General features: G+C 25.2%; 6 protein-coding genes, 5 long non-coding RNA genes and 1 pseudogene across 15 annotated transcripts; 3 read left to right on the top strand and 9 right to left on the bottom strand.

Annotated features, from left to right (window-relative positions):
* Nucleotides 1-6,977: 6,977 nt before the first annotated feature.
* LOC114132523 (uncharacterized) lies at nucleotides 6,978-19,643 on the bottom strand (annotated as a pseudogene).
* A 3,920-nt stretch (nucleotides 19,644-23,563) lies between these two features.
* Nucleotides 23,564-35,782, bottom strand: LOC114132527 (unconventional myosin-Ia). The gene is made up of 21 exons (XM_027998008.2): nucleotides 35,620-35,782; nucleotides 34,388-34,540; nucleotides 32,944-33,059; nucleotides 32,655-32,845; nucleotides 32,544-32,590; nucleotides 32,401-32,464; nucleotides 32,317-32,330; nucleotides 31,396-31,480; nucleotides 30,854-30,963; nucleotides 30,262-30,409; nucleotides 28,957-29,378; nucleotides 28,708-28,871; nucleotides 28,209-28,345; nucleotides 27,131-27,320; nucleotides 26,698-27,045; nucleotides 26,574-26,631; nucleotides 25,906-26,046; nucleotides 24,518-24,760; nucleotides 24,293-24,445; nucleotides 24,004-24,233; nucleotides 23,564-23,947 (listed from the first exon to the last, which is right to left on the bottom strand). Exons 2-21 carry the CDS (start codon nucleotides 34,496-34,498, stop codon nucleotides 23,824-23,826), a joined length of 3,096 nt encoding a protein of 1,031 aa, XP_027853809.1. The 5' UTR covers nucleotides 34,499-34,540; nucleotides 35,620-35,782; the 3' UTR covers nucleotides 23,564-23,823.
* Nucleotides 35,783-46,457: 10,675 nt separating this feature from the next.
* LOC126549684 (uncharacterized) lies at nucleotides 46,458-48,883 on the bottom strand. Its single transcript, XR_007603810.1, has 3 exons — nucleotides 47,815-48,883; nucleotides 47,029-47,195; nucleotides 46,458-46,749 (listed from the first exon to the last, which is right to left on the bottom strand). It is a non-coding gene; the product is annotated as an uncharacterized LOC126549684 (long non-coding RNA).
* An 85-nt stretch (nucleotides 48,884-48,968) lies between these two features.
* Nucleotides 48,969-58,674, top strand: LOC114132524 (titin). Its single transcript, XM_027998004.2, has 5 exons — nucleotides 48,969-49,301; nucleotides 53,628-53,680; nucleotides 54,865-55,036; nucleotides 55,098-56,374; nucleotides 56,533-58,674. Exons 3-5 carry the CDS (start codon nucleotides 54,874-54,876, stop codon nucleotides 56,686-56,688), a joined length of 1,596 nt encoding a protein of 531 aa, XP_027853805.2. The 5' UTR covers nucleotides 48,969-49,301; nucleotides 53,628-53,680; nucleotides 54,865-54,873; the 3' UTR covers nucleotides 56,689-58,674.
* Nucleotides 52,620-53,274, bottom strand: LOC126549683 (uncharacterized). 2 transcript variants are annotated; one of them, XR_007603808.1, is made up of 4 exons: nucleotides 53,177-53,274; nucleotides 52,992-53,115; nucleotides 52,764-52,895; nucleotides 52,620-52,706 (listed from the first exon to the last, which is right to left on the bottom strand). It is a non-coding gene; the product is annotated as an uncharacterized LOC126549683 (long non-coding RNA). The 2 variants fall into 2 exon arrangements; XR_007603809.1 differs by having other exon boundaries at nucleotides 52,992-53,118; nucleotides 53,177-53,259.
* Nucleotides 58,675-59,138: 464 nt separating the features above from the next.
* On the bottom strand, nucleotides 59,139-59,897 carry LOC126549685 (uncharacterized). The gene is made up of 3 exons (XR_007603811.1): nucleotides 59,561-59,897; nucleotides 59,373-59,495; nucleotides 59,139-59,290 (listed from the first exon to the last, which is right to left on the bottom strand). It is a non-coding gene; the product is annotated as an uncharacterized LOC126549685 (long non-coding RNA).
* Nucleotides 59,898-60,672: 775 nt separating this feature from the next.
* LOC114132550 (uncharacterized) lies at nucleotides 60,673-62,414 on the top strand. Of its 2 annotated transcripts, none has more exons than XM_027998037.2 (2): nucleotides 60,673-60,813; nucleotides 60,919-62,414. In XM_027998037.2, exon 2 carries the CDS (start codon nucleotides 61,342-61,344, stop codon nucleotides 62,332-62,334), a length of 993 nt encoding a protein of 330 aa, XP_027853838.2. In that variant the 5' UTR covers nucleotides 60,673-60,813; nucleotides 60,919-61,341; the 3' UTR covers nucleotides 62,335-62,414. The 2 variants fall into 2 exon arrangements, with proteins under 2 accessions (XP_027853838.2, XP_050056428.1); XM_050200471.1 differs by lacking the exon at nucleotides 60,673-60,813 and adding an exon at nucleotides 60,837-60,851.
* A 10-nt stretch (nucleotides 62,415-62,424) lies between these two features.
* Nucleotides 62,425-63,088, top strand: LOC126549945 (uncharacterized). The gene is made up of 2 exons (XR_007603918.1): nucleotides 62,425-62,796; nucleotides 62,894-63,088. It is a non-coding gene; the product is annotated as an uncharacterized LOC126549945 (long non-coding RNA).
* A 715-nt stretch (nucleotides 63,089-63,803) lies between these two features.
* On the bottom strand, nucleotides 63,804-77,609 carry LOC114132536 (uncharacterized). 2 transcript variants are annotated; one of them, XM_027998018.2, is made up of 20 exons: nucleotides 77,277-77,599; nucleotides 75,344-75,985; nucleotides 73,811-74,004; nucleotides 73,635-73,737; nucleotides 73,446-73,550; nucleotides 73,217-73,380; nucleotides 72,946-73,135; nucleotides 72,251-72,326; nucleotides 70,735-70,909; nucleotides 70,462-70,585; nucleotides 68,900-69,073; nucleotides 68,256-68,361; nucleotides 67,329-67,402; nucleotides 65,477-65,548; nucleotides 65,249-65,397; nucleotides 65,066-65,169; nucleotides 64,833-64,999; nucleotides 64,614-64,766; nucleotides 64,343-64,491; nucleotides 63,804-64,259 (listed from the first exon to the last, which is right to left on the bottom strand). In XM_027998018.2, exons 2-20 carry the CDS (start codon nucleotides 75,981-75,983, stop codon nucleotides 64,083-64,085), a joined length of 3,096 nt encoding a protein of 1,031 aa, XP_027853819.2. In that variant the 5' UTR covers nucleotides 75,984-75,985; nucleotides 77,277-77,599; the 3' UTR covers nucleotides 63,804-64,082. The 2 variants fall into 2 exon arrangements, with proteins under 2 accessions (XP_027853819.2, XP_050056427.1); XM_050200470.1 differs by lacking the exons at nucleotides 63,804-64,259; nucleotides 64,343-64,491; nucleotides 64,833-64,999 and having other exon boundaries at nucleotides 64,620-64,766; nucleotides 77,277-77,609.
* Nucleotides 77,610-80,728: 3,119 nt separating this feature from the next.
* Nucleotides 80,729-84,441, bottom strand: LOC114132557 (actin-5C). Of its 2 annotated transcripts, none has more exons than XM_050202416.1 (5): nucleotides 84,276-84,441; nucleotides 82,328-82,481; nucleotides 82,024-82,263; nucleotides 81,541-81,938; nucleotides 80,729-81,466 (listed from the first exon to the last, which is right to left on the bottom strand). In XM_050202416.1, the coding sequence occupies exons 2-5, from the start codon at nucleotides 82,451-82,453 to the stop codon at nucleotides 81,100-81,102; spliced, it is 1,131 nt and encodes a 376-aa protein (XP_050058373.1). In that variant the 5' UTR covers nucleotides 82,454-82,481; nucleotides 84,276-84,441; the 3' UTR covers nucleotides 80,729-81,099. The 2 variants fall into 2 exon arrangements, with proteins under 2 accessions (XP_050058373.1, XP_050058374.1); XM_050202417.1 differs by lacking the exon at nucleotides 84,276-84,441 and adding an exon at nucleotides 83,330-83,494.
* Nucleotides 84,442-84,918: 477 nt separating this feature from the next.
* On the bottom strand, nucleotides 84,919-89,078 carry LOC126550568 (uncharacterized). The gene is made up of 4 exons (XR_007604676.1): nucleotides 88,859-89,078; nucleotides 88,120-88,229; nucleotides 86,996-87,148; nucleotides 84,919-85,409 (listed from the first exon to the last, which is right to left on the bottom strand). It is a non-coding gene; the product is annotated as an uncharacterized LOC126550568 (long non-coding RNA).
* Nucleotides 89,079-126,963: 37,885 nt separating this feature from the next.
* Nucleotides 126,964-139,150, bottom strand: LOC114132555 (uncharacterized). Its single transcript, XM_027998046.2, has 10 exons — nucleotides 139,023-139,150; nucleotides 135,727-135,793; nucleotides 133,982-134,102; nucleotides 130,869-130,952; nucleotides 129,844-129,935; nucleotides 129,583-129,768; nucleotides 128,923-129,116; nucleotides 128,710-128,846; nucleotides 127,811-127,935; nucleotides 126,964-127,359 (listed from the first exon to the last, which is right to left on the bottom strand). The coding sequence occupies exons 2-10, from the start codon at nucleotides 135,754-135,756 to the stop codon at nucleotides 127,183-127,185; spliced, it is 1,146 nt and encodes a 381-aa protein (XP_027853847.2). The 5' UTR covers nucleotides 135,757-135,793; nucleotides 139,023-139,150; the 3' UTR covers nucleotides 126,964-127,182.
* Between the last annotated feature and the right edge of the window lie 2,118 nt (nucleotides 139,151-141,268).

A 141,268-nucleotide genomic window follows, 5' to 3' on the forward strand; every position in this document is an offset into this window, starting at 1 on the left:
AATATAATACTTTTTGATGTTTTTACCAAAAATGTAATTTGCTTATCTTTAATTACTAATACACAAATGAAATACTGAAATATAAATCTACAATAGAATATCCATAGAAAAATATAATGAATGTAACAAAAGTTACATAACACTATGTCTCTAACAAATAATAATCAAATTAAAGATGGAAAATTCTGTAGAAAAGATAATACTTAACCTAGTCATTTATAAATAACCAAATTTATGATTTATGAACGTTATATAGATTAAGTCGAATGTGGTTAACTCAAAGTTGTCGATAGGTAACTCGATCCCCAGAATTCCCTATTTAAAATCATGTTTGATTTTAATATTTTCGTGAAGAATTTGAAGTTTAGTTTTTTTTTATTTATACATTTATAAATATTAAATACATGCATAATGCATTTTATAATAAATACATCGTAATCAATATATTGTACTGCTTTAAAAAAAATAAAATTTGAAATAAGATTTTTAGCGTTTATGGATTTTTCGAATGCTTGAGTATAACTTAAACATTTTTACCGGTCCGTTCAACTTCGAGTTAATCATTCGACTGTACCTAAATAGTAAATAGAATATTTTTATGAAGATATATTATAAATACATACAACTTGCTTCAAAAAATATCGCTTAGAATTAATATTTAAATTAAATTAATTAATATATATTAAGAATATACTAAATATAGTAGCACAATAAATGTAAGTATTTAAAACGAAACATAGTATAAATAACTACCAAAGTATAAAAAGAAGTGATTAATAAAGTGAAATAAAAAAATTATTAAATTAAAGTTATATTTTCAACATTAAGTCCATAATGTACTACAGATGTAGCGGTTGGTTGGGCAGTATTTATATTAAAATTAAACCAATTATGAGCAGAACACTAATAAATAATTTTGATTGATAGTCTCAGTTTGTATTAAAACCAGTAACGAAAAGTAGATATCATGTTGATAGTAATTACCTATTAATTCAAGCTTTTTTTTTTTTAATACCTACTGTAAAACAAACACCTTTATCATAATAAACCATTAAATAATTAAAGTTGTGAGGTGAAATTATATTATGATAAAAGTAATAAATATAAATTATTTAAGATCGAATTTGAATAATTAAATATATATATTAATAATAAAAATATATTGATAAAACTTTTTTTAAAGATTTTGTATATCACACCCGCATATTTTGCTTTTTATGATTTAAAAACTTAGAACACTAAAATTGATGCATAGGTATAATTGTTAGGCTCCAATTATAACGACAGAAAAGGTCTAATCCGAGTAGAGGCTTATTAATATTTACAAATGTTAAAATGTGTCTATTATACATTCTGACGTTCGAGCTTAGAAGAATGAAAATTAGAAATATGTCTAGAATATTGTAGGTATAAGTACGAAATAAGCATTGTCACTAAATATGGATTATTTAGACATACAGATAACGAACAATCGAACAAAATTATTCAATTAATAATAAAATTACAAATTTAGAATTTTGTGAATTGAAAAAATAACAAACATATTTTTTATTACTATTTTAGGGCTGTTTGCCTAGATATTAGTTAACCTTGTTAATTCGATTAAAAAATACATAATCAGAATTCAGTTTTAACTTGTTCTCGAACTACAACCAAACAATTTTCCTCGGTATAATACTACTATAATAACCTTATCCACACCAAATACAAATCCGAAATGTAACGTAAATATTTATAAATTATTATTCTTAATATAATATGATAACAAATATACTATATACCTATATATTCTTTATTTTCGATTAAATATTAAAATAGAAATAGATAATCGAATTATAATAATCAGTATCTACAAATCAATATTATTTTTAATGTCCACATAACCATTTACATCTACCTATTATATGTATGTCTATATCACATTTTAAAAGTTCAAAATTCTGAACGAAGTGAGGAATTATTATATTAATAATGAGATTTAATTTAAAAATTTGATTTATCTTCAACATTGACGGTAGTTTCTGGTAAAAAATTTGATGTACTTAGTACTCTTGTTGGAAAAGGTTTCCTATAGTACGGTACACTTGTTAGTTGTATTAATAATATAGAAAAAACTATCATAAAAACAGCAGGAAAACGGAAGTATTTAATATTTATGCAATACTTAGTTGTTTAGAATTTCAACAATCTCAATTTTTTCTTTTTTTTTTGCTGTAATTCAATAATGTATAATATATCTTCAAAGACTATAAATTGTCTTGAAATATATTTTTTGTTATTTTATATAGATTTATAGTATAATTTACCAAATATTTGGATCTTTTTTTACTGTATTTAGACATTTTATGGTACATTAGTATATTCAGTATTCACATATAAAATTATATCAATAACGTAGTATGTTAGAATATTATTATTATTTTCATTCATAGTACAATATATTATTTTGATTTTTTTACCAAAAATGTATTTAACCTACCTTATATTACCAATAAAAATATAAATTACCAACTAATATAAATAAATTATAAAATATCCTTAGAAAAAGAGACTAAACGAGTTACCTACTGGTTTTATTTTTTTTTCTTAAGTTTTTAAGTAGGCGTGTTCAAGAAACCAATATATGAATATCCAATAATATAAAATGTGCATACAGTGAACATTTTTAATTAAATTTAATTGGTGATGAAAAAATTTGTAGGTGCCTACCTAGAAATAAAATATATTTGAGTTAAAAATATTAAAAATATTTTTCGTTTGGAAATAAATCCGTATAACAATTAAACTTAGTTATTATATTTTGTACATTGGCAATAATATTGCAACTTTAGTAGTTTAGTACTATTTTATGTGTTTGTAAATAATTTAGTAATTTATCATGCAAATACCGAATTTTGATTAATATTTCGTTTTTTATAGGGAGTGTAATAGAAAATAAATCTTATACCACCACAGTTCTTTATCAGCATGTTAGAGGTCATATTTAATAATATCGCTACCTACCAAAATGTATAAATTACTATTTTGAAATTAAATTTATCTTTCGTTCGCACAATGTACTTTACACATTGCACAATACAACGTCGTTCCTGGGAAATGATGGACTGTGTTTTTATGGGACGTGATTTTTGTTTTTATATTACATAATTAAATTACTGACATATGCTAATCTACTTAGATAAATGATAACTTTCGACTTCAGTTGGTTTATATTGTAGATATTACATTTTTAAGCCTTGCTTTATTTTACCTTAACCTATAAAAATCAAAAATTGAAATCGACAATTTCATGAATTAGTCATATTTTTTTCTGCCGAATACATAAATTTAGACAAATACATAATTCTTTTAAATTATAACATCATGACCTATATCGGTTGACTATGATAAACGATATGACATGTATAGCGACATATAACAATAATATGGGTATTAATACCGGGCGACATCGGTTTCCGTTAAAAATGAATTTTCCGTAATAATACCTTTTTTCTGCCAGATATAAATTATATAATTTTAAAGTTTAGAAATACTTTCGTAAACATTTAATAATACTTAATTGTATAGTAAATATGATATGTGTACACACTATACAGTTAAATAACAATTGTACACCTACAACTATTTAAATCAGTGCTTCTTAAACTGTGTTCCGTTGAGATCATCCGAGTGTAGTAAATGTTGGCCATCATATTTTGTTTTATGTACGATGTAATCTCCTTTTTCGAAGATAATTTTCATAGAAGTTCTGCATAAAAAAATATTATTCTTTGACGTTCCGTGATCTCAACAAGTTTAAAAACATTGATTTAAATCATATAATGGATGCTTTTCTTCAAGTTAATATATAAATTCAACAATGTTATTATAAACCAATAGATACTATGAGTTCCGACAAATTGAACAAGTTTCAGTATGATATCAGAGACAGATTAGATAATATAATATTTTCTACACGGATAAAGACGCGTGGGTTTTTATACTCACTATGCAGTTTGTATCTTATATAATATATGTATATTTTATCTCAAAATAAACCATAATGAACATGAATGTGAGAACAGTATAAGCGATAACTAATAATTCCAATGATAAAATTATATTTTTTTCACTTATTTTGTCACTATAATATTATTGTACATTTATTATAATTACTTGAAAAAAATCGTGGGTAATGATTAAAATAGTTGTAAGTGTACAATTATTATTAAATTATATATAGTTTATACCTGTAAACGCATACTAGTTACTAAACATATACATATTACTAAATCTTTACGTAAGGTTCCCCAAACTTTAAACTTCTATAATTTATAACAGGCGGGAAAAAGAGATGACGATTTTTCTTATTTGGTGGAAAACAGAAAGTTCATTTTTGTGCGGAAACCGACGACACCTATAATACCTATGAGTTTATTAGGAAACGAAAGTATTACGAAAATTATTGGAGTACATATAATGGCAGGAATGCTCCAAGAGGATGCGCGTTAGACACGCTTTTGATTCCATCTACTACATATGCTCCTACTCTTCTTGAAAGTCAAAATACTGATGACATAGAATTATAAGTAGTTTTATGAAATACAAAGATAAAAAGTACAATTTTTTATTTATAAAATTATATTGTTTAATAATCTATTTTATTTTAATATTTATCTTATATTTCAAATAAAATGTATATTATTGATTTTATTGATTTATTGATATAAACGTCAATCGTTTTTTTTTTTACATTAACAGTATAGATAATACATAATTTAAACATAATTGTTAAACATTAAATTACATAAGTGGTGTAGATAAGAAAATGTTTATTACTCAAAGCTGTTAAAATATATATTTAATAGTCTATTTTACTTTGATATTTACCTGATCATATTTCAATTACAATTTATAATATATTTAGAGCTTTTTTCAAATTATTATATAACTTATATTTTGATTTTAAAGTTAAAATGCTTGAAAACAAAAAATTTAATTTAAAAATTTTATATCATTGACCTTTACATAGAAATAGTGGCTATACCATTAATAGACAGCGGGCGTGAGAATGCAACTATAACCTTATTATTTCTATAATTATTAGGGAAAAATTGTAAAATTTCGTATGACTGACACAATTAGAGAAGGTGTACTAAGCACATGGATGGAGAGGAGCCGCTTAACTGTTACAAAGTTTAGTTCCTAAACGATTGAATATTTGCATGCGTCAATTCAAACGATTATTCGTTACAGAAACTCGTTCGATTAGAGTCAGTAATACTGACGATGCATAATAATATAATATGTCATACGAATAATTGTACATCAAAAAAGTGTACATGTAAAAAAAAAAATGACATGGTGTTCAGCGTGTCACCTTGACGGTAATAAATTGTCAAAATTTGTAACTCTATTACTATCATTTTTATACTATTTTTATATATATTACAATACACTTAATTTAATTATCCATTAACATTTTATTGTATTGTCTTTTCTTTCATTTTATTTATTTAAATTTAAAATGTATTACTTTTTTATACAGTTTATAATACGCCATTATTTTACCATATCGTTAAAACCTTTTATATAAGATTATAAATATAACACAGAATTAATAGGTAGGTATTCATATTATTTAATAACAATATCTTTGTCGGTAATATCAAGAAATTAGCAGAATTACGTGTTTTAAATTACCAATTTTATGTAATCAGCAACGGCGTGTCTGGTTTCACTGAAAAAGTCAATTTTTCTACTGAGTTCACGAAATCATCAATTTTTAAAATTTCGGAGTAACCTATACACAAAAAAAAATATATCACTATGAAATCAATATATTCATAGTTCTGCTCAGAATCTAAAATATCGATTTTTAAGTTTAAAAGGACACCAAAGCTACATATTATGTACCTTCATACAAACGTAAATCGTTACATAATAAGATACGCTAGTTACGCTTTAAAGGTTATATAACTATAAAAAAAATTTAATCAAATTTGCGGCTCGTATTATTTTGAGTTATAATACTTATACCCGAGTTGCAGCCCGATTAATTTTTTTCATATTAAAATGTACATTTATTAAACATTCTAATTACACTCATATACCTATATTATTATTTTATCGTTATTCGTTATCAATTTAAAAAAATGAACAGTTAAAGTCGACGGTTTACCCGTAAGCTAATCTCAATATATATGTATATTGTATATATATATAGACAATCTTGAAGTCATATCCAGTCAAAAGACTAGAGTCTAGACGATATGGAAAATACTGTAAGATGTAAGGTAGAATTTCTCCAGATATTGTCATGACTGTATCAACTATTCAATCAATAGTTGAATGATTCATATTGAAACCACACTTAAATAATTATGGCCTAAGAATCACGAGAGACGTGATTTTAAAATAATTTTGCTATCAATTATTTTTAAAAAAAAACTTTAATTAGGTATCATACAGTCTTAGGTAGTAGGTACTTCAATAAACAAAATCATGTACCATTTAATTTATACTTAAATACTAAATTAATATAATGGCATAGTCAAGAATATAATTTTATTTTTATTTGGCTAACTACAGATACCTTTTAAACATATTTGATCTCAGTCCCAAGAATGGAATTAAATTGATAATTGTATTAAAAACTTTAAACTTGTATTTAATTAAAACGGAATCATATATGTTCTATGTATGCACTTGTAATAAAGTAAATAATTATATTCTATTTACGAAAGGAACGTACAAAGTACTACACATACAATTAAATATGTGTTCACAAAACAATGAGTTCACCAGATAGGCAAATATTTTGAGATGAACAATACTAATTAAGCCTCTTTCATTAAAAAAACACCGATTACTGTGTTAACTATTAAATAAAATTTTCAAACAAAATATGATTTTTATATATTATATTTTTATTACATTGGTAATAAATCAACATTTTACTAATTTAACAACCAAAATAAAATAAACACATGACACCATTAAGGAATTCTGCATAATTTTATTTCACATTCTAAGTTTTCATTTGATTACATAATACTTATCTAAATAATCAAAACTTTAAATTATAAATCAAGTTCTATTTTACTAATGTAATATCAAAACTATCTAAATAATGAGTAATTATTAGTAGGTATTTAAGGTCTATCTACTAAAATATGAGTTAGTATTGTTAAATCCAGTACAAATTTAAAAGTATCAAAGTTCAACTTTTCCTGATTTTTGAGATTTGTTCAATCCAGATAACAATGGCAAATTATCCCAAAATTCATATTCATCATTATACGGTTTTTGTTTAATTACAGGGATACTTGTATTAATAAAAACATATTCGTATTTTTCAGTGTTGAATTCCGGCCATATTATTCCATTTTTCGAACCATCAATTGTCATAGAGCTAAATAAAAATGTAAACGTTTTATAAAATGTATTCAATTGTTTAGAATTAAAACTTTACTATAAAATCATGATAACATACTTGGTGGAGGCGAAATTTGTCCATATGTTCACCATCAGATTTGATACACTGAGGTCCTCTCCCTGCAGATCTCCACGTTCCGCGGTATAAAATAGACTAGTTATTTCATCAGCATGCGTCACGCCTAATTTTTTAGGAAATGGATACGGTCCATATACTGAATTAAATGATATATAATTCAAATGATCATATAAGTAATAGTACACCGGCCGCGATAAATTAATTGCCATCTTAAAGATACCGTGTAAAAAAAGACCACCAGAAATCATCTATAAACATTATAAATTAATTATTTACCAAAAAAAAAAAACATATCTACTAAAATTAAAACTAATTAACTATTTAAAAATCATTATATTTGTTTGTAAAAAAATATTTTAATTACTTAACACAAAACTAAAACATACTTTAACAGCATTCAACGGATCATTCAAAGTCCCATCAGGAAAGTATCGTTCGAATACCTTGTCACCAATTACTGAAATATCTGAATACTTTGTCGTATATCTATATTCTAAAAATGACGAAACATAATGGTCGAAATCTTCTTTCAACTCAGTATACACAAGATCAGTTGCGTTATACATCCCTATTGAAAAAACAAACAAAAATAAAAAAGTATAAGTTTAGTATATATATTCAAACAAAATAGTATTGCAATTACTCTATTTATTCAAAACATTTTAAATATAATCAATTCTGAAACCAAATATAATAAGAATAAAATGATTAATTAATTATAAAAGAAGTGATGAACGATGATTCAAAACAAATATTAATATTTAGATACTCACAAGTAGTGTATATTTCAGGGGATGACTGTTGGGGGTAATACTCCGAACCACAACCCCCCGGGGAAAAATGTATAAGATATTTTGAAATGAGTCTTGAGAGATGTATTACACAAAATCATGGTCATAATAACCAAAAACACGAGTAAAAAGGCAACTGAAAACTGTTACAGTAGTATAAATTTATCAGTATTAATTTATTACAATCCTTAATAAAATTACCTACCTAAATTAATAACGGACATCTTCAAAGTTTTAAAGTTCCACTGATTCTATACGTACTAACAATTGCAAGCAGATTAATTATTAAAACATAGTTACTTACGAGAGGCAAAAATACCACCCTCTCCAGTGTTCATTCCCATCAAAACTGGAACTTTAGATATTTGATTAAAGTCAAGTAAAGGATAGTTGCATAGAAACGATTGTTTTTGACTATTACAACTTTCAGCAACAGGCATAAAATTAATAATTGGATAATTTCTCCACTCCTGTAAAAATAAATAAATAAAAGTTTATAATATTTAGTGACATATATTTACGACTATACAGAACGATATAGAGGAGGGTGTAAGATGAACCCTCGACTCGCACTCAGAACTAATAGGAGCTAAATATATTAATCACAAAGTAAAAAACACAGGAGCCATCGAGTCATTCGTATAAAATAAATACAGAGTAAGATGAACTTAATTTATTATTATAATTAATGAATAACTATATATTTTAATTAGTTTAAGAAGACCTTTATAAATATTAGTGTGCATTTTGAATCCTTTTTGTATTTTTATACATACAAAATTATATACTTACAAATAAACTGTTATAAATGTTCACCAAAACTTTTGCAGGCAACTCTTTTAAACATTTAAGCATTTGTTTTGGATCTTCAGGGCATCCAGCAATAGTTGAAACAGTAGCAGCTCTTCGTTTAGCATAACCCGGTGGAGTTACACCCCAAAGATTTAATGGCGTTGCACTTTCCATTATTTTTGAAACAATCCTATAACATTTATATAATTTAAAATTTATTCATATATATTATCATTTTATATGTTTGTATATTTTACCTTTGCTCATTGGAGATAATAAATGTAATCCAACAGAAGAACTTCCAGCACTTTCTCCAAATATCGTAACTTTGTTTGGGTCTCCACCAAATTTATCAATATTTTTTTGTACCCATTTTAAAGATAAGACTTGGTCTTTCATACCATAATTTCCTGGCAAATCATCGTTTTCGGTACTTAAAAATCCTAAAAATTTTATTTCCAAATATATTAATTATACAATTATAATTATAATAAATTTAAATTATAAACAATTTACCAAGAATTCCGATTCTGTAATTCATAGTAACTAGAACTACATCTTTATCTAACAAATATTGTGGACCGTATGTACTTTGACCGCCTGAACCTGCAAAATAACCACCACCGGCAATCCAAACCATAACTGGAAGCAATTCATTATCGCCTTTTTTTGGTATCTATATACATTATAATGTGTATTATTATTACTATTATATTTAACGAAGAAATTTAAGTTTTAAATCATGAAATTGTTTAAATACTTTTGGAGTGTACACATTGATATACAGGCAGTCCTCTGAACCAACAAGAATATCCACTTGTTGATAAAAAAATAAACTCCTCTGAATGCATAGTTGTGGTTCAGTAGTAGCATTTAATACACCTATCCACGGATCGGCTGGTAATGGATCCTAATATCAACAATCTATGTTTAATTTAAGAACAATTGGATACTTATGTTTTAAGTAAATTAAAATAGGCAATATTGAATACAAGACAAGTATCAAGTCTACAAAAATCATATTATAATTATATTATGAATAAACAGTTTCGTATATTGTACTCTTTCCATTTACAACGAAACACAATATTATTGTGTATGATTTACCTACCTTAAACCTAAGATCTCCAGTTGGTGATTTGGCATAAGGTATTCCCTGAAATGCTTTGAATTCACGTCCATTTCTTGTCTTCATACTACTACCAATCAACTTTCCTTGGTCTAATTGTATCACTTCATCCGCACCAAATACGAATCCGAAAAGTAAAGTAAAAATAAAAAATACTTCCATGTTTATCTGAAAAAAAAATTTATTATAAAAAGTAAAATACATTAAATGTCTCTTTAATTATTCATTTATTTTTAACAGATAATAATCTTTCTTAAATAATAATGACTTAAAGTATGAATTTTATTGTGAGTCTTTTAACTCTATAATTATTAAATGTGATGACAAATAATAAGAATTTATTAGAAAATATAAACAATATAATATAAATCAAAAAAAGAATTTAAAAATTTAAAATCTTAATTAAAATATTATTTTTTAATAAATAAAATATATTAATTTATTTTGTATTTATAATAATATAATAATAAATATATCAAAATAATTTATGTATTCGATTAAATAATAACAAATCAAAACAGAATCAAAAAATATTATTTGAAGTGTCTAAATAGCATATCGGACATTTTACCCTTTATTTGTATGTCAGACTTCTTTTTTTTTTAAGTAGACAATTTGCTTTTTAATACTACTAAGCGATCTTCGATATTCCTATTACTTTAGACATTTTAAGTAAAATTAAAGCTTGTAAGTTAATATTATCATTTATTAAATAATATTAAATAATATTAATATTACTTATAATAATAATTATACATTATACTTTTTTGATGATTTTGCCAAAAATGTAATTAACCTACCTTAAATTACTAATACAAAAATAAAATACTGGAATATAAATCAACAATAGAATATCCATAAAAAAATATAATGAGTATATGTAACAAAAGTTACATAACTATATGTCTTTAACAAATAACAATTAATTTAAAGCTGGAAAATTCTGTACAGAAGTTTATACTTATTCTTGTTATTTATAAGTAATACAATTTATGATTTATTAACACTATAATAGTTTGAAATGAATTAAGTCGAACATGGATAACTCAAAGTTGTCGATAGGTACCTTGATCCCTAGAATTTCCTATTTTAAATCTTGTTTGAATTCAGCATTTTCGTGAACAACTTGAAGTTTAACTTTTTTTGTTTATACATTTATAAATATTAAATACATGCATAATGCATACTATTATAAATACATAGCATAAATAGTATTATAAATATGTATTAATTAATATATTGTACTTCTTTAAAAAAAAACATATTTTGAAATTAGCTTTTTAGTGTTTATGGATTTTTTGAATTTTTGGTTATAACTCAAACTTTTTACCGGTCCGTTCAACTTCGAGTTAATCTATTTCGACTGTACCTAAATAGAAAATCTAATAGTTTTAATTAAGATAAATTATTAATACATACAACTTGCTTCAGAAATATCACTGAGAATTAATATTTAAGCTAAATACATTAATAAATGTTATATATAATGTATATTATAGCACGATAAATGTAAATATAAAAAACAAAAAAAATATAAAATACTACTTAAGTATTGAAAGAAAGTGATCAATAATGAAAAATAAAAAAATATATAAAATTAAAGTAACATCATCAACATTAAGTTAATTTATACACTATAGATTTAACGGTTAGTTAGGTAACATTTATATTAAAACTAAACCAATTATGAGCAGAACATTAATAAATAATTTTGATTGATAGTCACAGTTTGTAATAAAACCAGCAATGAAAAGTAGATATCATGTTGATAGTAATTACCTATTAATTCAAGCCACTTTTTTTTAATACTGTAAAACAAACACCCTTATCATAACAAACCGTTAAATAATTAGAGTTGAGAGGTGAAATTATATTATGATAAAAGTAATAAATATAAAATATTTAAGATCAAATTTAAATAGTTAAATTTATGTTTGACTTCTTATATAACAATAAAAATATATTGATTAAGCTTTTTTCAAAGATTTTGTTCGTCACACCCACATATTTTTTTTTATAACTTACATACTTAGAAGACTTAAATTGATGCATAGGTATAGTTGTCACGCTCCAATAATAACGACAAAAAAGAGATCTAATCCTAGTAGAGGCTAGGTTATACCACAAATAATATAAATTTGAATACATGTTATACTTAACAAAAAACACAATATACCTATTTAAAAATAAGTAGGTAACTTACTAAGTATTAAAAAGACGTGATCAATTGATGAATGAAAAATATTTATAAAATTAAATCAATATACTCAAAATATAGTACATATTTATTATATTGAAATAAGTTTTCGAAAAGAAGTTATATTTAAATCAAATCAAATATTAGTAAAACTGCAATAATAATTAGGTATACATCGTGATTTTTTAATCTCAATGCATATTAAGAACAGCGATCGGCGATGAATATCGTGTTGATTGCAATTACCTATATATTGATTTAGTTAATTATATTTTGAACTACTAAAAATTAAAACATTAATATAATTTAACAATTTGTTCAAAGTATATTTGTTATTTTTTTTTTTTTTTGCTATTTTGACGAGTTTCGTCATGTTTTCTATCTTTTCCATTCTTTCAATTTTTAATCAACATTTATAAAAACAAAAACCAAATATTTCCCTTGCCTATGAATGACTCAAAAAGAATAAAAAATGTTGAACATTTTATCGTGTTATAAAAATGATAATATAAATATTTGGTGAACATTTCAAGTACCAACTGTTTTATTTTTTTTAAATATAATAAAATATCAAAAATTATTTAAGAAAAAATAATTATTTTACTTATGAGTATCGAATATGAATATTTTTATTTGAAAAGCTCATAAATATTGTGACAATAGATATTCAATATTCTTTTTTCCAAGAAATTAAAAACTGATTAAAAGTTTTGTATTCAATTTTCAAACATTTATACCCAGCAAATAATTTTTTATCAACATTTAGTTTAATAAATTGAAATATGATAGCACAATTCGAAAATAATATTATGTAAGTGCACAACAGCCAATTCAACAATTTGAAAAAATAATTAAAATTTCGAAAATACTGTCCTCATATATTTTATTTTATTGAAAATAACATTAGATATACAGTACCTATACTACTTGGATTCAAATAGAACCACTAAGAGCAAAAATACAAGTAATTAATTAAATTGTAATCCAAATATACTGCAATGTCAGCATTGAACAGTTTTATTATAATAGAGTAGTTTTTTATTGCCGGCTGAGGTCAAGTATATTTTATCACTAAAATACAAACTAGGCAAACTTAAGATTAAGAAGTAAAAACTGAGAGTAAAATATGAAATATAGATAATAAATTAAAATTAAAATATGTAATATAAAAAAAGTTATTGAGCTTAAACATGATTTACTAAATGATAATACTTCCTAAATTAATTTAAAAGATTAACTAATATTTTTATTAGTATTTAAGACGTGCTTGATCATATTCTCGAATACGTGACCTAGAGAGTCCTCCAACAATCAGGAAGAAGGTAATCACGTAAAAATTTAATATTTATATCTGATATATGATTATATTCTCCAACACTTTTAAGTATAGAAAAGAGTACCATCAGATCTGATTATTTATAGTAAGTCATAAGTCTTAATATATACCACATTAAACGAATTATCTTATTAATTTTAATTTTATTTCTTTTGTTTTATTTTAACGTTATTACAATATTATATTATAATATAAACTGGAATTAGATATTGTCAAATATTATATTACTAAATTTTCATTGTTTAAAATGGCGATAATACATATATTGAGCAAAATATACTTAACTCTGTTTGGTCATCTTCGATGTATTCGTGGTGGTCGGTTGCATCGTCATTGAAGTCGTCGAATGAACTGGAACTGTATAAAGAAAGTAGGGTCTAGTAAGTGTATAATGTATAAGATGTAGGAAAAATAATGTTGTTTTTTTTCCGTATATTGAACCGTTACAGAAAATACATTTTACTAACATTTATTATTTTTTATGCTCTTAAAAGTCTTGCAAATGCATAATTATTTTTTCACTCATACTAATTCAATCCAGACAATAGTGGCAAATCATTCCAAAATTCATACTCTTCTACGTACGGTCTTTCACTTTTTATAGGACAACTTGAATTGATCAAAACAAATTTATATTTATTGGTATTAAATGTTGGCCATTTTTCTCCATTATCGGTGCCATCAATAATGAGAACACTAAAAAAAATTAATGATCTACATTAAATAAATTGAATGATGTATTTATTACAAAAATAATAATAATAATAACGCATACTCTTTAGTAGCGAAATTTGTCCATATATTAACCATGAGAATTGAAACATTGAGATCCTCTCCTTTTAAGTCTCCCAATCCTGCTCTTAAGAATAGACTTATGGTAATCAGCGTGCGTTACACCTAATTTTTTTTTAAATGGATATGGTCCATAAAATGAATTAAATGATACATTATTCATATGATCATAAATGTAATAATAAACTGGTGATGACAGCTTCACTGTCATTTTAAAAACACCATGTAAAATTAGTCCACCTGAAAACATCTAAAAAAAAACAATTTTAAACCAATTAATTGTATAACATTTTGTGTCTAACTCCCAAGAAGGTACAACACGACTGCTAAAATAGTAGTAAGACTATACATTCAACGATGTAAATAATTAATAATTATTATATATTTACAAATAAAATATTAATTTTAATGATTTAAAATATTTTTATTATTTGACACAACATTCAGTACTTACTTTAACCGCATTCAAAGGGTCTTTAAAAGTACCGTCAGGAAAGTATCGTTCAAATATTTTGTCCCCAATTACTGAAATATCTGTATACATTGTTGTATATCTATACTGAAACAATGATGAAACGTAATGATCAAAATCGTCTAAGAATTCTGTATACACAAGATCCGTCTCATTATACATTCCTAAAAAATAAAATAAAAACATTTTAATTTATTTTGTTTGTTTTTTTTTCAAGCAAATTCTGATCGCTCTAAAAATATTAACCTATGCCAGATAATAACTATACATAAAATAATTTTAACTTTTCCATAAATAATTTTCTTATTTTTACGTTAAAATAATGATTTAAAGTTAAGTACGTCATTTTTATTTCTAACTATCTGTCTTCGTGTGAAGTTCCAGTAAATGATGTATCAAATACTGATTAAATTCAGTTATCTAACACGTAAAGTAACTTCATCAATGAATTAACAATATTATGGATTTAGATAAATTTTAATCAATCATTGGACCAATGATAACATAGTAATCGTAGTTATTATAGAAATTAAATGCCACATTCTTGAGATCGATGCGCTCGTTCTTGATCAACTCTGCTGTCACTGCTTCTCGTCGTGTATCTCTCTCTTTGGATATTTCAGCAACTATTTAAATAGATACTCACCTTATCCAGTTAGTATACCTTTAATAACTACATATTAAATGAAAATATTGTGATATTTTTTTTTTTTAGCTAATGATCAAGTATCTAAAAATTAAAACTAAAAAAATGTTATCGAAATCTATCCAGTAGTTTTCGCTCGATACGCGCACAACGGCAGACATCATTTTATTTAGTATAAAAAATGTTGTTAAAAACTACTTTATTAACATAAGCTATCACTATTGTCAATATAAAATATATAAATATGATTACTCACGAGAAACAAAGATACCACCCTCTCCAGAGTTCATTCCCATTAATACTGGAATCTCAGATTCTTGTTTAAAGTCAAACAAAGGATATTTACATAAAAACGATTCTTTTTTTCTATTACAATTTTCAACAACAGGCATGAAATTGATAATTGGTTAATTTCTCCACTCCTGTAAAAATAAATAAATAAAAACAATGTTTGCAGTCATAGGTTTACGACTGTGGTAAAAAGTGATGGAGAGAGACTATAAAGTTTTGCGTTTTCTAATTGTATAATTAAATACAGTTGTAGACGTTTAATATATTTTGAATATTGGAATAAATGTAAAAAATCATCTAAATACCAACGTCCAACATTACTCATCATTCATCAGTGTATTACTCTATTAAATCACTATATAGTATATAAATATAAACAATGTAAGTAATACATTTAGAAGTTCAACTAAAAAAAATTAATTTTTAAGCTCAAAAGTTGGAATAATACTTATAATATCCTTATTTTAACCATTTTCAATATTATTTAAGAAGGTTTATAAATATATGATATTTACAAAAATACTGTTATATAAATCCACTAATACGTTCGCAGGCACTTGTTTTAAACATTGAGCCATTTTTTTTGGTTCAATGGGACACCCAGCAAAATTGGATATAAATGAAGCTCTTCGTTTAGCCCAGCTTGGTGGAGATACACCCCATAAATTTAATGGCGTTCCACTAGACATAATTGCTTTATGAAACAGTCCTAAAAATAAAATTACATAGAAATGATTTAAAATTGTATCATCAGTGTCGGATTTAGCAGTACTAATGAGGTTGCAATGCACTAAAGCCTCGAGATTAAGTTTACTTTAGAACCCTCAGGTTGATGACATAGATTTCTTAACATTATAAAACATTAAGCTATTAAAAATATTGAATAATAAAATTGAATAAATAGTAAATACCCTTATCTAGTTATCTTAAACGGTTATGAACTCAGTTTTATACTCACTTGTAAAGTCGTAACCTAATTGAAATGTTTTTTTAATCCGTCTTCATTTTTATTAAAATACAAAAAAAAATAATAATAATGCATCAGATTTCTTATAAGATAAGCTTTTTTAAGAGCCCTCCAATGCTAGCAGTTGCATTACTTGCACTCCAGACTTCTAAGGCTTTAAACCAAAACTGCTTATCACATACGTATACGTTATACTAATTTTATATTATTACCTTTACTCATAGGTGATAAAATATGTAATCCAACACCAACACTTCGACCAAATAATGTTACTATTTTTGGGTCTCCACCAAATTTTTCAATATTATTTTGGACCCATTTCAATGCTAAGACTTGATCTTTCATGCCATAATTACCCGGCAACACCTCGTCTTCAGTACTTAGAAAGCCTGAAAATATAATGTGAATCTAAATAAATATATTAATCATAATTAAACATAACTAGGTACTCAATACTCATAATGTGTAATTTATTTATTTAATAAAAAGTATTTATATCTTAAAAAATAAGTAAAGTGTTTACACAAAATAGTTAATTTTTATAAGTATTTTGATTTTATCTATTTCACAAAACAAAACAACAATCATGTATTTTATTTTAAAACAAAGCATTCTCTTTATAAAATACGAATAAGTTATTATCAATGAAGTTATCGATGTGGATGTCTATGATATATAAAACTTTTTATCACTCTCGCAGTACAAAAACAAAATAAAATTGTTTTGATAATTTGTTACCATTTATCAATATATCACCTATGTACTATAGTAGTAAGTAAAATTAATCAAACTAATACCTATTAGGTATTCAATAATTGTAATAGATATTAGTCAGTTAGTGATATATTTATTTTCCATCTCTCGAATACCTATTATCTTATAGTATATATATATTGTATTATGCAGTGGCATATTTAGGATTTTGTCCAGGGGGGGATATAAGTTGGAAAACATAATTTCCTCGACGGTGGGGGGGGGTACACTTACCAACGTTATTAAACTTACTAGTAAAAAAAATACCAAGGGGGCAGGGCCGGATTTAGAACAAGTGCCGCCATAGGCCATTTTAAATATACCGCCCCTATCCCAAGAAAAAAAAATTATGTTATTATTTCCAATAAATTTATTTCAATTTTAAATGAATTAGGTCAATAGTCATTATAAACAAAACAAATAATTCTAAATTCTAAATAGCAGTGTAAATGTTTAATCTTATACTAATATACTAATATATATTTCTGTCTTCTATATAAAAATCTGTGATTTTACATTACGATTACGATAAATACGATAGTTTATTAAGACGCAGGCCACAGAATAATTAACCAATGTGTCAAATTCATGGATTTACTTTTATGTTTTTTAAATACTTATATCAAATATTATATAATATTAATTTACGCAGTTACATAAATGCATAAAATATTCATATCATTTTTTTTTTATTTCTTACAAAATTTGCCGCCCCAAAAAAATTGCCGGCCTAGGCGTAAATACGACCCTGCAAGGGGGGTATTACGTAAATACGCCACTGGTATTATGTGTATCTGCAATATCGTATAGGCATATTTTATGATCAAGGTGAAGTACTACATAAAACATAAACCAAATAAAATCAAACTATCGTACTTCCATTCTGTGATAGAACGATTTTATTAAGTGGATGTGACTTATACTTATACACAAATAAATAAATATTAAATAATATACCGAGTGCTCCAAGTCTGTAATTCATGGTAACTATAACTATATCCTTATATACTATATGAACTATATCCAAACCATAACTGGAAGAAATGCTCCATCACCCTTTTTTGGAATCTATATACAATATAATATTACATTATTTTTAAGCAAGAAATTAATTTTTTTATTTAGATTCCAATATTATTCTACAGCATATTATTTTTTACTTTTGGAGTGTATACGTTGAGATACAGACAATCCTCTACACCGACGAGATTATCGACTTCTTGATAATAGAATAAATTCTTCTGTATACACACTTGAGGCTCAGTAGTAGCATTAAAAATACCTGACCATGGATTTGCTGGTACTGGATCCTATACAATATTACAATAATATAATTTTCATTTAAGAGTGTTTGAATACAAACTGTTTTAATAGCTCAGTAAAATTACTGTTGTTCTAAAGTGATTGGTGTATCACATATGTGGTTAGGTATCCTTTAATTTGGATGATTCGTTGATTCGTTATTTTTGTTATTATATCTATTATAAGACAATAACATAAGAAGGAGGGTGTAGGGGCTCAACCCCCACTCCCAAAAAAAAATTTCAGGAAAATTATTAAGCATGTTTTCATTAAGTAAAAATTTCTATCAATGAACTCTAAATTATATAAGTATGAATATGTATAACCTTCTTAACCCACCCACTAGAAATATTTTTAGTGTATTCATCTGTCTATTAATATAGCAATAAATATTTACGTTTTAATTGTTTTTATTATTATTACATTATTGTAATGGAAATATTATTTATAACAAGTATTATAAACGTAAATAATCAATATTTATGTTTTACCTCAAATCTAAGATCGCTAATAGGTGGTTTGGCGTATGGAATGCCTTGAAATGCGTTAAATTCTCTTCCATTTCTCGAATACAAAATACTTCCTTGTATCTGTCCTTGACTTAATTGTAAAATATCATTTGGTATACAATTTACAAAACCAAAAAGTAACATAAAAATACCAAATATTTTCATACTGAACTGAAATAAAATACGTTTTTATTAACAAAATAAATTGTTACTAAATAATTGAGAATAATTTATTACTTCAATACGACAATACTTTACATACATTTTTACACCACGGCTTCATATTATTAAAGAATAAAACATGAAAAATTAAAAATATGTATACAATTTAATACTTACCACAAAAAAGTATAAAATATATTCAAAAATATCACTGGTTTTATTTTTGATAATGTAAGCAATGTTTTATAGAGCAGAAATGTAAAATAATTAAATATGTCAACAGATAGACTAAAAATAATAATAAAACTGACTTTAATAGTATTATAAAATTATAGAGATCAATTTATCAATTGAAATTTTTTTATGAAATTTATGATATTAAAAATTCTTGTTATCTATAAGTTTTGGTAAAAAAATTATAACAATTACTTTTAGACAAATAAAAAAAAAATATGGTATGAATAAAACGGTAACTAGGTAATGTTAGCGTTTTACTAGCTTTAGGTATACTAACACACAATGTTGTCCTTCAACAATCTGATGTAGATTATGTTATACACAATGACGACCTTTTTCAGTTCAGAATGTTCAGATCAAGTTAGTTTCAATCACTGAAAAATGAACTCTAACTATAAGGGTCAATATAGGTTAATAGTTTAATAATCTATTAAAATTATTTCTATTCAGTTAACTTTTGCACCTACTTTTGTCTATGATTTATTATTCAATTTTTGATAAATGATAGCCATAAACAATTTAAATAATTATTATAATACATAACACATATTTTATATCCTATACAATTCAAAATGTTAGTGTTTTATGTTATATTTAACGTTAGAAAGTAGCTATAATAAATAATAGATCAAAAATACAAAATATAATTAAGATATTAATGCATATTAATAAATGTAGCTTGTTGTTTTTAATCAACTAACTTCAAATGTGTACAATTTATAATTTATATGCAAATTGAAAAAATATTCCAATCGATGTATTTTTTAAAAAATAAAGTACCATACAGAGTTATCATTGTAATAGTGAACAATCGCTGTTATAAATAATTAGGTTAATCAGGTGAGGTATATAGGAGAAAAAAATAATTTTAAAAATCACAAAAATAATAATCTATTACGGAAGTGTTTACTATTGAAATTCAAAATAATAATTTTGTATAGTATATTAGTATACCTACTATCCTCAAATAAATTAATCTTTCATTAAATAAATCTATCAAATACAATGATTAATTTATTATATCAAATTGAATATAATAATAAACTAATAAATAATATAAATTACCAAACATTAAAAGGATAGCCACATTCTTTAAAATTGTAAAGCTTCTTTTATAGTATTTAAATATTTGATTAAAAAAAAATAATATTGAAAAATATTTATGATATTCAATATTAAATTATAATAGTATATTCTTATAAGAATATTTATATATATATATAATATAAAACCAAATATAAAAAAAATATATATTACTTACATAATATTCTTTTTTCCGTTAAATGTATAAAATATATACCTGACCTATATATATTTTTAAAATAATCGAGTATAACATTAAAAAATTACGAAAATTTGTTAAAATTATAATATTACTATTATTAAAATAATTGTTTAGTAACTTATTAATTACCTGAAAATTTGAATTTGAATTTGTTATGAGTACAAAATGCAGTTGTACAAATACATTTTTGAAACTTTTAGGTGATCACGTGAAAAACGTTTGGGGAATTTTGTATTAAGTTGTTTAGGTTTTTCTTCTCAGAAATATATATTTTAACATACATCCTACATCAAAAAAATATATCAATGGTTAAAAGTTATTGATAAATATCTATTACTTGAATTTATTTTTTAAACGAAGATATTTCCATAATAGTAATAATTAAATTCCTCTCGCGAATTTTATTTTTATATATTAAATATTTACATATACTCAAGTTAATTTATTTTTAAACTTTTGATAACTATTTCTAAGATATAGCAATGGTACAGTAATAACGGATTGTTTAATTTAATTATTTACACAATTTTAAAGATAAAATTTTAATGGAGCACTTATTTATACGTGTATGATGTATGAATACCTAATTGTATATTATGCTATATAATTCATTATGATTCATGTCTAAATATACCGTATACAATTTCCAAAAACAAAAAAAAACATGAATATTGCACGGCGTATAGTATAGGCAAAATAGGTACATTACTGAAGTGTTCTAATAACAAGTTGCGACGAGAATACATTTTACATTATTTTAAGCTTATCGTAATTCCGTTCACTATGAAAATTTGGTTGAAATTAATTTTGACTTGCAGCATTCGTTCGTGGAGACAATATTTAAATAATGAAATTGCTATTATCACTTATAATACTGACGAAAATCAGTTGTTTTGCAAATCCTCATACGACATTCAGTCGTCAAAACCAGTTCCACTATGACGAAATATAACGTAGAGATGCACAACATTTTCGTGGCTCATGTTTTCTCGCTGAACAAACTGACAGAGTATACTTCATAAGAATGTACGGTTAGTGTGCCAGGCTGCCAGAATGCGTGTGTGAGTATGAACATGACGTGCAATTTGAACTTTAAATATTTTTTAAATTATGCAATGTATAGAAAATGATAATAAAAACTCATAGTGGAATTTATTTTATGTGTCTACATTAATTTGTTTTTAAATAAATTATAAGAAATTAAAAAATACATATTTTCAAGAACTGGTTTTGCTTAAAATGTTTTGTTTTTATTAATTTTTTCTCTGTTATTTTAGGAAATACCAGGAATTTTTACATTTGAACTCACAAAGTACCAACTAGATCCAATTTGCTTTCAGAAACCACCCCTTTAGTTGAAAATAAAAACATTTTTATTACCGCAAAAAGTGAAGACAGACGAAAAACTATACACAGACTATAGATACACATCATTGTCTAAAATCAATAAATTCATTGCTTCATGAGAATCTAAAATAAAACATAATTGTCTTCTGTAATCATAATACATGATTCGTTATATGATTTAGCCATATAGTAATAGTGAATACCTTAAGATAAAAAAGAAAATATATGTATACTAATACCAAATTACTATATACCTACTAATTTTAATTTTAATTGAAAACATTTAAAACTAAAAATAATGGAGATTGTCATACATTGTTGTAAGTCGTCAAAATTTCTTTAAATTAGGTACCTAATAATAGAAAAATAAATTACTTATTGTAACATATCCACACTTAATATCAGCATACACACGATTACACGAGTTCAACAAATAATGCTTTCACTGAACCTGAACATTTATTTTGGATATTTATTTCAAAAACCTATATAGTGTGAATACATTTTATACATAATTTAAAATATAAATATTCAATTTTGATTGAATAAAAAATTATGTATAATTATAGATAATTAATGCGAGAAATCAGATAAACAATGTATATGGCCACAATTTTCATGTACATTATTCTATTTATACCCAATGGAGTAGTTGATAGTAGTTTATGTGGTAACCTGGTAACTAATAAAATGTATAATTACCTACCATATTACCAACACTCTTCATTCCTCATAGATTTTGATTGAATCAAAAAATAAATATATTTTCATAGCTTTCATATTTAATATCACAATATCACAACTCAAATATACTAGGCCATGGTGAGCAAGTATAAGTGGGTAATAAGTAATAACCATTTACCTCTATATCCTAAATAACTTTAAATTGATGTGTTTTTTTTCTTTTATAGGTCCTTTGTTTTGTTTTTTTGTTTTTGTTTTTTTTTTTTTGTAGTATTATTGTTGGCACTTAATGCAATTTGTTCCAAAACTGTACAACAAAATTATGACATAATAATGTGTAATGCAATATTTATACTGTAATGATACAACATGAAAATACATTTTAAATGAAATAAATATGATTATATTTCATATTATTAAATTAACAAATAATAAAACATTTTCAACATAGTGCAATACTTTATAGGTTATAATAAATAAAAATGTGATTAATTTTATATAATTAACGGCTTTATAACCAACATTTCCAACATATCTTAACTGAAACTACAACAAAGTATTAACTACAAAATGGCAGTGACAGCCTCAAATATTAATATTTTAAGGCACATAGACGAAATGTTACTGACTGTCTACTTAAACAAATATCTCCATCTTATTGGTTTTACGAACAATTTTTATTTGACCTGGTGCTATATCTGGTAATCCTAAATATTTGAATGCTATTGTTACAGTTTGATCGCCAAAACTTGCATCAAATCTGCAAAATAATCATGAATTAATGATATTGGGATGTATGATAACAAAAAATATTACCTAGTAGATATGTTTACATCTGGAGGACTACCAGACACGTTTTGGATAACTAAAAACAGTTTGGTGACTATTTCTATGACATGACTAGTTTGAAGAACAATATCTCCTTTTTTTTTATATGTACTATCTGAAGGACCAACATCAGGTCCTTGGTGAAATAAACATCCACTTGGTGATGGTGACCATTCTCCACCCAAATCATCTTCTTCTTCGGCACATCTCACATACGCCTAATAAAATATATTTTTTTAAAGTTTATAAACTGTATTTATTTAATTTGAAAACTTACTGATTTTATGTGAAATACTGCAACATTATCTAAAAATGGTGATAATGATAATCTATAAATATCTGCAGCTGGCACTCTGTATTTCACTTGTAAAGTTCTATGATCTAATATTAACATAGACTTTGTTGAAATTACAAGAAGAGTTGGTACAAACTAAACAAAATAAAATTATTATTCCTAAATAAAATTCTAAGAAATCGATCACAATATAACCACAATAACTACCTTGCCACTACTTCGTGTAATTTTATTTACTATATCAGCAAACACTACATGATGATCATCACACTGCAAAGCAGTTTTTTTCCATTGAGTATGTTGCCTTAGACGAACATAATCACCAATAAATGGGTGTGCAACACTCTGACTATAACTTGCTTTACGATTCTTAAATATGATGCTGGCAGTGACTTTTTCACGCATACGATTTCTCGACGTCTGATCTAATTTATCCCGATATTTATGACACTAAACCCAAACATAATTTTATTAACATGTATTATTTCATTTTAATCTTAAAAATAGTAATCATATATTAAAATAATTCTATTTGTATATTTTACCTATGCATTGTCATATATTAATACATTCAAACATATAATAACTTCTTATTTCGATATCATATTAAATTAAGTTTTTATGTAAAGCTGTAAAGCTATAATTTTTAGTTGGAAATAAAAATTACTTTTTGTTTATCAATGGTCTGTATCAATATTACGTAATTTACATCTGTTGGCATTAGATGATAATCAATACCATCAATGTATACCACCTCTGTTAAACAACTGATATATATAAAATACTCTTAATCAAATTGGCTTATTGTTTCTACAAACACATTAAAAAGATCTTTAAAAAAAATACATTAAAATGTTTAATAAAAATAAAAATATTTTTTTTTTATATAGGTCCATTGACCATTGGTATACTGTAATTAAGTTGCTCGATATTAATTTAATGGTTGAATAAAATTTAATGAACCAATTATGGGCTTCTAATTAATATTTAGTGATTGTTCCCAGCATATATTTTAGATTTAAATAAATCCAAATTTTTCTTTTTTCTTTTTATTATAGTCAAAGTGTAGTTTAAGTGAAAAATCTACAATCTATACAATATTTTTGTACAATAAATAGTAAAATAGACTACCATATATTACCATCTAAAATTATTTTCAAAATACCATCTTGTGAATTATATTATTCTGTTTGTTTCCATATCCTTAAATCTCTCACTAATATAATGAAAATAAAACACTACATTATTGCATGTTGTAAAATAATTTAGACACTTCTTTTTCTTATTCATAAAAGATAATAATAATTTATATTATTTAAAATTATTTACTATTTATCACAACTTATAATAGGATTACTTGTTTATTATTAGGCACTGAAGAAACTGTATTGTGTTTACTGTCAAAAATAAATGTAAAATAAAAAATAAAAATATTCTATTTAAAAGACTTCTTATTTTTACACTATAAATGTACCCTCGGGGATGGACTTTTTTTTCATAAAATTATTAATAATAACATTTATTCATTTATAAGTACTTTCAAATAAAATAGTAAAAAATACATGAAATTTTATGAATCAAAACCTAAAACTTACTCTCCATTTGTGATGTAATGTCTCTAATAAATAATGTGTGTGCGCAAATCGAGGATTAGACAGTGGTACCCAGGCTCTAGAAATAGGTGACTCCGTTTCTACACTTAAGCTTCTTGATAATCTCATCAAATATTGACGTTTCTGAAATATATGTATGTATTAATAGACATAATAATATATTAATATACTAAATAGTAATTTTAATATAAAATAACACTATAATAAAAATAAAAAAATGTACTATTTAACAACTAATTTTGTACATAGTTTTGTTTAAAACACAATTCATTTCTATTATTAAGTAACTAATAGAAATAAAATAATAATACAGATTTAAATTTAATTTTATTATTTAATTTTTTTTTTTTTTATTTTAGTTTTAACCTGTTTCAATAAAATGTTAAAAATTGTACAATTATGTACAAAGTACCAATCAAATAATTAGTAAGTAAACAATATTAAATTACATTATCATAATAAAATTAAATATAATTAAATAAATATACTAAATAAAAATAACAAGTGTTTCAATATAAAAACAAATACCATACACTTTTAATTAAATAAAATTGTACTAAGTATTAAATTCAATATAAAATTTTTATTTGATTGAAGCATATAACTATAAAATAATAAATTATTATTAATATTTAAAATTATTTTTTTACCTGCCAAGTTAAAATTGTTCTAGTAATACATTTGGCAGCTGAAACTGTATCAGTAACCCTAAATCAAAACAGTATGATTTAAAACTTATACCTAATATTTTTAATTAATATAATAAATTAATACCTAAAATGTTGACATTTATTTAATAAGTCATGAGAATAATTTTGTCTTCTATGTCTATGCCAAGCTTCTTGCACCAAAGCTGCAAGTTGGTTAAGACGTTCTGCTCTCAATTGTTCTAATTCCCATACAGACCTTGGCGAACGTACAAACACTTTGGATACCCCATACACAAACTCTCCACTAGGTATTGGTAAGCACACAACTAATGCCCGTATAGAACGAGCTGTGTTTCCATACCGAGGTCTAGGCCAAGTTGCTGGACTAAGCATTTTATACCGTGCAAGGAATTCTTCAAATGTAAGTCGATAGCAGAAACCGGATCTACGCAACCGAACAATTTCTACAAGACTAAAATTTAAAAAAATATTTATATTTAAAATCAATAGTTTTTAACCAAGTTATAGTTTTTATTAAATATTTATTTATTGATTACCTAAACCATCTAACTTGTTGTTGTACAAAAGAAGAGTCAAAAGTGTTTATTTGACAATGACGATTAGGTGATATGCATGTTACATAATGGCAACGACGACCAGATAATGTTGCAGTAAATGCTTCTGCCCAAACACGTAATTGACTAGCTGGATTGGAAACAGTAAATGATGATATTCTATCTGGATTTCCTGAATAAAAATAAATGTTAGATGTTAAAAGTATGTTTGATTTAATAGAAATTAATATTAGATTTTATATAATTGATATAAATACGATAGATATGAGCTAGGCTCAAAATTTGTAACACTAAAAAAGTACATTTTCAGCACTTTAATATGCACTTAAAAACACCAAAATAAGTGTAAACAATAATACTAGAAATTAATAAATATACCAAATAAAATTGTCAAAAAATTTTTTTTCAAATAATTTTTAGATTTTTTTAACAACCCAAATTTTATATTTTTATATAGATAAAATATGGTATTAGGTATTTAGAAACTATAGGTACTTTGGTGAATTCTGAATTGTAAATATGATGAATCCAATAACTGCAGTACAATGGGTCTAACAAAAATTTAAAAATAATCCAATTATTGGAAATTAAAAAAATAAATTGTTCTATGTCATCAGTGATGATAATTGATAATGTATCTACTATTTTTATAAGATGCCTTATAAACATGAATGAAGTGTAAAATAACATTAAAGTAAAGTAACAAAAGGTCATGTTTACCAAATTTAAACAGTTTTCTACAAAATAAAAAATACAAGAGTTATTTTGTTGTAGTTTGTAAGTATTACACAGACAACAACTATTATGCTGATATCCTATTCATTCATTACGGTACTTTTTCTCTGCAACATTTAGCTGCGGAATCTAAATGCTGACGTTCAATGCAGTACATTACTCTGAGACCAATGCTGTCACCAGGTGCAGCGTTACATTCAAAATACATAGGTAGGCTAAAAAAGCGTTTGACGCCGCGGCTGAATGCTGCAGAAAAAACGTACCTTTGATGGTTTTGTTAACTTTGATACTATAGACAAGGACTAAATTTAGTTTAAAATATTACCTTCAGGAAACAAAGACTTCAATAATGGATGTGTACTGTTATACATAGTAGCACATAACAATGGACTCAAACTGTTTTTATTTTTGTCAACAAAAGTGTTAATATTATACTTAACTGGACCCATAAAATGATTTAACCTGAAAAATAAATAAATCAAAGTCAAATATAATTAAACATTACTCTAAGAACTATAAATTATAAAAAATATTATTAAAACCATAATTTAAAAAATGTTATAAATTAAAATAATTTAGTAACTTATAAAATAAAATATTTTTATTATTTATATTTAAAATGTAATTTAATCCAAACATTTAAAACAATAATGTTTTATAAATTATAAATTGATATTAAATTTCAGTTGTATAAATATTTTATTTCAAAAATTATATTTGAAATACTTTTCAAACAATATCTTTTGTTTTAAATCACAAAAAAATCATTATTTTAGTAATAAAAATAAAATTTATGTCATTAAAAAGCAAATTATTTTCCTTACATAAAACTGTCGTTCAATGATATTTGATCAATTGCAGAACTGATTTGCTCTTCAGAAGACGATGAGCTGTACTGTCGTTGTAATGCACAGATTCGTTTAAAAACTGTTATACTGTTACTATCCAATATTAAATCATCCATTATACTCAATAATCCTCCATATGTCTAAAAATGTAATTTACACTAATTATAACAAAATGTTTAGAAACATCAGCAGCTATTTTATCCACTAATTAAATCTAAAACACACCTTGAATATTAGTTCACAAACTGATGTATTATCATAAAATGGAATTAGACACCATTGTATTCTTTCTATTGCATATTCTTGCTGCTCATCTTTTAATGTTGCAGTTATTACTAAATTATGGATTTTATCATTGCAGGAATTCAACACAAAATTATCCCAATCCATCTGACTGTCAGAATAATCAAAACCAAAAGCATCTAAAAAGCCTAAATTTCTTCTTTTATATTTTGCTTCTGCTTTAACGCTTTGGTTGAGTCTTGCTATCAACCATGAAAATAACCTAGTATACAATGATTGAGCAAGCAAGTCCTTGATATAACGAGCTTCTTTCGCTGAAATTCCAGATGACAATACTGATGATGTAAGGACTTTTTTTAACGCTTCACCATCAGTACCTAATAATTCACCTAGCTCATATAACTCTGAAAACAAATTTTAAACAAATTATAGGTATTTATAAATATTTCTAAAAAACTTATTTCCATTAACTAATTTTTTTTCATTATTTAAATAATCATAATTTTAATAATATTAATCAAACAGTGTTCTTCTAAATGGCTGCATACGAACTGAGTCCCAGTAAAACCTTTTATGATGAATTGAGTCCATGTTTTAACACTAAATGTGCCCCATCAAATTAAAAAAAAAAAACATTTTCCTTCCCATTTTTACAGACTTTCAAAAAATTCTACAGGTATGGTTAAAATTTGTTTTTTATATATATATATATTATATAATATAAATGTATAATAATATAGGGATAAAATACAGTATGAATAATTTCAAATTTGTGTATAATTTAATAAATGTAGATAATAATAAGATAACATTTTTAATAATGGTAAAAATGTATGGGATAAGTATTGTATTTATTCAAATCTAGTTATTGTGTTTAATAGCAACAGCTGCATTTGATGTAGGATTTCTTTTACTTTTTCTTTTATATAATTTCTTGTGTACTTTGATATTTTCATCTTTTTCTTTTTCTAATTTTTATATACGTTTATTTTATATTTTATTCAAAATAATATTTGGACTCAATTCGTATACTATTAGTTTCCTAACCCCGGACTCAATTAGTATATATCCTATTTGTACCCGGGACTCAATTAGTATATTATTTTTTTTTCCTTCAGGTATAAGTATAGGTATAGGTATAGGTACTCAATTAGTATACAGCGTTTTAAATTAATGAATAATGTTTAATGTATTTAATATAATATACTGATTAATGATTAGTGAATACATACTATCGCGAAATAAATAAATAATTTAAACTTAATTTAATTAATTTTTAATCCATACCATAATCATTTGTAATAATACACCCTTCAGTTCCATCAATGTTATTAGTTGGTACCATATTCAAATTGCCCAATTTTAATATACTGCTAATAATCTTAAAAATACTGGTTATTTCAGATTCACTAAGTCCCAATATTTCAAATCCATACTGTAAAAGAAATTTAAATAATATATTAAGTTATTATAAAGAATAAAAAATAAAAATATGTAGAATTTATTTAAAATTATACAAACATTCATTAGTAAGTAAATTATAATTTTGACTTAATACTCAATAATTTGTTTTAAAAAGGGATTAAAAATATAATAAATATGAATTATACACATTAGATTTAACAGAAATAAAAGGAACATTTGACAATTTGAAAAAAGAATTTAAAAAACATATTGACTTCTAAGTAGTACTTAAGTTCTAATACATCATAAAAAAAAATACTTTAATATATTTTCTAACAAATCTAAGCAAAACATGAAATAATACAAACACGAGTAAAAACTCAGTATCTAATAAATATAAATATCAACCACTATAAGAACAAAAAATAAAAAAAACTTTTATAAAATATCAAATTAGATTATTGAATACAATTACCCTTATTGATTGATATTCTGATTGAAAATTAACAACATCAATTTGTCTAATACGATTACTACATTTTAAGTAAACATAATTTTCTGAATTTCTGGTGAGTTTTAAGGATTCTAAAAATCAAAGATATTAAAGAAAATTAGTTAAAATTAATTAATTAATATTTATGATACCACATTTATAGTAAAAGTTTACGTACATTTTAAGAAATACAAAAATATTTTATCTTATACCTCAAATCATTTATAACATATTTGTTTTTTTATTATTGCAATGAAATACTCACAAATAGTACAATTAATTAAATAGTTTAGTCAATTGTATATTAAATTCAATAAATAAATACTTAAATATATGAAGTACCATATTTTAAAACTGTCATTGTATTATACTTAAAGATAAAATTACATACAATTAGTATACATAAATAAACCAATTATTTTGTATAAATAAATTTTATATATAAATAATAAATAACATAATTAAATAAATATTTATTGGTTTTAAATAAAATTCTAAAATAAATGTATTAAATTTAAACTTACTCAATAAATGAATATCAGCACCATAAATTAGTTGATAAAATATATGGAAATTCCTATTCAATGCACTTTGCGACGTTACCCTCGACTATAAATTAATTAATATAATATTATATTATTATAATAATTAATGACAAAATTATAGACTATAAAAATATACAAAAACTTGTTTTAAAAGTAATTGGGATATTATAACAAAACTGAAATCTTTGTAATTGTGTAATACAAATTTCTAAGTCCAAACAATAACCAGCTAATTTAACAGAGAAATTTGCCTACCATTTTATTATTTTTTAGTTTTACAATATCACATTAAACTAAAACTGACTTTTGAAGTTTAATAATTAGAACTAATCAAAAAAGTGTAATAACAGTTCTTAAAATTGAAAAATTTAAAGTTAGGTAAATTTAGCAGAGATTTCAAATTTTTAATTATTGATACCAAAATGTTTATAATATACTGCTTACGGACTAGTTTATTCATTAGCCACAATGATTATAAAACAGTTCTATAACAGAGCAGTTGTAACGGCTTATTGCTATGACAAGCCATTACAAATATTTATAGCTAAGAAACTCTACATTAATGAGCAAACATTTTCAAATTCAAATAAACAGCTTATTTATATATTATAAGTAATTTTTTTTATTTAAAATAAAAAAAAAAGTTTATATTAATAATTGGTATAATTAAGACAAATTAATAAGAAAAGTAAAAATAAAATATACAAATCAAAATTTTCAAAATTCAGTACTTTTTTATATGATTAATTATAATACTCAAAGATACTAATAAAGTGCAAAACACCTACTAATGGTACAAATTCATTAATACGTGACGAATACTAAATGATTGGCTAGCTAACAAACAAATTTACTCATTTGTCATTTATCATCTTTTTAACCTAGTAATAAAAAACTCACTTTATCCAATAAATCTATTTGCAGCGCATATAAAAAAAAAAAAATTAATTATTTAATTATTGAATGAACCAGAATTATACTTACATCCTGTAATTGTAGCACCCACAATATCCCCTTTAAAATTTAATTCTAGATCAACATGTTTAATCTGAAACACGGTTAAATATCAATCAAGTTTTTTAAATTTAAACAAATAGTAATATTATAAAACAATTTTAATTACTTACAAAACGAGAAGCATCACTATGAATATGTGTTTTGGCATTTCCAAATGCTAAAATAATTATCAATGTAATACAAAGTTATTCACAAAAATATAGCATTACAATCCAACTTACAATTTAATATGATGTTAGCATTCAACAAACGTTGATTGAGCAAATTATTGTTATTATTGGTCCCACATAAACAATGCAGCAACATTGAAATAGAATGGCTTTTACCTGAGCCAGAAATACCTTGTAGGACAATGCATTGATCTTGAGCAGCATCTACCAACCATCGAAAAGCCCAACTAGCTATAGCATAACTAAAAAAATAAAATCATTAAAAAATATCACTACATTATTAATATTTTATGCTACTGAATTTATAGATATTAAATAATTATATCTTAAAGATCATTACAGATGTGGTGGCAAGTGGCCTGATCTTGGTGACATATATATTCGACATAAAGGTATGGAAATTTGATGTGCTTCTTTATATGGATTCACAGCAATAAGCATATTTCCCATGTACGTCTAAAAAATCAACATGATTATTTTTTTTTTTTTAAACTAAGTATTGTGTATAAATAAAATAAAAATAATTTTGTTATGTTAACAAATATTAAACAATAATTGCTCATTAAACAATTAGAGAAAAACTTAAATAACACATCAGAAATCAAATAGAACATTGAATAAAATAAAACATAGCATTATAAAAATATTATAAAATTAAAATAATTAAAAATGTATTTAATTTTAAAATTATTTCATAAATATTGTTTATATTTTTATTACTGAATGATTGAAAAAAAGGTTTTCAGACATAAAATTAGGGATTAATTGAATCATTGGTATTTATTGGTAAATATAAATACCACTTATTAAGGTTATATTATGCCAAAATTACATAGTCGATGAAAATCTTAAATTAATTATTGTACCACACATTAAAGTAGCCTATAAGTAATAACTCAAAATAAAAAAACTGATGTTACTAACAAAGTATAGTATGTGTAGTACTATAGTGCATACTTATTTTAGGTAGGTACAGTAGAACTTCGATTATCCGAGGTAATAGTGGTGAGGGGGTCACAGGAATAAATGAAAGATATGGTTAATCAAGACTTTTCATTTATTTATTTAACAATATTATACATATAATATATGTGTGTATATTGTCTTATTATAAAGTTATATCAGGGCTTAAAATATAAAAACATTATTATTTTTTTAACTGTATGTATAACACAGTTTACACATGATTTAATTAATTATTATTTAAATCGTTCTCAACCTACACATACAATATAATATTATATACTGATTGCACGCCTATTTTTTTATTTTTGGTACATTCAAATTTTTAGAAGAAAGAGCACAATTAATCGTGAACACGGATAATTGAGATACAATTAATCAAAGTTCTATTGTAATAGGTAAATTTAAAAAAAGAAATATATAATAGATGATTAAAATGTAAATATTTTGTATAAATTTTGAAATTGAATTAACTACCAACTATTTTATGATACATTGATGCTTACATATGCATCTTTTTTTTAATATTTGTTATAATTAAACAATTAATTTAGAATTTTAGACGTAAAAACAATATATTATATAATAGTATTGTATTAGTATATTATAGTATTAGTATTGTTAAATTAATCATAATACTGATCAGCTTTTTATATTTGTTGTATACATTTCATAAGTAATTAAATTTAAACTATTTAGATAATAGATAAATATACTAAGTTGTAATTTATGCATTTATGAAATACTGAATAAAAAAAAAATATTTTCGATGTTAGGGAAAAAATACATTTATTTTTAAAGCTTATTATATGGTTACTCACATAATTAGTATTTGAATCATATCTACAATTCAAATTTGAAATAAATGTTTCTTCTGTCAATGGTTCTAGCAATACACTATCCCAGATTCCATCTTCATCATTGAGATCCATTAGAAAAGTCAAGTCTTATATCTATGAAACCCAAACTGAAACCTTTAACATCATAAAATATATTATAGGCATGAAATGTTATATTATGCCGTGGCAGGCACTATCTGGTACCATATTGATTGTACACATCTAATCCACTTATTATTATATTATAACTTATAAGCACCTGTCAACTTTAATAGTTATCATTCAAAACAAAAATATAATTATTTTTATCTAACATATTAATAAATAACAATAAATTGTAATTCACTTGATTTTTTTTATACAAGAATTTTAAATTACAAGTCATCAAACATTAATTACCTACCTACAAATGAAAAGTTAACTGTTAATAAATAAAATAATATTATACTTAAATGGCTTTTTAATTTCGATTACTAATATGAAAAAACTAACATTAACACTAAGCGCCTATCAATGATTTGTTTTTCTATAATTACCTATTAATAATAATAATACATATCTCAACATAATATAAATAAATCTTAAAATAAATAATGATAATCAATTAACACTTAAAGTATGACATTTAAATACAGAAATTAATTAAATATTGGATGAATATGAATAAGTTTATTTTAATAAATATTATTTAATAATTAAAAACAACCTAGGTATATACCAATATATTAATTATTTACAATTTTACTAGAACTAATTAAAAAATAAAATGAAAATTCAATGTGTCTTGACATTAATTACCTACAATACATTATTTAAATATACCTACCTACTTAAATTGTACTATAAAATTCAATGATAAAATAAACCTAAATACTTCAAACACCAAACTCAAGAAAGAAGATTTAAATATATTTTAATAGATATTCAATAAAACAAGATAAATTGTCAAGTACTTATAATATATTAAGATTAAGTACCTAAGAGATAACTTAAATTTTAAGTACCTAGCTGAAATGGTATGAATATCAAAAAAAAAGTATTTAATAAAAATTCAGTTATCATAAGTGTTGATTTAAAAATAATATACTAATATCCACTAAAATAAATGCATATAGTTTACTATTGATGATAACTTAAAAACTTAAGTACATCAATTATTTACTACTAATACTAACTAGAAATTACTTACTATCACCTATAAAAAGATAACTTACTTTTAACTAAAGTCAACAAATTTAAATTTTCACCAAATTGATAGATAAAATTAACAAATTTAACAATATAATTAAAAAAACAATAAATTTATAGAAACTAAAACTTTTTAAAATTTAAATAGGTAGCCTATAAATTGTATTTATTTTAAACAAAATTTTTGAAGAAAAAAAAACCAAGTATTGATAAAATTATCGGCTGGTACAGTGATAACTGATAAAATAGCAGTGCAAGTAAATCTATGAGAAATTAAAAAAATATATATACCTTAATTGTAAGTATAATTATAATAGTATATTAGGTAAAAACCTATTTAAATCTTGAATAAAATAAAGTATGTTTAAATAATTTAAACATTTTTATTAAGACAATTAGGTATATTGTTGCTATACTATAACGTTACAACTCAAATAATATTGTACATAATTTAAAAAAATCGTTTAAATTTTTTTTAACAATAAGCAATGGGTAAATTAATAATTGTACTTAATTCATATATTGTTTTTTATTATTAATTATTATTATTATACATTGCCTACTTACTATTTACTATTTATGTCATGTTACATATTATTATAGTTATGATGTCACTATGGTTACCTATAGTGATTGGATTATACACTCGGGGCGTATATGTATAAAAGAGAAAGCTTAGAATTAAATCTTAATAATAATATATTGATTTTCTTTCCTGGGCTTCTGCTCCCCCAATATCGTCCACCATTACCATCGTAATATATTCGGGAGGTCGCGGTAACTGTAGCTTATTCAAAAAATAAATAAATATTCAAGCACAGCTAAAACGAATAGGTTATTACCATATAATATATACCGATGAATAAGGTCAAAATACCTATAGATATGAAATTGAAGTTTGGTAAACATTCATAAAACCAAATAATATACGGAACTTAAAATCACTTACAAACGTATTTTATTGTAGGTATCTATTTAGAAATAACGGTAGAAAATATATTAAATTTATAATCCTTCCTAACTAAAGTGTTATTTAGATGAAAATATTTTACATGTTTATATCATATCACATATTTTAAGTACCTACTATCTACTATGTTTATTACTACAATATAATATATAGCTGTCCGTGGCTCGAACTTTTTTGCAGTGAGACAAAAAAGTTTCAGTTGTACCGCCCACGGCTCACATATAATTGTATAGGTACCTCTACTTGCTTTTATAGTGAAGAGGCCCTTCACAAATCAACTAATGGAAGATTCTCATTACAATATTATATTTCATTTATTTCAATAAAACTAACTTTTCGTAAATAAAGAAAATCCACTATTACCAAAGTCTTAATCATTATTAACGAATACATTTTAATAATAAATATTTAAATAGCTTTTAACTATTAGTATTCATTAAAATATATATATAATATTACATACCTATTGATAAAAACCCAACATTATTAAGAAAAAGTTGACTTAGAGACTATGTATTGCATAAATATTTATTTTATGAGACGAAATATAGTTGTAGTACAATTAATAGTACCAACTTAATACATATAAATTTTCGTTATTATTTTTAAGAATTTTTTATATTTTTTAATTATTTGTAAAGGTTGAAAACTTATGAAGATAAACCTTATGTACATTTTAATATCATATAGATAAAAAAACAAATATTTTTATAAGCTTCTAACTACAAAATAGTATATTTTCTAGATTATGACGAATTTTGACAAAATTATAACTTTAAACGCTTATAAAAAAAAAAAATTATGACTACCAATCTCAGATATTTTTATCAAATGATAATTTTTATATTGACATTTAAAGAAACAAAAAAAAACCCAAAAAAATGTAAATAAAATTGAAGTCAAAAATTAGTTTTTCTCACAAATCTCTCTTTTCCTTAATTTTTTATTTGTTTTTCCCGATTATTTTAAAAATATTAGGAATCTTTAATTTTTACCTTTTTAAAGAACAAACTAATTTCAATTTTCTATCCAAAACTATACCCTCAAAGTTGAAAATTGAAGCATTTTATCGACTACTTATTGTATACAAACATACACAAAAAACAACACATTCAAAAATCAATACATTTATCGCTTCACTTAGAATCTAAAATAGTTTCTGAAATTAAATTTTTAGAGCTTCCATGTGAAAATCAATGAAGTTTCTCTACTGTATAAGTGTCGCCAATTGAGTAAGTCACTTTGTAATGGATGCGTTCATAACACATACGAAAAATGATTGATCGAGTATCTATTACATCACTATTGTCTATTAGTTATTTGTTTTTCTATTAATACTATAATACTTAATACGAAAGGTTGAAGTAATTTTTGCTATGTATTATATAATAAATAAATATTATTATTACTTATCATGTATTGTACATCATAATTTATTATTTTTGTTAATAACTTCTCATTAATCAATACTCATTATCTATATTATATACCATTATAGTGATTATAGAATGGTCACTGGTGTGAATGTGAATCGATTAGTAATATACTAATATATAATATAGAACTAACCAATGTGCAATTATATATTATATATTTATACATTATTTATGTATAAGATCCCTTTATCGAAAAAATTTATTATTTATACATGCTGCACGTAGTTGCATAATAGTAAGTTAAATAATAATTAGCCAAATTTAATACTTTTGATTTTATATAGGTAAGTGCAATAAACTATCTTATAACTAATAAATATATAATTAGTATAGGACTCGAATTTTAAAGCATAATAAGCGACTAAAATAGCACACGATTGTTTTAAATAAGTAAAAATTAAGTACAGATATAATTATTTTTAAAAAAAACATAACTAAAAATTAACACGAAGTAGTTATAAAAATTAATAAAAAACTTTGAAAAATTAATTTAAATTAAAAAAAGAATAATTAATTATAGGTACCATGTATTTCTCTAAATTTTCAGTAGTGAAACTAACTCTATATTGTTTGACGGAATACTTTGATTCATAGAAAACGACTCTCTACATCCTCTGAATTTATCGGTACCTACATCCTTCATACAAGAAGTTTCAAAATATTACAACACTAAATTTTAAATTTGAAATGGTCGATATCGATGTTATGGGCATACTGACCGTATAGGAACTGCTTACTATGATATGTAGATCGATAATCTATACGTTTAATACATTTAAATATTTAATAAACAAGCCGATAACGAAAATAATAATAATTCAATATAACCAATAAGTCCGCATTCTGGGTTTTTCCGTTTGTTTTTAATTTAATTTTTTATTATTACTATAGAAGCATAATAAACCTATAAAAATTCTACAGCTGTAATAACTGAAAAAAGCATATACATTAAAAAAACCGAAAAAAGTAAAAATAAATTGGTTTATTTGGAATCAGAATGACGTGAAACGAATTTATACATAAAAATTAGATTTTTATCTCAAAAAAGAAGAATATGCTTTAAAATCTGAGCCCTAATAATTAATATAAGACATTCATAAATATGTATATATATAAATATATTTGAAATATAATCTATAAAACAATGTATGTTATTTTATAGTAAGTATCTAAAAAAAAAATAAATACTTACTATAAAATAAATAATAGAAATAAAAATTCCCTATTGACCCTGCTAATTATATGTTTCTAGAATAATACTCAATAATTATAGAAAAGTGGATTAATAATTACTCCCTCCCCAACACGAAAAAAAATATAGGTCTGTTTTTGTATTTATAATAATGATCATATGACCATACATACATGGTATATTTATTATTTATAAACTATTATACGTTTATCATTTAGTAAATATTAATTATACAATTATAAATTTATCAACTCTTACACAAATATAAACACTACTATAAAATCAATTATAAATTTCTTGTTCAAGTGTCAAATACCTAGATAAAAAGTCGTTAAAAAAATTAATTCAATCAAAATATAACTTTTATTTGCTGAAATACATATTTACTAAGGAATAATAAGTGCATTTTTAATTTATATTAGGTGTGTCCAAGTATTGAATTTTTAATTAAAATTTTTCACTATTTTTATAATTTGTATACAAAAAAACCTTAAATCGTTAAATGCAAAAATACCTAGTATGTACATTTTAATGTAATATTTAATAATTTAATACTTGTTGTACTGGTAATTGGTATTACCTAATGGCTTATACCTATATAGATAAATATTTTTGCTAAATATATATACAGACTGCATGCAGCTATATTAGACGTTGAAATTTACATGACAACCACAACATTTTCAAACATTTCATAGAAAAATCTTAAATATTATCTTTGAAAATAGACTCAATTCTCACAATAGTTGTAATCATTGATCGTTGCAGATTAATGTTTATCAACAGCGACCTATAACATATATACAAACACTAAACATACATTTTAAATTCCTATAACAGTTTAATTTTAGCAACCTTTCTTAGTTCTATTACTACATACGTGTTGATGTTGAATCGTGTCATAATAAATTTATACATACATTATAAATATACATATATGTTTGAGAATATGCAGTGGCGTATCCAAGATTCATTTTATAGAGGTATTTTAATACAGATTCATGGTAGGTGGGTATTAGGTTAGATTTGGGTCCTAATCCCCCACACCCCCCGTAATACATTAACAAAAACCATATATTGATATAAATTATTATACTTATGAAAATTACTTTTTTTATATTAAAAAAAAAAAAAAATCATAAGGAATATTTTGGTCAACTTATAAATTTATATTAGTTATATATTTAGGGTTAAAGTCATAAAAACAATAGATTTTCCACAAGTGTTGCAAAAAAAAACCTAATGTCACAGGCTATGAGTCTATGACATAAGACATAAAGTATAATATTATACTCTGCTTAATATGTAAAAACATAAAATACTTAAGTACCTTATAATTATAACATTTATAAACAGTGCGAAAGAAATTTCAGGGGGGGCATTCGTTCCCCCCCTGAAGTGGATATACCTGGATTCAACACTGGGTAAAACGATAACATGGTATGAATAGTTTAATAGTAGATATAAATAGGCAATAGCCAATAGGATAAAATTAATACCTATATTATAGCCTATAGGTAATTATTTTGAAAAAGTGATTTGAATATAAAATATATTTTTATGTAAAAGTTTATATTAATAAATATTTAAGTAATAATATTTTTAAATTACAATAAAGTAACTAAAATCGTTATTTTTTATTTAAATATCTGGTGTAGTGTCATCTAAATTTAACTTAAAATAATGCGCTTATGCAAAAATTGTGTTTATTTATTTTTAGACTTTATGGTTACAATATGAACCATTTACTAACAACTTTATATTTGATTTTGAATCATTAGCTCTGAAAGTTAAAAATTGAATATTCAATTATTTTTTGTGACTACAAAGTTATTAGCAAATTTTCATGATTTTTTCGAAATTCGAACTTCAAATGCTTGTATTTTTAATATTTTCAAATAGCTATAATGATAACTTATAAGAAACTTTGTTTTCAATTTTCAAGTTTTTCACTACTGATCAATAACCGATAGGTGAAGAGATATATATTATATACAGGTACAATCTAAACTTATAGTAAGCTATTTCTTGGCAAAGTAAGAGCAAAGTTCATCAGTATTTTTTATTTTGCATATTTTTACATATTTTAAAAATAATGCGTATTATTATTTAATTATTAGAAATCTTAATTTGTAGCAATAAACACGTACAATGTATATTTCATGTCTTTGTTAGCCGGAAATCTCAAATTCACTAGATCTTACACAAATATCATACATTAAATTAATAAAGTATATTTTATTACAAATATGGAATTATTGTGTTCAAATGTACCTACTATACTGACCAAGAGGAGCCGGTCACCTCAGGCCTGCAAGTAAATACGCCACTGGTTGGTATATTTAAATGAAATTATGATATAAAATAAAATAATGTAAATGACAAATGCCGAGTCATATGATACTCATTAATCATTACTATAATTACTCATATTAATATATTATAACTTTAATTACAAACAAAAATTATATCTATATTTAATCTGTTGGCAGATATTACACTTATGACTGATCAGTAAAATAACTCAGTTATGAATAAGATTATTAAGGGCAGAGCCACTGTAAAAAATAAAAAATTATAAAGTGTTTTCACCAAGCGTCACCACGGCCTTAAAAGTCCCATTTTTTCTTATTTCCCCCAATTATTTTGAAAATTTAAATTTTGAGTTTTAAACCCCTCGAATCAACAGAAACACAAATCCTAAAGGACAGGGTGTAACCTTATTCCCAAAAATAATTTTGTTGTGACTAAAATTATTATTATTGTGTATACCAATCGTGATAATTTTTGTTTTGGACCAACTTGATATACTTATAAAAAAAAAATTTCAACCATTAGTTAATGATTGCGTGAGTGATGGGCATTGACTAGTAATAATTGTTTAGTTTTAACCCCGTACAAAAAAATTATTTGTACCAATTCTCGGAGTATCATTAGTTTAAATTTTTTACCAGAAAACACATTTAACCTAGAAAATTGAACCATTCCGAAGGTAACAAAAAAAACACAAAAAAAATAAATTAAAAACTGATGTAAAACCAATTTAAAATACAATCCACGGATTTTATACGTATACTGCCTGATTGAATCATAATATACATAAATATAATATGCAATACAACCGATAATGATTATTACAGTAATAGATAAGTAGTCTTAACTATTCTTAATTTGTAGTTTCTATTATTTTATATTATACCCATATTATTATATTAATAACTATTGAGTATTTCTGTATATTAATATATTTATGCATATAGAGCATAAATAGGTACATAAAAAGTAACACAAAAATAAATATAAAAATGCAGAATATCTAACATAAAAATTTTAAAAGAATTGTTGTTGTCTAAAAATACACTAAAATTTGTATATTTTACTAATGTACGTAGTACATGGTACATACCACTGTAGTTGATGTCTATTTTTAAATATAATAGGTATAATGTATATTGTATATATATTATAATGCAAAATATAATAAATTATTCCACATTACTTTTACTTTAGATTGTTTATACATTAAACATTTGATAATAAATTAAATAAAAATACACAAATATATAATAGATAACAGTAAAGAGTAAAATTCTTAGATTATGAATGTTATGAATTTATGATGTTTAAAATAATAAATGTCATAAATTAATGAATTTTATATTAAATGATTTGTTATTTTGTTTTGTTTTGTTTTTAATTATTATCATTTGGTAAATGGCATATGGCAATTATTACTATATAGTATATATCATTATTATGAGGTATTTTTTCGTGTATAAACAATGACTATTAGTTATGTTTCTATTTATTTCGGTAAAGACATTAAAAAGAAACTTAAAAAAAAATCAAGAAATGAAATTATAAAATAAAAAACTTACTTTTATTTTTATTTTTAGTATTTTCTACAACCAGTACAACCATCGGCCATTTAGCCATTCACTAGCTACTAGTTAGGCACTGGCCACTAAATCTATAACTAAGGTATAATTGTATGATGATTTAATACTTCAATTGTCTTTTAAATATAATATTTTAAAGTAGTAAATTAAAAGTAAATGAATTTGTCAAGTTGTAAAAGTGCTATATATTTAATAATACAATGTATATACATTATACAACCATATATAGGTAATAACAATAATTAAAAAGTCAGCATAATCATCGTAGGTAATTAGTAAAAAAAAATAATTTTTGTTTATGAATAATGATTGTTTATACCAATAGAAATAATATACCTATATTATAATATTATATACAATTACTAATTATTAGTATTTAGGATGAATATTTTATCTATAAGTTTCTATTTTAACTTTTGTATACAAAAGTAAGTACTTATATAGGTAATTCCTTTGTTCAAAAGTCATAACTACAAATCAATATAGTAAGTTCATCAGCTTATCACTGATAACAGATAACCGCTTAACAGGTGAATGTCAAGAAAAGGTTGTGATTAAGTATTAGAAACATTGACATTTTTAATTAACATTACAAAAAGATAAAATAATATTTGATTAGAATGTTACCTATACTTACATAATATTTACCGAGTGATCCATTTGATATAAAACAACCACTATTTCAAAAACTTTAAATGTTTATGAAAACATTTTTTTATACATAATTTTAAGTTATTAATGACAATATTTTTCATTTTTTTTTTTTATAGTTACATACGTTTTTATTCTTAATACTAAAGCAGACTATTTTTGGAGTACTTCGATCGGTAAGGTACATAAGAATTTTCGACGAACGGTTTATGCGGTTTATGTATAGAAAGTTTCGATGAGCAGAATGGGGTGGTGAAGGGATACCTCGTATAATTTTAGTCCACTATTCGCTGCTTGTATAAACTTTAAATACTTATATCTCATAAATTACTAGTCCAAAGTTTGATTAAATACCTCATAAAATACTAGTCAAAAGTTTGATTAAATATTAAATAAATCAAAATACTACGAGTACTATTCTGATTCAAAATATAAAATTTAAAAAATATATTTTTACCCAAAGATGTTGTTTTGTAACAACTTAAAATTACAAAAAAGAAATATTTTTTCAAATAAGTTGGTGTTTTCTGAAGTAATGAATAATATCTTATATGTTAAAATTTAATGGTTAAATAGATCACTCCGTATAGTAGGTACTTGGTACTACGTATACGTACGATTATAAATCTTTTCTACGTATAGGTATACATAATTATAACAATTAGTAGATACCTACCTATATACTATTATATTTTAATCCACGCGTATAAAATGATAATAAATAATAATATGATTACATTTTTATGCTATTCTCTGATTTTTAATTAAATTTTACTATAATCTCTATTAGTTCTTACCTCTCTAAGTTCGCAATCATTGAACGTTTAATTTTAATATACATTCATTTAAAATTAATAATTCATATCAAACATACATCAAATACTTATAAATAGTTAAAAGGGTAACTTATATGATTTAATAAGTTTAATTATTTAACTCTTAAAATAATTTTACGTATGATGCTTAAAACTTAAATTCTGAAGAAATAAGGAATCTATACTGATTAGTTATTTATTAAATGATGGTTTTTAATTTTATTGTTATCACAATTTAAGTTTAAAAATAGTGCTAAAAATGTTATATATTATATAATATATTATAGTCCTTCGTTATTAAATATAGGACGAGAAACGAGTAGGTTACTGTAATGATTGTGTTAGATTTAAATTTAATAATAAATCTATGCATAGATATAAAAACCCGATTTTGAATACCGATGGACTAAAATTCTAAATATAATTTATTATATATTTATATTGCCTGATTGCCATCAGTAATTTATTTTAATATATTAATATAGTACAGTCAGTTGAACTAATTTTAGCCATGAAAAATCGTATAGATACATTATAATATTATATAGACTATAGTTATCAACTATTTTATAATATAATTTCACGTAAATATAAAAAAATATTGTCCGTTAATAAAAAAATAATAAATAATAATTCAGAAAAAATGAAAAATGTAGGTATTATTATGTCAAATGTTAAATACCAAAATATTGTAAAATAGTATGAATATATTTATTTTATAAATAGGATTTTTAAATTTCATTGTGTATGGTAAATAATATATCGTATATTCGTATAAGTATACAGTGGTAAAAACTAAAAAGTTTCAAATTCTTACAAATTATTTTTTTGATTAATAAAATAGGTAACTAAAATTATTATTATTTTTATTTAATATTCCAATTATATTTAAGTTTTAACTTAAAATGTAAGTATAATAGGTACATAAACACAAGTAAAAGTTGTTCCTATATAGATACTTTTTAGTTTTTAGAGTTTTAAGTTTCTGTCAAAACAACTCATGAGGGACCTTGTATTACTTATTGTCAATTCTTAGATATTAAAATTTAACATATTTTTAACTACTAAATAATTTTCATTCTCTAGAATTTATTAAAATTTTAATTTCAAGCTTATAAAAAAAAAATTTATTTTTGATATTTTTAAATTTATATAAGAACCACTTATGTGGAATTTTTTATTATACATTTTTAAGCTTTTTGTCCAAATATAAATATTTATATTAAAATTAAATATAGATAGGTAGGTATTATGAAAAAAACTAATAAAATTATTAATTTGAGTGTTTTATAAAATTTCATTGAGTATAAAAATGATAATTACAAAAACCAATAACAATAATTGGTACTTTTGAAATCAAATACTAGATCTGATTTTCTACCAAAAACTATTCTGCAAAGTTGAAGATTTTTACTGTTCCAAAAGATAATCTAAGTTTTTGAATGATACTATTTCAATAATAATAGGAACATGTTAAACATAAGAATTATTTTAAAATAAGTTTTAACTTTCTGAGTTGATATCGAAAAAATTACTGGATATTCAACTTTGAAAGCTCGTCCACCGAGGAACTAACTATTGAATAAATCTTTTAATAAAATTTAAAAATCCACTTCACGGACATGCAATCGATGTATCATCGATAACAATTTTATCATAGCTATCATAGGCCTTTCTGCTCAAATTATGGCTTACATTTATCTACAATTATCTAACATTCAACTAAATAAGTAACAAAGTACATTACTATATTAAAAAAATGCACTATTATACTCTGTAATATCATTTAAATTTTTTTTTTCTAATTTGTAAGCTATAATAAATTAATTAATATGCATTTTAAGATTTCTTTAATGGCACTTTTTAAGATTTTTTAGGGTATTGAAATCCTATAGCCCTATAGTTATCACGTAACACTGTATTGATCAAAACTTTCTTGTTAGTTATTAATTTATTGTACGTATCATATTTTGTAATATTAATTTATTATATGTTTAATTTGTTCAAGGTCCGTAACGATTATCGTTTTCAATCTTGCACTTAACACCTCTATATACGGAATAAAATTGCACGTAATGTTGCAATTCTTTTTAGAAAAATGTTGTTACATTTTTTGCGTAGTGTTATAATTTTTGACTTGACTTCTTTTATCTGTAGATCGTAATTTTTTTTAATTACCAATAAACTATGAACCTATATGAAAAAAAAAATACATAAGCAATATTGTTGTTTACAACAACAAACGTCTTAAGGTAAGTGCGGTATTGAGTATTGCGGTATATATTATATAGTATCTTTGTGTACACAAAAAATGTATACATATATAATATATATTGTATAATATATACCTACAATATTTATAATAACTAGGCAAAGCCAAAAATATTGATAATTTTGCATGAAAAAAAATGATTGATAAAGATTACGATTGAGTAGACTAAAAATAAATAGTAAAGATTTTTTTTCGCTTACATTTGAACCTACCAACTCGTTATATGTATACGAACAGCGCAACGTTCGAGTTGACAAATTAACAGCAGTCGATACGTTGGCCGGGATACACCTACACAAAGGCAGAAAAGCTCCACGCGCGAGGGCATTGCACTCCCCGACGCTGATTCCCGTGGCCACCCTCGCAACTAAAATACGAAAATTATGCGAAATTTCAATTATGTAATTTTATACAACATTATAATATAAATCGTAAATATGTGGGTTGTTATAGGTATCTACTTCAGGTATAGGTATAATATGACTGTCGTTCAAGACAACTATAATTATATCATACATAATATATTATGTGAATGTGATGAATTATTTTTTATACTCAATGTGCAAATATTATTATGCATGATTTTTTTTGTATTATTGTTTTTATATAATATATACGTGCCTTATGTGGTTATAAAACGCGTATTGTTACATGGAATTTATTTTTTTTTTTCACGAAAAAAAGTAGTAATTGGACACCAGCCAAAAATTTAAAACCTTAAAATTGTACATGTTGAGCCCAAACCTTTTATTACTACTGCTGTCTACTAGTGTAAAAATGTAAAGTATTTAAGTATATATAAATACGAGATTATATAATATACCTATACATATATTATGTTGTCATGTTGACAAATTATACACAGTACATTTGTAAATATACTACAAAAATATCAAGTAACGTTTTTAAAAACGTCTCAATAGATGGTTTATTGAGATAAATATGGGATAAAATTAAATTTGGCCAACGCGGAGACTTTTAATTACTTAATTTCTCGACTTCATGAATTATTGTTCACCATACGCGACTTATAATTCAACTACTGGTCTGCGATAATAGCTATTGTCCTTACTCGGTTACTCCTTATAAACGCGATGCCTATATGAAGCAAAATACGAATGATGTATATTATTATTTATTGTGTCAATCTATACAACGATGACGTTGATATTTTAATGTATCTAATAATAACAAATATGTGTTGCGGGTTTCGAATAAAACTTAAAAGTACAGATTCATCACTGCGAAATATTTTCGGAAAGAAAAACAACTTTTGCTATATAAATTATGATAAATGATCACACATAGGGAAAACTATCGCGTTTTCTCCAAAGTCCAACACGGAAATACGTTTAGCGCTCGGAATAAGGCGCGTAGGTCGCCATGGAAACCTTAATAATAAATCGCGCACTGTCGAGGAAAAAATGATTTCGTGCGTTTATGCGTCAGGTAGTATATAAAACGGTGGAAAAGTCAAACGACAAAATACGTATACTATGTAAAATTATGATGCGTTTATTGGAGACGAGTGCAAGACGCAACGCGGACGACATAAAAAACATAATGCACACAATATTATTATCATAACCGAATGCAATGTTTCATTGTCTATTTGTCTAGCGGACAATAAAAAATCGTTATCTAAACGGAAAATAAAAGAATAAAATAAAATAAATAAACACGCAATGCCGTTTGATTATAAGTAATAACATTTTATTTACATTTTACATTACTCCGAGTTAAATATATATATATATATACGCAATAAGCGTTATACTGTTGTATAATATTATTACATATAATATATATTATTATTATATTTATATTCCTTATTCCGAAATGATCACTGCTCAATGCACAACTCTACTGTTTACTGGTCGCATGCGCGCGCACCCTCGCTCAGGTCGATCTATACATAAACGTTTTTACACACGGTTCGGCCGTGTTTGTGTTTGTGCGTGTGTGTGCATGTGTGAGCGTGTCCGGACGTGTGTGTGTACGACGAGGCTTACTTCTGGTGCTGTTGTGTATGGTGTTGCGACGGTGATCAATACGACGCAGTTTGTGTGACGTCAGCCCCCCAGCGAGCTCGGCGACCAATGGTGGGGGACCGTCGTTCGGGCCCGTAAAACCAAGAGGAGAATCCGATCAGCTGGCTTTCATCTGTCTCTCGCTCTGGTTGTCGGTCCCTTTTCATTTTTTGTTTTCGTTTTTGTATTATTATTGTTTTTATAAAATATATATAAATACACATATATTTTTATTTTTATTTGTTTTTAATCGTAATAATATATTATTATTATATCACTCTCAATATATATATAGATTTTTAATTTGTTTGTTTCTTGTACAGTATATAATAAAAAAAAAAAACGTTAGCCTTAATTTTATGTCGTATTAACAACCGTTTACGAAGATCTCTTGTAAATATATTCAATTTATATTCTGCTGCTATCTGCCATATAGTATAAAGGTGAGTTGTTGTTTTTTTATTTATTTATTTATAATACATTTATTTTTAATTGTCACGAATTGGTATCGGTGTACAGCGATTATTTACGCGTTCTGAGTAAACAATCGGAGTTTAATGGGCGTTTTACGTTATTCACTTATGTGCCATCCTTTGTTCTCGTCCGTGTAATATACGTTTCGCATATGGTTGTTTACTTTTTGATTGATAATAATATACACACAGTACGCGTCGGTTATGAACACGGGTATATTATAATAAATATATTATTATAATTATTTAATATAAATAGAAACGCAGAACATTTATACATACACATTATATATGGGTAATCGTGTTATTGTCGCGGGTGTAATAATATCTTCTTGAATTATTTATTATTGCGTCTCCTCATTAAACGATTCGTTTCATTAACCCAATTAATATTCACGGTCGCACATAGTATAATAATATGTACGCCTCTACCTTTCGTACAGCGGTTATATCGCCATAAACTGGTCGTCTAAAATTTAGGAGCTGTCGGACGGCGATAATAATATTTATTATTTGGGTGATGGATAAGTAGATAGTGTTATTATGTAAATAGTGAAAACAAAAACCGACCAACAACAACAATTATTATTTTTATAATAAATACAACAATCAGCTGTGATCTATTTTATCATTCGAGCGCTATAAATACATTACGATTTACATTTCGTCGGCAGTTCAGGGTCACGACAGAGTCGCGGGACTATGAACGTCAGATTACGTTGACGGGTTCATACTTTTATTACTATGTGACAAATCTCATACAATGTATTACTATATAGCAAATTGTACAATCATCGCATTAGATGATGTTCGTTTTTTTTTCCAAACAAATTGTCGTTCCAAATGCGCGATTGAGACGACAACAAAGTATAATAATGATATATATTAAAATACTGCGTCACTTCGATCGCCGATCGGCCCTGCGACCTGCGCGTCCTAACGAGTGAAGAGACAAAGAGTCGCAAAACACAATGACAGTGTCGTCGGTAGGAAATCGGAGAGCGTCAGAAGAGAGAAAGATAGTGATGAGATGATACTGAAAGAAAGAAAAAAGAAAGAAAGAAAGAAGGGGTTATTTAACAGCTATCTGTACAATATATATCATATTATGTTTTGTATGCATACGAATGTCTTTGTTCCCGTTCGTCGTCCAACCGCCGCGCGCCACCGCCCACCTGTCCATGTTCGGTCAGCTGTTTTCGTCGCTTTTGTTCCGTAACGATTTATTTTTTTTTTTTATTATTATTCGTTTACTCGCTACGGGTACTTGCAATATCCCATTTAACAACGATATTATATTATATTTTATTACTGTACATAATATTTTATATTTCTGTAAATCATTATTCATTATCGTAGCATTGTATTAATATGGGCGTCAAAAATAAAAACCAAATGTTTTACGAAAAAAAAAAAAATCGTTATTGCGTAGGTACGACGACGCTAATATGGCTGTACTACGCGGATATCGTCCAAGTAGTTTGTTGTGGCCCTGACGATCGGACTAACCCACCTTCCTTAATAATAATAAAAATTATAAACACACGCGCGTGCGATGAATATAGGACGTTCGGAGGTCATCCGGGAAATTTTCAGCGTTAAAAAAAATTAGAATTAACTAATATACGTATAATATAACATTACTATTTAACTAATAACTTGCAAGTCGCGCCTACTTTCCCAATTCGATTGAACGCATAATATAATTACCATGTATTTTTTCTCGTAAATTATATCGCAACGTAGATTATTGTTTTCCAAAAAATGCATCGCATTAACAATAATTATTCGGATGCAAAATACGTTATTACGGTGGGCATTATACGAACAATGCCAATTACACTCCGCCGGACCGTATATCCCCCGACAGATAACAAATCTAATGGTTATTATAATAATAATAATACAGCGTAGTATAGAACCGTTGCCAGTTGCATACGGCTGCACAAGATTTCGTTGCAGTATCATTACTACTCATTATATCGGTCTTTGTGTTACGATATTAGAGGAAACTTAATGCAATACGTATATTTGCATATCGCCAATTCTGAATTCAAAATTATGGCGTATAACCGACATAGGTAAGATAAAGCGCATTGATGCACAACAAGCCATCTTGTTTTGAAAAACGCATCGGATGACGGTTGAAGAAACTATTACAATAAATACTAACGACCTTGTTTTAATTGTGAATGCAATTTTTGTTTTCGGCAAGGCTATTTGTTCACATTTCGGATTTCATTTGATACTTTTATTTTTTTTATCTTTTTATCGGTTATACTTATTGATTTTTAACGTCTTAAATTTAAACGAATACTTAAAATATTTACCAGTCATTATAATATATGATAATATGATATATGTAATCGTTAAAACATTAATTGCCTGAAGGTGTAGGTGCCCTTGACGCTATTGGTGCTGGATGATCACCTTGTTGTGTATAGGTAAATAAATAAAATAGAAAGACAATTAAAATTTGTATAAAATAACTGTCTTGTAAGAAATTTGAGAAAATTCCCATACTAAGTTTTTGTGTCAAACTTTCTCTGTTATCGTGTGATAATAAGCTCCGATAAATATAGGTAGTTATTTTTTTAATGCGTACCTACACGTTCTGATGGTTGACCTATGGTATGGTCTAAATTTCAATATACAAAATTATTAGCTCATAGTTTTGATAGGAAATTCGTTGTAACTATTCACAAACTTAGTGCGATCAATATTAAATAAAACAAATAATTTCATTTTAAAATAATAATTATTTATAGATAATGACCAATGAGGCAATGAGTAATGACTACATAATTTTCATCTTCGTTGTCTATTCGTCAATAATGCGTTTCAATTTTTCGTTTTATATTAAAATAAACAAATAATCCATAAGAAAAATACAAAACCGTGTACTGATAATCGAATCTGGTGAATAAGGGTTTTTTTTACTTACTGCGCCATTTAAAATGAACGTAGAAAACGAAAAATGTCGAAGAAATAGGTAGGGCGATGGGAAGATGAGTGTATGAGAGAGAGTGGATGATCCACAAACCGGTTTGCTTTGTTGCTTTGTAGTGTAAAACGCTGTATAGTATATAACTATATATACTCCAACTGTACATTTTAGTAATATTATGTCGATTTTCGTAATATCTAAAAATGATAATTCGAATTTAAAACCAATTTTCAGAATAATTACATGCTCAATGCACTTAACTCATATCATGAGTCTTAATCCTTTTTTCATATATTTGTAATATATATTAAAATTAAAAAATAAAATAAAAAGAACATCACGTTAAACAGTGCAAACAAGCCTTTGTCTAAACTTCTTTGTTGAAATTCTGTAGCTTAAGAAAAAATATTTGCTCTTTGTTGTTACAACTAGTGACATAAAAACAAAATATTAACAAATCTGTGTTATTATTAAAAATAGAATACCGCTAGTGCCTGTTGGTCAGGAAACTTGCTGGAAACACGACATTGAACATAGTTTGCACTGATAATGATAAAGTACCGCGATTTCAATTTCCGCTTTAAATAAAGCTGATGGTCACAGAATCCTTGGAAAATCTGTATAATGTATTGGGAGCACACTCATTTTATGATTAATACATAAACAAGAATATTATATTAGTTATTACTTTCCATACTGTATTTTAAACTTACTGAATTTAATGGATTTATGTTAAAGTTCTGTAAGTAGTTTTTATATAGATATCCTATCAACTCGACAACAGCGTTATAATTTTATATATACTTAGCCACTTGGGTTGTTACTTGTTAGAGGTATCTACTGAATCAGATAAAATATATTGTTATGTACAAACCTACCTAATGGATTTTATTATTACATGATATGTGAACATTGTGTATTTTGATGAGTTATGACTTCTGGCTAACGCGATAGTCACAAACATGAAACATTATTATAATAATCGATAAATAAAAATGTAATTATTAACGTCGTATTCACTAAAAGTTTCGCAGTTTTCCTGGTCACTGTTTGGCAAATTATAATAAACTAATACTTGGCTTTGTGTTGGCAAAATATATTGGCAAAGCTCGGCTCGCTGCCCTTGGCTCGAAAATGTGTCATGTATATGTATATTTGTTTTTGTGCGTTAAAGTCCACTTGTTTATTAATTTTCTTTCGCAGTTTCGCTTTCACTTGCCAAAACCTTTTTTTTTTTTTTGATATTTTAATTATAGACAATTTTTCACTATTTCACTTGCGCAACTTATGATTTTCCTATAAAAATAAAACCTCCAAAATTTATAGTTTTTATTTTATTTTTGTTACAGTTCCTGACTGACCACAACTATTCGTGTCACGATTCGACAGAGATAAAATAAAGGTATGTATACTCTGTTCCTAATATCTATAATATAATATTATTAAAATTTAAAATGCAACGATTGCATGAAGAACGTACATTTTATTATATAAATAGAATATGTAAAATACAAAAAAAAATACTATATAATTTTGCGTATTTTGACTTGAGTACATCACGCATATACTAAATGACAACAATTCATTTTATGCCACTTGTAGGCTCTATTCAGTTTACCAGGGTCGTTAAACTCTATATGGCCTATATTTTCGATACCTACTTAAAAGTTATTTATTGAATATTGTTCAAACACCACTATTACTATAGTCTAGAGTTTACAAAATCGAATGTATCATTTACAATAAGTAATTTTTATATGGTTTACACTTGACAATAATTACAAAAAATAATGCTTTGTTGTAAAATGTTAGCAATTTACACAATATTATAAAAATTAAATACATTTTATTCATTTACAATAGAACAAATGAAATCTGTATTTGAGAAGATTAAACAAAACCAATGTATTGCTTATATTGTTAATTGTTTATAATCATTAGTCATTATGTAATATGTATTGTATGTTAGTTAAAAATCATTCTACTTTATAACAGATACCCGTTTTCAACATAATATAATCCGGATTTATTACGTTCAAGGTCATTACTTGCCACTTTCCAATATAAACTGTTCAATATTATTATTATTATTATTGTTATTATTACTATAACAAATACGCATAACATAAATAATGAAATATGTATTAAAACGAAACTAGTTACTGAACTTGACATTGGATATATAATATATATAGTATTTACTTATGACACATGCGATCACGTTGTATAATAATAAATAAATAAAATTAGTTTGCTTTGTATTTTGTTTTTCAAAGTTCAGTTTACATAAGTCCTAATTGGTCAATATAATTCTACAAATAAACTAACGTTTTATTCCTTGTTAGCTATACAATTCTATAGACTATAACTATAATATTTTATCAAGTATTCGCTATTCTGTCAACACATAAAAAAAACCGAAATGATAAACTATTTTTAAGTACACACACAGCTAATAAAACTGCTATCTTGAAACCGTTGAAACTATATAATAATATGTCGTACTCTATCTTACTTAACTACACTTCATACTAACGTCTGAGAGTGTTTGGTTTTCTTTTCTTATAACTTGAGATTTATTTTCAGCAAGCCAAAATGTTTTCGAACTTATCCAGCTGGTTCTACGGAAGTAATGCTACCGAAAAAAGTGACGAAGTTGTCGTCACTGATCCTTGCCCAGACTCTTTAATTGAAGTTGACGAGAACTTCGAACCAATCGAAATTGATGAATCTGATGACTGGGTTATCCTTGGAAAAGGTAAATCACATTTATTTTGTTATAATATTACCGATTAAATAATTATTGTGACTTTAAATAGGCGAATCTGAGTTGGATTCTAAAAAGACTGATGATGAAGGGTGTGGAGGTGTTGTTGACCGACACAGCCGATCATCTTCTTCTTGTCAAAATGAAGAAGGTTGGTTTGTCACTCCTCCTCCTTGCTTTACATCCATTGGTCCAGCTGACATGGAGACAACACCTTTGGAGAATCTTCTCATTGAACACCCAAGCATGTCTGTTTATCACAGCCCCACTGTGAGTTCAGTACTGCCTGAGAAAAGATCTCTAGCTTCAATTGCGAGCAATAGCGAATCATTTGATGACGATACACCAATAGTCTTTGAAGCCGTAAAATGTAAAGAAAAAACACCAAAACAACCCAAGAAGAAGACTTTGAAAAAATCTGTGCCTCTTGATGAATTCAAAATTGCACCTGAAATAATTTTAGGTGATGTACCAAGTATTTTACCATCTCCTGTTGTTGAAGTAAAAAAAGTCGAACGTTCTCAAACAGAAATGTTCCCAGTATTGGCTCCAATTTCTAAACCCAAAGCAACCTCTCCTCCAGCTGTTCGTAGTTATAAAGAAGTAGCAGCATCCTTAAAACGAAGACAACCAAAAAACGACATGTCTGAAACAAAACATGTTAAAATTGAATCCAAAGTTGAAGTTATTGAGTCACCTCAACCAATTTTGTCATTGGAAGAAGAAACACAGGCAGTTGTAAAAGTCTCAACACCTAAAAAAGTTATGAAGAAGGGCCGCAAACCACCATGTCCGTTGCCTCATTTAATGAAAAATGAGTCGCAAAAGTCGACCCCAAAAGAAATAATTGTTCCTAAAATTCGTGCCCAAGAACGATTGGTCAAGTTGAGTTCCTTTAGCATAATACAATCTGATGTGCCAAAAAGCTGTAAAACACCAAAAAGAAATGCTACAAAACCAGTTGTTGAAAAACAACAAAAGTTGATCAGTAATTCAACAGTTTGTGTCGAAGCACAAAAACCTGTGTCTGTTGTAGATACTGAAGAAAAAAAGAAAAAGAAGGTACAACAAAAATCCATTGTTAAAGAAGTAAAACAAGAGGTAATTGAATCTCATCCAATTACCCAAACCGCAGTGGTAAGACCAAAATGTGATGTGATTGAAAAGAGAGACCAAAAGTCTCCCGTAAAAAAAGAGAACATCATCATACCATTGACGACTTCCATTGCACTTAATTCTTTAGTGTCTCGACCTGAAGAAAATGCTTACAAGCACGAGTTGCTTAAAAGAGAGCTGGCAATGATTGCTGGCACCAATAAAGCACAGAAGGTAAGAACTTAATGATGATATTATGATCATGTTACTATATAATTTTAAATTGATATTGCTCACAAGAATTTATTCTATGACCTTATGCAAAAACAATTTACAACAATTTTTTTTTTTTGCTTATAAAATGTACTAAATAACATATATTTTATTTATAGCTGCAAGCTCACAGAGAAACTCGTATTTTAAGTCGTAACCAGCTGACACATATCAATCGTGTAAATTTAATGCTGAGTGCAAGTAACAAAAGACTGAGGAGGGCCGACAAGAACATGCGACCGTCGGGTGCTAACAACAACCGTAAATGCTGTTAACTAAATAATAAAAAAAAAAATCAATTATACTGGCTTCTAATATAATCAGTTAGTAAAATTATAATAGGTTGAAATAATATTATTTTAGCTTACATTGGGTCGAGGGAAAAAATAACAAAAGACAAAAAAAGTAAAAAATGTTAACAAAATAGAAAAGTATAAAAAAAAAAATTAAAAAAAAAATGCGTGTATTAATTATATAATTATTATATCCAATTTATAAACATTAGTTCACTGCATTATTTATAATAATTTTTAGTAACTGATTAATTAGGGAATTACTAATTTTTAAACAATTTATTTCTTCTTCAATATAAGCGCTATTACTTTTAGCTAACAAATTCTATATATTATATATTGCTACTTGTAATCAAATTTAAAAAAATACATATATTATTTAATTATTATTTAAAATATTAAAATATATGGTAAGTGTTTATAATTGAAGAGAAATAAGAAATAAATTATTTAGAATAAAGTAAGACAGTGTTATGTTTTTTAAATTTACCTTACACCATATATATATATATATTTATATATATTATGTTGTTTAAGTTAAAAATTCATTGCTGATTAAGTTACCAAGCAATAAAAACTAATATTTGGCCAGTATACAGATATTTTATTAAAAGTATTTCCTCCATACATAAAAACCAAAATAAATTATTATTTGTACCTGATAAAAATGACCAGCTTTTTGAGCAGTTCTATATTGTATGTACGCCTTTTAAAAATTAAGTTATATTTTATGTTGTCTTTAATTTATTTAAATTAACAATAATATTTAAATTGTATTTAGTTATATTTGTAAATGTCAGGTGTAACACCATTACATTTTAACTTTATAATCAATATTGGTAAATGTGGTGGCTAGGCCTTACATTTATGTGTATAATAATTTTTATTTATTTATTTTTATGTTTTACCATATTATAATTAATTAAATATAATATTCTCTAATGCTGTAAGATTATCATTAAAATGAAAAAAAAAATTATAGTATACATAAATATTATATAGCTGTACATTATAATGTAGAATTTTTTTTTTCATTCAACTAAAAAATAATATACATGACAATAATATGTCAAAATATGTAATACACAGTTTCTAAATATTATAAATAGGTACATATTATAAATATTGTTTTACTTCTTAAATTTCTTTACTATATAAATTATTACAAGCACTGATATTGGATTTGTAAATAATTCATTTTATTAATTTGGTTACACTATATTTTTTTCTGAGTTTTTTCAGAGTTGTCTGAGTTAATTATTGAATAATTGATAATGTTTAAAATTATATATACTAGTTAACGAATAGATAGTATTGGACAGTTGTTCATCAATCATTACTAAAATTCAGCAATAATTTGAGTTCATAATATTGTTCATTGATTAATAATTACTATAATTACTATTTATTGAGATTATTTCAATTGTCATTATAAAAGTATGACCATCAGTCATCAACTGATGTTCCAAACATAATAGAAATACCTAAGAAATCCAATTGTAAATGAGCTTTCAGTTATACATTATAAAAATATCATAGTAGTGTTAACTATTGTTTGTAATGTGTTATTGAAAACATTTTTTTTGAAGAGTAAAGTGTGTGAATTGATGTATAAGTATAAATGGTATTGGTATTTATAATACTCAAAAATTATTTGTTAAATATTACCTTTTCTTTTTTAATTTTTAAGCTAAAATATTATTTATAATATTTATATTTATTGCTAACATCTAAGTTACATCAGCATTGTTATAAATTGTTGATAGCTTTTTTTTTAATTTTATTTGAATGATTATTTAACCGTGTATACACATTTATTAGAGTAATGTGTACACAAGACCACGAGATTGTAAATGCTTTATTATTATTATTACTATTATTATTATGGATATTTTATCATTTTTCTGATTTGGTTTGTAATATTAAAAATAAAAGTATGTCAAAACCTGTGATCTAAAATAAAACTTCTATGAAGCAATAAGATAAAATTATGTAAAAATTAGAATGACTTTCTTAAAATGTATTTAAATCAATTGTTCGATTTATATGATATTGTAAAAAAAAGTCTATAAATATATCAATCATATATTGTAGATATAAAACAGATTAAAAATTGCTGATTACATGTGTCGACTATGTTATTTAGTAAAGAACATGTATTGCAAAATTAAGCTATTTATATCGACCTTATTAATTTGTAACATGCTATAATTATTGTACTTAAAAATTATTATGTCCACCATTGTTTTATTGTTTGGTTCATAAATTTATAAATTTCCAATTTTATTAGATATTTTATTTATTTATTTAGTTACACAAAAATTATATTTACATTATATATTATAATAACTCGTAGGGTACAAGTTTGTGTTCAAAAGAAATAAGAAAAAAAAAGATTGATAAAATTAAAAAAAAAAGTATTAAATTATCTGAACATAATTTTCAGTGTTTTTATTTACTTACTCTACTTCTCTTCCTAGTCCTGTTGTCTGTGTTTCAAATATTAATTAGCAATACTAAACTGTGCTTAACCATTATTATGGATTTATTTTTGGTTCCATAAGATATTTCATTTTTAATTTAACTGGAAAATGACAGAAGATTATGATAAATAAATATTATTGCTTCTATAGTAATTTATTATAATAATCATATGTTTTGTTTACCTCTAACAATTATTCAGTGTGCCTCATATTATGCATAATATGAATCGCATGAGCATACTTTATGCTAATCAAAAATGTCAATATTTTATAAATCTCATCCCTCATAGTTGTACTTTTATTCTTCTAGTTCAATAAACAAATTTATTGAAGTATAGTTTAATGTTTACCGTCTATGTCTATGTTCTTACTGAAATTTTGATCTTTGGACCGTTGTTTGAATTAGTTATTCAAATTAAAATAATCGTTTAAATATTAGTTTTATTTTCTTGTATTGGTGAACAATTGGGATACAATTGTCTTATCATCCCACTCCAAATATAAAAAACACTTCTAAATGTACACGTGCATTTAATATATCTTATTAAGTTCGGATTTAAAATTATTTAATTGATAGTCAAATCCTTGAAATATGTATACATATATTGTGATCAAAATACAGAGGATTTTCAAGTAGAAGTATTTTAATTAAAATATTTATCTCAAAAACTAGGAGTTTAGATTAGTGATTAAATAGGCCGCACACAATTTAAGGGTGATGTATTTTTATTAATGAATACTATGTATATAATATATATATTTATTTATCACAAACAACTTACCTATATTTTTTATAGACAAAAAATATTTTTTAGATATAATATAAATAAATAAAAATGAATAAAATAGTTCGCCGTTCTTGTATTTAAAATCGAGTTTTTTTCATCAAACTAATCAACAAGCATTCATCATCAACCATCATAGTGGCGTATACAAGGGGGGATAAGGGGATCAGACCCCCCCATTGTCTTTATTATTTTTTGTTTTTGCTAAGAACATTTAGTATGTACTATAATGTTATGTTATGAATTATGATCAATCGAGCTATTAAATTTTAACAATTTTGTCAAAACTGAATACCATTATAATTTTATTTTGGTTTATTTATGGCAAAGTAATGTTTATTTGTTCGAAATGGTCGATGACCACTATAATTATTTATAAATATTATAATTTATAGGCTATAGCTTATCTTATTTATAGAGACAATACTATATATTTTATACATTTATAATATATTATGTATAGAATATATAGAGAAGTTTTGACTTATTGGAGTATTGGAGTGAATAATCTTCCATAATATTGTGTTTGATGTGAATTCATGTTTCTTTTTGTTAAATATTGAACTACCTAAGTAAAAAGTTTTAAGAGGGTGGGGGATTTTTCAATTTCTCCCTCCTATTTATCTATGTCGTTTTCTATTTTTGATCCCCCTTCAGAAATAATGTCTACGCCACTGCATCATAGTACATGACGAGGCAGAAATAAAATAGCAATAATTTAAAATAGTGCTTATGAATAAAATTTGCATTCATTTTACAAACAAATTCAAGACTCGAATACAGACCGGTTACCGACTACTCGCACACGGACACCACGTCACACCATCCGGTCTTCCTCCGTAAATCTTGTTTGCATAATATTCATATAAATTTATATGTAAAATCGTTACTTATTAGTGTATACACGGGTCGGAGATCACATTATTGCATTTTTTCCGTCACAGAACACGGCACCGAACCAACAAAATCTATCCCAGAACACGAGACGGCGCAATAAAATCATCCACAGAGTCACTATAAAAGACCATGCAACCAACCGATCATTACCATAGTCTCTCAACTGCAATCGGAGCAAGACCCACCCGGGCTGACTTGCACGCTTCAGTTTAAGAGACAGCCTAGCCCAGCTCATCAGACGGTTTGAGAGGGAACCAATGGTGCAATATTCGGAGTATTCTGGCATTGTATCGACCACTTCACTCGCTACTGCGAGTAAGTACTATTGTTTTCTTTTGTGTACTTTAAAAATAAATCTGATATCTTAGTATTTAGTACCTTTTGCATTGTCATTACGAAACCGTGTTATCGGAACACATACAATCCTTCGTTCGTCATTGCGACAACCCTTCACTCCTAAATAACCAAAAATGAGGAAAATGACAATTATTTCGAAATTATTGATTGTGGCATTGTTATACGTTCCATCAAGCAACAGTGCCGATTGCTACTGGAAAGGATGGCCATTGTGTGGTTTCATCTTTCCTTGCAGTGGCAATGATCATCACATGCAATATGGGATCAGAGCACCATGTTTTTTAAGTCCTGACAAATATTGTTGTCCATCAGGATCTGGAGCTGATATAGCTCTTTGCGAACACACCGATTTGAATGGAGCCTGCATTTCTCACTCGATCGATAAAAATAAATGCGTGAATGTGGATAAGAACGATTGGGCAAGTTCGGTAAACACTTTTGGAGGATGTTTTAGACTCTATGAACATGCAGACTGTGAGGGAAAATCAATCGCTGTTCAACCCGGTTCACCAAGTCACAATAACTTGGGAGCCCTTGGAATGAACGACATGGTAACATCAGTGAGTTTATGTTTCTCAACTGATAAATGTGATCATCGTTCAAAAAGATCGAACAATAATTGTCGATGGGCCAACGATGAATTTACGTTGGGTTTCCTACCATGGTTGACCAGAGATCGAAATAATCTGAATGGTCCAATTTCGTATTACCAAATCGGACCGAATTCAAGGACTGAGGTAATGGAAGCTCTCGTTTATCCACATCATTTAGGAACTGGAACAGGAACAAACCAAGCTGCTCGTGATTATACTAATAATATGGGATATCCTAATGATGATGCTGGACATATTCTAGCAGCACGTCTAGGTGGTTCTGGTACTGATTTGAGGAATATTTTCCCTCAAAGTCGTAACATTAATCGTGGAGCTTGGGCTCGAGACGTTGAAGGTTTGGTTGCTCTAGTGGTGCAATCACGAGGAAGCGCTATCTTTACAATTAACTTAATATACAGAGAGACAACTGATACTAGACCACAACTAATAGTATATCGTATTAGATCAGGAAATTATGTTTGGCAGATAGGTGACATGGTCAATCCAGATTAGATATTAAACGAGGTGTGGCGTTTGGGAATTGTACGACGTGTTGTGGAATTGTGTGAAATAAATAAAATGTACATTTGAAATACGGTTTTCTTTATTTTTCCTTCATCACATTTGATCAATTGCAAGAGGCATTGATTCGTAGGTACTGCAATTTGACACGTTGTTGATGCTCATTGTGCACCTTGGCCCAATTGCATGTCGCTCCGGTTGCTAGTAGATAACTCATGGTTCGGTTAATTAGACTGTCTGCATTGGCAAAGCGAAAAGTGTTGTCGTCGATAAAAGGCACAATAAATGTCGTTGGATACGCACTTGGCGGACGTGCGACGGTAAATTTCTCAATAAGACAATCACAAGGGCTCGCAATACTAGAGCGCTATTGCCAAAAATTGGTAAATCCACGCACAATGGAAAATGTATACTTCACGAATTGCTACACGTCAGCGTTTCGAGTGGTACATTGTACGTCGAATATCTTTGCTTAAACATCAATATTAAAATTAACGTTAAATTACATTAAATTAATGTTAAAATTGACGTTCGTCGTTTTTTAATGTAGGTATAAGATAAAGATAAGGCAGGTGCGCTCGTCCCCCCGACCAAGACTAGACGTCCATTGCAGGGACAACTACGAGCTGTCGTCGTCCAAAACAGTACGTCATAATAATATCGTAATCGGCCATTAAGCTCTTTACAATATTATTTAAATGATTATTTCTGTAAAATAAACGCTAAACTTTTAAATCGAACAAAAGATTATTGTTCTCCTTTTGTTGTATGCAATCAGCTTAGTCGTAACATGGTCCATATCGAACCGGATTATCGTCAGTGTTGTTCGTAATTCGTATTGTGTATTATTACCTAAATAATTTCATTATAATAATTTTATGTCTTATTTACCTCAAAAATTTTTCAGTGTGCCTCATATAATCAAAAATGTCAATATTTGATAGGCCTTATTCCTCATAGTTGTACTTTCATTCTTCCAGTTCAGTAAATACATTTATTAAAGTAAAGTTTAATGTTTACCGCATAGACCTTCTACTATAAAGTTTATGGTTTACCGTCTATGTCTATGTTGTTACTGGAATTTTGATCTTTGGACCTTTGTTTGAATAGCTATTGAAATTAAAATAATAATTTAAACATTAGTTTTATTTTCTTATATTGGTGAACAATAGAGATACAATGGGCTTATCATCCCACTCCAAATATAAAATAAACACTTCTAAATGTACACGTACATTTAATACATCTCATTGAGTTTGGATTTAAAATCATTTAATTGATAGTTAAATATTTGAATTATAATTATAATGTACATGTATTGTGATTAAAAGAAAATTTACAGAGGATTTTCAAGAAGAATAATTTTTGTTCAAATATTTATCTCAAAAACTAGAAGTTTAGATTAGTGATTAAATTAGGTTGCACACAATGGTGATGTATTTTTATTAATGAATACTAGGTATATATATATATATTTATTTTTCACAAACAACTTATATTTTTTATAAACAAAATATTTTTTTTAGATATAATAATAAATAACAATGAATAAAATAGTTACACGTCTTATGCTCTATAATATGCATTTATATAAATTAATCACACAAATTTGAATAACATAGATGTCAATAAGACGACTGTATTAATAAAAATAAATAATCTTGTTTAAAAAATTGCACACATTACTGGCTTCTGTAATATTTTGAGCTGTAACAATTTTATTGGATGATTAGATTTATTTAAGTTGAGCAATTTAAATTGGCCATTTGTTGCATGGCAGAACACAATTTTTGCTTAGCATTTGTTATTATTCTTATTGTTTCATCCATCAGATGTTCAGCTTCAACATGATTTACTATTAATGACCATGATACGTTGTCATTAAAGTGTAAACCAAGTGTCTCTTTGTTTTTAACCTGTAGAAAAGAAACCGAAATTGGTAAATTTCACATTGTTGTTTAATAAAATATGTGTATAATTTTAAATTTGCATAACTCACGATACGAATGAATGTACTCATTTGTTGAACATGAGCCAACGTTGGGAAATGTTCATCATAAGGTATCAGCCACGCACATTCACCACCTAATACTACTAATTCATACTCCGTAATCACTATACCCGGCAAATCGATAATTTCAACAAGTCCTAAAATAAATATAATTTACATCCATTAGATTTCTACAATTAATTTTGACTTTGGCTAATGCGCCATGGTAACCATAACAAATTTTTTCCAAAGTTAAGTATTAATAATACCCATTAATTACCATTATCTGTGATGATTGTCGCACACTCACAGAACACCACATGAATAATAGGCAAGTGCAATTCGTTTTTGTAAAGAATATTGTTGACATAAAGATAAGAGTTAGTGTTTGGGGAAGAAACTAATACCTCTCGTTGTTCAAATGGTTTTATCCCTGAAACAGAGCCAAATAATGAAATAGAATTGATAATCAGCATTTAAATAATCATTAATCACACACTTTCTAAAAATGCAATTAGTCTTATAGTGATATGTGGCACATATAGAACAAATGAATATTTCATGTCTCTTTCTGGTTGAGTGACACATATAGCTAGACCAACATTCCATGGAAGAGCAGCTATGGACTTGACAAGACTTAACCGATGTCTTGACACTTTTTGTAAACTGTACAAGATAATGATATGTGGAAGTGTATGAATAATATAATAATCAATGTATCAAATTGCTTACAGTTCATCTGGCTGGCCGATAAATTTAAACACATACAGCGATTTGTTTGATATAATCACACATCCATCAAGTCGGTGTTCTGGGCTTGTCATTATACAATTACACTGTTGAGTAAAATATGTTGTTTTTTTTTAATTTAATTTAAATAAAATATTTTAAAACAAATTTAATTAAACAACCTACTCGAAAAACCAATACAAATTCTTCGTTATCCCGGAAAAATTTATTTTGAACATATGATTTTAACCGTAGATCAATTGATACAAAATCATCATAAGAGAACTGAATGGGCACATCTACTACCGATGGAATCCTAGAATCGATGTTACTTCCTGTTTTTATTATGCAAACAAATACATATTTTAAATGTATTAATTAGGTATATATATTATATTTAGATATCAATTGTACCTTTTATTGTTGATGAATTATTGTGTTGCCTTCGACTTTCATAAGCGGTACACACACTATCTGTCATCGATCCTAGTATTAATATTAATATTAATTCAATTAAAATTCAACAAAACCACAATATGTAAAAATTTAAAAAATACATTGATGAGCCATTAAAAAAGAAATTGGTTAATGTCAGTATTTTATTAAGATTTGTACTTATTTATCACAAAATCAACTTAGCGATTAAAAATATCTAATAACAGTAGAACCTCATTAATCCAGATTTTGCTTAATCCGGACAGCCGTTTATAATATGTAAATTACGCTAGTTTATGTTGTTGATTAAAATAACCAAGAAAACGAGTTCTAATATCCAAATAAATAATTTTTAGGTTAAATATTGTAAGACATACATATGTATTTATATTCAGTTTGAAACTTGTATAATAAAATATTCAATACTTTTTTTTTAAATTTATAATTTATGATTTTTGATTATTTTGTTTAATACGGACTTTCATTAATTCGGACAACTTAGAGCCCCAAATAGTCCAGATTAATGAGGTTCTACTGTACTTTGAATTAAATTTCATATATTTTGTATATATATTTAATAAGTATTCAAGTGACTAGAGCTTTAATATATTTTCATACAAAAATTATATTTAGAATAAGCTACAAGGCATAAGAAAAATTATCAGGATATTATATTATTATGTTATTAAAATTATACATTATGGAGAAACAAATAGATTTAATTTAATTAAATAAAAGAAAATATATAAAATTGTCCAATGTTCATTGATGACAATACTCACCAATTTATCATGCCAAATTTATACTATATTTGAAATAAGAATATGACCAAAATTGATATATGGCTGCACAACTACACAACTACACTGTACATTACATTTACTGTGTTTAATATAATTTATATAATAATTAAACATTATAAAGAGAATAAAATAAAGAACAGAAATAGGAGAATCAAACCACTAACTTGTGTAGTATGTCACCAATCAAAAAACTTTACAAGTGTAGTATGTTACATTACAGTGGGGTAATTAAGTAATGTCTGCGGAGCGCACAAAATTTTTTTACTTTTTACCTATTCATCGATCCACGATAAAATAATACTTGACCGGTCGGTGGTTAATTTTTTATCACTATTACAAATAATAGACAAAATACAGTAGAACTCCGATTATCCGTTTTAAAATATGTCACATATCATAATTAAAGCTTATTTTGTTTCAGTTAAATATTTTAATAAAAATATTTGTTTATGGTTACAAATTTTAAATTATATTCATATTATTATATAACCTTTGATATGTCATATGTCTATCATCCGGATATTTGCTTATCCGACCACTCTTGACATTAATTAGTCCGGATAATCGAAGTTCTACTGTACAATATAATACAACATAAAAGTATACCTATACATCTGCGTTTACTATGAAGTATTCATGTACAACTAGCATAGGGGATTCAGGTTTTTTTGTATCATTCTATAAAATATATACTATATTATAATAATTGTTATGGTTAAATCAGCACATGAATGTATAGTAAACCGGTTGTTTTAAAAAAAAAAAAAAAAAGCCATAGAATCAAAAGGTTCCTAACCTAAGGATACAACACCTAAATCCCCCATATAATTATACCATTGTAACATTACTATCATGTGTAGCATACTATACAAAATACAAATACTGAATCATAAAATGGATACAACATACAGTAATGATTTATATAGTAATATACAGTTGAAGTAATAGTTGTTGTCATTATCTTATTTCCAACAGAGTAAAAATTTTAATGTACAAATTATTAACACAATATTTATAGAAATACTAACCTGAAGAGCTACTTTCAGTCAACGCAGTCCGAACATCAATAGTCAGCTGTGGTTTTTCTGATTTGGTTTCTTTACTATAATATAAATATAATTTGGTTTAAAAATAAAACACAAGTATAGCAGACAAATAATCATAAACTGGGAATATTAGTAAGTCTAAACAAAACATTATAGTACACTTTATAATAATGAAAAATTGCATTTTGGTCTTACTTTAAATTTTAATGCGATGAATTAAAAAATAAAAATATAAAAAAATGTAACAAGCTAATATCTTAAACATTGGTGTTAAAATATTTTAAAAACAAAACTAACAGATCAACATAAGTAGGTACCTACTCATCTTTTTAAAAATATTAATTTATAAACTATTGGATTCTAGTGATTCTACAAACATATCTTTATACATTTGTATTATATACACAAATATTATATTTATGATCAAAAAGGTTTAAAATATTTTTATAATCATATAAGAATTAGTTTTTTTCATTTTTGTATAGTAAATTTATAATAGATATTTATATCTTCAAAAATATTGAATTGGAGCAATTCATTTTGCTGAAATGCAAGATTTAAAGTATCTTTTTTTTCTGTTAATTTGTTGTTGTTTTTATACTTAGATAATTTTTTTTTTTTATCATAAATATGTTATTGTTTTATTTTTAATCATTTGAATTTCTAAGTGACCTAAATAATATATAAAAACATAATAATTAACAATAAAAATTGTCATTAATAATTTTAAATGAATTATCATTAGATAATATTAAAAAAGAAGAAAACCATTTTTAAAATAATTTGTATGCTTTATAAGCAAAAAATATATTCAAGTGTATTGAATATTTTATTTATTGGACCTCTATAATTAATAATGGGTTAAGGTTTTTTAATTGAAAAATGTAACATAAATATAGTGCAGGTTACCTTGATATTACTTCAAGAATTTCAACAGAATTCTCACTGGGATTACTAATAATTTCTACATCACTATCATTACTATTTAATATTCGTTGTTCCGGTTCTTCTGAGCCTAAAATTTTTAAAATTTGATATTATTATCAAATATAAATAGATACAGTCTTATTAAATATTCAAATACTCGTTATTAAACAATTTTTTTTATAACTATTAATACAATTTATAACAATATTTTTAAATGATTCTAAAAATGTAAAATAGAATTTCATTAAATAATTAGAAATATAAATCTAAAAATTATATTCACCAGACTGAAGTATAATGTGAAATAATAAATAATAATAATATGTGAAATTTAAATTTTTTATATCTATTTAAGTATGTATGTATTAACTATTTAATTAAAATATTTATAAATAAGTTGAAATATCTATTTGTGATTAATATACAAATTAATTGAACTTAACAACAAATTATTTGTTAAGTAGTTTCAATAGTTTTAAATAATATTTGTATTTATATTTAATTACTCTTAAACAAAAGTATTTAAAAACATATTTCAAATATGATTGACATCAAATGTTTAAATATGTATTTTAAAGTTTTTTTTAATAAGACTGCATATTATATAAACATATTTTCAATCTTACTAGATCTTGAATTAATAGGAGTTGAATTATTGGAGTTTTCTTCTTCAATAAAATTTTGTTCATCTATTTCTAATGGTTGCTTTAACTTATTAGAAGTAGATGGAAGAAGTTCTTCTTCTATTTGTACAATGATATAACTATTACAACTAGGACAACAGTTTTTTCTTTTTTCCTCTGAAAAACAATTAAATTATTATTTTTTTAATTAATATAAATATTTATATTGAGTACAACCTACATATTACTTTAAATACAATATGCCTTACTTATATATTATAAAACATTTTACAATGTATAATAAATAATAATATATAATACTATCACATTATTTTAAGTAAATAATATTAAACTAATAACAAATTTAATAACAAGGTTTCCTTCAACTGTATTCTTAGAATTAATGTATAAATAGATTATACTTGGTAGGTCCACACTCTAATTTACTAGACGGTTCTAAGAATAGCTAAGGGTCGTTGATTCCCCCCTGTAGACTTTGAATAATAATGTTTACCTATAAGCTTATATAGTATTTCAACTGTTTTTATCAGACTTAGGCTGAAATTTAACCAAGACGGCCCCATTAATCTATTCTGGATCCACACCTGTAATCTATCCAACTTTAATTTCTGGGAACTATAATATTTAACATATATTTATATTATAACTATATTTTTAGACTAAATGTTCTTTTTCTAAATGATTGAAGTTTATTTTTGATGGCATTAGATATTCAAATGTGTAATAACAAATTATTCTCAAACATTTTTTGTTATTTTGTTATTATTCCAAAATTGTTAATTGCTATACTTAAAATTTTTTTTTACTTTATAAAATTGTTAAAATGTTTATGTTTGTTCTATAATCTTAAAAATTGAATAGAAAGATCCTTTAAGCATTGTTCTAATAGTGACTTAATAGTATCAAAAAATACATAAAACAACTTCCATAATTATTTCTTTTTCAATTATTCTGGTTTAAGTTTAAAACATAAAATACATTTTAATACTACCAATATATTTTAGTTTTTATTTTAATTTTTTGTCTTATAAACTAATTTTCATTGTTATTTCTTATGTTATGAATACAAAACTTGTTAAATATAGAAATGTATAGATCTTGATAAAATGTAACAATATACAAATTGTAATTAATATCTGTTACAGGTCTTACAAATATTATTTTAGAATTATTTGATATATTGTAATATCTATTAGTGCAACCAGTAGTTAACTGGACAATTTTCAGATCTATGGTAACCCTACCATTCAACCACCCATGCACTAACATCTTTTAATCTACATTCTTTTTTTATACTTAATAGCATAAATATAATTTTTATTATATTATATTAAATCTATTACCAGATATCTACCTACCTACCCGCCCATTTTTTTTTTAAGGTAATTGCGTCAAAAATCCTACTTTGGCACTTCAACTAAGATGAAATTCAGAATTTGTAATATGATGTAATTATTATAAGCATTTGATACATTAAGGCAATAATAAGAAATTTAAAATTAATTTAAAAACATTTTTTTCTTCTATAAATGGTTTTTACTTACTAAGAACATTTTTATTGCTTTCCTGACAAAATATTGTGTCACATTTTATACATTTAAATACCAATTGGTTCATTTCGCTTAATGTTCTTGACTCTAACTCCATACTAATAATATTTAAAAATTCCTGAAAATATAAATAAATAAATTACAAGATATAAAATGTATTACATTTTTACTTCTTAGAAACTAAAGACTAGTAACAATTAAATATCATTATAAAATTCACATCACTAAAAATAATGCTAGTATAAATTGTTTAATAATTTAGCTTACTTTAGCATCGTCTTCACTCATTGTATATATTCTTTGATTTAGGTTTTTACGAATAGTCATAAAGTTCAATTGTAATTTAATAGGATCAAATCCAATTTTGACACAACTTTCGATAGAATCTCGGGTCCAGGTAGCAAGCAAATGACCATCAACAGAATTTCTTTCTTTTAATTCTCTAAAGCATATTGATAAGTTATTCAACTGTATGTTATTAAAAACATATTTTTTTTTTATAGTTAAATAAAAATAAAAATATACATGCATTTTTAAGTTACTATTTAATAGTCAACACTAGGGCCAGTGGTGCCCATCAAAAGATACCATACACTGAGATTAATGAGATGTATTGTTATGTATTATTTTAATTACAATACTATTTTAAATTATAAAAATTAATATAAAACAGACAATTTTATTATCAAAGAACATTCAGCCATCAAGTGACTATTGCTGAAGATTTTAGTGCTAATTATTTTTGGCATTGGTATGTTATATAAATAAATTATTTAAAAGACATATTAATTAGATTAAAATAAAAATATTATTTGTAATTTTTATCAAAAATACTTTTATTGTATAAAATTAATCTTTTTTAATACTTTCAAATTAAGTGCCTTAAAATAAATTTAAAAACAGCTTATAAATAAATTGATTTTTATCCCTTTTTTATGCTGCACTGCTTGACTTATTTTTAAAACATACAACTAAAGCATTTTTTTTTCATTATTGATTTTATTTCAACAAAAGTTTCACTTGTATACTTTTTTACCCTTTTCACATTTACTTATTGTTATATACAAAATATATTAATAGTATATAGAAAAAAAAAATTATTATTATTGATTTACAATGAAAAAACTTCAGAATTTTGTGATATCAAATCTTATGGCTGTAAACTAATATGTGATTTACAGTAATTTGTTATACTACCTAATTAAATATGAGTACTATAGTACTAGTATTAAATATGTAGTTAACCAAATGCCAATGTTATGTGTTTTATAATAGCTAATTTATATCATCATATTTTTTTTTTATTTTAAACTATTATACTTTTAACTCTTTATCTCTTACTTTTAATGTTATAAAATCAATGCCAGGGTTCATTATAAGCCACTGTTGGGTATATGATGTTGAGATAAGTTTTATACTGTTAAAATCAACTTTGAGTTTTTATATATTTTCTTTATATTATTAATCCTCAAATCATGGGATTGTAAAAATGTATGTTTTTTTATATAGCCTCATGAATTTTAATTTTTGTCTAGAGGTGAATTGTATGAAGTTAAATAGAATTTGAAATAGCAAAATTGTACTGTATGTACATGATATTTTTTATGTAATAACTTATTAGTAACATATACTTATTATTTTTATTTCATTTTTATTTAAATAATTATTTATTTTGTGTAAAATAACTGAATTTAATAACATTTATGTAACAGACTAATAGACTCCTATATAATATAATTAAAAAAAAAACTATTATTTAGTTAAATTTAGTTAAAATACTGACCTTTCAGTTAAACATAATAAAATATTGGAATATTCGTTAGTTATAACATCAATATTTTGAGCTCGCCAATAATTTTCTGAAAAAAAAATAAATACAAACTTAGTAGTTACAATAAAAACTTACAAATTGATCATGGCATCTATTATACTAAATCAGAAACTTTAAATGCCTATCAGTAGAAATTTGTAAAACTGTATATAAGAAATATCAGTTAAAAAAATGAAAACTTTAAACATATATGTTTTTGCGTTAGATACATTTTTTTATTTTTACCAAATAGGAACTGATCTTATTGCAACCAAACTATAATAATGGTATTCAGATATATCAATTACTTGTTATTTTCCTATTTATTTAACAATTGCATGCAGCCTATTACGACCACTAAAAGTAAATATATCATTCAATATTGAAATAGATAAAATATTAATTTTACAAATACTTTTAATGCTGCTATAAAAAGAATCTTATTTTCCAGTCATGATCAATTGCGCCCATATTTAACTAAAACTAAATTTATCAGAAGCATGATATGATCAAATCAGACAGAAATAGCTACCCTAAGTTACTCATATATGAGAACAATTATACATATTGAACAACTAAAATACAAAACATACATATTTTTATACTATAAATTTATAAACATAAAAAAACAATTTTAGTAAATTTAACTGATTTAAAAATTAACTGACCTGATAATTTTAAAGGTTCTTCGTTTTTGTTTGTTGTGTAACATTCTAGATTTGAGTCAACTTTTAATGTTTGAACAATTTCAGGGTCTACATCCATTTCTAATTGAGATTCATTGTTTAATATAATACACTCTTTTTCATTAGAAAGATCATGAGATTTTGAATTACTATCTTCAATAATTTGATCTACCTATAAAAAAAATTTGAAAAATAATATAATTTTATTATTTATATAATATAATATAAAAACATTTAAAAATAAAATCTGTACAGGAACTTCTTCAGAAAAAGATTCATTATCTGACTGCTGTTTGATACCCAATATATCTTGAACATAACTTCCAGCATGACTATGTAACCAATTATCTTCTCCAAACATTTCCCGCACATTTTCAATTTTTTTTTTTGTAGTTAAATGTTCTGACTTAAGAATTTCTAAAAAAAAAAAAAGTAAATAAATTTAACTGATTATATCAACTAAATTATAAAATTAAAGAAACCTTTTTTAGAAGTTGTTGGTAGTACAGGAGTTTGAATAACGCAACTTTTATCCCATTCGTGGTCTTCAATAATAGGAGATCTTATTTTTTTGGCTTTAACACTTGCTAAAAAAATGATATATAAACATTGTTACTGAAATTTTAGTATTATATTCATTAACACGTGTTTTTTAGAAATAAATAATTTACTAGGAGGCTGTTGATAATGTAAAAATGATAAATCTAATGATCTGGAAGACTGTCCAACAAATTGTTTTTCCGATTTTGAAAGTAGTTGATTGTCAAGTTCAAACTATAATAGTGAGTAATCAAAAATTTAATAAACAAATATTTTAATTTATAAATTAATTTTTTTAATTTCTTACGAGTTCAACAGCTGCATTTTCATGAAGATATCCACAAGTTATTTCTCTGTGATTTCTTATGTAACTAACAGGATTGTGGCTTAAATTTAAATATTTTAAAAAAGCCATGTCACCCACTGCTGATATTGATTCATGATGCACAATTATGTTATTTGACAAATCTAATACTTTTAAATTTGTCAATTTAGATAAACCTACGAATGAATAAAACAAAAATTTAATAATAATACAATATAAATTTCTATTTTTTTTTTTTTTTAATGTTTTATCTACATTATGTAAGTTGACACAGTATACAGGGATAACTAAGAACAATATTATAAATTTAGGGCCAAATTCTTGAAATAAATTTTTAAAAGCAAGAGATAATAAAAAATGTGGTTCATATAATAATAATACCTCAAATAATACAAAGAAATATATTCAAATATATTAAAAAACAGTATGAAAATTAATACATTTAATTTCGAGAAAAGTAAGAACAATTGGATTTTGATGTATTATTTCTTATGTAGATTTTAAATTTAATATGATGTAATTCTATTTAAGCAGTTAAATAATTTAAGTGATGGTAATAAATTTAAAAATTTAAATTGCCTATATTATTGTGGCTAGATACTCAATATGTATGTAATTAATTATTTGTTGTATCACGGTAAGTGGCACCATTAAATATTTCAGTTCGATGACCTTATATTAAAATGAGATTTTTGCTGAATGAAAGGTAGTACTTAATACATATTTTCAGATAAATTTCAAATTATTAACATTTTTAATACACACCTGAGCGATACAACTTACTTTTTTTTAAATGGTAATACCAATTTTCTTTTTACGAATTCTGATAGAGTATTTTTTTCTCAACAATTTTTAAATAAAAAGTTTTTTCTAATTCCAAATTGGCATATGAAATTTAAATTTAATATTTACGAATATATTGATTTTGACAAAATTTAAACTAAATTCAACTAATTAATACTTGATAATCAAAATAATTCCTCTCATATTGTTAAATATGGTTTGCACACAGATAACATATCAAGTAACAATAAGTTAAATTTAGTTTAAATTTTGTCAAAAACAAATTATTTGTAAATATTAAAATTCATATACCAATTTTGTAATTAGAAAAAACTTTTTATGCAAAAATTGTTCAGAAAAAATACTCTATCCGAACCTGTAAAAAATATTGGTGTTACTATTTAAAAAAAAGTAAGTTGTATCTTGCCATGCAAGTGTCGAAAGTGTTAAAAATTTTAAATTCATCTGAAAATATTATGTACGTATTTAAGTGCTATCTTTTATTCAACAAAAACCCCATTTCAATACAAGGTCACCAAACTGTAATATATAGTGGTACACCTTAGCGTCATCACACTGTATAGTGTATATAATAATTTCAATATTATATAATAACTATTTGATTTATAAATTTGAACTTAAAATATTAATTTGTGTCAATGAAATGAACAATTTCGCTTTATTTTGAAAATTTGTTTTAAACTAATAATTTATAAAAGTAAATATAGTCACCTGTTAAATTGTTTATGCAGTTATAACTCAATATTAACACAGTTAAATTTCTAGCTCCATAGTCACTTAATATTGGTACTTGAGTCAGTCTATTTATGCTTAAATTTAAAATGTCTAGACATTCTAGTTTTTCAATATTTTTGACTTCAGTTAGAAGGTTTCTTGGTGCTTCTAAATATGTAAGATAAGGTGCTAGTAATATTGATTTATCTAATGCTTTAAGGTGGGTTCCCCTAAGTGCTAAATACTTGAGGTTAACCCATTTTTTATTTAACAACACGGCTAAAGATTTTAATGGACCATATATAATTAGAACTTCAATTTTTTCATAATTCAAACCTATCAACCATTCTATATCTATATCATAAAGTTCTAAATAAACTAAACTATGAAAAGGGGAAAGTTCAATAGACTGATTGAGATCAAAATTAGATGATTTTAATAATTTTAATTTTGCAACTTTTTTTAAAATTTCAGATAAATAGTGATGATTTAAAATATGATCATTGTGAAGTGATGATAATACTCTTGTGCTAATAGTGTGGAGAATTTCTGTATTGAGTATTAATTTTTCATGACCAATGACAAAATTTTCTCCTTTGTGTTTTAATTTTTGAATCAGCTTATTAACGGATTCCATTACTGAAAATAAAATATAAATGATAAAAATAAAACATAATTATCGTTAAAGAAAATTGTTGAAATATTATCGATGATATAATTTAGGCAATGTATATAATGTAAACTATAGATAAGGATTTTAACATTCTAGTTAAAAGTTAGTAATTAAATACCATTTTCAAACACCATTCTATTTCATTTATATATTTTATTGTAAGTAGTGAGAAGAGTAAACTTGTTTCTATTAGTACGGTTGAATTTAAAGGTTTGTTGGCTAAACTCGTACCCTTTAAAAAATTTCGAGTACCCCCAAGGAGTAGCACTGTTTAAAGACCGTTGCAGTAAAATGCTAAGGTGTACTTTTTCACAAGCCTATGGTTAATATTTATTATTTATAATATAATAAAATAAACGAGCATTAATAACAATATAACCTTTGTTTTAAATACATAGATATACATTTTGCATGGTCTAAATGATACCACTATTTTTTTTAAAGAATGAAATAGAATGTGTTTAAAGACTTTTATTGAATAAATAATGTAATAATCATACAGTTATTTTTAATTATAATAATTCAATATTGGTAGGTACGTATTTATAATATATTATATTATATAAATATACTATTAGTACTAGCTAGAAATAATTATTTATAATAGTATACTGAAATATACTATTTAGTATTTACTGTTGCTTAGACAAAAAGTCATTCTATAGCAAGTGAGTTTTATATTAATAGACTTGCATATAGCACCATATAATTATGGCAAAATTCAAAAATTCATAATGGACTTAAATTAATTAGACAAAGTGTATTATATTTTATATTATTTAATAATTTATCTAATGTTTGGAATTCATTGTTTATGAATCTACGTTTGATACCTATCAAACTTATTTCCTAAAATTTAAAATAATACTACCTATGTTAACCAAAAACCTATAAAATATAAAACATAATATATTATACTAAAATATATATTATAAATACTAGTACCTATATTTACTAAATGACATACATTATAGGTATTTAATTATGGTTATTTTTACTATTATCTTTATAGATCATCTGTAATATTACAACAAATATTATATAAGTAAAAATATCTACATATTACTTTACTTGAGTAAAAATTGTTTAATAACAATAAATCATAATTTAAAGTACTGATGATTTTAATTAATTATATAGACTTCAATACGAGATAATGTAGGTACATAATCTAATAATTAATCTCACATAAGAAACCAATAAGAAAATTAAATTGACAATAATAAAACTAAACAAATACGAACAAAAGGTACTCACAAACTGATCTCAATTATAAACAACAAAGAGCTTTTGTTTTTGAAAAATTATCTGGTCAATTGATTTTTATATCATTATTCATTAATTGTACAAAAATTAATTTACATGTTTTTCGAGGTGTATTATCACGTTAACGAACAATTAATTTATAACACACAATGCTCAACTACAAACTAATAAACATAATAAAAGAAACATAATTTATAATAGTTTCAAAAAATGTAATAGTTTGTAAAGATAGTGTTTTACTGGTTTAGTTGTACGTGATTTACATTATACTCATAACTTATAAAAACAACAGTGATTTGATTAGGTCTCAAATTAAAAATAAAAAGTTCAAAGCCTCAAAGGTTGAAAACTGATAAGATAATAATTAATAACACATCGGAATGATAAGAAACAGGTGTCGTATCACCAGTATCACGGAGGCACATAATGAAAAAAAATTTGAAGACTGGAGACTGATTGTCTGATTCCGAAGGTGATGAAAAATATCAATGAATAAATGAATCACAAAATTAATGAAAATAAAAATAATATAATCATCTTACCAAACAGATGTCTATACTTAGTACCTAGATGATAGTTAAATAGTCAATTAGTAGTACCTACATTAGAACGTCACTATGTACATAATAAAATATATTCATTCAGTGGCGCAATCAGGAATTTTTCATGGGAGGGGTCCAATAAAATAAATCATCTTAATTTTTATAAAAAATATATGTTTATATTAACAATATATTTTTTAATTAGCATTATTATTTCAAATATTAAATAAGTGCTAATATAGACATTTCTCTAAGAAAAATCAAAGTGGCGTTTTATTTATTAATTTATAATATAATAATTAATAATACGAGCCAAGGGGAGGGTCCGGACCCGGAGTCAACCCTCTGGTTGCGCCACTGTATTCATATAATTAAGTAAATGGTAGGTTTCAAGGCTTGTAGTCTGTACTTCTATAGAATATAGACTGATGCCACTTATTACTTCATACTTATTCGAGTTGTTTGGGTTAGTTTTATCGAATGTATACCTTATGAATTATGATATTAAAAGCTACGTTGAATTATAAAAGAGAAGATTATTTACATACAAATAAAAAATATGTAATTACAATATAGGAGCCATTACCTACAATATCTAGATACCAATTTACACCTATTCATTAAACTCACTGGAGAGTTCTATTCTCTCTACGGCTCTACCAATTGAAATCTTATAGATACAATATACAACCATGTACAATTTTGTATTTTGACGTGATTAAATTAATTTTTCATATCATAATATTATGTTTTTGTGTAATAATTTAAATATGTATAATCAATTTGAACTGTCTTAAAATTGGGTGGATGGGTGAATAAAATCATAATATAAATAAGTACCGGAGAATGCCAAATTAGGTATTCTGCTATAACATTCTTAAACACTAGAATGTCATTGAACTATTTATACTTAAAATAGTATATTTATTTATATAATTAGGTAAAATTCAGAGGAATAACGGGTAAATAGTAAATTGAATGGCGTGGTTGTGTTATAATAGCCATAGGTCAATTAAATATTTGAATTACTCTGCTCGTTTCAATTTCATTTGGTGCCACATTAATCATATTATTAGTAGCCAGTAGATATTTAATTATTAATAATTATAATATAATATATTTATACCATTACCATATTATTTTAACTTATAGGTATAACTTAAAATTTAATAACATCTCTCTGCATATATTGTAAAGCAGTTAAAATAGATTCCTATTAAGTGTCTATAAAATAAATAGATATTTAAAATAAATCAAAAATTGCGTATAGTAAAAATTCATAACATATAAAATAGGTACATAAAAGTTTAAGTATCAACGAATAATGTTTTTAAATCTCTCTAAACTACAAACTAGATCTGATACGGGTTTTTTTTAGTCTCGTCCGTGCGAATGAAAACTTAATTATACAACCTTTTTAAAATCAACAATCCAAATTTAATAGATTGAAATTGCATGATGAGTCTTTTCGTACACTGGAAAAATAATGTAAGGTGAACCGTACCTATATTAGGTAGGTAGGTACCTCAACAATGGATGTTCGGTAGTATATGCCATGAAACTAAGGAATGCTTGATATAGTTAGTGTGCTAAATCGATCAGAAATAATATTGATACCTACTTATCACTAATCAATATATTAGACATGGTTCTTTAATTTTTCCTGACAGCTGGAAGCTTATGCTAATTTGCAGTAACACGGACTTTAACTCAAGAGTCCACACACAAAATATTGAGAAAATGTGGGGTTTTTCCAAACGTAGTAACAAAATGCATAGGGGAACAGATAGAAATATTTTACTCTTATAAAATTAAATATTAAGAGTCTGTTTGACGTTTGTAATGATTTTAATAGATGAAGCAGAATTATGTAAATCACGTAAAGCCTATACACTTTATACATTTTTAATTAATATCATATTATTAAATAAATCCATTATTTATTATTTTGTATTATTAATTATAATGGATGGCGAGGAGATAACAAACCAGTACTCTAGATATAATTTTATAAATTTTATATTTATAACCATCTTCATTTTTGAAAATCGAAGTATTGATAACTTATCAAGTACTCGTCGACGTTCACAAAAAAAACTTAACTATTGTAAAATTAATATTAAATTCATTGTTTTCCTAAAATCTAATTATGATTTATGAAAATTCAATTAAGTATTATAATACGTTTGTAAACATTTGGAATAGAAATGTTAGTACAAGGAAAATCAGTTTAATTTGTCCACATTATATTATCTTTGTTAATACCTGTATTTACAATTTCTATTATTAAGAAAGTTACTTGTTATAAATTACTAAGTTAAAATTAAATTAAATTATTTAATTTAGTTTCTTTTTTTATTACTATTTAATAGTATTAGAAACTTCTGTAAAAAAATATTTTAAATAGTTTTGTGCTTAATATTTTATTATATTAATTTAAATTTTAAATAATAATATAATCACAATAAATGGAATATCAAACATCAGAGGTTTTAATTTATTTTGTAAAGAACAAATTGTTACTGAACCCAGGAAGAGTTTTTTGATCTTTAATCAACAGAGTAGTAATGATATTTTAATATCATAAATCATGAGTTATAGCAAAAGAATACTATGACACACACATGAATCATTATTGGATTTGAAACAAACAAGGATGTTAGTAATTCATATCATTTGTAGCTTCACACTCTTTTTGAGGCAACACAAGCATGAGTTTAGTTGGTCCTCAGTCCACCTATGTCGTCTCATATGCATTCTCTTTCAGTATTTTGGTTGTGAGACGATTAACACGAGACACCAACTATATTCTTGTAACACCATTCAAATCACAATGATGTGACCTTGTGAGTGAGGAACTAGCATAAGATAATTTAGAAAACCAATAGACAAAATGACATGTATAATAAATTACAAACATTTATTTTTCAAATATTTTAGAGAGAATTTAATAAAATTATAATCCTAATATTTTTGCCTATAAGACAACTTTGGATATTTAGGAATGTCTAAAAAAAATTCCATATACGTAAATAATTATCAAATAAATACATTTAATTATATTCTCTTTTCATTCAGTCAGTATAAAAAATTATAAATCAAAAGCAGACGTGCTATGATAAAGGAATGCTTTGAGCTGTAAATAACTTACTGGAATGTAGGCCTAATGCATCGGATTTTTTTTTATAATTTTGATTCTTATTAAAATATAAAATAAAGGAAAAAATTCAAATAAAAAATACAGTTTTTTAGGAAAATAAATATAAAAGTATTTAGAAGCACTTTCTGTGCACAATGGATGGGCCTGATTCGTCGTATTCCTGTTTGGAAATCCACATCTGTTGGAAGGTAGACAGAGAAGCCAAGATAGATCCTCCAATCCATACTGAGTATTTTCGCTCTGGTGGGGCAATGATCTTGATTTTCATTGTAGATGGAGCCAAAGCAGTAATTTCTTTTTGCATTCTGTCGGCAATACCTGGGTACATGGTGGTACCTCCAGACAATACAGTGTTGGCGTACAAGTCCTTACGGATATCTACATCACACTTCATGATGGAGTTGTAGGTAGTCTCATGGATACCACATGCCTCCATTCCCAAGAAGGAAGGTTGGAATAGTGCTTCTGGGCAACGGAATCTAATAATAAAATAAAACATTAGATATGATTTACAAACATTGAATACAAAATATTCATTAGGTATAAAAACTACCTTTCATTTCCAATGGTGATCACTTGTCCATCAGGCAATTCATAGGATTTCTCCAATGAGCTTGATGAAGCAGCAGTAGCCATTTCTTGTTCGAAATCCAATGCAACATAGCACAATTTCTCTTTAATGTCACGAACAATTTCTCGTTCGGCGGTGGTGGTGAAACTGTAACCACGTTCGGTTAAGATTTTCATCAGGTAGTCAGTGAGATCACGGCCAGCAAGATCGAGACGAAGGATAGCATGAGGTAAAGCATAACCTTCATAGATTGGGACAGTGTGAGATACACCATCACCAGAATCCAAGACGATACCGGTGGTACGACCAGAAGCGTACAATGAAAGTACAGCTTGGATAGCTACATACATAGCCGGGGTGTTGAATGTCTCAAACATGATCTATAAATTAAATAAGTGATTAGAAAACTAGTGAATAATTGGGGTTTGGCAATAAAGTTATTTTAAAATTAGGATAAATATTTACTTGTGTCATCTTTTCACGGTTAGCCTTGGGGTTCAAGGGAGCTTCAGTAAGTAATACTGGGTGTTCTTCTGGGGCTACACGCAATTCATTGTAGAATGTGTGATGCCAAATTTTTTCCATATCGTCCCAGTTGGTGACGATACCGTGTTCAATTGGGTATTTCAAGGTAAGAATACCTCTTTTTGATTGGGCTTCGTCTCCTACATAGCTGTCTTTTTGTCCCATACCAACCATGACTCCCTAATAATAACAAATATTAAGTTAAACATTTGACACTTTTGAATTTAAAGACTTCAGTATTTACCTGATGACGGGGACGTCCAACAATAGATGGGAACACAGCACGAGGTGCGTCATCTCCGGCAAAACCGGCTTTGCACATACCAGATCCATTGTCTACTACCAATGCAGCTACTTCTTCGTCACACATATTGAGTTAGTTTTTTAATTTATTTAAACTGTAAAGAAAAAAAAATATAAATTTAGAATTTTCATACATATATTATTCAAGTATAAACAAATGGGAACATTTACTAATCAACTACAAAATAGAAGTTTAATAAATAATACCTAGGTATTTATTAATAAACCTAATAATTTGATTAAGACTAAAATCTATATAAATTATTTCTAATACTACGAAGTACCTATTAAAAAATGCACCAATGTGAATACCTATTTTCAATTGTAAGAAAAAGATACTACTAAATCAATAATTAAATCTTAGTACAGAAACAGATGTACTACAGAAAAAAATATTTAATTTAATCAAAGTACTTATCATTAAATTATGCTTAACTGTTAGTCATATATTATAATGAGAAAAAATAAATTTAAGTTAGTTCATCATTAATACATGATATTAAAAAAAGATATAAATTTAATTGGTGACTGTTAATCAAACTCAATGGCTTTTATCTCCACTCATAAAATACAAATTTAAAAAGATAATAAAAAAAGTAATAAAATAATAAACTTTAAATTGAACAGGATAAGTAGTTCATGAAGCTGACAGAAAATTATGATATAATTTTATTCATCGGGTGTTCAATTTGAAAAATTAATAAGCCGTTAGAGAATCACACGATATACCACAAATTTCGTTTGAAATCAACACACCATCACGATGTCGTTAAAAAAAAAAAAAAAAAATTCAAAATTCAAAACGTTCGAAAATAAACCGTAGTAAAAACCCAATCACAACACGCGATAATATTTAATTAGGTAAAACCACCGACCGGACGACGATATCGTATAGAGACGACGATAATAAAGGTACATACATAAAATAATATAAAGCACGTACCAGAAATAAATAAAAGTAGAAATTCCAAGTGTTTGGAACCACGGAGTAATTCGAACACGGAAGTTTTAAAATCGATTTAAAACTTTTAAAAAGTGAATAAATATTAAAGCGGCACGTCGATAGCGAACGAGTCGATCGTCGAACAAACTGGTCTTGTGAGAGTACCGACACCGGTATAAGTAGCTTTCCTCTCACTATGCGGTACGGTCAGCGCCGATACTCCTTCCCATGGACCCCGCCCTTCGATACCGGCAACTACCACGTCATAGTCGTCGTCATCAACCCCACTTCGTCCCTCCCACCTATATACACCGCGCCGCCACTGCCGATCGCAAAAGGGCTGTTACACGCAGCACCGGGTGTGTGCACCACACGGTAGATATATATATAAGGTGGTAACCGGAATAATACAATATATAGTTCGAAAACCGTGAGAAACGACGAGCAAAAACTGTTACACATCAAAACACCCCACCCCTTATAATTGAGCATAAATTAATAGATCGTTATGATAAATATTACCGTGCACGTATTAATACATATTATATTAATAATTATACGTACATAGTAATTTATCATATCGTCTGTGCAGAAACCCTATGAAATACTAAGAAATTATTTATAAAACCTCTTGGAAATACTGGTGGTGTGGACGCTAAAACTTAAATTAAATTTAAATTTAAATTTACTAAATCGGGCGACAAGCCGACAAAGATATCGTTATTAACGTTAAATCGAAAGATTCCTATGGAATCGCTAACAAAAGAGAGGGCGTCAAAAGAGCAATTTGTAAGGTTTACCGACGGTTTGGGCGATTTTGGTTTTTCTCAAAACGCGGTAAATAAAAAAATAAAAAATTACCTCGTTACGGGGCGGAGAAAAGGGGTTTCGAAAAGAAAAAAAGTACCATACGCGATAATAAAATAAATAATCAAATCATAATTACCTTTTAAAAAGTTGAATGTGAAACCGACGACCGTTTTGGCTGGCGGAGCTGTTGAAAACGAATTCGCGTATCTGTGACAGAACGGTTACGGAAGTTTTCGTAAAGTGGCCGAACGGTCCGGGGCCGGTGTGCATCCTGCCGGGCGAATCCATCGCCGTCGAACCGGCGGGGTCGGTGACGGCGCGCGCCGATGGGCCGGGGACGCGGGGCGCACAGCGCTCGCCGACCGTGGTTCCCTGCCCCAGATGCGGCGCCGCCGCGCGGTGGACTCGCCCGATGCACCGCCGCTTTCCGCCCGTCCCGCGGCATTACCTTATATGGGCATAAAACGAACAGCACCACGCGATTGGTCGAGACCCGGCACAAGCCGGCGACCGCGGCCGAACGCATTCCATACCGCGAACGGTATCAGCAGCAGCCGCCGCCGCAGAGACGTTTTACCCCCTTCGACCCGTTCGCCGTCGGTACGCAACGGTCGTCGGGGCGGCGGTGCAATGACGTGTCGTCTAGACGCGATAGTGGTGCGACCGTCGCGTTCACTTCAAACACCCTGTAGACCGTGTTCAACGGACACGCGAGCTCGGGTGATAATGATGAAGGCGATTTTTGCGACGCACGCCCGCCCGCCACGTCATCCGGCGAAAGATCGGAAGAATTACGATTTTTTTTTTTTTTATACAATCAAACCTTTTTCGCCGATATTACTGTAATATTATATTATCGAATTTGTGTGCAACGATGACTAATCCCGACCGATCGGAATGGGTTCACGTCATTTGGGCGATTTCTCGTAAAATTTAAATTTTTCCTACTTCCCGTATGCGTAACGACGCTCGATGCACGATGCGCTTTTATAGAACTGCAATACTGCGTTTTAATCGCGAATAATACGGTTTTTTAAGATTTTCCAGTCGTTTTCTCTTCGTTAGATTATTATTATTGTTTCTAAGGAAAATTATTACAGTATTTGTGGATTTGATCACACGCATTATTATTTCGATGACAAATCGTAAGATAATATTATATCGTAATCATTTCGTCGTTCGTCGATAGTATTGTCGGGTATTCCATTTTTATCGGACATGACACGCCGCAGACTCGGAGAACCAGTTTTACTCCTCAATTTTATGATGGCTAAAACATTTCGAAGTTTCATACTTGCACTAGTTTTACTTCACAAAACCGATTTGTTTAATTGTTTATATTATCACACTATAAGATAATATATTGGAGTACACTGTACCATTTGTACCTTATTTAAAATGTAAAATAAAACGTTATATTGAGCTTACTCTGTTCCTACTTTATTTTAATATGGTAAATAATACAAATTTAGTAGGTTAATAATAATTTAATTTGAATTTCGCGTTTCTGCATAATGATTCGTAAGTTTACTGTGTAAGGTTTTTATACTTTTATAGTGTTGGGTATTTGACTGATATTATTTTTGTACAAAACATCGATGAATAAGATTTCAAGTTGATTTCGGGTAAAAACAACGAGTGAAACATTGAAGTTTTGAATAATTTTAATGAGATTGATAGTTCAACACGCAAGTACACAAAACTGTACACACTTCAAAATATGGATAGAAGCCAGAAAAATGTATTTCCTGTTCACCGTTCGTTTTTATGTGGCTATAACTTGTAGGTACAGTTGTACTATATACTGAAATTCTATCGTCGTCATTTAAAAATCAGCAAAATTATCGACTTGCTTTTAATTGACTTTATAGCTGAATGCGTGTATATGCACAAACATGCTAAAAGTATTAACATTTCACATCTATAGTACATTTTAAAATTGTATTTATTATACTAAAAATGTAAAAACTACTTTCGAAATTAATTTATACATTGTTACACGAATAAATGATCAAATTATTATACCCAACGTTTTTTAAGTATTTACCATTAATAGATACCTACGTCATCATTATTTTGATATTATGATTAAATTTTACAATGAATATTCTCATGTTTTATTTTTAAATGTCTTACAATATTTCCATTTTAATCGTAGGTACTGTAAAATATTAATATTGGAATAAATCTACTTTGCTCAATTTAGTAGTGCCTCCTACATAAATCTTATGATTATAATTAAGAATGCTAAAAAAATATAATTTCGCGTATTTTACAATATACATCTTAGTTTTAACGCCCATGGTTTAATTAGCTTATATTCACAATAGCTTAGTAAAATCTAATTATCGTACAAAAAAATTAGTATAACGTATGTGTATAGCGTAATATCCATTATAATGTATACAAATCTGCTTGATTCAAACTTAATACATTATTTAACGAATTTTATAAATTTAATGCAAATCGGTTTATTATCATGAGTTGTGTACTAGTATTTCAGTATAATGTAAGTATTACTTAGGTATACAGTAGGTACCTAATACAATATAAAATATATATTTATATTATATAAGAGCATAATATTAAAGGATATTCAGAAGACGGACAACCTATAGAAGATAATAATCCTGTAGTCTATTATTAAGAATAAAATTAAAATACGAACATGTTTAGATGCACTTATACGTGACTCATTATAGTGTAATTTATCATTTTATTCTTATAATAAAACAAAATATTTTAACTTTTTAAAAATTGTATACAATTATTAACCAGGCAACAGAAGCAAATTGTAATATGTAGATATTGACGAACAGACTAAATAATGTTTTATAAGAAAACATTACTACCTACCTATATATGGTTTGTTTCCATGGTTACTAACGTAATCTCTGTATTCATATATTATTTGAGTTTTTCTTGAATGATTTCAAACCACATAATATTGAACGATTAAAACCTGTATTTGTACATATTTGTCCTGTACATCTATTGTAGTTACCTGAACTAAATAAATAAAACTCAAATACATTTAATAATAAAATTATAAGTTACACTTTCTAACATTTCTACATTAAAAATTAGAATCAAATAATTAAAAGAATTTAAGCATTAATAATTGTGTATGTATGAAAATACATAAAATTGCATATTACCATTACATTTGTTGATGTTTTTGTGATTATCAGGTAAATAATTTGGACTAGGGCACTAAGCTAGATGATAATTTGTAAATAATTGAAAATAATTAGGTACCTACCTATTTTTTGGTAAAAATAAAGATTAATTCTATGATATAATCATTAATAATACAATAAAATAAATCCATTTTAGTGCTAATACAACGAACATATAATACATATTTATAGTATTTAAAAATAAAATTAATCGATTTTAAAAAATTTTATTATTTAAAAAGTAAATTCAAGATATTTTATCCAATAATTTGTATTATAAATAAATCAAATAAGAAATATAAGAACGTCATTCATTTTAAACACCTATATAAATGCTCAAAAATATTAATTGTATTTTTAAAATTATACCATGTCATTTTATAAAATGTTTTTATAAATATTTATAAATTTAATTATTCATTTCGTTCAAGGTTGTCTTCCCCGTACTCTCAAGTTTCATCTAAATATAATTTGATTCTAGAAATTATACTCTAAGTTCAAGTTTGAATGTTTCAAAAATTGATAACAAATAAAAAAGAACATTATCAAAAAACGATAATACTATAATTACTGTGTCCTGAATTTAAAATAATAATATTTAGACTTATCTGGGCCAATTGTACTGTAGTACGTAGATGATTTATTATAATTGTCTACTACAGCATTTTACAAACGTAAGTACTTAGAATTTTTTATCTTATCATAACTAACCAAAAGACGAAAATTATGAATTTAATAACCATAATTTATGTGAGTCATGTGAAGTTGATAGCGTTTATCATTAAAATCCCCAATACTCACTGACATAAAGGGCTCCGGTCAAAGTAAAACCAACAAGCAACAATAGCTTATTATTTCCGTATTTGATTATAAAGTTCACAACAAATATCATAATCATAATATTTTGATGTCTAAAAAATTCACAAAATATTTTTCAGCGCATTAAAAATTAACAACAAAGTTCATTTAAATATGATTAAATTATTGAGGAAACATCGAACAGTTTAGAAAAATACAATTACATTATATAATATTATCTAAATCTTGTGATCAGCATTAATAATTTATCAAACTCTTTTTAATTCGTTACTATTATTATCATATATTCATATCCGTGTATATTTAATTTTACGAATATTATACCTACCTATAATAACATTTTGTGAATTGAAAAATTTTTTTGTCATATATTATAATTGTTGAAATATCATAAAAATATAGTAGTAGCTAAAAAAAAAATTATCAAACTATACTATAACTATACTACTATATTTTATAAATAGAATAGGTACAGTCAGTGATGAATTACTAAATAAATTCGTGGGTATCCGTTATAATATAATATATGACCACCTTTTTCACAGGTAGGTGATAATGGTAAAAAAAAAACTTAATGAGTAAAAAGAAATTTTCGCACTTAACGAGTAATAATTATTTTATTTAACCCCTTATTATGTATACGACTTAAATATAGTTTATTCTTTATGGAAGTCTTTGTGAATTAAAAAAAAAAAATGTATATAAATTGAAGGTACATTACCCATAAATTAATAAGACCAATTTGAACAACTGATGCAAAAAAATATACCTATTTTGAAATTTTTACACATTATAATTTTAAATGACTAAAAATGAATAATTAGTAACTATCAAGGTGATGGCTTCTCGATTTTGGTTGGCTATTGGCAAATTTCTTGGTGCCTGGTACATGGAAGTACCATTGTTTATTACTTTTTTTGGGAGAATACAAATATAGTGAAAGATATATGCACAAATAAACTCCCAAAAATGTCATAGAGCTGACCAATTATTTATAGGTGTCTTTTATTGATAAATTAATAATATTATATATACGACGTGTGTCGTTGGTAAGTGACCGGCTGCCGCGGGCTGGCGTCATACGATAGTATACGTACATTAAATTATGAAAAAATCCTTTTAAAGGGGGTAGAGGGGATCTAATTTATTTTTTTGTTATGCTTATGAACAATTAAATTTTGTTTTCATATAAAACCAAACCTGATGGGACATTTGCTGTTTATTATTATACGGATATTAATGATATCATAACTAAATTTTAACAAACACACAACCCAAAATGAATTAATTAATACATTACAATTAACCACGGGATGAAAACATTTTGTTCTATTTCTTGTCCTATTTCACTCAGGTACATAAACCGATAAACGATTCTGAAAATATTCTTAAATATTAATCACGAAGCGTATTACAATAAAATTATGGAAGATACGAAACTAAAACTTTTAAGGTATTTTAGGTATTATTCAGTGGAATAATAAAATAAAAATATCATTTGTAGTAAATACGACATTATTTTGAGATTAACTTTAAAAGATAATAAACTTTTTTTAATAAAAAAAATATTTTCTACATGTTTAGTTTGATTGTTCAAGTTAATTAATAATTGATATAGTACAATACAAAAACTTTGAAATTAAAAAAAAAAATACTATAAAAAGTTAAAAAGTTTTGAAAATACATCAGAAAATATGTGGATCTAGTAGGTTCGGTTTTATTTGAAAAAAAAATGTAAATCTTCCCTCCTCTTTAAAGGTTTTTTATAACTTGAGGTTAGTAAAATCGTATGACGCGAGTCGGTTACTTCCCCCCGCAGTACATATTGTATTAACGAAATTATCTTCTTGCAAGTTAATATGCGTGGATTTAATTAATGTTGTTAGTTTGTAATAATATATATAATACTAGAAATTATATATATAAAAAAATAAAAAATAAATACTGCGAACGTGGCCTCGACGGCCGACGCTTCGTCGATTGATCGCAAAGAACGTTCGGAAATGAACTATTGCAATATTGGTCTAGTCATATAAATTAAAGACAAAATCACAATTTTAACCTATATATTATGTGTATATCTATAGGTGTACCTATATTACCTTAAAATAGCATACCTTTATCTATAGGCACCTATACGAAAGTAATATAGTTTATATTTATGTTTATAACGTCGTCCAATGACGCGTATTGCACAGTAGGGACTACCGCGTTTGTTATGATATTATGTATATGTGTCACACGTGGTGTTTAAAAAACCATAATTGTGACTTCCGACATATACCTCTTATTTTTACTTTGGCGGTAAACCTTGACGGCAGCAATAGGACTTTTTAGAGTCCGCAGTTTTTAGATCCGAATATGGAAACGTCCGATGTACCTCTCAAGTCATCGCGTAACGCGTGCGCACACACACGCTCACGTGCAATATTATAGATACAAACGGTAGTCGACGCATATACTATCGTGTCACATGGACATATTATATTAAAATATATTAACTTATACCACACAGGTAAATTATTTTGTATTCTGCACACACACACACACACACACACGCGCGTATATATTGTACAATTGGCGGGGAATTAACATGGCCGAGGACAAGCGTTTGTTCTACATGAAGTTGCTTTTGGTATAGGTACGAAGAAAACCTTCATGGTATGATTGCGTTACTATATAAACGCGATCGCCTGTGTATAAAACTGCAGACCGACGACGGGGCAGCACAATGAACTCCGTAACTATATTATATTATATTATGATAATAATATTATATGTGTGCAATGAGACGATTTTGTTTGATTGGATTTTTGTTACCTATATATTATTATGTTTGCAGGACACTCGGGGGGGTGCTCGAGACGCTCGAGTCAGTTTTCGTACAACGAATATAACAATGCAGACCGCTCTCAGTTTAGGTATTTGCTAGTGAATGCATATGTGTGTATGTGTGTGTGTGTGTGTGTGTGTGTGTGTGTGTGTGTGTGTGTGTGTGTGTGTGTGTGTGTTTGCATTTACAGAGATGTATAGGTACATTATATACACTTTTGTCCTCCTCTTTCCAACATGGATATACGAGATAAACGAACTCGGTGTACTGAAAATATTGGAGCGCCATATAAGTATAGTTATATATAATGATGTCTTGTGCACATAATATTATATTACACACAATATTGGTAAGTACGTAACGCCACCTTTGTGTGTTGTACACAATGCTCGTCTTTATTCGTGAAACATTTTTACGTTTTAATTTTAACATTGCAGGCTCGTTCGATTTAAACCATTCGCTTGTTTTGAGCACTTGACTTTATCATCTTGAAATTTAAATAATAATTTTATACAATATATTACGAGGATGATAAATTTAAATGACGATGAGCTAATTCATTTTTATTTTGTAATTTAATATTAATATTAAAATATCATAATATAGGTACAGTAATTGCAATAGTCCAAAGATGTATATATGATATTATGAACAATTTCTACCAAATCACTGAACTAGATTATAGATTTATTGTTTATTACTAGGTAATTCAACCATAATAAATTAATAAACTACGCAATAGCTTATAATTGGTATATAAATATTAAAATTAATCTTTAAATCTAGGTTAATTCGTTGCGTGATCAAATTCATCCAGGAATAATAAAAAACAAATTACTTTATACATTTACATCATCCCATAGTCAAATAAACATAAAACTTAAGTAAAATTTGTATCAAACGATTATATAATATACTTAACAAAATACAACTTATGCTTGTAACATATATAACTGTTGAAATTTATTAGATATTTCTCCTAAATTATGCAAATTAATAATTCCTCCACTCGTTGAAATAATAGAATATATACCTATACAATAGGTTTGTATTTGTTCCTATCAGTCTTTATCCTATAGGCATGAGTATAGGAGGGGCAGGGTAGGCAACTAATTATTGTATATCTAATTCGTGAGCTAAATATGTTTCTCTTTCAAATATAGTAAATAAATTGCAAATATTAGGCAATCTTACATATTGAATTAAGAACGATATTAATAAAATATATTTAAGAAAACACAGCAACAATTTATCGCTAATATTGTGTTACCAAAAATTGTGTTCCGTCAGTAAAGTTTGCTCACTCCTACAACATATTCTAAACACTTACCATATGTAACAAGCTAAAAAAGTTACATTTAAAAACAAGTTAAATAAATTTAAAAAACCGGGGATGTCGCTCTGCTGTATTCTGTATAGTGAGTTCTGAGTGTGTCTGGTCATTGAGTAGGTCACTGTAACAAGTAATAACTAATGGATGTTTTACTATATATATATATACAAATGAATTAATGTGTTCATAAATCATTGCATATGAAAAACGATTTTCAGCATAGTCTGTGTTTTTTTAGTATATTTTATTTGATTTATATTTTTTTACAAGTAAAATTATAGTTGAACTAATTTTTGCTAAAAAAAAGGTAGATACCTATATAATATTATAATTTATAATAAATGTTATAATATTATGTATTCATAGTTCATACCATATTCGATACATTGAAACATTATTATTGTTATAAAATATCATGTGACGAATGACGATATGTATGTAGAATGGTGTGAATATAGCCTTATGATAATTATAAATAACTTAGAATAAATCTAAGTATTTTGAAAATGTCATAGTGTATAAAAAATAACATATATTTTTACATACATTACAGTAAAATGTTTAAGTCCTTACGATTAATATTTCCTGAATTATAATTTAACTAAACTCGCTGTGGGAAAACGTCGTTATTTTTAGTTAAAACGCTCAATTTTTTCAAAAACTTTAAACTTTTAAATGAATAAAGTTGTGCATATACATTTTTGCTATTTATATACCTGTATTGCTGTAAGAACTACTGATGAAGAAACTTGTATTAATTTTCAAGCCTGCCATATTATCTGTTAAAATTATACATCTTATGAATTCTTTAGTTCAGAATAATTTGTAATACATTTTTCTTAATTTTCCGTGGTTTTTAAAATTTTATTAAAATAATTGTTGTATCTAAACATACGTTTATATATTATATAGGTACTTGGTACTAACTAAAAACCTGGATTATTTTTTATTTTTTTAAATTTTAAATATTAAAGGAGTGATTTAGGTACAATAATAGGTACTTAAAAATATATATATTATGTATTATTAATTATTGTGTGATGAACATATTCTATCTTTGATGAAAGTTATAAGAACATAATCAAATATGTATAAGTAAAAGAATAATAATTAATATTATGTGACAATGTTTTTTAAATTTAAATATTATTTGGGTTAACTAATATTTTAATTGTAATGATGACTGCTTGCCTAAATTTTAGTAATAGATACTTAAAATACGACGAACTAATGAAGTAATGAACATAGATAAACGAATAATACATAATATTGATCATTATTTTTAAAATTAATTTTATGTTTTAGATTATTATAATATGAGTAATATTTGGACTTGGCATATGAAATGATTGTTAATTACATGATAATATTGCATACGTTTCTAAACTGGGTACTTATTTTAACTATAATAAATAATAATGGAAGATGATGGTATTATTTATAATATTTATAATAGCACAGGATTTACACTTAATGATGAATTTTAAGTACCATAATATTTTACATTCTAATTATTATTATTACAGCCATAGAAAGTCAATTAGATAATTAGAATAAACAATTAAACATTAAAAAAAATGATCGTAAATTAAATCTTCTTTCATAGATTCAATAATAAATACTTACTGCCCTATGTTTAAAATCCGTCTCTATAATATTGAAGTAGACAATAATACAAATTAGAATATTGATTACAATTTTTATTGTGGAAATTATTTCATAGTAATATATGATTGCAGTTCTACTATTTTTTTTGGTATGTATGTTGGTTGTATAATCTGCATATACTTATACTCGTATTAAGTATGAATTGTTTATTTTTAATTTAAGATAGCACTATAGAAAATCTTATATTTTAAGTATAAAATATATTTCAATAAAAAAAATAAAAAAATCAAGTATACACTATGGAAGTCTTAATTATCTTGTTAGGTTATCTTATTATAAATACGTGTGAAAATATATTATATTATTAATTATATATAAGTATGTTGTCATAGAATTTGGTAAATTGAATAATTATCATTTTTATAATACCTAATATTAACTTTTGTTATACTTAGCAAATTTGGTAAAAAAAGAAGTTATTTAAATTGGCATTCCGAGAAACATTAAGTATCCATAAATATACATTATAGGCGTGATAACGTTAAAAAAAATACCTTACCATACTCGGGCGTATACACATAAAAAATATTTTTGTTTTTATTTTTATATTACATATTGTTCAGTATTATTATATTCGACTAATGATTTTGTGGAAGTGCGGTATTGCGATGTTATATTTATATAACTACCAACTTGCAATCTAAAAGCGATCTGGGTACTAGCTGATGAGTAATGAGTAATGACTTATGCTAGTCTATATAATATAATTACTCGCTTACGTTAATCGACTGGACGATTCGGCTATAATAATGATAAAAATAAGTTTTTAGCATTTACGACATAATATGAATGATGTAATACATTTATGTTTCCGAACAGTTTCTATAGAATTATTCAAATTTTGGTATAACATAAAATTTTTTTAAAGGTGATGATTTTATTATCAATTTTCTTATTATTTAAAGATATTATTATTATTATTTTTTTGTACCATCACCATCATTTAACTATTTTACAACGCAGCATATTATTACTGCTGTATTAATAATTATTTATTTTTACATTTTATATAAATGTGCAAAATCATTCATGTGAGTTTAAAGTAACAAAATACATGTATAATATGATATAAGCCTATAACAATTATTTACAACTGAATTTAGGCACTGTGACTGCCGCCGACTGGACATTGAATTAGCGATGATATTATATATATATATTCCACATAGGCTTATTATAATATTGAAATTCTATGGATCATTCATTCCAAAACGAATGCATACAATTAGCCGTGTTCTGCTTCCCAATAACGGAGTTGATGGTTAACCTTTCGTATTCGAACTAATCGAGTAAAATTATTTCCTGTCATTATTTTTTTAAATCTAATCCATATATAGTTTCCCTTCTAATAGGAAAACGGATATACACTCCTATAATAATCAGCAGTCAGCACGATAATGTGTACGTCATATAGATTGTGGTAGTTTGCACTTTATTATGTATATAGATTGTCACATTCATATTATATTATGCGTAGTATAAAGACCTATATTGCTATGACAATATATATACGTATAAATTATATTGCATATTGAATCATCCTTATATATGTATATTGTTAAAATAATTAGCACTTGTTAGTTATTTATTTAGTACCTATAATGAAACTATAATATTCATGTAATAAATATGTCACACGATATAATATTAAGAACAGTAGGTATCTAATTATAATAGGTAAGTGTAGAGACATTAGAAAAAAGTCTTATTTTTTTAGAATATCCATGAAAACTTTTAAATAAAAATAAGAATTTCGAAACTGAGCAGAACTATTAATGTATTCAGTATTAGCTTTAATCTAATATGTGTTTTAGATTTTGAGTGGGTTGATGAGTAAATTGATTTAACAATGATATAATTTTTAGTAGTAATATTATATATAGGTAATAGGTATAGTTAAAAATTTATAAAATTTCCGTTTTTATAGCAAAGGATATAAAGTTTCTTTTAAGTAATTTATTGTATTTATACCTTTCGTGTCATACTGTAACAAAAAAAAAAAAAAAATGTTTAAATATGTACGAACAATTTTTTTTAATAGGCATTTAACAACTTTGAACAAAATTAGAATCTTGTTATTTTGTTGGATATTATTCGTTGGGACTTGCAAAAACGTCTACGTGTATTATAGTGTTTTAATTGTTTTAAATACATGATAACATTTTCAAAAAAAATTAGCTTATGGAACCTCTTTATACCGTTTTATGCAGTAAGATAGTATTGGCTTAAAAATTAATAACAATAATAATTATTATTACTAATTATTTTGTAATTATGAATCCATATAATTTTTATTTAAACATCTAAGATTTAAAAATTTAAAACAAAACTTATCATAAGTTTTTCTTAGTAAAGTTAAAAAAATAAGTCAAACTTAAAAACACGAAAATACATGGGTGATTTTTTTCTACTTTTTGATTTTAAAGTTGAAAGAATAATATTCAAGATTATATTATTGTTATCATCAATTTTTTGAACTCAAATAAGAGACTTACAGCCTCTAAGAAACTCACAATATAATAACAATCTACCTAGTAGTTTATCGGGTTCCACCAAGGTAACATCAATCACAATACGTCAATACAACTATAGTATAATGTATACATAATGCTTATTATAATATTGGTAAATATAATTACACAGTTTTTAATATGTAATTACACATTTGACATGATAATAATACAAAAAACTCGTATTACACACTGTTAAATAAGATCGCATATTAATTTTAGATTGTTTGTTATTGGGAGGAGGGTCCAGTATTTTATATTTTTATCCCTCAAATACTTCTATACTACCATTTAGATACCCGTATAATTACCTAATATTTGTGTGTGATTTACTGTGTTCGTAATAAAAAAGAAACAACTCGGTAGCATTTTTAATAATTATGAAGGATACTGGAGAATATTGTTCACGATTTAATGAGTCACCTCACACATTTGCAAATAACCCATTGCGACGCACGCCAGCTATACTACAAATCACTTGATTAGGTATACCACTCTGCGTTACTCGAATACTACTTGTTTATGAGTAACACGATGCACTGACGTAATTACTATGCGACGTCATACTATTAATATGTGTGTCATATGAAATTGAATGGAAACGATAGTTATCCTTGTTGTGTATTATTATTATTATTGATTGTAATATTTTTTTGATGAAAATCGTAGGCTTTTTTATTTTTACTATTGTTTTTTATTTTATTTTACTATTTTTTTTTTTTTTTTATAAAAACACCAATAAAATGTAACATTTTATGTTTACTGTTTACATTGTAATATCGGAATAGTTGTCACGGTGTGATTCATATACACCTACATAATTATTTTATAATATAAATCAAATATTATGCATACAGCTCGATGTTGATAATTTGATATATATGTAATTTTATCTACATCGTGGCATACAAACATACTTCTTTGCATATCAATTTAATTGCATATTGTGTTGTTTTAACATGCGGTAAAGAATAATATACACCAATAAAATATTCGCAATGCAAACATTTTGTAAATACCTTACCAATAATAAGTATAGAAATTATTTCGGTTTCATTGATTTATGTTTAAAATTACGACTAAGTCGAGTTTAATATGCAATAATCAATACCTATCATAAGTCATACATTAGGTAATGTAGAGTGTTTGTTGATTTTAAATTTAAAATAAATGTAATTTTTAACAACGGATATGTTATATATATATTATGTTATTTGCAACGGATATGTTTACTGCAAATTATCGCAATCATTTAACTGAATATTTATAATATATTAAACCTTCACAGCTCAAAATAGCCAATGTTCAAGTAAATAAAAAAATCACATAACCTTCTTTATCATCCGTATTGCCATTTCATATAGTGTTCGTTTATAATAGCTCCGTCACGAAACCTTGCTGACGAAAGGACATGTCTATACACCTATTATCTGATTTTCCTGAAGTTTTAATTAGTGTTTTTGTTTCGGAGAACAAAATATAATCATATAAATCATGGGGGAAAATACCAACCAATCAGCTTTTCAGTAATATTATGGCAAAGGAAAGTCGGCATAATTAATAATTCGATTTATAATTTATTACAATGTTTAATATAGATATATATAGCAAAAGTATTTGGCGCCATGTAATACATAATGTATTAATATATCGTGTGCATGATTCATAACTCGTATAACTCAAAACTATCAATATTAAATGTAACACTGATATAACTTTTATAGTAAATAAACTAAACACGTACTTGCATTAAATTTGTGTTTTTTTTCTAATATTGTGTAAACCGTTACGAACGTCTTAAGGCTTATTACAATTTTAGATGTACACCGTTGATATTAACACGCATTTAATTATCCTTAATATGCGTATAATTTTAGTTGGTTAATTGTTGATTGGTGTTTCAACGCTATGTAGTTTGTATCAACACGATTGCCTTCTCTGTACAGTGCACACTATATTATGTATATATGATAACATTTCATCCGTGATCCATCTATATATAGGTAGCTTAGTATAGCGAATATGTAGAAATCCTAGAATAGCTGTTTATCTACAAGTACGCATGCCTAGTTAGCTAGCATAGCGTAAAATTTTATTTTTATTTTCGCTCCCATATCTAACAATTTTTAAGAGAAAGTCCACAGAACATTACATATAAGCCACTCGAAACAGAGATTGATAGTACTATATTCGTAGATTGTTATATTATTTATCCGACTGCTCAGAGATGCGTGTAGTACTAAAGTGTAGGTATATACCGTATACATAGTATGTATAATATGCAAGAGTTGAGCTATATTAATTTAATGAACATTAAACGTTAATAAACAATTTAACATCATTTTCGCGTAATAATTCTCATACAGATACGTATTTTTTTTTTTATCTTTTATGTTATACAATTATACGATAATTACATGCAATTTGATACAGAAGAATATTATTTTTCCAGTACTCGTAGGTACCTGGTACAATACAATAGTATGAAACACTCTGTATATGATTTTTTTTAAAACCAGTTTATTGAAATTACTCGAGTTTTTACTATAGTCTCTAATACCTGAGTGCTTTTTTATTGTTTTGTTTTTATATTGAAAGCAAAAGCAATAACACTACCATACTGAGTAGGTATGTAGGTGTATTGTGGATCAAAAAGAATTGGTTGATGATAGAAATATTGTTTTATCAGTTCTTTACACTGGCCATTTGTGTTATCGTTTATAGCTTTTTCAAATTGTTTATTTCACGGAAACGATGTCAAGTACGAGATAAAAGCGCAGACAAAGAACTAATTTATTTCAAGGGCATATTATGTATTAAAACAAAAATATTTAAAAACTTATTTAAAACTATGATATTTTAACAATTACTAATTAACAATTTATATACTTTGATATAATAATTAGGTAGGTAGCTGTTAAGTTGGGCACTATTTTTGTTTTTTGAATGAATGTTTTGAAAGAATGTTTGGAAATATTGTTTTCTTATTATATTTCTTTATTTGCTGCATAGATTTATACTTTTAGATATTATTTTTAAAATATATAAAACATGTATATTTTTTATTAAGATTAAATTATATTTATTAAGTTTAGTCTGTGTATTTGTTAGAGATTTCCTTTTAAATTATTTAATTTAAATTAAATATATTTGAGAAAAATCTATCAAAGAAATATTTATAAGTAAATTCAATCAAATTCATATAACATAAAAAAAAATGTATGTACTTAAAATAGAAGTATGACTGAATAAGTAATTAAATTATTAAATGTTTAAGCAATCATGGATTATTAACTTGATTAATATTTATAAAAACAATTTAACAATTTAATATTTTTAATTATACAATGTTGTTTGATTTTTACCCCGACATTTCAATAAATTTTAAATACTTAATGATTATGTTATTATTCGGATCATAAAATCTATTATATGGTTATTAATTTAATTCCCCAAGTCCCAATCTTAATCAAAATTGTTTCGTGTAGGCTATACGTTTCACTTAGAAACGAATTGAGGGTTGTTAATAGCATTTTATTTGACTTGGGGGATGTTTTATTAGTTTTTAAATCATCTGTTGTTTAGGATATATTAAAATTATACTTTAATGAAAATTTATCGATTTTGTAACAAATGTACTTGTTTGATAAAATATTATAATATACTATTAAATAAATTTTAATTTTAATCAATTTGATTTAGAAACGTTTACGATTTTTTTTCTAACCCGCAGCAGTATCAAATTAAAATGTATAAAAATATTTGGTTTAATAATAAGCATTTAAAATATGTACGAAAATTACTCCATTTTGGAATGCAATTTGTACAAACAAATAGGTATATTTTAGCATACTCATTATAGTTTCAATTGTCGACTATACAACTATAATATGTGTATAATATTTATTAATTTAAAACTCGTTAAATAAGTTAAATATTTTACTATTATAGCCTGTACTTAAAATGTATATAGTTATATAAATATTATGTACAGGACATCTATAGGTGGGTACATGTACTATTTTCATTATACTATTTTCAAGTATATTTGTTTATGGTGTTATATTAGTATATAGTAGAATAACTATATGTATATACACGCGAGATTACCCGCCCATGTTTTCACCTTCCCGATGCTATGTGAAATGTGTATCGCATATAATAATAATACGTATAGTGCATATCGGTCCATGTTTGGCGTGGCCGGTTATTCTCCACCTCCTATATAGTTTGCCACTACCAAGCCGCGACAAACCCATAAAAAGAACCGCTGCGTTCAAATGCCCAAAACTAGTCATATCGCTTAAGTCGACGGTTCAAAACCTTTCCTGTTAGGCCGTTTAACGAGTTAAGAAAGCGATCCTTCATGATGTGTGTATATTTATATAGCCTCATTTTGTCATACACAACCTATAAATCCCAAACGATATTAATTATCATTGATGTTGATACTTGATATGCGGTTGATTAATAGACAATATTTGCAGCAAACTGCAACTTAAGTTTGGTAAAATACAGACAAACGTTTTATTGGGTAGGGACGCTTTAAATAATGTGTTATACACGTATATACCTATACCTACAAAAATACATGATGGGTTTACAAACATTTTGCTATTATTTATCGAACGGATTGTATGTGAAAATGCAATGATATAAAATTATAAAATGGTAGGTACCTATAATATGTACTAATAAGTATCTTTTTTTTTTGTTATAAAATAATATACATTTAAATTCGTTCATATATAGTAAGAAAACATGATTGCTGTTTAAATATTATAATTACAAATTGTATTTTAAATTACATTTTATTTAAGTACAAAGTAAATATTAAATATGAGATCATGAAGAATATTTTTTATATTTTATACACTTAATGAAACACATTTGATATTACACAAAATATATATGTTAGGTATAGTTACATAATTCAATAATTGAGCAAAACAAATTTTTATAATAAATATTCATGAGTACCTACCTATACATTGTTAGGTATCTAACAATGTATCCATTGAATATTCGATGTTATCTTTAATGACAATATTATAGGCATATATTATATATAAACATTTATATAAGCTTTTCTCTAACCCAAACATTTTAAAGTTTACTTTTTAATATAACATTACAAGTAGGTAATAACAGTATTGAAATCGAGTTTTGAGTATTACTTGTTAGTTATACTGTATAATATGTACTTACACATAAAATTATAGAAGTCGTATTTTCATTTGTACATTTGTACACAATGTACTCGTAATTATTGATTATTCTGTTTAAAAAAAGTGTTTACTAAGTATAAAAATTAAAAAATACATTTGATAATATTATGAAGTAGGTACATTTATTATACCAAGTACTTTTTCAATATTCCTAAAATATGATGTCAAATATTTACTTTAAAGCACGTAGCACATTATAGTACCTACTACACCTAGATAACTGTAGTGTATAAATACCAAATAGTAACCTTAACAATTATGATGAAGTCTGCGTGAGTGTAATATTGATCATAAAATCATTTTATGATTTTGCTAGGGAGAGTTAGGAATATAAAAATGAAAAAAAAAATACAAAAATAGTAATGAAAGAGTTTTCAAAGAAGCAAATTACACCGAAGAAATTCGAGTATACCTTTGTATGCGTTGTGTTCTAGTCCACATTATATATTTATTATTTACACGATCGTTCGTATATTGATGATGAGTCACACGAAGAAAACATACGACCTAACAGACTTACAATGACTCACTCATCACCAAAACAACCCCTAAGGACGAGACTACTATTTGTCTGACATCATGCACAGGATAACCCGCACTAATGCAGTTAGATATATTGGACAATATGGACATAACACGTGAGCCACATCATATTGTAAATACGTTAGTTGTATACTTATACATATACGGCTCGTTGATATTTTCAATTTTGTGTACGATATTGGCCCTAATTTCCTATTAAATGTGATTGTAGCTTATACTTTATACGGGTTACGAACTCTAGAATCAAGATTTTGGAGACTGGAATACGGGTTTGACAGTTTGCTATACGTAATATACTAAAACATATGATCAGATTATGTTCATTTAGAAATCCACATTAATAAGTCATTTATGCTATATGCCTATAAAGTATATACTAAGGATGGACATCAATCAATAGAAATCCGGAGACTCACCAAAATGATTCACCTTACAAAACCACGATCCGGAAGGTCTTTTAAACGTTTTTCTACTGCTACTTCTTATGTTGCAAATTATTTTTATAAGTTACTTATAATGCTACAAAAATTTATAATTTATACAACTAAATTATTTTTTTTAGTTAGGTGAATGTGATAAGATACATAGGAAAAAAATAACTTTCATTTTAAATTTTAATCATTTAGTGTGAAATGACCTGTATGTTATAATTATAATGTTCTAGTCTTTAAAATTCTCTCACAATCTTATATGAAAAGCAAATAGGTAATACCACCTTAAATATGTATAATATGGGACTTAATAACATAAGCACTTCCAAAATATTCAATTTCAGTTAAAATTAAAAATTAAATTGTCTTATTTTAAAAAAAATGCATTCATAGCAAAATTATATATTTTTTAAAATATTGCATATATACATCTTAAATTATTTACTTATGCAATTTTTTCACAACACAATATAGAGTTAAATTTACAGAAAAACAATTTTTATATTTACTATAATTTTTTTTTCAAAAATAACCTATTATAGTTTTATTTAATTTAATTTACTAATACAAAATAAAATGTAATTGATTTTTTTTTTAATATAATAATAATATGCGGATTACGGAAGTAGTAAAATATTATGAAAAATTTAAATCAAATTCGTGTATTTAATTTTATAATGTTGAGAAAAATTACATATTCTCGAACAGTTATAACAACACAATTAAAAAACACTTACCCAGTAGTTATTTTAATTAAATACTTGCATAGTTTTCACTATTATTTTGTTACAGTGTGTGAGAACCAATTCTTTTCAAAAGGGAAATTTCATATCACTTTTAATTGTTATACTAAATCGCATCTTTATTTTATAGTTTCTAAAATCAACAGAAAATGGATATAATTTAAATTTAAATGGTTTTATTTTTCGCAAAGTGATAAAGCTTAAAATGTAAGGTTATTAAAGAAATTGAATAAATTTAATATTTGTATCATATTAAAATAAAATTGAATACTAAATGAATATATTACCAATAGGTGTTATAGTTATTTTATGTATACATTTCGTACTTATATTTAATTAAGTATGATTGAGGAAAATGTTATTGTTATATTATTGCAGCATAAAAAATAATACTATTTAGTGATAATTTATGTTTAAAAACATTAATTAAAAAAATTAAATAAATAATCTAGAAACACTGATATTAAAACTATATTTTTATATTTAATTTTTTGTACTTAACTTGGTAGGTAGGTAATAATTATTATAAAAAAATGTTATGTTAAACAACAAAAGGTTCATAAATCATAGTTTTATCAGTAGGTAACTTCTGAGGTTACATGACTGTCAACTTAAAATATTTTCAATTGTTACGAGTTGGTTTAGAATATAGATGTTTAGTGCATAGAAAACAGAGAAGATAAAAACTATGGTCATGACCACGAATATTGTTCGTGGCCTACGGTTAAACAAGTTAGTTTAGTTTATTTAAATATATTTATACAACATAATTTAAACTGTAAGAAACGCTATGTAGTGTAATACAATACCATATATGGGGTAAAACTTCTTCTAAAAAATACATCTGGCTTTTTATTTTAAACCATAGATTTATATATATATATTAATAATAGGCAACTGTAAATGTTAATATAGTGTATAAAAACTGAAGATAATGTAACACTATAAGAAATGGATCGAGTGATTAACATATGTTAAACTTTAAACATTGTATTTATGAGACTTTATAGTTAATAATAGGTGCTGGGAATACGTTTTAAAACACATACCTATTTAAGGTTTAAGAAAGTACCTAATATATATTTTTTAAATATCTGTTATATTTATTGAAGTAGAAGAAATCTATACAAGGAATTCTGCTAAGCATTATTATATAGGTATATAGTTTTCCTATATTAGTTGTAAATTTAATTTAAGAAGTATACAATTTTGCAATAAGCAAATTTATTTTTGAGAAAATTGAAAAAAATCTAAATAAAATAATAATGATATTCGTTATGTTTACAAGTTATAACCATTAAACTGTATATTATTAATACTAATTTAGAGACTTTCGAGACTTATTATCTATATTCAGTATATATTTAGGTGTCATAAATAAATGGGATAGAATAATTGAAAAATATAATCCGATTTTAGAAACTGATTGTATCTACTATCTAGTAATTTTGTAATAAACTGCAAAATTATTATAATTGATTAGGTACTACGTGGCATTTCTGTAAATCTGTTTTTGATAATCATTATTTTCAAAGTCACTAATATAATGCTATAGATTTAATTAGTAGGCATTTGTGTTTTGTAATTGATGCAATTAATAATTATTACACACTAAATAGTTTAAATTGAAATTAATAATTATAATATTTTATTAGAAAAAATAATTGTCTTTAAAAAAACGAATTAATAATGATTATAACATACAAAATTCATATTAGTGAAATTAATAATCAATAAGATACCGGTATGTACTGATAGATCCATGTATGACTATGTGTAATGATGTATTCTTTTGTCGGTGGTTATTAATATTTTTGGCTAAAGGTATCATTAAAGAATAAACTGAATGTGTTGAAAATTTGTGCATTCACACGTTTTTAGATATTTTAGTTTTTCAGAGTTATGACTCGAGGCACTTCAGTCTTCAGCCTACAAAAAAAAAAAAAACTTTATATATGATATGAATAAAAAAAAATGACAGTTCAAATTTGTAAATTACTAGCTAGTGACTATATCGTTTATAATCAATAATATAAATAGGAATTTTGTATCGTTTAGTAATGACATCACCACATACCAACAAATGTGATTAGCTCATTGCCATTATACATAGTTTATTTATTATTTCCTTATTTAGTAATCAAATATATATGTATTATAATATATCTATTTATACTATTAACTGTCGGTTTATTCTTTTACTAACCTATATTAAATTTAAATATTTAAATTACTAGACATTAAAATTCTAAACTATTGTTAATATAATATGTTGTTTGATTTTGTCTAATATCATATTTAACCTAATTGAATAGTACCAAAATCGTATAATCGTATAGCTATAATGTATGTACCTACCATATAAATAATTCATTTTCACAAAATATGATCTAGATAATTAAAAAAAATATTATATTAAAATAAAAATTGATAATAATCAACAGCTAGGTGTAAACATAAATTAAAATGTAAATTGTAATGATAGAATAAAAATAAATTCTAAGCAAAAACTGCTTATTGCCCAGATTTCGTAAAATATTTTTTATGGTTATTAAAATGTATTTATATAATTTATAACTGTAATAGGTTCTGTTTGTTACAAGTTTAATATAAAGTATAATAATTTAATGTAATAATATGGTAATAGATAACGATATAATATTTGAAAACACCCAATGATTCACTATTTAGTGATTATTATAATTATTAAAATATAAATAAAAGTCTAAAATAATGATTGTACACAGTAATGGTAATGGTATTATTGGTATTTATAAAATTGATAGAAATTATATATCAAAACTATGAATATAAATGTTAACTTATGATAAAATACATTTTTTCATAAAACAAATAGTATTATATAAAATATATCTACTTAATATAGTATATAATTTATAGAGAATGATTTAATGTTCCAATTTGTATTTGTATCTAATTATTTTATATTTATATTAGTATCCACAGTTATAATTTATAATTTATAATTTATATTTTATAGAATTTAAGTAGCTCATAAATTAATAATTGTATAATAATTTTAATAGGTATAGATAAAATGTGTATAGCGTTTCTTTATTTTATTGTCGTACAAAAACGATGTTATGTACGATTTAGAATTTTTCTATAGTGAAACATCAATTCTATTTGTAGATCTACTTATAATTAAATTATTTAACAATCAAAGTAATTTACGCAAAAAATACATTTAAAATAAAATGAACAAACTATTACTATAGTTTTGGTTTAGACTTAAATAGTGTCTTCACTCTTCAGTTCGTATAATAATTATTTTCTATAGTCATTACACAAAAGTTATTAAATTATTAAATTTGTCGAAAATACAAAAATAGGTATGTGAATTGAAGATCAGAAAAAGAGGTAAAAAAGTAAATCTTTACATAAATATAGATATTATAGTATATACAATAATATATTTGTACACAAGGAACTAATAGGAAGGTGTTTACTAATAAATAATCAAATAGGTAAAGCAAAATATAATTTTCAAAGGTTAGATGATAAATATAAATATACCGCTATTAAACATGCTGACATATAGAAAATCTAGTATTGAAAAAATAACTTAATTGGAAGTTTAGGTAAGGTAAATATTAACAAAATGTTGTTCAATAATTAATCTTAATAAGATAAAAATAAGTTTTTGAGATAAAAAAAAGTATGATATTAATAATTTTTGGATAATATTGTACACGTTAACTAGTTGTTTCATGTCAAATTGACCTTTAGAATATTAATAAAATATAATTTAATAAATTTGGTTTTAAATTATATATAATGTATTTAGTAATTATATACGATAAAAATTATTAATTAACTATTCATTTTCTATAAAACTCTACTAGATGAATTGGGATTTAAAACATAATTATGTTTATGTATGTGGATACAGTTACAGTATGATAGACGACAGAATAAATTATAAGTATAATATTAGTATTATTTAGTATTATATTAGAACGTATAGGCGTGTTCAGATCTCCATAGCTGGGGAGGCAAATTGTACAATTTTAGTTTTTACATACTACATATTTTATACTACATCCATCTACTTCGTTTTACCTGCCTTTAATATTTGTGACTCTTTTCTCATAGTATTAAAATATCAAATTTCTTACAGAATTAGCCAACCACTTTATCCAATCTTCACATAATTTTTTAATATTTCAATATAAACAATTGACGGTAAATCCCTCTAATAAGTCGCTGGGGAGGCAGCTGCCCGCCCTAACCCTCACGGTAGACACGCCTATGTTAGAACGTAATACAATTGATTTATAATATTAAATTTCTAAAAAACAAAAAAAAATGTTTACACACATATAAGATTTAAAAATCTATTTCTCATAAAATTTTACCATTCTAAAATTAATTTTATTAAAAACAATATTGTATAAGTTGAATTAAATTTTTTTCATAAACATTTCATAATAATTTAAAATTGTAACGAAAAAGAGCGAATATTGGTTTTTCTTATACCTACATATTGTCTTAAAGGCATATGCTATATTGTTATTGAAAATTTGCTTGCCAGTTAAAATTTAATCTTAATTAAAAATGCGTTTATACTTGGAAAAATAATTTTAATCAAATAAAAAAAAAGAAGTAAATACTTATGCATAACCTTTGTGGCAACTGTTTGTAAATTATGTTGTGTTATAAGGTACACAATACTACACATAAATGTTTTTGAGGTTTATTGACCTATACAAATTGAAAAATGAGGAATTTGTTATCATTAAGAGTAAAAATATTTGGTCATTATGTTGTTGTCGTTTTCAGTCGTTTATATAGGTAAGATTGTCAGTTACATAAAAGGCATTAATTTATTATACCACAATAATAATTCTTAGATGTACATTTTTTAGTAAAAATGTTGAATGCTAATGTTATAGAAATTATTTACAAATCAGACTCATTACTATGTAAGTAAAAATAAGTGTAGTTTTGTTTTTACCTTTTAGATCTGCAGGATTAGTCTGTATTTAGAATACCATAATCATTGCATCTTTTAAACTTGTTAATAACATCTAGGTACCTACTTAGGTACCTATTTTTTCTTTTATATCTTTTTATTATTTCTATTTAAAATACAAATACAAATAGATTCTATTACAGCAGGAAGTAACAAAATAATAATAGTAATAATAAATTCAAATATTAATTTTTAAATTTAACTCATGTTATTTCCTAAAAGTAAATTTACGGAATCACATAATGAATCATCAAACAATTTTAAAAATGTGTGCTGCAGATAATGGCGTACCAATAAAAGTATACAGGTGGTCGTTTTCGTATAGGTGATTGTTTTCAATATATACGAGTAGATATCTATTTCTGAAAAAATATAATAAGTAATAGTACCTATTATTCTGTCTAGTTTCGCTATTATGTTGTTGTATTATAAGTAAACAATACATGTATAACTAAATACTATACCAATTAATTAATAATTAGGTAATATTGAATTATTTTTTTTTACTAAAATAATTATTTGAAAAAACAAATTTTCTTGTATCATATTATATTTAAAGGTAAAAATATGAAAAATCTAGTACCTTTTCAAAAATGTTTAATGTACCTATTTTGTATCTAGAGACTACATTGATGTACATGCGGTATCTCATAAATAGTTTTCCCGTATCTTGCCCATCTCTATTTTTATGTGCATATAACCTGACCGTTTTGATTAAATTGATATTCAATAGTAAATTATTTTATTGCATTATGTTCTATTTAAATTGGTAATTTTTGTCAAAATGCAAATTAATTATTACATACATAAATATATTATAAAACATTTTTCGTGTCAATTAATAAATTCTTAATTCAGTTAAAATTGTCGAGATTTATTGAAATACTTGGTTCGCTGTATTATAACTAATATCCATAGGTACCTACTTGGAGTGAATGAACGTACAAGTAGGTAGTTTAAAAATGAATAGGTAAGAAGGGCCCGCAAATAAATTATTTTCTTTACAATACTATTGTATAGTATATTATAGTATAAAAAGCGTAATGCAATGATTTCCAAATGCCTAACTACATAATAATCATAATAATAATAATAATAATAAACAAATTATGAAATAATAAAATTATACTATTATTTTTATACATGACTAAATCAGACTAATATTAATAATAATTAATTTAAAAAAAAATGCATTGGCAATTCGAAAAATATAAAATTATTGCAAATACATAGGACTTCTATAGATAATAATCTTACACTCAAATTTGATAATTAGTCAATTCACAGCCCAAATGATTAATTTGGGTGGAAAGTTTTTGATGATTTTGTTCGTAATTTTATCATGGCCAGACAACTTTTGTTTTCAAGATTTCAATAATTTTGGAGATTTCAATAGGGTATGTGTGCTTAGCTGATAGGGTCATTGTAATGGCGAATAGAGAAATATTTTGACTGAGTCAATGTGATTTTGACTAGGTGTTTTAAATAGATTCTTCTAAACGTAAAATGTCTTCCGTTTAGTAAGACAAAGACAACATAATATATAGGTGCGACGTCCTCTTAATGGTTTTTATTTAAAATATTCAAGTATAATTAGTATAAAGAACTAAGGAAAGAAATCATTTTTTTTAAAAAAATCATGATAACATAATTAGTATGTACATTGTACACAGTACATTATTGATAGACTTTTGATAAATGATAATTTTTTTTTAGATTCTAACTACGAATAAACAAATAATTAAAAATTTTAATTATTGCAAAGAGGAAAACGATCTTTTAGTTAAACTCAAAGTACTAAGTAGACTATCTTCATGTAGAACAATCGTTGTTTCCGTTACAGATCAAAAACCTTCGTTTATTTTGTAATGTGTTGTTACATATTTTGAATACACGGTCACGGTAGGCAAATTTCCCTTATGCGTTGTGTGTTAGTTAATTATAAAACCGTTCACATAAAACACGCATGGTGTGTACTGTGTTCAAAAATTAATTTGTATACTCAAAATAATTTAGAACTTTGAACAAGTTCTGAAAATGTAGATTGAAACATAAAAACAATGAACTATTTTTACAAAGATTGGCCAGCTGGAATCGCATTCCAGTTGAACGATGCTCGTTGAAGTATATCGTTCCATTGACGGACTTACAAGAAAAATTCACTCGAAAAGTACGTTTAATGTACTCATAATGATTGAAGATATGATACGAGTCATGGTTTTCAAATCAATCGTCCTTGAAGGCACACACAGGTCACAGACTGCAAAGGATCATTATCTAAATACAGTGCTTATTCTTGTGTGCACTATAATGTGGGCTGTATAGCGTTATTTTAATATCAATTTATAAGTATATAATGGGAAAACTATAAAATAATATCATTTATTATATTATTGTAAAAGCTTAAAATTTGGAATTATAATAATATAAAACAAAATTCATAAAACTGCATACTTATTACTTATAGTTTCCCGTCAAGTTTAACCCTTCAATTAAAATTTTGAATATTATTGATAATATAATATATATTTATATTTAATAAAATAATTAATTTAATAAAAATCTATACAATTTGTCAAGCTTTTATTAAAAATGTTTTTACAATATTTTTTTCTGCAATTCGATAGAGTAGATAGGTAATTTTAATAAAAGCGTGTATTAGAAAAATTTAACAAATGACTCTTTTTATAAAGTCATAGTAAAAAATAAATAAAAAAAATTCTATTTTACTTAATACAATCAAAACCATTAATACTATGTTATGAACACTTATTATAGTACAAATGGTAATACGTGAAAATACAAGCATCTATTATAATTTATAAGTACCTATATTTTATTTTATACCTATAGAATTTCTAATGTTTCTATACATGTTCCGCAATTAAATTTGTTAGTAAACGTATTAGTTATTAGTATTATTATATCTGTATATTAATTAAAATATAAATACCTACGTGTTTTGTTTACAAATTGTTTTTTAACGTCGATTGATGTATAGTATAATTGTAATTTGTAATGTAACAGTATGTTATTCATTATATTAAATTAGTATCCATTGAAACTTTTGTTTTATTTACTAAATAGTAAATATACGGAGTTAAACAAATAATTATACATTATATGAATTCTGTCACAGTGGCGATGGAGATCCATAACCAATTTTCTATCGTTTATATTTAATATTCAAATTTAAAATTTCGAATAAAAACTTTTAAATTCTTAATTCTTTACAGTCAATAATAAAAGCTTTAATAAATATAAAGAAAACAAAAAAAAATCCAAGATGTTTTCAATTATTGATCGCACAAAATAATTCTGAAAACCCCGTGAACGCACTTTGCTGTATAGTCGATTTTGAGTTTATTTCCTAAATTAGTAATTAATTGTAATGGATGTGTTAAATTTTAATTCAATGACAAGCCATTCTATACTAAAAATTATTTTAAACGGTGCGTGTTTGCAGCATATGATTTAAAGAAAATGTTAAATTATATACCTATATTTTATATCACTTTTAATAGTAATTTATTTTTCTATTAGTAATGTGTCAGATATAGTAGATTGAACTTGACAGTGTAACTACTGGGATAGTTAGGACTTAGGAGTGTCGATTACTAAGACCTTTTATATTAACGGACATAAGGGGCCCCGGCAGAATCAATGCAATAATAGCTTATTTCCGTATTTAATTACAAATCTCACAACAAGTATAAAAATCCTAATATTTTGATTAATGACATTGTTTTACGAAAAATAATCTATATGCGTTAATAATAATAAAGTACAATTGTTGAAAGCACGATCTAGAAAAATATAATACGAGTATCTATATTATATTAATATTATATTATTATCTAGACAAACTGCGGTCGGTATTAGTTCTAGTTAAGTATAATATATACATAATATCTATAGTGTTAATAAAGTTTTATCAAATTATATAATTTAATAAATATAGTATATAATCATAAATTTATTGCAAAAAAAAAAAAATGGTTAGTGTTCGTTACATTATAGATATATTATCAACGCCTTTTTCACGTATAGAATAATGCCAATGGATCTTACTTAACATTAAGTAAAAAAACATTTTTTACTCGTAATAATTATTTTATCTGACTCCTTATTTTGTTTATTAATTATTAAGTACATGTGTACTTAGTATTTTAAAAGGGTTCATATACAAAATAATAACTAAAGGTACGTTTACTGCATATACATGACTTTACTAGACTCATCTGAATAACTGCTATAAAAAAAATGTTTTGGAATTTTCACACATAAATATTTGTAAAATTATGATAATTTAAGTTTAAAGCATATTATGATAAATATTTTTTAAAATGGTAAAAATTAATAATTAGTTATTGAGGTATTGTGGATTTTAAGCTTTAGTTGGCTATCACGATATCGGTTCAAATTTAAAACAATAAAAATAAAAAAAAAATATATTTTTTTTTTGGAAAAATGTTTGTACTTGGGTGTATTGTTGGGCATTTAACACATTACTATTTTACATATTAGAAATATATATAAATCAAAAATTTCTTTAAAATATAAATATTATATTAAGATATAACAATAATTACTAATTAATAAAGTAATATATAATAAAATATGAATATTATATGCATGATATATAAATAAAAATTAAAACTTAATTTATATATATATATATATATATATATATATGAATGATGAGTGTTACGTATGATATTAATAGATAAAAAATGTTTAATGATTTTTAACAATTAAACTCAAATTTAATAATCTTTAAATGAAATTCATACGTAGGTATCAAATTTGCTGACGCGTGCATAATTTTATCGGCTATTTAATATCTTAGTGACTATGTTTATGTAGAAACTGGAACTATCTTTCGTTAATTAATTTGCAAAGGTTGTTGGTTGGTTAAGCACTAATTAATTTACACGTTTTTATATACCAATACCTACCTATTAGGTGCGTTAATAAATAAATTATAAACAATAAATAAAATCTTATTTTATAGGTAGGTAAGTACTTGGAAAATCATGTTTAATGTTACATAATATTATATTATACTCGTATGCTACCTCGTGTTTATTCTCGCCAATAATTACTTTGTGAAATAACTAATAATTCAATTCCATTTTCAACAGTTATTACCTATTAATTACTGTATAGCCAAATTTGTTATTACTTCATGTGGTTTTTCATTTTTCATTGATATAAAATCAAAATTAAAATGTTAAATTTTTTATTCCATATAATTTAAAAGATATAAAGATCATATTTAAAAAAAAAAAACCACGAAAGTCTTTCTACTGTATTATAAATACGTGGAATATAGGTACCAAGGTACTTATTGTCATTGAGAAAATCACTGTAAATGATTTACAGCATTTGATTAAATTTGAATGATATGTTAGTGGTTAGTCTATATTTCTAAAGATATTTCATTAGGTATTTAAATTTTAAATTGTTATTAGTAGGAATTTATTTATCTATTATATTATAGTTGTTTTAAAATAATATTGTTATCGAAAGTAAACATTTATTATAGGTACATTGATGTATATTTGAATACATTTACTATATTTATATATAATTATTATTTATAGTTTTGTTCAGTGAAAAATGTTAAGTGAAAGTCGAACGGCAAGAATTAAAAAAAAAATCATTATTTTGTTAATTGTATACTTGTATAATCTCTACGTTCAACAAATTAATTGTTGGAAGATTTCATGAAAAAACGTGAAATATATTTTTAAAGTTTTTCAATATAGGTACACGACAATATGTAATAAAATATTCATTATTCAGTATTTCAGTAACTATTTACATTATTATACATTTATACATGAATTCTAGATAAGTTACTCTAAAAATAGTTGAAATGTTTATCATTTAAATTATCTATTATTTATAAAATTATTTTTATGTATTTAATAAAACTTTGTATATCTTAACTTGCCTTTATTATAGATAAGTTTAATATTTGAAATTTATTGTACGTATTTTTATCATTTTTTTTTTTTAATATTTATTATGAATTAAAAATATTAAATTATAAAAGCTGATTTAAGAATACTTTTTGCTCTCATACAATATTTTGATTTGTTGAATAATTTTCCTGAAACAACATCTATAAGATATGAAAAATAATAAAAGTGTAGAAACGGTGTTTTGTAAAAACTGGACAAAAAATCGGCACACCCTATACCACACCTATATGGCTGTATAGTAATAACACTAATAACTTAAAAGCGTAATAGTTTATCCATGGACGAAGGTGTAGTTTCGTATAATATAATATCTACAACATGCAGATTATATGATGTATAGGTAAACACTAAATAATATAATTTACTAACCATAAAAATATTATAATAGTCATTGTAGAAAATATAGACGAATATTAGATACTTATATAAAGGTATATTTTGCTCTTATGTCTGATATAATGTATATTGTTTAATTTAAACATTTTGTTCAAAAATTGTTTGTTTGTATTAAAAAATTACAGAACACCAGAAAATTATATTGGAGAATTTATGAGAAATTGTTCATATAGTTTTTGAAGTATGAATTATGTTTTTATATCATTGCTTTAAATTTAAACTGTAAAATAAAATTTAATATAGGTACTGACAGGTACTTTTGTGATTTCTAGAGTAGAGTATTAGTATAATTTATTGTTAGAATTATTATGAATTATATATATTTATCTATTATCTATATATAATATTCAATATACATAATACATATATATATTTATTTACCTATTTAATAAGGGTATCGTAGTATAAAATATTTATGTGCTATTCCTATTTCTGACTAAGCTGATGTCTGATATTGGCCATGATATAAATAAATTTAAAAGTTAAAATAATTAGTTAATTTATGCTTGGAATAAGTCAAAACATATAAGTCATTATTGAATATTGTATGATCAAGTTTATCTTTTATTAAGTAAAATGATTAGAATGTAAAAATATATAATATATTTATAAAATAAATAAATTGTCATTATATACCATTATTTTATACATAAAATCTTATTGATCAGTTTTAAATTTCAATTAGATGTATTTTGGAACGACTTTTATAATATAGATAAGTAAAAATAAATTAAAATTACGTTTTAAATTAAATGATTATAGTCATTATTAACTAATAATTATTTTGTTAAGAACCATGAATCTTGCACCAATATGACAGTATTATACTAGCAATGTAATATAATATAATAATTATTTTATGGTAATATTAAAAATACATTATGTTGTGAAAACTTTATGTAATTTTCAAATAAAATCAATGCATTTGCACACATCTATAATAATGTGAAGTGCAAAGATGTTAAATGTAATATACTTTCTTTATTGAATACTTCGGTAGTACTTAATTCAATTTATATTTACGTTAAATAAAATTTCCAACTTTCAAGTGTTACTTCTAACTTAGCTATTTGTGTATTTAAACCCCGAAAATTTAGAGTTATAAAAACTATATAATCACATTATTACATGTATCATAATTTATTCTCTCGTATAGCTCGAGTAATCATATTTTAGACCATACTATTATACTCGTATTTTGATTTAATAGTGTATGTGAAGTGAATCTGAATAGTAGAATAATAACACGTCAAGAGGATGCGATGCCAACACAACATAGAAACGTACAACATGGGAATTTTATATTTATTAGTAGAATTTGTTTTGTATTTTGTACTACAACCTAATGCAAAAATAAAATAGTCTAGCCTAATATTAATGTTACATTAAATAGTGAACTATAGTCAAATTTAAAATGTTAAGAATAGTATCTGTGTTCTCTCGTCAGATTTTAAATTGGTTTACAACGAATCGTGAGAATTAAAAAAATATTTGCTTTAAGTAAAATATAAAAATACACCGACGCGAGAACACGCAGATATTTTTTTACCTTCAAAAAATTTGATAATAGTTCAATTATTTACTGTAAAATTGAAACTAGATTCTGTTGAACGTAAATTTTCCAAGTTGTATGTTTATAAGACGTAGTCAACACATGCGGGCAGCACATCCTCTCAGTGGTTTATTATACCGGAAACGGCCTGTACCTTGAAGTGTCAGCATCTAACGAAGGGGACAGTATTTTTCTCGAACTCGTCGGTCAATATTAAATTTACAGTTTAATCGCGTACGTATTGACGGCAATGGAAATCATCAGCATACATAATATAAGATGTATCCACCTATGTTTCCGGAGACATTAATTATATGAGGTATACTGTTTTACACATAGGTTTATGGTTTATAAACTTATTAAACTTATACAAAGTGTTGTGTTTGTCATAATATTGTCATATTGTTGCCGTATCACGTAAGATGCTTTTCAAATTAACTTATCCTACAATTGTACTCTGTTTAACTATTAAGGTAATTATAAAATTATAAATTTATGTAAATTTTGTAATTCGTACCAAATATTGAAGTATAAAATACCTAATCAAATTACTTTAAAGATTAATTTAGATAAATATGATCATGATGGGACCTATGATATATATTTTTTTTGTTTTAAACAATGTTTATCCAAGATTCAAAGATTCATAAATAAATCAAATAGTTATCGCAATAATAATTAATATTTTTATCTTTATGACGTCACTATTCAGGATTTAATGTTAACGTTTCGTGGTTAATTTACTATTAAATTATAAATAGAACCATAATAAATATTGACAAAACGAATTATAATATTTAATTTTTTAAATGGGCCAGGCCCAATTAAATGCATTATATAAGTTAATATATTAATTGTTCGTTAATCGTTAGTAATAATTTAAAAAGAAAAGTAATGAAAATATATACAACATACAATACTTATAGCTCTCTAAATATTAATAAGCATAGAATCACAATAATAATTTTTAAATTAATCTACATTTGGTGATATGAACAAATCGATTTTTTAATTTATATATAGTTTTTAAGTATCAAATTTATGTTTTAATTTACAGATTAATTCGAAATATAAATAAGTAAAAATAATGTTAAATATTTAAATTATCGAATATTTTTCAAAACTTATTAAATATTATCATACTTATTTATATCTGCATGTACTAATCTATTTATACTATAAATTGTTAAAACTTATGGTTTTATAGGTACCATGTTATGTATAAAAATAAATATTATTATACATTTAGGTATCGCTTCAACCTAATATGAGGTATTTATGTAGCTCTAATTATTAACATACCTAATGTGGATTTCATAAAATTATTAGAATATTTGAAATGATTATTTTTTTGATTAACTTAACGAACTTTAAATTAAATTTACATTTATGTAGAATATGTTTATTAAATAATGAAATTATGTGACATTTATTTGTTAGATGACGAATATATGAAAAACGACAAGTGTTCAACAAATGTGATTACACGTGTGTTATTAATTTTGAAACAAAAAAAAAAATAATGATAATAAAAAATAAGAAGCATTTATTTTATTTTTTTTCTTAAGACTTATATTATACAAAGCGTCAGAGGTTGTTTAATTTGCTCATAATAACTTTTCAAATTACCTCACCGGGTCAACCCCATTAAGAAAATCACAACACTGTGAGATATTCTATATATATTATATGTATCCTATGTATACATTAACGCATAACTGACTAAATGAATTTATTATTAATTTTTTGTTTGTTCTATTATTTATCATTTATCTCACTAATACACAACTATTATGGAATTTTAATGATTAATGTATCATGTAAATTCTTTTTTTTTAAAAACTAAACAAAATAATAAAATATAAAATATGTACTGAACTACGTTTACATTAAAAATCTTGAGTTTTCTTTTATGATCGATATTTTTAATTTCGCGTAAAAAGGTTGGTGGTAAAAGTAGCATTATATGTATTAAAATTTTTTAAATGTTTACATTTTAGTGTGAGGATATACATATTGATAATTGTCGCGTACCTATAGTTATTATGCAGCACCTACTGATCGCCTGTACCGACTTAGACTGATATTTAATCGTATACGCAGTATAGAAATATAATCTGACATCAGGCAATGGCGTTTATAATAATTTATAGGTAGCCAGTACCAAAACCAAATACTTATAATAATAACTATAGCTATGGTATTTGAGTACCTTAGGTTAGGTTTAGTATAGTAGCAGAATATTATAGCCAATGCCTTTAACTTTTACGCTACATGTGCATGGTATAGCATGTTGTTACTTATTAATTATTATAAATTAATTTACATCTGATCTTCAACGAGTAAGAAAATTTAACACTGCATTAATAAAATATGCACCATTTATTTATACAATGAATATCAAATTAGTAATTAAAAATATGTTTGTTAGCGTAATTAAAAAACACAAATTCATTGCATTTATGAAGTGTTAGAAGTACATCGAGTGTGAAATTGATAAATTTACCGTTTTTACCGTATGGTGTAATAGAACTTATTTATCCATTTTTACTATTTCATACATAAACAATAATTGGTTAGAAATATTAAAATATTTATTTTTAATAATTATGTTAACTATTAATCCTACTGATTAAATTACACGATTGTTGATAATTTGACATTTGGACCATTTAATAATAATATAACTTATTGAATTGTAGGTAATTGTGTCAAAAATAGACCTTCAAAATAATAGATTATAAAAACAAAAACAAATTCGCAAATTTTACATTTAAAAGCCACACAAAAAGTTCAAGGTTACCAGAAGGTAGAAAATAATATTTTTGAATATAAAGTATAATTTTGCATAAAAAACATAATTTAACTTATGTAAACGAATGACCCAAAAAACTATACTAAAAATAAATATTAAGTTCCACCAAATTAGGAGATTTTGTCTTTTATTCGTCCTTCAATAAGTGAAAAGCACATTATTTTTTATGTACCTACAAAAACATTATATAATTTGTTTTTATTTATTTAGTTTAGTTTAATCGTAAGTATTGAGGTTAAGCTTTAATGACGTATAAGTACAAATTACTAGTATTTTTATGCTGAAGACAATCATTTGATTGCTTTAAGTGTTTAATATTAGGTACTACTGTCAAATATTGTAGCGTATATTACCATTTACTAACATAATATATTACTTAGTATTTATTTATTATTTGTACTACAAGTATGTTATAATTTATAAACAATTTGATTAAAAACTTTTTTTTTTACTTAATACGACAACAGCTGTATGTAATTTTTTTTAAAATTATCAGTTAAGTGTACCATCTATAGGTTGGGCTAGACGTTCTGAATAAAAACATGTTATTATTCCTACATTATAACATTTATAACTATTAAATATTATATTTAAATGTAAATACTTACCTACCTACTCTCTTTTATAAATATTCTAACTATCGATATTTTTTTTATTTTATATTTTATTAATAGATTATGTCATTAATCAATTATTTTTCATCAATTATTATTTATTAAAAAATAATAAATGAATTTGTATTGAAATAAAAACGACAAAATTACCTATACTAAATGCGATTAAGTACAATGACATGTCCAATGAAAAAAGAATAAAGTGTTGCTACATAATATTTTACATATTTACTACCTACATTAATATTTAATAGATACTAAATGTACCAATGGACGATTCTAACGATTTAATAAAGTTCAAATTCCTATCTACTACCTACCTAAATACCTATTACACCACTATACCAGATACCATCTATTATTATACATTTATATGTGTGTATACTATTAAGTACCTATTATTTTTGTACTATTATCTACTATGTTATGCATCAAATATTTAAAATTAAAAGTTATTAATATTATGTTGTTCTATTAACCTAAAATATTGAAATTTATAATTATATTCGCTGTACACTTATAAACGTACATACATCTATATATATTATATTTACAATACATACATTCAAATAGTCAAATACAAATAAAGTACAAAAAAAAAAGTTGTCAGCTAGTAAGTTTAAATAGATAGGTATATTATATACACAGAGAGTTAAACGAGAAAATTAGGTGTAAGAATTATATGTACTGGTTTCAATAAACAACCGGAAAACTGGTTTACTTATCAACTTATAGGAATTATTGTAAAGAAGCAATGGTATGCTTAGAAAGCAAAATAATGTGAAGATTTTAGTGTTTGAAGATTGTCAATTCTTTTGGTATAGTTATAATGAAAATGTTTAGTGTTTTATTTATTATATTGACAGTTGAGAATGTTTCACTTAAATAATTAAATACATGTTTACGACTTTCCATTTTCAGTACTTTCAGCTAGAAAATCATACCTATATATAAATATTTTATTTTATATTAGTTTGGTGAAACGGTTATTATTTGGGTAGGTATCTGTTATAATCATAAATAAAAATTGTTTGTTGATCTTTTACGAATCTCTGAAAATATATTTAAAAAATATAATTAACATAAACCGGAATCGTCGTGTACCAACTGCATTATAAATGCATAAATTAAAGCTATACAATAATTAATAAACATTAATGCACAAAAAATACAATTCTGGACCGAAATAATCAATGAGATAAATCGTTGTATACATCGATTGTAAATGATTTTCTTATCGATATTGTATACATAGTTTTCATGTATTGACACTTGTGATGGCTATTTTTTGCATAATAATATTCGTATATGACAATGGACGTACTATTTGACTATATACTTCTATTTTATTTTAGGCTTAGAATAGAACTATAAATGTAGTAAGCAGAACAGGTTTTTGACAAAATTTGTTTCTTTGATATAATTTAAAAAACTTATAACCGTAAATACTTAAAATTTTCACTAAATACCTATTTATATTTTAATTTTCTATACATGGTACAGTTCTAATCCTTTTTGGCTAATTATAAACATTTAACATTTAAATTGTTTTCTAAAAGTGTCGATAAAAATATTGTTGCTTGGTTAAAAAGTTTGAAAATGTAATACAAATTTCCTCTTAAGTTGTTTTAAAAATATTAAAGGTGTATCGCCATATTGACATGATGTTATCATATAAGCATATAATGTTAAAATGTTATCAAAATGTCGAAAATTTTTAAATAATTTTAATACAAGAACTCTTAGTAGTTCATGCCAAAACCAAAAAGTCCAAAAAATAAATAAACACAATTTTTTGTAGAAATTTTAAATTCAAATTTGAATGTAATTAGATATTCAAATGATGAATAACGATGTTATCTTGTTATAATTTAAAAACATAATTCATGGAGACTTGACATTTTTACGTATATTACGAGTAAATATTTTTATATAATAAAGAAATGTTCAAGATATTTAGGTTAATTTTAAGCTATGCGTCTATTTCTTTTATACCACAAACAGTAATCGAGTTATTACAAACGATAAAAGTCGTAAATAAAATGACTTATCTAGTTATCTATGTATATTTTTTTTATTTAGTTATGGATATATATAGGTATCTGTTTGGGCGTGCTGAAAGCTTCGCTTGTTAAACCGTTACTACATTTGTCTGGTACACATTTTATAGGTAAAAAGTAAAAACATGGAATAAAATTAATACAAACCTAACAGCCAACTATATACGAAAACTATTTAAAAGACATCCTAGACACATACCAAAATTGCAATATAATAAAATTATACACAAAGGTTTCAAAAACTGAAAAAATAAAGGTAGGAATCGCAATTGTACATCCATGATCCATTTACTATAATTAAATATAGAATAGTAAATGTATGCAACATATTCTTACATCATAGCCCAAATTATAAAAACGAATTAACCAAATAAAAAAAGACAACCTCGATAGTTGTGACAAATGACTAAACTCAAAGAATTAAAAACTCAATTCATGATTAAAAACATTCGAATCTTAGCAAAAAAAGAAAAAATTGTGATTAATCATCTCCGGATAGGTCATATAAGGTTACCTCACAAGTTTCTAACGACCAAAGAGGAACCTGCCCAGTACACTATCTGTAAATTTATATTAACTGTTAAACTAAAATAACAGAATGCTATCAATATATCAATGACTAAAAAATAATATAAAACTTCACCCAACACGAACAAAGCATTTTACACTGAAAATATTACAAAATAAATAAGATAATCTCCATATGAAAAACTGATTTATATAATACAATTTGCCAAATGTAGTTGTTTGATATTACTGTATGTATTGTATATATTTATTTAACTTTTATATGAAATTATAATTATTATATAATAGGTATATTATTATTATGATTGTTATTTGTTAACTTTATATACCTACCTAACCAACCTATATTATGAACTATTAAAATCAAAAGCTAATAACCTTTATTGTTGATGTTTTTTGCAGTTAAAAAATAATAATAATAATAATAATACGTAACCAAATAAATAACACATAATACAATTTTTTTTGTGTAGTTTAAAATAATTTTAATCAAGCTGTATCCATTTTTAAAAAAAATATATTAATAAAATATTAATAAAGTATAGTAAAATACTCAAGTTTAAAAATATCTTTTTAACTACAAAAAGTTTAATTTTCAGGTATTATAAATGTATATAATATATATATATATATATATTATTTTTGGGATTGGTTTTTACTCAGTTAAACACGGAGTACTGCAATTTTGCAAACACAAAAAAAATAATGAAGAATGTAAGCAACAACTATTTATTCACTGCAAATTACCTATTACTTTAAAGATGCGTAAGTTTTATGGTGCTGAAAATAACTTTACGGGAGCGGCTGAACTGGATCATGAAAGAGGCGAAGTCGATGTATTAATATTAATAGGCTTTATTTGTATCGATGTCAAAATGTGGAATGGGTTATAAACTTATAAATTTTATAATATTATATTGTCTATTTGTCTATGTAGGTATTTCAAATTTACCTAATCATAGTTGAATAACACTTTTGTGCGTACCTAATGGTTATACAATATATAGGTACCTATGTAAGTATAATGCATGTTATTAACATTCAAACATTTCAATGAACCATTATACTATCACAAAGATAAATAATTGTAAGGGTAAAAATAATGATGAAATCAATTTAGTAAATATGCAAATATTTAGAAGGAACTCCGTACTCATGAAATATATTCTATAGTGTGTACTTAACGAGTGACAATAATCAATCTATAATTTATAGTAGGTATACGAATAATTCAATAAATATTGTTATCTCTTTTAGTTTTATAAATATAGACACAATTAATTCTAACTGTAGATATTAGTATGACCAGCTATGGTATATAATAATATATAAAATATTGACTATTCAAAGTGATTAAAAGTTAAATATCAGATTTTCATTTAAAAATTGTACCTAGTCACTCACTCTATACATACAACTATAAGAGTATTATTATATATTTATAAATAATTAATTAATTAGAAATTAATACTGTAAATCTTAAATCATATTGTAGCAAATTAATTTTAAGCATGGTATTTAAAAATACATAGGTAATATCTTTAATTATACAAAAAAGTTTTTTTTTTCATTATCCACTACCTAGTACCTACCAAGGATTTAAATGGTTTAATCAATACTAAACTAGTCAATAATATTGTACGAAATCTTTCAATAGTTGTAGCAAATTATAGAATTATAATTTACACAATACACGCTGTGTAATTTTCTGGTTTTATTATTATATTATTATTTTTATAAATGAACAAATAACACCGTGGCAGCTGTGACCATTGGTTTAACAGTAACTAAAATTATAATATATTATACCTATATAAATAAATAATACGTTATAATGCGTACTTAACCTAATAAAATTGATATTTTATTAAACAAATTTGATTTTATTTAAAAAGTGATTAAATTAAGAATTATAATAGTGGAACCATTCAATTTTAATACTTAACATAAATAATAATATAATTCATAGTTATAAATTAATTAATAGCTGAATAATGATAGGTATTTAATACCTATACATATATTATTTGTGATAGGTAATTAATACACAAAATAGCCTCATCTTTAAATCAATCTGTTCAAAAGTTGTCTATTCCATGAAATATATGGCGTTAATATATATTTGGTACCTATATTTATATAGCTACATAGGTACCTAGTTATTTATAGATAATTTAAAAAAATTGCTTATATTCTACTACGTACCTGTTTTGGTGTATTGTAATGAACCATAGTTGTATAAATAAATATCTTTAATTATTTGTTAAACAATAATTATACAAAATCATTCGTAGTCGTAGACTCCTCGTAGTTATAGGTTATAAGTTAGATATATCACAAAATATTATTCCACTTCATCTAATATTAATAAAGTTATAACTAATTAACTGCTTTTTCGTAGTTCGATTTATATGTATTTGAATCTCAAAAAAATATTTTACTTTGGAATATGAAATGTGTACTGTCTTGCATAATAGTTATAAGTCAAAATATAATAACGATTATACGCAAATTATAAAAAATTTAATTATTTTCAAAAATGTTGTTTTATCATGATATCACATAATGTAAAAATATTTAAACTCTTTGAAATAATGAATGTAGATAGGTACTTAAAACGGATCATTTACGGTATAATTTAATGAATAATTAGTACTATTAAGTTTTTCTCGTAAAGTTTCTAAACTATTTTTACAATTGAAGTAATTTTTATAGTTTTTATAATAATGTTGAAATTCGGTATAAATTATAAGTGATTTGATATCTTAAACGCAATTGAATCAGAAAACGAAAATATAAATCAGTGTAATAAATAAAAACAAAAATGAATAGGGCAACGCTATCTAGCGGTGCGATTGAGTGCCGAGTGGTAACCATATAATTGTTCGTTACACGCACAAAAAGTTCAAAATGACAACAATAGATAGCGCTGCCATTATCACTATTATACTATTAATAAATTATAATCTTAAATCTATACTATAAAAGCATTAAGCAAGTCCAGATTTTTTGTCACACATACAAATCTACACCATTCAACGTATCGAGACCAAATTTTTTACTATTATACCTAACAGTTTGAAGGAGGTATTACCGCTTTTGTGAAATATGCCCAATATTTTTACATTTCAGATTTGTACAAAAATATGTTATCTAATATGTATCTAAGCACACGAAAATTTACACTTACCTTAAATTTGAATTCCGACGTATATGTACTACATATTATAACATATTAAAATAATTGTTTAAAGCATATAGTTAAGCAATCTCTCACGACTCACCTCAGAATGTGTACGTAGAATCGACGATGAATCAATTATTATTGTCGACGTATATGCGATGTGACAACGGCTCGGTGCTTTGAACGGTCCTGCAGGGTTTGAAATATAGATCACTGCGTTCTAACTACGACTGACGAATTTAATCTCGAGACTCCAGTAGTTAAGATAGGTTAAAACGCATCCAATAACAATAATAATTAATAACCAATAGAAAAGTTGTATAGTAAGTCAGTGGCGTGCTGATTGGCTGTATGATTCGAAGCCCTAAAAAAATGCAATGCTCGATGTTGTTGTTTAATAATCATTATTATTGCTATTCATATTTAACGACGTAATAATATTATTATATGATATATTTCCCATGCGTAAAAATAATGATATTAATGTGAGAAAAATATTGTTTTTAGTATTATCTATACTTAACTACCTAATACCTATATTTATATTTAACACCTTAAATTATTGTTAATTTGCGTAGTTATAAGGTATTTAGGTATGAACACTTTATAGCATTTTATGATCGAAATAACTATAAGACAAAGAAACAACCCCACAATTTGCAAACAACTATTCGTGGGGCCGGAGCTTATGCGGGTGACAGTTAGTATAATACCTATAATATTAGGTAATAGGTGTCTGGTGTATACACTTATTATATGTCTATGTATTGTTTTTCTACCCGTGTCGTATATTTAATGTAAAACCCTTTTTATTTCAGAAAAAAGTAACGTTTTACGTTTATGGAAGTGTTGTTTTTTTTGTATAGATAGTCTTCTTATAAAACCACATTTTTGGGAAAAATTATATTTTTCTATTTTTATCGTTAAAATTTTAAGTTTTTACTCTTTTGAACATGTAAATTATATTCTGAAACAGAATATATTTTGGAATATTTTGATACATTAAAATATAATTTTGATATAAATAAAACAATTTCCAATTTTAATAAATTATAGGTGGATTTGATATTAGTCCATTTTTCCATTAGTTAAAAATTTGATTGATAACTTTTAAATTTCAAATAAAATACATCGGAAAGACAGAAAACACATCGTTGTAAACTTAATATATCCATTTATGCTCAAAAATTAAAATATTAAACTTAAAATATTGAAAAGTCTTAATTCTTATATAATAACACTGAACAAATTTGTTAAAGGCGTTTAATCTTAGATATTATACGTGTTTTATTCTTATATTACCTGATTTTTTTAATCATTATTTAATATACCTACTATGTATTTTTATTTTTATCAAAATAAAAAAGAGGTAGGTACATAGATTAAATAAGATATATCAAAATAAAATAATAGAAGATTATAATATTATGGATAATATAAATGTGCGCTTAGTATTTATAGTTATTTTATAACCTTAACATTTCTTTTAATGCAATTTTTACATTCTATGCATATATTATTAGGTACCTACGTAACATATACCTATCTGCTGCGTACAGCTAATTTCTTCTTTTACTTATGATGTTATATTTTTTCGTTATAGTAGTGTTCCTATAATAATTTAATCAGAGGATATGATTTTTTCAATAACATATTTTATCTTTTTAATAGCCATATCCACGTCCTCTTCGGAAATGTCCTTGTGTAAAACAAATCTCACACATCCTTTGTATAGATATGATATTCTGACAGACGTTAAATTTATTTCATTCGGAATATCATCGGCTTCTTTGTTTACCTGTATAAAATAAATAACACATAACATTCATGTATAAGAAATTTTAAATTCTACAGAGTGGATGTGTTTAGTTATGAGAAATGGAAATTGAAAAGTAGTGAGAGTCTCTATCTATGGAAATGAATGTTGAAGAAAACAAAGGGATATATAGGTAGGAAGATCGAAGACACACACACACCACTTACATAGTTACATATGCATTATAATATCTTATATACCTAATACCTATATACTCACACGTCTAATGTCTATGTATTAGACGTTTAATTTAAAGATTTTATAATAGATTATGTATTAATAAAAATATTATATTATATTAGTCTTCACTGTGATACTAATTTCTCAGTATATAATGTTATATTTCTTCAAAACCATAAAAATAGATATATCCACTTTTCTTGTGCTCCTCTCACCCCCCAATTATTTTACTATTTACTGATGTCTGATTTACTTTCAACAACATGTCGTAGAATTCAGGTGACTTGATCTTCTTATCGTTTAACTTTACAATTATTATATTGGTATCAACTTTCTCAGGGTTAACGGCAACATCAGGACTGGCCATTTGATGGATGGCTGCAAAAAATAATTTTTTTGTCTTACTATCATCATTAAATACTAGTTTGAAATGAATAATAATGGTTATTTAATTGAAAATATAGGACTTAAAGTACCTACCTATTTAAATCTAAAAATGCAGTATCATCTAAGATTCTAAGTTTATTATCTAAGCTTTAAACCCTTAACCAATAATACAATAAAATTAAGCTATTATATAGTTCAATACTTGACATACGAGAATTTTAACTAATTTGCAATACATTATATCAATATTAAAAATAAATAAGTATTTTGTTTCCAATATACAACCTGCAATAATATAGGTCGCAATATTTAAATTTTTAAGAGTGGATAGATAGATCTGACAACCAATAAATCATAACAAAAATAAGAGTCAGGTATACTAATAATAATACCAACCAGATTCAGAATCAGAATGGGTTATAATATTTGAAAAAATATGAGTGTTTACAAACTGTAAAATGTATTTTCCTATATTTACATTTAAAAATTATGAAATATTTGATAACTTGAACTAGTATTTAGTATATTTATACGTAAATATAATTATTGAAGACAATATTATGATGATAGATGGTATAGATACTATACTGTCTACTTACTAATATACTATAATACGATATTTTTGGTGCTAGATCTAAATTTTAGTATGCTAAGTTACATAGCTACATTTTTTTTTCTACCTCGTGGCTTGCATTTGTGTCAAGTAGTAAAACGAGTCTAACTTCATCATTATATATTATAAAACAAAAATTTATAATTATATACCATTTGCAATTTTCTTGGCGTGCTTGTGATCCATGGCCAGTCTTTCTACACAGTTATCTAAGGCGTACACTCCAGCTGCGGCCACGATCCCGGCTTGGCGCATAGATCCACCCAAGGATTTTCTAATTCTTCGGCATCTAAATTACAGACATTTAAAATAATAATATTGTTTCCAGCGTAAATATAAAAATTAACGGGAAACAGATTCATTACTTTTCGATGAATATTTTATTGCCTAGCAAAACCGCACCAATTGGTGCTCCAAGTCCTTTACTCAGACAAAACGTTACGGAATCGCAGTGTTCAGCTATTCGACTGACGGGAACACCTAGGTGAACGGCTGCGTTAAATATTCGAGCTCCGTCCATGTGCAGAGGGATGTTTTTTTCCTTAACAAATTTTCCTAACTAAAAAAAATCAAGTATATGATTAAACCACAATATGATAATACTATACTAGGTTTTTAATTTTTTTTTTTTAATATTACCTTGTAAGCTACCTATTTAAGTAAATTTTTGTGCAGATATCAAAGATTTTAATGAAAAAATGCCTTACTCTTAACTAAGTTTTAGTGTATATTAGGTATGTTTTTAAACATACTTCAACTTAAAAAATGGAAATAATTCACACGGCTTTTTTCTGTTTTAGTTAGAGTATTTAAGTAAATAACTATTGTTCTTAAATAAAAAAAAAAAAATGGTTAAATAACTGACTATTCTTTTCCATTTCTATACATTATAATAATAATATTATAAAACAAATGTGATTAAAATTTAAGATACTAATTTAAACTATAAAAATTAAAAAGTATTAGTTGTAAATACGCAGTTTAAATAAGAAAAAAAATTATAAATTAACTATAATTTGTTTTACCTGATCAAGCCACTCAAGAGGAACTACTACACCGCCGAGATAGTTGTGAGTGTTTTCTACACAAATTAATGATGTATATGATTCGTAATCATATGGATTTGTTGGTCGACATTTTTCACTTAACTCTGACAAATCGAATGAACCATCTGCCAAATTTCTAACTTCTCTCATTTGCAAACCTGCAAACTGGTTAATGAAAATATCTAAATTAATATTACTCAACAAAGCATCAAACTAAAAAAAAATAAATAAAAATTTAACCTGTGCAGCTCCACTTTGTTCCCACAGCAAAATGTGACTTTTGTCGCCAACTATAACTTCGCATCCTCGTTGATCTTTTATGTGAGCCATCACTGAAATGTTGATTATTTTTTAAAACATCGTTATTTGTAACACTTGGGCTAATACACACATTTTTCAAGTGTTTTATTTCACACATACAATTCTATTTCTTACATTGCCAAATAAACTTATATCGCTTTATAAATATGTACCTAAGATTAAAAATAGTACTCAATTATCTTTAACAATCACTTAATTTGGTGCAAAAATAAAAATGGATAGATGGAATATTATGTCAACCAACTCCGATTTATTACCTCAAAGGTACGCTGATACATCACTTAAATAATAAAACAAACGGTGTGATTTTTTTATTGAATAACACTCATTATTTAAAAATCTAATCTATTAATGTTTTATAATGTTATAAAATACTTCTTTTTATAATTTCAGTCAAAATAAACAACATTTTTAATATTTTAAGTTTCTTACTTTTTTGAATGATAACATATTTTTAATTTCATCCTTTGAAGCAGAATATTTTTCAGAGTATTTTGAAGTATAAAAACCAAAATTTGAATGCAGCCTTTGAGTTAGAAGTATTTAAAATTTATGCGAGCTTGATGAGTGGAGTGATACGGAGATACCCTGAGAAATGTTAGTCTACTACTTCGCTCATCTAAGCTTTAAATTCTTATAATTTGATAACTACTGTATCAAAATACTCTCTAAAGGTATTCTACTTCGAAGAGAGAAATTAATAATATAATAATGTATGTTATCATAATTCAAAAAAGTAAGAATTTTTTTTTTCAATAATTTTTGTCGACATTATTAAAGAAAACCTGGACATTTTATTCACACAATTTAATAACTGTGATATACTGATTTAATTATGATAATATATAAAATTGTGTTGAAAATGTATAGTTTTATAAACTAAAGAAACAAATATGTTTCTACAAATATTTTTTAATGTAATTAATAATAAAAATACAAATTACTTGCAACTAAATTCCCCATGAGGCCGCTTGGTACAAATAATGCCGCTTCTTTTCCAAAAAGTTTTGATGATTTCTCTTCCAATACTATATTTTTTTAAAAACAAAGTTACATGTATACTTATAAAGTTGTATGTAATATCAAAGTATCTATAAAATATATATAAATTACTACAGAAACGTTAATTTATATCATAGTTTGTGGGGTTATATCATATACTATATAGAGTAATACACATCTGAGTTAGCATGGACCAACTGCTCAATTAAACAATATACTATTTTGAAATTCATTGTGTTTAGAATTTGAAAATGTAATATTTTTTAAATCAATCTTAAAAAAAAATTAACAAAATTCTTACTTATAATTTTAAATTAATTCTTGGTTTATGCGTTTGTCGTTAAGAGGACACATATTCATTCATATTGTGAATTTTAATACATTTAATGAATGTCCAAGAGTTCGCGTTTAGTGTTATTAGTTTTAATATCAGAGTAAATTTAAGTACTTCAAATTTAAATGTAACAAGATTATTTCAGTCCATTTAAAGGTTTTTTTTTACTCCAATACAAGTTAATAGAAATCGGTCCAGAGATTTTTGAAATTCGTGCGTTCAAACAAATAAATTCTTTATTTTTATAATACAAACAACACATTAGTACAGTTAAAAATATAAAAATTTATTTTTCTATTACTAATGAATGATGATTAACAAAGAAGATTGGACTCATTTTTAAGTAAAATATCGAATTATATCTAGAAGTATAGATCCTATACCTAGTGAATTACCTACTATACGTATATAATAATTATTATATTTAAAAAATACAATAATAATTATATTTTTAATGGAAAAAAATTATATATTCCTAGAATCAATATCTAACAACAAAATAACTAAAATTGTAAAAGGAAAAATCGATATTTTTTGTTTGAATATTCGATCTAAAGTGTAATGTCTACCTCAAATAACTTTGTCCTTTGCCCTATATGTTTTTTAATAATTATAGTTATTCAATAATAAAAAAAAAAATTATATGGAAGTCGATCCTCAAAGGTGAAGTACATTTTTAGTAGATCGTGACCAAAAAAAGTTTGGCCACCCTTGATATATTCTATATGTATAAGATATTTGGAATAATAGATACATTTTTTAAATTGTTAACATTGCAGTTAATGATTAATGAGATTGCTAAAAAAAAATAATCATAAATTCACGTTTTTGGAGATTATAAGACCACATAATCTAGGAATTGTAAACACAATAATACATGAAAAATAGAGGAAAATATTTTCTAATGTGTGGCGTCGTCAATTTAATTTGAAGTAAGAAGTCTACCAGATAATTATTCAATTCAAATTTAGGTTGTCCAAATTGCCAAATACTAAATGAAACAAATTCATACACAGATTTAGCAGATAGATAATAGGTATTAGATATTATATATTAGACATGGACATATGTTATTTTATATATCTGTGTCCTGTGACATTATAGATAGCTAATAAACTGTTATAACTGTACCTATGTATGAGATATATGGTATATCTTTGTTTTCATATAGTACCTAAGTGATAATGGGTTTCGGATTGTTTGTAAATGAATAATTTTTTATATATACCTACTTGAATCTTTTAGTGTTTGTAAATAGTTATTGTATTATTGTTTATTATATTGGGGTTGTATCAATTTCGTTGTTTCGATAAAAATTTAGCTTAATAGTATGTTATGTACATTATGGTTCTATCAACTATAATATAATACAATAAACCTAACCTAAACACTATAAGCTAATAACCTTGTCGTTGATGCTGAAGCAATAAAAAAAAAAAAAAAAAAAAATACAATAATATTATAATATATTATTATTACATAATATTATATTATAATACACAAAAATAAATAAATAAATAAATAAATAAAATAATATAACTTAAATTTATCTTTTTATTTAAACGATCATCAAACATTGTAATTTTCTATATTTATTTTAATTAAAAATTTGGACGAAATTACTTATTTATTCGATAAAAACAATGTTTGTGCTTAATAATATAATACAATATAATACATATAATACATGAGCCGGAGAAATTAATATTTATCAAAATTCGATAAAACCAATAAACAGTCATTATATTATAATAAAATAATATGTATATCAGGGTGGCAAAATTTTTTAACGCTAGCGTTAAAAATTACATGAATTTTTTACCCACATGACAATTAATTATTATAATATGATATAAGTATATAAATAAAAGAAAATGTATTCATTTCAATGTATTTATTTAATTAGGTACCTAATAAAAAATATGATATTATTGATTATTTATTAATTGTCTTGATGAATTTTTTTTTTTTTTGTTCAAATGATATAAATTTAATTTAAATTAAATTAACGAATTCTGATTCTCTGACAGTCATGAAAAGTCTGATATCAATAATAAGAGAAACGTTCTTAATTTATAAAATTTATTAGAAAGAGGAATGGAAACGTACTTACATTGTGGTCTTATTACTCTTATTATATATTAAAAATACAATTTAATATTCTAAATATTTACATTTTTCACGTGCCAAAGTTTTTCCTTACCTACCACCTGGTATAGCTAATTTTAATGTAAGAAATAACATTTACATTTTTACATCAAAACTTCAAATTTTTTTATTATACAATTATTAGTATAAGTTAGTACCTAACTGTATTAATCATCATATTATATGGAAAATTTATGTATTGTACCACATTTGTACAAGGTGTTTTATTTGGGATCCTTCAGCTTAATATTTCATACGCTTATCTTAAATATTTTTCATTATATTGTGCATTTATGCGACTTGTGACTCTCTTATTGCTGGCCACCTCTGGGCGACAGTCCTCTGCTATATATGATAGTAAATGAACTAGGATAAATATAATGTATAAGAAAATTTCAATATCATAATTATAGTTTTAAACTATTCATGTAATAATTAATTGATTGATATAAAAAAATTTTAACCAGAAATTGAAAAATATTATTTTTTAAATACATTTTTTATGTGTCAACATATTATAGTCAATTGTGATTACTGATTAGTAATTACATTAAAAACTAAATGAATACATACAACATACGGTTGGGTCTTCTTGATAACCATCATCTCCAACTTCTGCTTCAAACATGGCTTTCCGCATATGAATGTCTGGTTTTGTAACCGTGTCACTTATTAAGTCAATAACTTTAACATGCTACAAATCAATTGAATGATATAATTTAAATTAATTATTAACTGTTTTAATTGTACCTTAAAAATAATACTGCCTTATTACGATAAAATAACATAATAATAATGGTATCAAGGAAAATTTTATGATAATAAATATTTACTATTTAAATTTATTAAAAACTGTAATTATATATTTACAAACATAATAAATGCAAGAAAAATCACGAAGAAAAATCAATCTTACATTTTCAGACATCCATCATAAAAATAATACTTATTATTTATTATGTGTAATAGGTATTATTAAGATTAATATTAGTATAACTATTTTACTTCATTATACATATAAATAAAATTGTTTATTATGATGGGTTAAATAATTTAATATGTAACATTTTGCTAGTTTATTCATAGTGAAATACAAGTAGTATATTATGATATGATAGCTAACTAAGAATATCAGCAAAAACTTAAAGCCAAATAAATATAGTTTTATTTAAAAAAAAAATATGTTCTGCTGTATTTTGATGATTGATAGTCGATATGTTTTATTGTATTTAACCATTTTGAGTTAAATATTATTTTACAAATTATATATATGTAGTTTATATAGGTGATATACCATATACGTATGTATATTATATATATATTATATATATATCATAGTTAAAACCCGAAATCCGTCAAAACTAGTTCCCACAAATCCCTTTAGTCACTTCTGGTTTTAACTAGTTAAAACTAGAATTTACCAAGACCATCACCGTCAAAACTAGTTTTAACCTATTTTTATTTAGTTGGAATTAGTTGTGTCTAAAATATATTAGTGAAAACTAGAATTATCTATAGTGAAAATACGTATTGTTTATACCGGTAGGTAAAACTAGTTTTAACTAGGGAAAAGTATAAGTACACATTAGGATAATTATTAAATATAAACATTTATTATATTATTTATTTTGACAGGACCTTATCGTGACATTCAGAGTTACATAGAATTTTATTTTTTTTTACATAAACAGCGATTTGTCTCACAGGATTTTTTACGCGTGCATTTTACAAAGCCAAGCCCTGACCCCGTTGATGCTTTTGTTGCGGCTGCACAACTGCTCGCAAAAACCGTGGCTGTTTATATTCTTGTCCGCGATAACGCGACCGGACGACGGTCGCACGACGGTTCGGCCTAAAGAACGGTCGCTGGATGTATAGGTACTGTTGTATTATTATTATTATTGCATTTATTGTAATTATTTAAATAAAGTGCCGTCCGTTCTTATACTATGCGACGTATTCGTTTGTTATTCGAACCCCAACACCTACATATTTATAGAATATATCGTCTGTGGTCATTTGCGTTTTATGTAGTATACTATATGAGTTCGAATACATGCAAATTTTTAGTTAAATCTAGTTTTTACTGACTTATTTGAAGCTGCAGTTTATTCTAGTTTTAACTAGTTAAAACCAGAAGTGACTAGATAAAGGGATTTGTGGAAACTAGTTTTGACTAGTTAAAACTAGTTGCGACGGATTTCGGGTTTTAACTGTGACATATATACACTAACCTGTTCAGCGAGGACCATTATCTTTTCAAAGATATAAACAATAATAATATATATATTAATTTACAAGTAATAAAATATATTTACCTTTTTAGATGATTCTTGATGTTGATTCATAATAGATTTTTCTTCAAAAAAATGTTGCTTATAACCACTAAAACATAATTTATTAATAATATATAAGTTCTCAATAGTACAATTTCAATTTTATGAGTAATATAAATTTGTAATATAGTTTAAGTATGTATTTAAATATTTAATTAAGGGGCGTATTACGGGGAGGGGATGTTAGAGGTTTTCAAACATTTTTTTGTTTTAAAACAATAATAAATATTTTAAATTTTATACCGTCACATTTTCAATCGTTGATCTCACCACCAGAATAATTTTCCTGCTATTTTGCTATCAATTATAGAAATGTCTTCCCCAATATCACTAACAAAAAACTTAGTTCAACAACTTGAATTTACCAAGATCAACAATAAAGTTGTATGCTTCAACCGACTCCGCATGGGTCATATATTCCGATTAGATCATGTTTATAAACTTGATCTAAATGACTTCTTTTTGCACTTTACATCTAACTGAAAATGCTGTGACCTTCAAAATGTACTCTTTCTACTGCGTTTCTAGATTCTAAGCTCCTAATTTTGCTCAATTTCCTTAGTACCTTAAATATACCACTCAACACTCAAATGCATTCTCCCATTCTCAACACTAATTCGGAAATTGCCATCAACAAAATAATTAAATTTATTTTGGAAGCGGATTTTTTTATTTAGCGATCTTCCTTTCTCTGTTCTATTGTTTGTTTAATTATATATTTGTGTTTAGTTAAGTTAATTATGTCATTGTGGAGCTAAATAGTTTTATACTGAAAGCTAATAATAAAAATAATATAAACATTTTTTTAAATATATTTTTATAGTTTTAATTTTGTTATTAATATGTATGTAATGAAAACGGAATTAAAATTAATAGATAAACAAATTTAATATTAATATATACCTAGATACTTGTAAGAATTTCATTAATTGTTAGAAATATAATATGTTTAATAAAATCTCAAATGATTGAAAGAATATGAACTAAATGTATTATTTATGTACATAAATATAATATATTTGATTTATACCTATTTGAATTAACAACTATGTCAATGTTATAATTCTTATAATACTTTATTGAAGTACAGTAGTTACACATTAGATATTTTAAAACCAATATAAATCAATATTAATTAAATAGAAAAGTAATTTGTGTACAAAAACAACTTAAAGGCTTAAAGACTTTATACATAACATTTCACAATATTGCGTTGTAACGTCAAAATTAAATTTGACCACATACTGTAATTTCACTTTCATTTAAGTACAACGTAGAAAACAACGGATGTTAATAAAAATACAGACATTATTCTCATATTATGAGCAAATTAAATTTTAAATTATTTAGAGGGGTCCTACTGTCTCGAGTTGGCATGTTGGTGATTTTTTTTTTTATATCGAATTAAAAAATTGAAACGCAATACTATAAGTATTATGGATAAAAAATGATTTTGAATTGAGTTGTTTTTGTACTTTTTTTTTATTTTTCGTCTTTCGTAGAATAGTGAAGATTTTAATAATAAATTATGTATTTTGTTTTATTGGTCTTAAAATTACATACATTTTTCTTCTCGCACTAAAGTCATTATCCTAGATCTAGACTTGTTCAAATCAAGTGGCTTATGTTGAGTTCCTATCTTTGTTTTTCATATTTTCTGCACTTATCGGATATGTGTGATAATAAGAACCTAGTGTCTCAAATAGGTATTATGTATTATTATACTACAGTTTACAATTAAATAAAGAATTTTTTTCTTTTTCTAATTAATCCTACCTCTCTTATAAGAAAGATTTACTTTTACAAAAAATGGTTTTGCAATAAATTTATCGAATACCATACATTTTTTTTTTTAATATGTAATAAATAAATTTTCTACAGACAAAACCAAAGTTCTATTTACATAAAATACTTAATAACAAAAATATTCGAGTACCAAATTAATTCCATAAAATATAATATATCTATACGATAATACAAAAAGCTATATATAAAAGTAATTTATAAAAATATATATATATACATATATTAGATAATATTATACATTATTTATTGTATGTAAATTGTAACACTCAAAATGAAGCATCAACCAAAATTAATTTGTACCCTGCGGCAGAACATCTATTTTTTCAGTTATATGTTATAAATTATAACGTCAGAAATTTAAATACATTATGAAAAAAAGTATTATCCGTCCAACCTTAAATTAAATATTTACCTATTATTTTATAGATACTATCAGCTAGACAGCTAGAGTACTATGAGGAACTAAATATATTATACATTCAGTTTACACATAATAATTCTTATTGTATGTATAATAAATGGGATAATATACATTGTATTTGTGTGTGAGTACGCGCGCGCCTACGTATAAAAGTCGACGTGTTGTAGGATTTTACGCATGCAAATAGAATAATAATGAATTAATATAATAGTTATTCAAAACGTGCATGTGATATATAATATCGAATCACATTATTAAATACACCTACCAATAATAATGGCAAAATGTATTCAATATTATAATATATATATTATCTAATATTTACACGTAGAAGTAAACGTAAAATAATTACCGAAATAATTTATAAAATTATATTTTTTTTCTTGTCAATTAACAAACAAGTATCTATATTATATAATGTGTAAAAAAATTTAGCAAAAATATTAAAAGCCACTTGTTTCAGGTAGCGAAAATAGCCGGACTAACTGGTTATAAGAACAAGAGCTTGTATAATAGAACTTCTTAAAAAGAAAACTCCAGAAGATATTGCACTTCTTTCAATCGATCTCTCCTTTTCTTTATCATATATTTATTTTTCGTTGTCATTATCGCCTATCGCCATGAATAAAATTTTTTTAACAAACCACAAAAAATTAAATTGAAAAAAAAGTATAGAAATAAGTACTCTTTATCGCAGACAAGTCTAAACTAATAGTATTAAGTACCTATCAACTATAGATCGGAATTCGAGACAAGCGAAGAGTCGTATACTAGTGAGCGAATATTATTAGAAAACTAATAATTTATAACTGTCGCTATATTCTATATATAATATTGTTTAATTTTAAATTTTAAAACAATTGTGGTTTTCTACGTATTTAATTATTTAAATTACCTTTTTTCTTAATACTTAAATTTAACCTATAGACTGAAAAATTCAAATATTTTCTGACATATATAAATATCTTAAGTGTATTATTACAACTTCAAATAAAATATGATAAAAATAATTAATTGATAAGAAAATTTTAAAAAATAATGGTCCACTTACCTCTAGAATTAAATTTGACGAAACTGCAGCTAGGTTGTTGAGCGGTTAAAAAAATATTAACAATTTGGAGGGCGACAGCAGAGCAACTATGATGTTTTTATAGATTGTTTAGTTCAGTGTTGCCAGAATTCATATAGTAAACTGGAATTTAATCATTAAATTGGAAAACACAATATTTTGAACAAAATGTGATATAATTTTTTTTATATAGGTAGGTATATTATACATATATACTTATATATATTTTTAAATATATTATATAGTTAAAAATAAAATATTCATGTATTCAATGCATTTACTATAAACTCTGAGCCACAGGCATTTTGTAGATTGAGAATGTCTAAATTTATCAAACACAGACATTTTCAAACTTTATTTTTCCTTTTTACTTTATTTTAGTACGTAGATACTGTTTAATAATAAAGTTTAAAATCAAAAAAAAAAAAATTTAATGTAATTTTAAATGTATCTATATTTTAGTTTATTTATCATACCACATGTAATTCACATACTACAATTTGAATATCTCTGATCTAGAATATTCAAAAAATTCATATTATTTTAATTAATTATATATTTGACAATACCTATTCATGTGAATTTCTTAAAATATTATTTTTAATATATATTACAATTATTACATTATCTCACATTACAATTAACGATATAGTCTAAAATAATTTTTAAAAAGTGACTTTAATTAATGATAGATGTGACCACTTAGTTTTGTTTTTTACTTTTGAAAATGTTTGAAGTTGATTAATATATTTGGTACTTGCTATTACCTATAAGAACCTTAATATTTCTAGCCAGTATCAAACACCTCCTCTCTAATTCATGTTTATATTATTTTTTCTTAGCTTAGCCATTTTTATTGGGATATTATTTCATCCTGGTGTAGATATGATTGTATAACAAATTATACATGTGAATACCATACCATTAATATACCATAAATATAATACCATTAAACCTTACCATTAATGAAGTATACTTAACCAATGATATTACTATATTATGCTCAAGTAATAAGTAGGTATATATTATGTGTTGTGTTATATTAATTTTATTTATTTATTTACTCATTCATATTGTTATAGGTACAAAGTAGGTACTATATTTTTTAAGTATATTTGCATCCTTGCCCCTTTATATCTATATTTATAACTGAATATTGACGATAATGAAATATTAGAACACTCAATTTTACTCTGTTCTGAGCCCTGCAAATCGTTAAAATAGCACTGTCAATAATAAGTAAATACTAAATATAAATAAGTTATTACAGTGGAGTTCTAAGTAATAAAAAATGTATAACAGTACAATAACAATCTCATTACCTATAACCTATACTAATGGTGTTTTTGTATTATAATTGATATTATAAATACTTAATCTCAATAAATATATTTTTCTTAGTTTTATGAACATATTTTATCACTTTTAGGGAATTGGGGAAGTAAAATACTCTATATTAACACGTACAATGTACAATATAGGTATTATGTATATGTATTAATAGAGATTTACAAATTACAATTATTTTAGACAACAAATTATTAGAATTGTTTTATTTATTAAATATTTCATGGGGAAGTTAACCCTTTGCGGTGAATAGTGTGGCGGTGAAACTTTTGCGGGGAATAATATAGCGACGAAGTAGTCTGAAGCTAATTGTCCTAGACCCGGCATTAAAACTTACTAATTATTACATATCTAAATTCACATACCTAATAAGTAATAAACATCGTATCAACTATCAGTGAATGTATTAGGTAATTAATTTTAAATACGAAATCAAAGATGTCAAGATTTTTAATACAAAGATATTTATCGATCTTAATATAGATATTATTACTGTTTTTTATCTTTAGTATTTAAATAATGCGATTATATATTTATTATATGATTGTTATTTATTTTATTTTATTTCATATACATAATATCATTATTGTGGTGTCCCATTGAGAAGACTCGTTATGGGCCAAAATCAGCATTTACAAAAGTGTACAAATGAAAACTATTTAGACAAACAATTTAAAATTATTATGATTTACAAATTACAAGTGTTAATAATTTAAAATACGTAAAGAAAATCAAATTTGGAATTAAAAAAAAATAATTTTGGTAGTTTAGTATTCATCAAGTGCTTCTCGCATATTACAATTATAATTTGTAGGTATTTTTTTTTTATAATTTTGTTAATTTTTGGTTTGTTATTTTGTACACCCATTTTGCATACAGAT

The sequence above is a fragment of the Aphis gossypii genome, chromosome 2 (assembly GCF_020184175.1).
Source record: "Aphis gossypii isolate Hap1 chromosome 2, ASM2018417v2, whole genome shotgun sequence".
Classification (NCBI taxonomy): Eukaryota; Metazoa; Arthropoda; class Insecta; order Hemiptera; family Aphididae; genus Aphis; species Aphis gossypii.

Excerpts from the sequence above, each read along its gene's own strand:
- LOC114132555 (XM_027998046.2), bottom strand. The coding sequence starts at position 135,756 with ATGAATCAACATCAAGAATCATCTAAAAAG. Across the intron at positions 129,936-130,868 it reads CATGGGGAATTTAGTTGCAA|TGATGGCTCACATAAAAGAT; the intron begins GTAATTTGTATT and ends TCAACATTTCAG. Across the intron at positions 127,936-128,709 it reads CGCCAAGAAAATTGCAAATG|CCATCCATCAAATGGCCAGT; the intron begins GTATATAATTAT and ends TATTTTTTGCAG.
- LOC114132557 (XM_050202416.1), bottom strand. The coding sequence starts at position 82,453 with ATGTGTGACGAAGAAGTAGCTGCATTGGTAGTAGACAATGGATCTGGT. Across the intron at positions 82,264-82,327 it reads TTGGACGTCCCCGTCATCAG|GGAGTCATGGTTGGTATGGG; the intron begins GTAAATACTGAA and ends TGTTATTATTAG. Across the intron at positions 81,467-81,540 it reads ATCACCATTGGAAATGAAAG|ATTCCGTTGCCCAGAAGCAC; the intron begins GTAGTTTTTATA and ends TTTTATTATTAG.
- LOC114132524 (XM_027998004.2), top strand. The coding sequence starts at position 54,874 with ATGTTTTCGAACTTATCCAGCTGGTTCTACGGAAGTAATGCTACCGAA. Across the intron at positions 55,037-55,097 it reads CTGGGTTATCCTTGGAAAAG|GCGAATCTGAGTTGGATTCT; the intron begins GTAAATCACATT and ends GACTTTAAATAG. Across the intron at positions 56,375-56,532 it reads GCACCAATAAAGCACAGAAG|CTGCAAGCTCACAGAGAAAC; the intron begins GTAAGAACTTAA and ends TTTTATTTATAG.
- LOC114132536 (XM_027998018.2), bottom strand. The coding sequence starts at position 75,983 with ATGGAATCCGTTAATAAGCTGATTCAAAAATTAAAACACAAAGGAGAA. Across the intron at positions 64,767-64,832 it reads ACTAATTGCATTTTTAGAAA|GGATAAAACCATTTGAACAA; the intron begins GTGTGTGATTAA and ends GCTCTGTTTCAG. Across the intron at positions 64,260-64,342 it reads TGAGTACATTCATTCGTATC|GTTAAAAACAAAGAGACACT; the intron begins GTGAGTTATGCA and ends TCTTTTCTACAG.
- LOC114132527 (XM_027998008.2), bottom strand. The coding sequence starts at position 34,498 with ATGGATCTCAATGATGAAGATGGAATCTGGGATAGTGTATTGCTAGAA. Across the intron at positions 32,591-32,654 it reads TGCTAACATCATATTAAATT|CATTTGGAAATGCCAAAACA; the intron begins GTAAGTTGGATT and ends TAATTATTTTAG. Across the intron at positions 30,410-30,853 it reads CAGAATATCAATCAATAAGG|TATGGATTTGAAATATTGGG; the intron begins GTAATTGTATTC and ends TTTCTTTTACAG.
- LOC114132550 (XM_027998037.2), top strand. The coding sequence starts at position 61,342 with ATGAGGAAAATGACAATTATTTCGAAATTATTGATTGTGGCATTGTTA.